The sequence below is a fragment of the Prunus persica genome, chromosome G4, assembly GCF_000346465.2.
Source record: "Prunus persica cultivar Lovell chromosome G4, Prunus_persica_NCBIv2, whole genome shotgun sequence".
NCBI lineage: Eukaryota > Viridiplantae > Streptophyta > Magnoliopsida > Rosales > Rosaceae > Prunus > Prunus persica.
Window position 1 is genome coordinate 23386758 of NC_034012.1, and position 144179 is coordinate 23530936.

The window sequence follows — 144179 nt, forward strand, 5'->3', positions numbered from 1 at the left end:
ATCAACACCAGCTCCAGTAATATAGGCAGGAGGAACATATGAGGAAGTCTGGGCACAATTTTTTGGAGAAGACATTCTCAAGTTTTGAGCTAGAATAGGAGGAATCAAACTGAAAGAAAGCAGGGTTTGATCGAAAAAAGGGTAAAAACTCTGAGAAAATCTGAGAAAAATCAAGGTCTGAAAGAGTTAGGTTTTGGAGTGAACAGAAGCTGAGGATTTAAATTTCTTAAAAAAGGCTCGAGGTCATGGGAAGAAGAAGACAAAACGCCACCTGATAATGACTAGCTAGTAACAAGCTAGTAATTGACCATTTTCCCACGAAGTCTAGTTCGTAGTAGGCAGACGTGGCAGACATGGGCAAACGGAAGAAAATGGGGTGCACAAATTAATGGCCAAGTCATTAAGTCTGGAACCGTTCCAGAACGATTCAGACTTAGGGGGCATTGTTTGGGCCTAACTTGACACACCCAGTCCAAAATCAAAAAGTCCATGTCAATTTTGGATAGCCACCAGCATTCTCCTTATGATTGGGCCAAAAATCTACACCCCCAACCCAGCACTGGAGGCCCAGAACAACAAAGCAACCTCAGGACCCAAGCAGTTTGGACTTTTTATTTAAATTGGAATCGAAAGCCCGAAATCAAGATAGCCCAGCCCAAGATCTGTCAGCCATAATAAAATTGGTCTTTGGAAACAAAGAAAAGAAATTAGTCCAAGCCCAAGTCAGATTGTTTACCAAAAAGGCCCAAAATTGAAGAAACCTAAATTAGTTTTATCAAAACTGCCAGCTCTCTGCCCAAGACGTAAAAAAGGGTCAAAATACCACTTTGGGCAAAATTGACACACTCAGCCTTGAATAAAGTCAACAATTTCAACTAGTCACAAGAGAAGTTGATAGGGAATTAATGAAGGCAGATCATTACAGGAAGATTTCTCTGAAACTCTGCAGCTAAAAGATCAGAATCCTTTTCTATATAATTCTGCATTAGAGCAGGTGATCTTTCTAAGAGATAAGAAAACTACGATCTCAAAAGATATGTGGGAAGCAAGGAAGTTGTTCAAACAAGAAAAGCAAACTGACCATCACATCAGATTGTGCTCTTTCTCTTTACCAAGAACAAGCATAGAACAAAGAAGAGTTGGTCTTTCTTTCAGAAAAGCAAGGAAAAGACCTCCACGAACTGACTACTGATGGTTCTTCTCTGCCAGAACAGATAACTTCCCTTTTTCTTTGCATTTAAAATAAAAAATCTTGTTTTTGGAAAATTTGCCGCCCATTATTAAAAGATTAGAAGCCCCACTCAAGCATTTTTTATAAATATGAGAGGAGGTGAACAGAACAAGGGACAGCCAAAAAATCAATCAAAAACAAAAACTCAAAATGATCACTTGATCTCAAAAGCCTTCAAAACACTGAACCAACCAACAGGTCATTGAGCCACAAGAAACAAGTCAGATATAATCCAGGATCTCTAATTTCAGTTCAGTTTCAGAGAAATAATCATTCAAAGCGAGATTTCTCTTGTTACAAATTTGGTTCAGCATAAGCCAAATTAAGCAGAGTTCGGGTTTTACAAATATGAAAACCTCAACAAATTTATGGAGAGCCTTGATCAAGCAGAATAGGTACCACGGTGCAGTTCCAGCTCAGTAATCATCAAATCCAGCCACTTCTGCAGCTTACAGACTGAAGAGGTTCCAATTCTATGCGTTCAAAAAGCCTTCTAGGGCTTGAAATAGATTAAAGTTCTGCCAAACTCGAATGTTGGTATCGATTTATGGCTGAAACTTGACAGTTGAAGGTGTTAACAGTCCAATCCAGCACAGGTATACCCAGTCCAGCCAGGATCAGAAGCATCTATCCAGGCAGAAATTGAAGCCCAAAAGCTCTTTTTGTCTTTTTAGAGTTGTTCTTCCTTTTTTAAGCTTTGTAAAAGGCAATTCTGCCTAAAAACAGTTCATTTTCTTATCATTTATTCTGGCCAGAACTACCAGTTTTGTACTATGAAAAATTGTGAAGTCCTCACCAGTCTGTAGCAAAGAAAAGAACTTAGGAGATATTCCTCGATCAAATTCACAATCGCTTTTTTAGAAGTTAAATAACTTGGGGTGCAAGTTATCTATTTTTAAGAAGTCTGCTAGGGTTTTTATTGCTAGCAGTGGCACGCTTGCACACAAAAGAAAGTTAACTTGTTGACCAATCAATGGTTTTCAAGACAATGGGGAACTTTAGCCTACCGTCACAGAAATAAATATACAACGGGTGAACATCTGTTAAAATGGCTGTTAAAGAATCTATTAAGTGATGACGTGACATTTTAATATACGTACCTGCATACATCCATAAAACATTCACCCACTTCCCGCATGCAAGGTCTCCACTCCAACCACCGTCAAAAGAAATTCTAAAGTGGCTCAGGCTTCGTTATACATATTTAATTCAAACCTCAAATAGGCTTTAGGCCCACCAAAGAAAAAAGAATTCTAGACCTCATTAGCTAACCACTTCGAGTTTCAGAATCAGTAACCATTACCAGATTCAATGATACATTTAGATGCAATTCAACCACAACACACACAGTTTCTTCCTTAGAGCTATATAGGAAAACCTAGGTTGCCTCATGACGCCGTTCTCCTCAAATCGACTGTTCGTGGGCCTAATTCTGAGGTCGAAGCCCCGATTTGCCGTTGCAGGCGCGTCGTTCCAGCTCCTTTTCAATTGCTTCCGCCATCTGTCCTACGTCACCCCGAGGAGCTTGTCTCCAATTAACTAGGCACTGGAAAGGAACGAAAATGAAAAAGGAGCGGGACCGACGCACTCCTGAAATTATTGGGGGTTTTTTTTGTGTGTTCAATTATCGTTAGGTACGCCACCATATGGCATGGCTCAAACGTGGCTTATATACTTTTAGGCGTTACAAGCTAACGGATGCTATCATACCAACTCACATGCACCGGATCCTATAAGAACTTCAAAGTTAAGCGAGTTTGGGCGAGAGTAGTACTAGGATGGGTAACCTTCTGGGAAGTCCTCGTGTTGCATCCCTTCTTTTTGTCTTTTTTTGACGTTTCAATTGTCGTGGGCGTTTGCTTTCCATTGTCTTATTCATCTGGCTGTCTTTGTTTTTCCACAACCCCATGACGCAGCGTGACAATCAGGGGTAAAGTACGCTTAAATACTCCCAGAAAGCCAACAAATAAATTAAAATAGGAAAATGACAAAGTTTCCCCAAACTGAATTTCGCCCTAGCAAACGGTGTCGGATGCCCGAAAAAGCCCGTCAGTCATGGCAGCGCGATGAGATTTACTCGTGACGCCGTTCTCTTCAAATCGACTATTTGTGGGCCTAATTCTGAGGTCGGAGCCCGGATATGCGGTTTACCCGATTAGCCGTTGCACGCGCGTCGCTCCACCTCCTCTTCAATTGCTTCCGTCATCTGTCCGACGTCACCCCGAGGAGCTCGTCTCCAATTAACTGGGTTCTGGAAAGGAGCGGGACCGATGCACTGCCGGAATTATTGGGGGTTTTTTCGTGTTCAATTGTCGTTAGGTAGGCCACATGGCATGGCTCAAACGTGGCTTATATACGTTTAGGCGTTATACGTTAACGGATGCGATCATACCAACTCACATGCACCGGATCCCATCAGAACTCCAAAGTTAAGCGAGTTTGGGCGAGAGTAGTACTAGGATGGGTGACCTCCTGGGAAGTCCTCGTGTTGCATCCCTTCTTTTTGTCTTTTTTTGACGTTTCAATTGTCGTGGGCGTTTGCTTTTCGTCGGCTTATTCATCTGGCTGTCTTTGTTTTTTCACAACCCCGTGACGCATCGTGACAATCGGGGGTAAAGTACGCTTAAATACTCTCAGAAAGCCAACAAATGAATTAAAATAGGAAACTGACAAAGTTTCCCCAAACTGAATTTCGCTCTAGCAAACGGTGTCGGATGCCCGAAAAAGCCCGTCAGTCATGGCAGTGCGATGAGTTTTACTCGTGACGTCGTTCTCTTCAAATCGACTGTTTGTGGGCCTAATTCTGAGCTCGGAGCCCGGATATGCGGTTTACCCATATTGCCGTTGCACGCGCGTCGCTGCAGCTCCTCTTCAATTGCTTCCGCCATCTGTCTGACGTCACCCCGAGGAGCTCGTCTCCAATTAACTGGGTGCCGGAAAGGAGCGGGACCGACGCACTGCCGAAATTATCGGGGGTTTTTTCACGTTCAATTGTCGTTAGGTAGGCCATATGGCATGGCTCAAACGTGACTTATATACTTTTAGGCGTTATAAGCTAACGGATGCGGTCATTCCAACTCACATGCACCGGATCCCATCAGAACTCCGAAGTTAAGCGAGTTTGGGCGAGAGTAGTACTACGATGGGTGACCTCCTGGGAAGTCCTCGTGTTGCATCCCTTCTTTTTGTCTTTTTGACGTTTCAATTGTCGTGGGCGTTTGCTTTCCGTCGTCTTATTCATCTGGCTGTCTTTGTTTTTCCACGACCCCGTGACGCAGCGTGGCAATCGGGGGTAAAGTACGCTTAAATACTCCTAGAAAGCCTACAAAGGAATCAAAATACGAAAATGACAAAGTTTCCCGAAACTGAATTTCGCCCCAGCAAACGGTGTCGGATGCCCGAAAAAGCCCGTCAGTCATGGCAGCGCCATGAGTTTTACTCGTGACGCCGTTCTCTTCAAATCGACTGCTCGTGGGCCTGATTCTGAGGTCGGAGCCCAGATATGCGGTTCACCCGATACGCGCGTCGCTCCAGCTGCTCTTCAACTGCTTCCGACGTCACCTCGAGGAGCCCGTCTCCAATCAACTGGGTGTCGGAAAGGAGCGGGACCGACGCACTGCCGGAATTATCGGGGGTTTTTTCGCGTTCAATTGTCGTTAGGCAGGCCATTTGGCGTGGCTTATATACTTTTAGGCGTTGTAAGCTAACGGATGCGATCATACCAACTCACATGCACCGGATCCCATCAGAACTCCGAAGTTAAGCGAGTTTGGGCTAGAGTAGTACTAGGATGGGTGACCTCCTGGGAAGTCCTCGTGTTGCATCCCCTCTTTTTGTCTTTTTGACGTTTCAATTGTCGTGGGCGTTTGCTTTCCGTCGTCTTATTCATCTGGCTGTCTTTGTTTTTCCACGACCCCGTGACGCAGCGTGGCAATCGAGAGTAAAGTACGCTTAAATACTCCTAGAAAGCCCACAAAGGAATCAAAATACGAAAATGACAAAGTTTCCCAAAACTGAATTTCGCCCTAGCAAACGGTGTCGGATGCCCGAAAAAGCCCGTCAGTCACGGCACCGCGAAGAGTTTTACTAGTGACGCCGTTCTCTTCAAATCGACTGCTCGTGGGCCTGATTCTGAGGTCGGAGCCCAGATATGCGGTTTACCCATACGCGCGTCGCTCCAGCTGCTCTTCAACTGCTTCCGACGTCACCCCGAGGAGCCCGTCTCCAATTAACTGGGTGCCGGAAAGGAGCGGGACCGACGCACTGTCGGAATTATCGGAGTTTTTTTCGCGTTCAATTGTCGTTAGGTAAGCCATATGGCATGGCTCAAACGTGGCTTATATACTTTTAGGCGTTGTGAGCTAACGGATGCGATCATACCAACTCACATGCACCGGATCCCCTCAGAACCCCGAAGTTAAGCGAGTTTGGGCGAGAGTAGTACTAGGATGGGTGACCTCCTGGGAAGTCCTCGTGTTGCATCCCCTCTTTTTGTCTTTTTGACGTTTCAATTGTCGTGGGCGTTTGCTTTCCGTCGTCTTATTCATCTGGCTGTCTTTGTTTTTCCACGACCCCGTGACGCAGCGTGGCAATCGGGGATAAAGTACGCTTAAATACTCCCAGAAAGCCCACAACGGAATCAAAATACGAAAGTGACAAAGTTTCCCGAAACTGAATTTCGCCCCAGCAAACGGTGTCGGATGCCCGAAAAAGCCCGTCAGTCATGGCAGCGCAATGAGTTTTACTAGTGACGCCGTTCTCTTCAAATCGACTGCTCGTGGGCCTGATTCTGAGGTCGGAGCCCAGATATGCGGTTCACCCGATACGCGCGTCGCTCCAGCTGCTCTTCAACTGCTTCCGACGTCACCCCGAGGAGCCCGTCTCCAATCAACTGGGTGCCGGAAAGGAGCGGGACCGACGCACTGCCGGAATTATCGGGGGTTTTTTCGCGTTCAATTGTCGTTAGGTAGGCCATTTGGCGTGGCTTATATACTTTTAGGCGTTGTAAGCTAACGGATGCGATCATACCAACTCACATGCACCGGATCCCATCAGAACTCCGAAGTTAAGCGAGTTTGGGCGAGAGTAGTACTAGGATGGGTGACCTCCTGGGAAGTCCTCGTGTTGCGTCCCCTCTTTTTGTCTTTTTGACGTTTCAATTGTCGTGGGCGTTTGCTTTCCGTCGTCTTATTTCATCTGGCTGTCTTTGTTTTTCCACGACCCCGTGACGCAGCGTGGCAATCGGGGGATAAAGTACGCTTAAATACTTCCGAGAAAGCCCACAACGGATGCAAAATACGAGAGTGACAAAGTTTCCCGAACTGAATTTCGCCCCAGCAAACGGTGCCGGATGCCCGAAAAAGCCCGTCAGTCATAGCAGCGCAATGAGTTTTACTCGTGACGCCGTTCTCTTCGAATCGACTGCTCGTGGGCCTGATTCTGAGGTCGGAGCCCAGATATGCGGTTTACCCGATACGCGCGTCGCTCCAGCTGCTCTTCAACTGCTTCCGACGTCACCCCGAGGAGCCCGTCTCCAATCAACTGGGTGCCGGAAAGGAGCGGGACCGACGCACTGCCGGAATTATCGGGGGGTTTTTTCGCGTTCAATTGTCGTTAGGTAGGCCATTTGGCGTGGGTTATATACTTTTAGGCGTTGTAAGCTAACGGATGCGATCATACCAACTCACATGCACCGGATCCCATCAGAACTCCGAAGTTAAGCGAGTTTGGGCGAGAGTAGTACTAGGATGGGTGACCTCCTGGGAAGTCCTCGTGTTGCATCCCCTCTTTTTGTCTTTTTGACGTTTCAATTGTCGTGGGCGTTTGCTTTCCGTCGTCTCATTCATCTGGCTGTCTTTGTTTTTCCACGACCCCGTGACGCAGCGTGGCAGTCGGGGATAAAGTACGCTTAAATACTCCCAGAAAGCCCACAACGGAATCAAAATACGAAAGTGACAAAGTTTCCCGGAACTGAATTTCGCCCCAGCAAACGGTGTCGGATGCCCGAAAAAGCCCGTCAGTCATGGCAGCGCGATGAGTTTTACTCGTGACGCCGTTCTCTTCGAATCGACTGCTCGTGGGCCTGATTCTGAGGTCGGAGCCCAGATATGCGGTTTACCCGATACGCGCGTCGCTCCAGCTGCTCTTCAACTGCTTCCGACGTCACCCCGAGGAGCCCGTCTCCAATCAACTGGGTGCCGGAAAGGAGCGGGACCGACGCACTGCCGGAATTATCGGGGGGTTTTTTCGCGTTCAATTGTCGTTAGGTAGGCCATTTGGCGTGGCTTATATACTTTTAGGCGTTGTAAGCTAACGGATGCGATCATACCAACTCACATGCACCGGATCCCATCAGAACTCCGAAGTTAAGCGAGTTTGGGCGAGAGTAGTACTAGGATGGGTGACCTCCTGGGAAGTCCTCGTGTTGCATCCCCTCTTTTTGTCTTTTTGACGTTTCAATTGTCGTGGGCGTTTGCTTTCCGTCGTCTTATTCATCTGGCTGTCTTTGTTTTTCCACGACCCCGTGACGCAGCGTGGCAATCGGGGATAAAGTACGCTTAAATACTCCCAGAAAGCCCACAACGGAATCAAAATACGAAAGTGACAAAGTTTCCCGAAACTGAATTTCGCCCCAGCAAACGGTGTCGGATGCCCGAAAAAGCCCGTCAGTCATGGCAGCGCGATGAGTTTTACTCGTGACGCCGTTCTCTTCGAATCGACTGCTCGTGGGCCTGATTCTGAGGTCGGAGCCCAGATATGCGGTTTACCCGATACGCGCGTCGCTCCAGCTGCTCTTCAACTGCTTCCGACGTCACCCCGACGAGCCCGTCTCCAATCAACTGGGTGCCGGAAAGGAGCGGGACCGACGCACTGCCGGAATTATCGGGGGTTTTTTCGTGTTCAATTGTCGTTAGGTAGGCCATTTGGCGTGGCTTATATACTTTTAGGCGTTGTAAGCTAACGGATGCGATCATACCAACTCACATGCACCGGATCCCATCAGAACTCCGAAGTTAAGCGAGTTTGGGCGAGAGTAGTACTAGGATGGGTGACCTCCTGGGAAGTCCTCGTGTTGCGTCCCCTCTTTTTGTCTTTTTGACGTTTCAATTGTCGTGGGCGTTTGCTTTCCGTCGTCTTATTCATCTGGCTGTCTTTGTTTTTCCACGACCCCGTGACGCAGCGTGGCAATCGGGGATAAAGTACGCTTAAATACTCCCAGAAAGCCCACAACGGAATCAAAATACGAAAGTGACAAAGTTTCCCGAAACTGAATTTCGCCCCAGCAAACGGTGTCGGATGCCCGAAAAAGCCCGTCAGCTTAAATACTCCCAGAAAGCCCACAACGGAATCAAAATACGAAAGTGACAAAGTTTCCCGAAACTGAATTTCGCCCTAGCAAACGGTGTCGGATGCCCGAAAAAGCCCGTCAGCTTAAATACTCCCAGAAAGCCCACAACGGAATCAAAATACGAAAGTGACAAAGTTTCCCGAAACTGAATTTCGCCCTAGCAAACGGTGTCGGATGCCCGAAAAAGCCCGTCAGCTTAAATACTCCCAGAAAGCCCACAACGGAATCAAAATACGAAAGTGACAAAGTTTCCCGAAACTGAATTTCGCCCTAGCAAACGGTGTCGGATGCCCGAAAAAGCCCGTCAGTCATGGCAACGCAATGAGTTTTACTCGTGACGCCGTTCTCTTCAAATCGACTGCTCGTGGGCCTGATTCTGAGGTCGGAGCCCAGATATTCGGTTTACCCGATACGCGCGTCGCTCCAGCTGCTCTTCAACTGCTTCCGACGTCACCCCGAGGAGCCCGTCTCCAATCAACTGGGTGCCGGAAAGGAGCGGGACCGACGCACTGCCGGAATTATCGGGGGTTTTTTCGCGTTCAATTGTCGTTAGGTAGGCCATTTGGCGTGGCTTATATACTTTTAGGCGTTGTAAGCTAGCGGATGCGATCATACCAACTCACATGCACCGGATCCCATCAGAACTCCGAAGTTAAGCGAGTTTGGGCGAGAGTAGTACTAGGATGGGTGACCTCCTGGGAAGTCCTCGTGTTGCATCCCCTCTTTTTGTCTTTTTGACGTTTCAATTGTCGTGGGCGTTTGCTTTCTGTCGTCTTATTCATCTGGCTGTCTTTGTTTTTCCACGACCCCGTGACGCAGCGTGGCAATTGGGGATAAAGTACGCTTAAATACTCCCAGAAAGCCCACAACGGAATCAAAATACGAGAGTGACAAAGTTTCCCGAAACTGAATTTCGCCCTAGCAAACGGTGTCGGATGCCCGAAAAAGCCCGTCAGCTTAAATACTCCCAGAAAGCCCACAACGGAATCAAAATACGAAAGTGACAAAGTTTCCCGAAACTGAATTTCGTCCTAGCAAACGGTGTCGGATTCCCGAAAAAACCCGTCAGTCATGGCAGCGCGATGAGTTTTACTCGTGACGCCGTTCTCTTCAAATCGACTGCTCGTGGGCCTGATTCTGAGGTCGGAGCCCAGAGACGCGGTTTACCCGATACGCGCGTCGCTCCAGCTGCTCTTCAACTGCTTCCGACGTCACCCCGAGGAGCCCGTCTCCAATCAACTGGGTGCCGGAAAGGAGCGGGACCGACGCACTGCCGGAATTATCGGGGGTTTTTTCGCGTTCAATTGTCGTTAGGTAGGCCATTTGGCGTGGCTTATATACTTTTAGGCGTTGTAAGCTAACGGATGCGATCATACCAACTCACATGCACCGGATCCCATCAGAACTCCGAAGTTAAGCGAGTTTGGGCGAGAGTAGTACTAGGATGGGTGACCTCCTGGGAAGTCCTCGTGTTGCATCCCCTCTTTTTTTCCTTTTTCGGTTTGGTTTGGTTTAGTTCGGTCAGTTTGATCGGTTTATCGATTTTTATGCTCACCCCTAGCCACAACCACCTCCATTGCCGAAGGTAAATTCTCTCGTCTGTGCATTGTAGGGTTTTTATTTTTATTTTTATTTTGCTTTGAAATTTATACCTATATCAGAATGATATATGCTATGGGAGCTATGGGAAGTGTTTTCTGTTAAATCAGAAGTATGCGGTGATGAGGCTATTTGTGGACTAGAGTTTGTGATCTGGGTTCTTCTCCCAAAAGTTTGATTACAAACCCTTGGCTGTCTGAGCACTCTTAATCTGTTTTCTGTTATCTTCCAATCTGTAGTTTTGCAAAACCCATAAAAATTTTCTCAAATTTATTGGCTTTTTTTTTGCTGAGCACTCTTGAATTGTATCTCTCTTTAACTTCTGCAGAATTAAGTTATTTATTATAACTGAAGTGCCCTGAAAAATTAGTCTCTTGAGCATGTTTGTTGATTTAGCCAATCTTGAAAACAGAAGGTTTGAATGTCACCAAAATGCTAATAAGAGTGCCACTTACTAAATGATTTTGCGTTGTTTGGTGTTTGAGATTGTGATGCACTATGACCATAAAAAAAGTAAAGAAGATTGTGCTGCACAACATATATGCCATTTTAATTCAAAATACAAGAGTGGTTAATTTTTACTTAAAAGATGAATTAGCATGTGGGAATAATAGAATTGATTTTGGAATATGGGACCTTCTTCAATAATTCTAGAGGCGCCAACTAGTTTTCTAGAGACGCCAACTCGTGTCGAAATGTTTTTAAATCCTAAATAAGGTAGCAAGATTTCATTCGTTTGTACTTGGACTCACTGTGAATCGCCATGTTTAGAAAAATGAAGAAGAGTCATTAATAAATAAATTTTCCTTAATAGGTTTTTAAGGATATGGATGAAGAACTGGCTGGCCAGACTTATATAAGAATAGTATACATAATAGAGAAGAAGTGGGTTTAGCTTCGCCAAAGTCCAAATCTGAATTGTTAATTCTATAACGGTAAGCATTTTTTTACCACAAAACCAATGCTGTGTTGTGTATTGCAAGTGGGTTTTCCTGCTGCTTTCTTGAAAGGGCTATTTGTTTTTCTGGGCAGCCAAACAGAAGATTTTCTAAGGACATTCTGGTTTTGAATATTGATGATTTTGCTTGTACATGGTTTATGCTGTTAGCAAAATGAAATACATTGTTTGGTTGCTAAGAAAAGTCAGATGAATAGAAAAATCAATGCTAGTGTTGTGAGTCATGTATCTCTTATGGTCTTGGACAAATTTGATTTAGTTGGGAACCTTTTCTTCATTTGTTTGACCAAAACAGTTATGGAAGATTCGTCCTTTTGTCTTTGCATATCTCTTTTTATTTATTTATTTTTCTAGCTTATATGATTGTTTAGTTGCATTTTAGAAATTGAATTGAATATGAATCTTTGATTATTTCTTTTCCTTTTTGTATTGCAGGTTTGAGTCTTTGAGATGTCTGAAAGTTCGGATCAAGTGGATTGTTGCAATGGTAAGTTTGAATTTTGTCTTCATTAAGGGATAAAATTTCTGAGTTTCTGTTAAAAAAATTTCCTTTGAATGTGCTTTAAATTTGATTGTTCTGTTTTCTGTTTTATTCTTCTAGTATCTTACTTTATTTTCCATTCTATTTTGTTAAAATAGCAAATCGGCCGAAAAATACTCATCTCTTGCGCGAGCACCATGAGAAGGCACTCTCGGAGGAGGACAAAGCCTTAACAGAGTTTGATGCTCAGTGCAAAGATATTAAGAAAGAGCTTGAGCCGAGTGAAGCTCCAAAGAAAGAACTCAGCAAAGAGCTGGAGCAGAGTGGAGATCAAAAGAAAAAGCTTAAGAAAAAGACACAACTTCAAAAGCAGTTGCCACAAATGGTATTCTTAATGCCCTCAACTTCCAATAAATTAACTGGGGTTTTATTTGCATTAAACAAAAAGATTTACAGCTTTCAGGGATTTCCTTGTTGGTGCATTTTTATTTCAGTTCGAATATTAGCTGGATTTCAATTCAATGCATTGCCATTGGTATTAGAACCTTCTCTTTAACTTTCTTTTACATTGTTCTTGTTCAACTTATTTGATTTTCTTAGAATATCAACGATTCATGGGACTCCGCTGTCCTACTTGGTTGGTTCTGGTGAAGGTGATACACTGTTGTCTTGAACATTTAAGTAGCTCTTCCTTGCTAACTATCTTTTAGTTCTCCCTTTTGCTAATCTAGTGGCAGAATTTATGGTTGATAAATATACCACTGTTTGCACACGTATGGTATTTATTCGATATACGCTGTCGTATTTGGCAATTATTAATAAATTGGGAACTCATTTAGTGCCTTTTTTTAAAATGGTGCCATAACAATTTCTATTGACACTCATTTTTCTGAACAGGGTGACGAAACAGGAGGAGGTTCTAATGAGCCTGCCACACAACCTGGCAGTCTGATTCTTGATGCAAGCACTGCCTATTTTTCGGAGGTCTGCCATTAAACACTTGGTTAAGACTACAGGAAGCAATCTCTGTAGGATTGTTAGGTATTTTCTCAGACTGATCTCTATTTCTGGAAAGGACAAACTAGCTGAAGGCAATGGGAAGAACCTTATCCCAGAGCCAATTCCTTCTCAAACTCCTGAAGAAGTAAACTCCTCTCCTTCAGTTTTGTTAAAGATTATTATACTCCAACTTAAACTAACCATTATATACATGTTATTTTATTATATATTGTAGAAATGGGGAGTAAAACATCCACTACAAATTTGAATAAGACTCTCCCTTCTTAGTGTGATTAAGATATGTTGGAGGGTATTTTTATTGCATCTTATTTTAATTATGATTTGTTGATGGTGAAACTTTGTGTTAATTCTTTTAAGTGTTGTGTAGGTTGCTTTGTGAAGGCTTTTGGAAGAATGGATGCATCATATTTTTTGCAAGGATATTATCTCTATGTGTATTTTTGTGATGGGTTGTAATCTTTAATGTCATAAGTTTAATTTGGTTTGTGTATTATTTTTTGTAATGGTTTGTAAGAGATTATATTTCCTTTCTTGGTTGGTTGGTTGGTTGAATGTGTGTATGTGAGATTTATTTAGTTTAGAAACTTAGATTGGAATGATGGATTTTTATAGCTTGAATGTACATAATTTCAGGTTTTGAAAGAGAAGTAAAAAGTGTTTTGGGCTTGTTCATAAGAATTTAATAGGTTTTGGCAATTTGACAACAAAAAAAGGGTTTTGGCTGAAAGGGAATCGGATTTGGGCTTTGTTTTGCTAAAAAATATGAATTGGGCTTTTTTTGGCCGAAAATAAATAAGATTTAGGCTTTTGGAAAATTGTAAAAATGGGCTCAAGCCCAAACCGAGAAGAATCAGAACCGAACCGAGAACCGAGCCCATTGCCAGTTTGACCCATTTTCGGGTTTCACCCTAGACCCGACCCGACCCGAAAACCGAGCTCTCCTTCGGTTTGGCCCGCGGGTCGGCCAAAATTTGACCCGACCCGAACCGTGCCCAGGCCTAGTTGTGGCGGCTCTTGATCGGGTTTGTGTTGTGTGTGCCTGAAACAGAGAGGGGTGATGTGGGTTAGGCTGAGGTCGACTTGAGAGAGAGAGAGAGAGAGAGAGAGAGAGAGAAGGGATGATACTTAGGCCTGGGCGGGAGATCGTGAAATCGCAGCAGCCACAGGCACAGCCGCAGCAGAGGTGCAGCCCTGGATTGAAGATTTGAGCAGCCACAGGCACAGCACAGCCGTTAGGTCAAAATAGAAGAAGAAATGAAAAACTGAAGGGAAGATAAGAGAAGAGACTCGGGTGTCTCGTGCGAGAGAGAGGGATACGGAAGGAAAAGAAAAAAAAATAAATCTGAGGGATACGCTGCAACATGTCTCACATGCAACTATTTTTTGGCCAATCAAACGACGCCACGTGTAACGTATATATATATTTAAATATTATCCGGTTCGGTTCAGGTCCACCGGTTCTGAAAAACTTGGAACCGAAGGCCGAACCGTGAACCTTCGGTTCGGTTCAGGTCCATAGTTGACTTTTTCGGTTTAGTCAAAAAACTTCCTTTTTCGGTTTGGTTTGGTTTGGTTCGGTCGGTTTGATCGGTTTATCGGTTTTTATGCCCACCCCTACCAACAACACCCAAACGACCTTTTCTCTTTGTCTTGCCTTTGCCACTGATTTCTCCAGCTTATTCTGCGATTTTAGAAGCCCAGGAATCATTGCCTTTGACCGTTCACACATGGCCGGATCAAACCATGCCCAGAATTGACACCCCTTAAAACCCTTCTTAGTCTCACGTAACTTTGCTGCACACATGGAAAATCGCCTCCCAGGATTCGAATCTGTTTAAGAGGTTCAAATTGTCGCAGCCTTTCCGCACCAACACATCGACGCCTCTTCATCCATTTCGGCCAGCCAATATGAATGGGTTCATGCTTGCATGCTTGAGTTTTTTGGGTTAAGAACTAATTTTTAGTTGGGCATTTCAACAAACACATAGAAGGAACACTAATTTTGGTTGGGCATTTCATGCATTGTAGTTTATGTTTTGGGTTTCATTGTAGTTTATGTTTTGTTCATTTTTCATCCTCCATTATGTTTGGTTTAATACAAGTTGCTTTTAGTATAGTGCATTATAATTTCTGACTTCATTTTTTAAACTTATTGGCCTCCAAATTTAAAAGTCTATGGTTTATGCTTTTAGGATACTGTTACATTTTAGTTTATGTTCGAAATTTAAAACCTCTAAAAACCAAAAAATCACCAAAGAAGGAGAAAGAGCATTAAATATATCTGTTTTATGCACTGAAGAAAACGGAAACTGCACTGCAGTTTCCGGTTTAGTTTGTAGTTCTTTAGGATTTAGACTTTTTTGATCTTTCCATTTCATGTCAAGTTGATGTATAGTTTCTGTTATGTTTTGTGTTTTCGGTTGCTCCTATTATATTTCTATTATGTTTGATGATGTTTTGCGTTTTGGATTGCTCCTTTTAAAAGAGAAAGAGCACCAAATATAATATGTTTGCTGCAGTGAAGAAAACGGAAACTGCACTGCCGTTTCCTGTTTAGATTGTAGTTCTTGTTTTGACTATGCTGATCTTTCAATTTCATGTCAAGTTGATGTATATTTTCTGTTATATTTTGTGTTTTGGATTGCCCCTATTAAATTTCTATTATGTTTGATGTTTTTCCTTTTGGATAGCTCCTTTTAAAAGAGGAAGAGCATCAAATATTTTTGTTTTCTGCATTGCAAAAAAGGGAAACTGCATTGCAGTTTGCATTAATGCAATGCAATGAACCACAAACTCCATTGCAGTTTATGTTTTCTATTTTATGCTCAACTAGTTATACTTCTTCCTTGTAGTTTATCTCCACTTGTCCTAATAGTGTTTTCATCCCTTCTTGTTTCAGATCACAAATGGCACAAGAAATGTCACCACAAAAGAAGGAAGCTCAAAACCAATGAAAGCCAAGAATCAAAATAATGGCTCAAAAGACAAAATCAAAGCCAAACTATAATAGGAAAGCAAAGCACCCAGACTATGTCTAGTTTTGGTGTAACGTCAATGCTTTCAACAGCATCATTACAGATGTTAAAGACAAGCTCAATAAAAGACAGAAGAAGCTGCTCGAGAAAACCCTTTTCCGGAACTTGATTGAGCTGTTTTACCACCAAAGAATTGACATGAATAAGATGAATAAGTCGGACCTCGATATAGTATAGCTACTCAAGAAGTTTGATTCAGTTACAAAGTCCTTCAAATTCGGCACCAAATCATTCCAGATCACAGCCAATATAGTGACTGAGATTCTAGGACTGCCAAACGAAGGAGAAACTGTCAAACTTGCTAATGATAGATACACTACTACCTTCAGAACAAGGCACTTTGGAGCAAAGAGAAAACCATCAAAAACCATGGTAGAAGAAGAATTACAAAAGACAATTGCCTTATGTCATAGGATGAATTTTTCGGAGTCTTCCTTCCGTGCAGCTTTAGACTTGATTGCCTCTCGAATAAGCTCAATCAGCCTTCCTTCCTACAAAATAAAATCAAACCAAGCAAGAACACAAGAACAAGAGCAAGAACGATAAGAACACTCAAGAACACTCAATCTGGTGACGTCCTCGTCGCCGAGGTAGTTCCTTCTCGTTTGAATGCTTCGATGCGGTCCTTCTACTGACACAAGGACTCTGCTTTCTCCCAATTACCTTCGGACTCTAGCAAGCACTTCCATTTGACAAAGTACTCAAAGTACCTCGGTACACCTTTGCTTTGTACCTCACGGTTGGCCATGATGCACTTGACCTCCCTGTCAAATGAAGTCACCATTTAAGGCAGAGCTCATTGAGACTCCCCACCACTTGGCTCATCGGGATCAGCATGGTAGGGCTTAAGATTGCTCATGTGAAACACCGGATGAATCTTCAATCTGGGTGATAGTTCCATATGGTATGCACCTCTTCCCACTTTTCGGACGATAGGAAATAGACCCTCATATCTCCTCAGCAACGCCTTGTGTACCTTTCTAGTGGACTTGTGTTGAAAGGGATTTAGCTTCACAAAAACCAGATCACCTGGTTGGGACACAACATCTTGCCGATGCTTGTTCGCCCATTTCTTCATCTTCCGAGTTGCCTTTTCCAATTGAGCTCGAGCTCGCTCATTAGTTACCTGCTAGTCCTTGGGCATCTTGTATGCAGCTGGGCTACTCCACGTGCAGCCTGACACCACTGTGTTCGGTGTCATAGGATGTTGTCCTGTTGCTAACTCAAAAGCACTTGACCCTGTGTACTCCGATCGCTACAAGTTTACGAGAACTGAGCAACATCCAACAACTTTGTTCAATCTCTTTGGTTTGCACTCACATAGTACTGCAAGTATTAGTCCAACAATGCATTCACCCACTCCGTCTGACCACCTGTCTGTGGGTGAAAGCTGGTAGAGAAGTTCAATTGTGAGCCAAGTAGCCTGAAGAGCTCCGTCCAAAGTTTACCAGTGAAGCGAGAGTCACAGTCACTGATAATACTCTTGGGGATCCCCCAATACTTCACCACATGCTTCAGAAACAAGCGTGCAGCTTCCTCAGGATTGCAATCCCCTGTTGCGGGATGAAGGTCGCATACTTGGTGAACCTGTCGACCACTACCAAAATTGAGCCACACCCTTCCGACTTGGGTAGACTCATGATGAAGTCCATGGAAAAACTCTCTCATGGTCTGGATGGAATAGGAAATGGCTCTAGCAACCCACTCGGTTGCTTTTGCAATGTCTTGTCTTGTTGGCATACAAGGGAAGTCCGCATGAACGAGTCTACATCTTCTCGCATTTGTGGCCAATAGTAAGCTTCACTCATCAATGCTAAAGTTCGATGAGTGCTTGGATGTCCCTCCAACTTCGATTCGTGACACTCCTTCAGTAGCTCTCGTCGTAGATTGTCCCATCTTAGAATATAGATTCTCTTCCTTGTTACATAGAGAACACCATCATCGAGCCCAAATCTTCTTGTCTTCCCATCTTTGACAAGCTCCAACATACTTTTGGCTTAGGGATCACGCAACAAGCCCTCTCATATCCTCTACATGAGAGAACTTTAGGGTTGTATAACAGCTGCTAGTGTGGCCTTTCGGCTTAAGGGGTCAGCAACGACATTCGTCTTTCTTTGCTTATACTCCAATTTGTAGTCGAACTCGGCCAAGAAGTCTTGCCACCTAGCCTGTTTCAGTCCCAACTTGTGGCAACATTGTCAGTCTTGACCACAAACTGAGAACCAAGTAGGTAATGACTCCAAGTTCGCAAACAGTGCACTACGGCTGTCATCTCCTTCTCTTGAATAGTATACTTCGCTCAGTGTCATTGAGCTTTCGGCTCTTGAAAGCCAATGGATGTCCATCCTGCTTGAGTACACCACCAATAGAAAAATCTGATGCGTCAGTGTATACCTCAAAAGGTTTGCTAAGATCTGGAAGTCTCAACACTGGTTCTTCCAAAAGTGCCCTCTTTAACTCATCGAAGGCATGCTGGCATCGGGGCGTCCACTGCCACGTCTTGTTCTTCTTCGGCAAATCCGTTAAGAGGCCGGCATTGGGTGAATATCCCTTGATGAACCTGCGATAGTAGTTGACCAATCCAAGGAAAGACCGCAACTCAGGTACCTTGGTTGGTGGTTCCCATTCTTGAATGGCTCGCACCTTGCCCTCCTCCATGAGCAATTGTCCTCCCCGTATCTTGTGACTAAGGAACTCTACCTCTTCTTGGATGAATGAGCACTTCTCCTTCTTCACATATAGTTGTTCTCTCTCAGAACTTGGAACACCTTCTGCAAGTGCTCGAGATGCTCCTCTAGGAAATTGCAATACACCACAATATCATCGATGTAAATCACAATAAATTTGTCCAAGAAAGGATGGAATACCTTGTGCATTAGAGTGCAAAAGGTTGCAGGGGCATTAGTCGGGCCGAACTACATGAGAAGGAACTCATAAGACCCATATCTTGTCACACATGCAGTCTTCGGTTTGTCTCCTAGTGCGATCCTCATTTGATAGTACCATGAGCGCAGGTCCAACTTGGTGAAGTACCTAGCTCCTCCTAACTGATCAAACAAATTTGCAATCAAAGGGATTGGATACTTGTTTTTTATGGTCACTTTGTATAGTGCCTAGTAGTCGATGCACAACCTCAATGTTCCCTCCCTTTTCTTTTGGAAAAGAACTGGGGCACCGTAAGGGGCCTTGGACGGTTGGATGTACCCAACATCCAACAACTGTTTCAACTGCCTCCTCAATTCCTCCAATTCAGGAGGTGCCATCTTGTACGGAGCATTGACAGGGGGCTTGGCGCCCGATTCCAACTCAATGGCATGGTCCACCTCTCTCCTAGGTGGTAAGGTTTTGGTCAAATCCTTGGGCATGAAACTAGTTGGAACTTCCTTCTCAATTGTATCCATCTTCATAGTTTTAAGGAATGTCGGCTCACCCTTCTTCCAAGACTTGGAAAGTTGCATGGCTGACAAAAGCTTTGACTTGCCTTGTTGCCTCACCATTGGCACCATGCAAGGCATTGCTCCACCATGTGCAATGCACATAGTATTGTAAAATGGAATGGGAAATGCATTTACCTTGTCCATGAACTCCATTCCTAGCATGACATCATAGTCAGCCATTGAGATCACAAAGAAGTCAGCCACTCCCTTCCAAGTTGCAATCTGAAGCTCCACACCACGAGTTACTTCATCAATTGGCTTGGCAGTTGAATTCACCATCTTCATACTGCCTACTTCTTTTGAGACCCAACGCCCAAGTCTTTTTGCTTCCTGCACTGACACAAAGTTGTGCGAGGCACCCGTATCCACCAAACAACGGGTTGTCTTGCCATCCACCATGGCATCGACGAACATCACTCCCTTAGCTTGAACCTGTGGTTGAGTCTTTGACCTATAAGGCATTGAAGCGATGAATGGCCCCCATTCCTGCTTCCCTGTTGGTCTCCTCTTCCTTTTCTTGGTTCATAGCATTCAAGGCCTTCGTTCGCGGACAATCCCTCATCATGTGCGGTCCATTGCATAAGTAACAAGCTAGCTTTGATTTGTCCTTCCCCTTGTCACCTTTGTCATTTTTCTTCACAAATGACTTGTGACTGTCAGACTTGTCACCTTCTTTTGACTTGTTGTCTTCCCCACCGGATCCACTGTTACCTTTCTTTACTTTGAACTTGGAGTCACTTTGATCATTTTTCTTGAACTCCACAAGAGACTCAACTACAGCAATTGCCTCTGACAAGGATTGGACGTGTCTCCTTTGTAACTCCAGCTTTAACAGGACCCGACCCAAATTCCACTTTCGAATCCGAGTCAAACCTTGTGCGTGTCCGACACCTGGTGGTTGCTGAACACAATTGACTAAATTTCCCTTCTGACCAAAATTCAATGAAATTTAAGTATGACTTCTGCCAAAAATTCGGCTATAAATTGAACGTTTCCCAAAAAAATTCCCACATGTAAACAAGCATATATGTTTATATATAACCCAACTGCCAGCATGTATCAAATTATATCCAAAAATCAAGCATCATATTATTCTGGCCTCAGGCCTTAACAAATCAAGTAAATTATTCTGCTAATAAAGTTCATCTCAACTTTTAGAATATCAATAGTACATTAGCAATCTCAAAGACTCCAACTCGTGGCTGCACGTTGTAACATTAGGCTGCCTACGTACCCTTACTGAGGGATCAAGCCACACGTAGTTCTTTCCCCTTAATAATGTAATTGAATGTCTCATTTGTTCATCATATTGCCATGTGTTTTGCAAATCAAACTGAATTCCCATGTGCGTGATGTACTCAATCATATTCACAACTCTAAAACAATACTTGCAACTTCCCAATACTCTTAACAGTCACATACTGATTATAGATAAGCCAAACACTGAACTCCCTCTATATTAGTTTAAGAACACCTCAAAACTAAAATTCTCTCCACCTAGGCGTACCCCCATTCCTGATCCGTCAATTTCATCCTCCCAGGCCTCGGAGATACCATTTCTATCTGAGCCTCAATCCTCGCTGGCCGAGCCGCCATTCACGCAGGCCTCGGAGATACCACTTATATCCAAGCCTCAATCCTCGAAGGCCGAGCCGCAATCCTCGCAGCCCTCGAAGATACCACTTCTATCCGAGCCGCAATCCTCGCATGCCTCGGAGATACCACTTCTATCCGAGCAGCAATCCTCGTAGGTCGAGCCGCATTCCTCGCTTCGCACGGTTTAGGGTTTCCCAAAACACGTGGGGCATTATTTATAAATGACACTATTTCAAAGCAACTAGGGGGTACCCTTGTGGTGGATTTGAAAAACCATATCCCAAACTTATATCATTATTTTTCTTTTATTTCACAATCTATTTCCTGACCTTTATATCAACTTTCTGATAAATTGATTCTCTAATGTACTTAAAATATATATGCACAATTTAACAATCTATAAATAACTATCTATACTCAACTTGTAACATGACTCAGATAACTCATTCTCGGTCAGGTCTCGTTTACATGGTCATTCTAATCCTTCTCAAGGGATATAACTGCCTCGGAGGACTCACGGTTAACCGATGCGTCAAACAGCCTAAACTGGTCATTCTCGGGCTTTTTTCGATGAAATAGGCGGCGACTGGCATCAGGGAAGGGCCGGCGTTTGACGACAGGGTCGGGCCGGTCCTTTTGGCACCAGTCTAGTGCGTTGCCGTGGCAGAGGCAGTGTTTCGAATAGAGAGAAGGGGTCGGGTCGAGAGAGAGGGGGAGAGGAGAGAGAGAGAGAGAGAGAGAGAGAGAGAGAGAGGTCTATGTGGGTAGGGGAGGAGAGAGAGAGGTTTTAAAATCTGACCTGGCAAATTACCATTTTGCCCCTCAACTTATTTTGATCGTAATTACCTCAATACAACTCGGATTTGACACCACTACATGTCTACGGACTCGTTTCATTGCGCTTTATGCAACAACACAATCGAAATTCTATAATTCCTTTCTGGTCAAAAAGTAAACTTCAAACCTAATAAAATATTATAGGGGCATAATGCTCTTTTACTAGAATAAATTAATAGTTAAATATTAATTTAGGATCGAGTTGTTACAAGCTTGGCCCAATTCTGTAGGCCACTCATGAAGTATATGAGCTTATTTTCATCTGTCTTGCTATGCACCTCGAACAACAGGTTGGTGAACGTGGTGACATAGTCCTTCACACTCCCCATTTGCTTTAGCCATCTTAGCTTCTCCTTTGCCTTATACTTGACATTCTTTGTATAGAAATGCAACATAATATCCTTCTTAAATTCATCCCAAGTCTTAAGTGTAAGCGTACCTTGGCCGATCTCCATGGATCTATGGCGCCACCACATGAGAGCATTGTCGGTGAGAAACAACGTTGCTGTACTAATATTGGACTCATCATCATCCATCTTGAGATACTTGAAATACCTTTCAATATTCCATAGGAATGTGTCCAGCTCCTTCCCTTCCCTCTTCCCATTATAGGATTTAGGCATGAAAGAATCTAACACTTGGGTTCCTTCGGAGTTCGAGTCTTGTTCAAGACAACTTCTTTGCACAAGGCCCAATCTCCCTTCACATCCTTCACTTCATCACGAAGTGCAGTAAGCTCTGCTATGAAATGATCCAGCTTGGTTTGCACATCCAACTTGATTGTGTCCAGCATGGAGTTGAAGGCTCCTAGAAATTAGCCTTGAAGCTCTTCCACTACAATTCCAAAGCCTTTCTTCATAAGGACATCCTCCTCGAGTCGCTTATCGAACTTGACCACGACATTCTCCATCTTTGAAAGCCGCTTCTCCATCGCTGCCACCACATATTTGGATGGTCCTTCCTCGATTTTCCCCCACCATCCAAGGTGACCTTGGACTTATCCACCTCCCCATCGGATCTGCTCTTCGACATGCTTCTTCGAATGATTCGAGTTTTCGCTCTAATACCAACTGTCACGGGATGACTTTTCGAAGTCTTCCTTCCGTGCGGCCTTAGACTTGATCGCCTCTCGAACAAGCTAATTCAGCCTTCCTTCTTATAGAATAAGATCGAACCAAGAAAGAACACAAGAACAAGAGCAAGAACAATAAGAACACTCAAGAGAGTTTGGGAGAATATATGCTTGTATTGCTACTCAATGTTTTACAAGTTAAAGGGTGAGGATATACAATGAGACATCCTCCTTAGATAGAGATCCTAGCTCACCTACCACCACAACGGAGGGCTAGGATCGAGACAATCTAATGATCTGAGATCTACCTACTGCTGCACATTGAACTAGACATGTAGGCTAAGAGATCTAGAATGAGCCTTCAACGTGCGGGCCGTGACACTTGGCAAACCAACTAAAGAAAGAAAAGGCCAAGGCAAAGCAAAAGAAGAAAATGAACAAAGGAAAAGAAAAGAAAGAAGCTGAAAAAGAAGAAGAAGTTGACTATGACAAGGAGGTGGTCAGCCAAATCTTGATTCTGCTCTGCATGACATTCCTCTTTGCCAACTCTTCATCCACTTTGCACTGGAAAATCTTTGAGCACTGCGTGAATCTAGACACACTTTCAAGCTATTCGTGGGCTAGAGCTATTTCAACATACATAAATGACTCCTTGATCACAAAGGCAAAAGCAAAGAAGGGAGGAGAAGCCTCTATAGGAGTTGTTTCGGGTTGCACTATGATAATATTGGTAAGTAAACAGTGGCTTATGCAATGCATTTTGGGTTTTATGCAATGCAATTTCCCTTTACTACAATGCAGTTTCCATTTACTGCAATGCAAAAAATGAAAACAACAATGCAGTTTCTGTTTTATGCAATGCAGTTTCCAACCTAATTTATGATATATCTTGTTTTTGAACTGTGCAGTTTCTACTGTATGAGAGGACAAACATCATACAACCAATCCTTGGCAAGGAGAAAGAAACTCCTGCCATTCTTAAATGGAGTCTTGTGGAACTCCACACAAGATTCAGCCAAATAAAGGACTTAAGTGACATCGAGGCATGCAATTTATCGCATGTTCTATTTTAATGCATCTTGAATGTAAATCCATGCTAAATCATTCTCATTGTACAAGGTATTTTCTAAACCCCTAAAAAGCGAAAAACTACCAAGGAAGAGGGAGACCCTGTTGATAAGGTAATTAAAATCTGCACACAATGCATTGCAGAAACGGAACTGCAATGCTGTGTCCGTTTCCTGCAATGCAGTTTGCATTTTATCCAATGCAGTTTCTGAATCATTCTGATTGTACATGGTATTTTGAAAACATATAAAAAGAGAAAAACTACCAGAGAAGAAGGAGACCCTCTTGACAAGGTAATTAGAATCTCTAAACACTGAATTATGCATTGCAGTTTCCGTTTCCTGTAATGTAGTTTTTGTTTTATCCAATGCAGTTTCTAATTAGTTTCTGTTCAATTTACATGAAAAACAAAATGAAGATGATGAAGGAGAACAAGGAGAAGCAGAAGAACAATGAAAACCCGATGATGCTGATCAAACTCTTGAATTAAAAGAGATTAGAATGAAGATAAGGTTTGAGAATGAAGCTGGAAAAGAACATGTTACAATTCAAGGCCTCTTGGTGAATTCCATGACAGCCAAAATTAACTACCACCAACGCCAAGATCGTAGCTTCGTTTGCCCAGAAAGATTAAAACTGCGGAATGATGAAACAAATAAAGACAATGAGAAGAAAATGATGGAATTGTGGGATATATTTATCCAAGCAAAAAAGAGATCAAACGAGCTGGAAGCGAAGTTGGCAACATACAAAGAGAAATAAGATAATGAAGAATGTGTGACTGCCACCATGACAGCGGAATCTACAATTCAGTTTCATGAAATACAAAATCTGAAAAGGAGGATTGCAGAATTGGAAGGCAAGGAACCTCATATTGACATGGAGCAGAGTGCCAAGAAAATGAAGATTCAAGAAAAGTACAAGGCAGAAATTGAAAGCAAGTTCTCAGACCCAACGATCTTTGAAATGGAGGAGGGATCAGCTTACAACACAACCAACACAACTAGTTGAAAAGAAAGAAGAAGACAAAAAGAGAAAGAAGAAGAAAAAGAAGAGGACAAGAAGAAACAAGAAGAAGAGAAGAAGCAAGATGCTCCAACACCCGATGTTCCTTCAAGAATACAAAGGTTGAAGAACAGAGAAAGAAAAAAGCTTCAAGCATCTTGCTATGAGTACGAAAAAGATAAGCAACCAAAAAAGAAGGAGGCAAAAAAGGATGATGAGGAAATACCACAATTCAAGCTAAGCTCTTCCGAGAAGCAATCAACACAAGAGGATCCTCAAAATCAGATAGAGGTATGCAATTACTAAGTTCAAGCTTCTTCTTTTTTTCTTTCCGTTTCCTGCAATGCAATTTTTGTTTTGTGCATTGCAGCAATGCAGTTTTTTATTAGTTTCCTTTCAATCTGCAATCAACAAAAGAGGCATCTCAGCCCGATGCCACAAATCCAGTTCTTGATTCCCCAAAAGGAACAAACCTTCATGATTTGATACTTGTAGATCTGTAAAAATCAAATGATGAAGATGAAAGGCCAAAAAAGACACAAAAAAGCCAAAAAAGAAATTAGGATGGGGTCAAGGAAAGGTTTGGCAGAAAATTGCAAAAGATGACAGGGACAAAATTCAAAAATACTACTTAAGTACTCAACCTCGGTAATATCTCTATTCCAAAAGAATAATTCTTTCATCTTTTATTTACAATTAAACTGAAACTAATCTTGTGAATTTCATGTATTCAAATCCGCAGTGATAACTTTTGGGCAAGACTCTGTGATGAGAAAGTGACAAACCGTGATATCAAAGATATTGTATGGGACCTGGAACTGTCACAAAACGTAAGTATAAACTACTAATTCTATAACCCACACTGCACTACAGTTTTTATTTGTGCTACCTGTATTACCCATTAACAATTCCATTTTTCTCCAATCAATGTGAAACAGGTTATTGAGGCCTATATGCAAATATAAGAGGAGAAAATAGGTACCATGCAGACAGATAGTCCACAGTACATGTCTACATGGACTTGGGTAAGAATTATTTTCAAAATTCAAAATTGTTTAAATAGACACTGCACTGCAGTTTTCGAAAAATATATACTAACAAAATTGCATTAAATGCTTGCAGTCTTACATGCAAACCTTTTTTAGAGCCAAATTGAATGAACCCTTGCTTGAAAAACTCGGGAAATGCAATGTGCTTTTCTTCCCGATCATTTGAAGCACTGAGTTCCACTTTATACTCCTTGCATTTAACAAACTTGAACGAAAATGGAGACACTACAATCCACTCAGGTCTTTGGGAGCAAGAAAAGAAGAAAGATGCATTGACATTGCTCACCATATTGTAAGTGGAATGAACCTGTCTTAATTTCTCAGCACAAACACAAATTTCAGACATACTGCCTAATTTCAGACCAGAATTATAATATGCAATGCACAGATTACCCTTTCTTTTTATGTTTTTTTCTTGTTCTTTAAACAGGTTAATATTGTTGAAGGGTGGCTAGAATACATCAGACCTCAAGCACAAGCTTTCTTAGAAACTAGAAAAATACCAAAACCTGTGAAGCAAAAGCAAGAGCCCCCTGCACCTGTACTCGAGGACATGTCCCCAAATGAAGAACTCGCTCTCCATTGGATTCTGCAGAGTCCATATCAGTTTCCATTTGAGGATGACAAAGAATGTGCTCAACAAAGTTCATCTTCGTAAGAATTGTTTCTACTCAACTATTCATTACAGTTTGAAATCATTCAAAATCAAAAACTAATCTCATATTCATTTGCAGGTTGGATTGTGGCATGTTCGTCATGTTCTACATGGATAAAATTGCACAAGGACAACCCATTCCAAAAAGCGTAGACAAGAATTTCATGAATGAATATCAAGCACAATACATCCTAAAACTCCTACACCACATAAACTGTCTCATTAATCGTCAATAGTGATTTGTCTTTTGTTAACTCTTGGGAATATGTATCTTAATTCTTGTGGATGTTTGTAAATATTTCTAGTTATGGGATATGAGAAAAGATTTGTTATACATCTAAACTGTCATATAATCTTAGAACAGGATACAACAAAAGCAAAAGGGAAGAAGAAACTGCATTGCAGTTTCTGATAAAAAACTGTAACAAACTGAAACTCCAGTGCAGTTTATCAAAACAAAAAAAAAATTGCTCAAAAAATTGCTCAAAAAAACTAAAAGCCAAAGCCATGATCAAAGTACTAAAACTAAGTTCAAAACACATTCAAGTTCATGAGCAGTTGTAACATTCCAATAGACCTGCAAAAATTATTCTGAAATCGGACTATGAAACAAAAAAACTGCACTGCAGCATCTGGTTAAAAACTGCAACAAACGGAAACTGTAGTGCAGTTTATGAAAAAACACTGTTCAAAAAATGTGAAAAGAAAACAAAAGGCAAAGCCATGATCAAAGTACTAAAACTAATATCAAAATACATTTAAGTTCATGAGCAGTTGCAGCATTCCCATAGACTTGCAAGAATTATTCTTAGATCGAATTATGAAACAAGAAACTACATTGCAGAAGTGCAGTCTCTAGCCAAAAACTGCAACAAACGAAAACTGCAGTGCAGTTTATGAAACAAAATCTGCTCAAATGTTAAAACAAGCATTGAATGGCAGTTAAAAATGAATATCCATTGATGAAACAATTGTATAATTTTCATTAACTTCAAAAAAGAATCATAATATACAACTAGAAGCTATGTAGCCAATTAAAAGCAACTAAAAATTGCAATGCAGTGTTTGCAAAAACTGCAATGCAGAAGAAACTGACTATACATTCACTAAACCATATCTAACATAAGTAATCGTCAATTGAGAAGGAATGTTCATATCACGGCCTTGCAAGTCTTCCTATTGTGCCCTGCAACACTGCACCGAATGCATTTCAATGGCCTTGTAACTTCACCAAAAGCTTTAATCCTCTTTGTAATTGGGGGAAGCACAACTCCAACAGCTAAACCGTTGCTGCCCAAGCCTTTCCTAATATTTGGAATAGGAAAAGTAGGACTCGCATAGGTTTTTCAAAAGAAGTCAGAACTGTAGTAACACTCAACGTAATCATAAACCGAATCTTTCTTTGCTAGAATTGCAGCCACAACATGCGTACAAGGAAAACCATCAACTTGCCAAAGACGACATGAACATGTCCTTTGCCCAAGATCAACCATCATGGAATAATCAGCAAATACTTCAAAAATAGTGCGTCTAGAATGACGAACTACCCAAGTCCTACCACCCTCCAGACACAAAATTGTTGTCCACTTCTCCGCTTCAATTCGTCGTTGAGAATTCAATAGCATTAATTTATGTCGAATCCCTTCTATCAAAGGTAACACCAGCAAATCTCGAAATACACCAACCCTGTTATTAAACGACTCAGCTAAACTATTTGTCATCTCCCCATAATGCATTCCTTTGAAAAAAAAAACATTGTCATAGTGATCTCTAGACAAATCAGATATAAATGTTTTCACTTTCGAACTCTCAACAATCACCATATACTAAATAGATTGATAACATGGTCTTGGAGCAGTTTCCCATAACCCAACTTTGGATACTTTGAAATCAAATTCTGCTTGAGGTGATAGTAACAGTAAGAATGAGGCCATCCAGGAAACACATCCCCCATTGCATTTAACAAACCTTGCTTGTGGTTCGAGAAAAAAAAAAATCATCATTCTCCCCATCGGTAGCAGTATAGCAGCCAAATGTTGAAGAAACCATGTCCAATTCTCCTCTGTCTCAGAATCAACAACTCCAAAAGCCAAAGGATAAATCCCTGCAAAACAAAACCAAAAGCACAAGTATAAGCAACAAATGGAAACTGCAGTGCAGTTTATAAAAACAAATGTGCTCAAATTTTAAAGGAAACCAAAAGGCAAATCCATGATCAAAGTACTAAAACGAAGTTCAAAACACATGTAAGTCCATGAGCGGGTGTAACATTCATGGTCATAGACTTGCAAATATTATTCTGAAATTGAATTATGAAACAAGAAACTGCACTGCAGTTTCTGGTCAAAACTGCAACAAACAAAAACTACAGTGCAGTTTATGAACACAAATCTACTCAAATGTGAAAAGAAAACTAAAGGAAAAGCCATGATCAAAGCACTAAAATTGAGTTCAAAACACATTTAAGTTCATGAGCAGTTGCAACATTCCCATAGACTTGCAAAAATTATTAAGAAATCGAAAACTACAGTGCAATTTATGGATGCTCAAAGAACAATTGACAACATACAAGCAATGTTACACAACACAATAATGCAGATCACGATGAGATGCATAAACATGCCAACTAACCATCCAACTTCTAATTCGAACAAACAACAATCACCCGCCTCTTGTCATTGCCGGCATATAAAAAATTAAATCCTATTTCAATAGCATACTTGCATAATTTCAACCAGAACTCCTCTACACCAGCGTCAAACTTCTGCGCCATATGATTTATGTACCTCTCCCACTCATAAGACAACAAAGGCTTGGCACTTCCTCTCTTCGACCTGCCAAAAATTCATTTATGTCTTCCACATGCTATCAACTCCTTATTTCCACAAAAATCACCACTATACTCATTGCCCCTGCATAAATCCTTAAGTACAATTTCCACTCTTCGAATTTGATATCGAAAAATATGCCATCATCATGTCTAAATCACTATTCGTTTCTAGTAAACAACTCAAATAACTGGGCAGCGAATACCATAACATGAAACTACCCAACTGCAAACCCCTAAACCTTAGACACAGAGTCTTCAAAACATCAACCACGGATGACTTTTTTGAAACTGAAAACATAATGGTTTCCTATTTATATGTGCCCTTGGCTATCACACAAACCTCCAATAGCCTTGAAAATGGAAACAAAACAACAAAGAAAAATAGAAAACAATTCAAATCAGTAAATAATGTAGATGAGCAGCTGTAACATTCCCATAGACTTGTAAAAAACTGCAACAAACGGAAACTACAGTGCAGTTTATGACAAAACATATGCTCAAATTTGAATAGAAACCAAAAGGAAAAGCCATGTTCAAAGTCCTAAAACTAAGTTGAAAACTCATTCAAGTCCATAAGAAGTTGTAACATTACCATACACTTGCAATGTAGTTTATGAAACCAGAAACTGCACTGTAGTTTCTGCTAAAAAACTGCAACAAACAGAAACGGCAATGCCAGAAAATCAAAAAACTTCGAATAGAAACGAAAAGGAAACCACGATCAAAGTACTAAACCTAAACTCCAAAAACATATAAGTCGATATAAACAAAAAAAGGTTCTAAAGTACTCATACCTCAACACCTAGGACTGCCAACAATCTCCTCAACCAAACAGCAGCTCAAAATCAAATACGAAAACAAAACGAAGAAGATAAGGTTTAGCATTGAACGCCAAAAGATCGCGCCACCAAATCGGGCCACAAAACTGAGCTCGAAATATTTGAACTAAGGAGAACAGAAATCGACCAAAACTGACCGTCATTCCGCATGCAAACTGAATGAAAATGTAGCAGAAAAACGAAAACAGAAAGACGAAGAAAAAGGAATGAAAATATACCAGAAAATTGAAGCTCCAACCACTGAACGAGAACCAGAGCTCCAAAACCTCAAAGCCAAACGAAAACGAAAGAGAAACCAAGACCAAATCGCGTGTGGTTTAAACAGCCAGGGATGAAAGAGTCATTTACTTTGAAAGGTTTAAAGATGGGCCAGGCTTTTTAAAAAGAATGGTAGAATTGTCTTTTCAGTTTTTATTTTTTAGCCGGCCCAACGAATCTGAGCCTCCTCTTTGGCCTAATAAAAAATAAAAATTCTCTCCTAGGTATTAAAACCCAAACCAGAATGCCTAAAGTCTCAAATACTAATTAGTAAAGTTAATTATGTCTAATACCTAATTTTTCTTTATCTATATATGTATTTGTATATGCACACATGTGATGGGTAGAAGATTGTTCTGAAATCAATATATTTTGCTTAAGTTTCAAAGGATTGATTGGAGTTTGAAGTTCTTGGTTTTGGGAAAGTGTGAAGGAATATTTAATTTATGTGCTTACATATGGGTTGAACTTTATTTTCTTGTAGAAAGAACTACGTGTGGCTTGATCCCTCGGTAAAGGTATGTAGGCAACCTAGGTTAACCTAAGTGCAGCCGCAAAATAAACAGTTGAGTTATGCTTTGGAAATTATGGCTAATTGTAAAGTAACAAGCAAATTCGTAGATTACGTTGATATTGCCCTGGTAAAGTTGAATTTGAGGCTGGAGGCCCATCTAGTAAATTGTGTGAGTTAGCATTGTGTATGCTAAAGTTGGGAAATATTAAACTGTGATATTTACAGGTGAAAATAAATAGTTTTGAACCAGGGCAAGAAGGGGTATTTTGGACAATTGTGCCGATACCTACCAGGTGTTGGTCACGCACAGGGTTCGATATAGATTCCAAAGGGGAATTTGGGTTGTATCCTGTCATTTTACCCTTGAAGAGTATTTCTTTGACAAGCCAAGAATGAACACCTTTGTAGGAAAATGTCTTCTTTTCTTCCTCTTCTTATAGGCTCCTCAACCCAAGACTCCAAGAGTGGAGTTGTAACAACCCGATCCTAATTCAATTTTTAATTATTAATTTATTATGGAAAAAGACTATTTTATCCCGGGAATATTTTATTGGGTCAAAAGTTGACTTTTTCGCTCGAGAAGAAATTTGGGAATTTCAGTTACATTGTTGCATAGAGCATGTCGAGATGAGTCCATAGACATGTAGTGGGCTCAAATCGGAGTTGTAACAAAGAAGATATGGTCTATAGAAGTCCAGTGACATAATCATAAATTTTTCGAAGTTCAGATTTCTTAAACCCAGATTTTTCTTCTCCTTCGGGAATATCACGAACAGCCATTTTCAAGCTCAGTTTTCTCCTCCGTCCAGCCACCAAATAGAGTGCCAAAACTTGCAAACTCTTCCTCTCTCTCTCTGCTCTTTCCATACATAGCCATATCTAGCCATGATTCTAAGCGATTAAACCAAGAAATCGATCGAAAATCGAGCCATTTCGGGCTGTTTCGAAACAACAACTCCCGACGCCATTTTCGGCCAATGCCGACCGCCACAACTCAGGTAATTACACCCAAACTACTCTCCTACCTTCCCTTTGTGTTATTCCTTGAAAACCTGAGGTGAATCCATTCCAATTTCTTTGATTTCGAAACCAAAATTTTCTAGGTTTTTATGAGACAGAAAGCTTCGTTCGAGGGCTTTAAAGGTGGAATAGATCATCGAGCCAAGGTATAAAGTTACTCGCCTTGATATGCTTAATCCGTAGGTATGATTATTGGCCGGCGGTTTGGAGTTTTCCGATCGCCGGAAAATTACTCAATACACCCGCCGGCAGTGGCGGCGCATGGCAATGCGTCGCCGGGGTGCCAATGTTTGATTTTTGTCCTAGAATGTTTCCCAAGTCATCCCGAGCACAACGGTATGCTTGGATTTCAATTTGGTTATCGTTTGGTCATCGATCGGATATCGCATATTAGGCATTATCCGGGTTCGATATGTTTGAACCTTTTGATCGTAATCAATTTAATATATGTTGATCTAGGTAATTCCAGGATCGTATATGATTTGACGGATCATGAATCGGAGTCCCGGATACTCCGAAATCGTGAACCCTAGGGTTAAATAACCGTAATCATCCGATCGTGATCAATCCGACCGTCCGATTTGGACCAAACTTGCAGGGCATCATTATTAAAATATGTATAACCTATAGGAACTTTCGGAGTGTTAATTGGAGGTCGTGGACCACACGGGGTCTCGGGTTGACCAATATGGAAGTTTATCGCTTAGCGAACCATCCGAAATGCTTAAGTGGGCATAGGAATTATCTTAAATTGGTGCACGCACTTTTAGGAGACGGGGTTCGTGGTTTTTGATTAAAGATTATATTGAGCAAGATTATTAATAAAATATTATGATGGTTTAATCAGGCATACGGGCTCAGGCAAACCCGCAAGAATGACCTTCGAAAGGTCCAACTAGCTCAGACCAGCAATGAGTGGACTTTTGTTTTATAAATGATTTTTATGCAATTGAATTTCCTTATTTGATCTTGAATAAGTTTTATTGATTATGGCTTTCCTAGCATGATTTGTTGAAGTTAAATATCTTTGTTTATATGCTGCCTAGTTGAATAAGCTAAAAGGATATGGAAAGTAAAGATTGAGATATTATCGGATTGAATGGCAGCATGATTTAAGGATAATTAAGAAATAGTTTTATAAATTCTAATCTTTTTCAGAAATATGTATTTATTTCAAAAACTACCTTATGTACCCAAGGTTGCCTTCAGATTAAATGTTGCCTTCGGAATGAATATTGTCTGCGGAATAAATTGTTGCCTTTGGTTATGATAATGTCCATGGACATAATAGTTGCATTTGGTTTAGTCAGCGTGCTTGACAGTTGTCCCACGAGTTTCGGGGACGCCTGGACTGTGGGAGCGAGGATTGCGGATCAGGTGGACTAAAGGTCTCCTGAATCCTGCGAGATTGCGGATTAGGTGGACTAAAGGTCTCCTGAATCCTGCGAGATTGCGGATTAGGTGGACTAAAGGTCTCCTGAATCCTGCGAGATTGCATCTCGGGTCGACCTTGTATTACCGAGACCTGCGAGGACGTGTCACAAATTGTGACATGAGGAATTGACGGATATCAAGAATTGATGGCATATAAGGAATTGACGAATATCAGGAATTGACGGAAATAAAGGGGTACACCTAGGTGGTAGTTTTAAATTGATTTCAATGCTTTTAAGAGAGTTTTATCGACCATGAGTATGATTGGCATATACGTATATAAATATATGAATGCATTGATTTCAGTACGAATATAATAAAGAGGATAATTCAGTTTTGCATAACTGTTTTTACAGTGGGGTTAGTATGTTCATATGCTATTTTCTAAACCTTTATTTTTGTTCACTCACATTTTTGAATGTTTTGCTCCCCCAGGCAAATAGACGTGCACCAGAGTGCCACCACCGGGCAGATTCCACACTCCGCTCCACTCTCCCTCTTATATAGAATTATCTTTTGAAATCAAATTGTTCTATTGTATATTCTTGAATTAGTTGCTCTGATGACTTGCCCTAGGACTTTCTGTGTGGCCTGAGACCGTTTAGTTTATCAGAACTGTTTGGATGTAAATTCGAAGCATGCCGGCAGTTGAGATATTTATATATATGCTTTGTTGATAGGTCGAAATTTTGGGAAATGATCAAATTACAGGGAAGGCTCTGCCGAATTCTCGGCAGAAGTTGAATTTGTAATAAACTTGAATTTTAACTAGAAGGGCAATTTAGTCATTGTGCCCGGCACCCGCCAAGTGTCGGACACGCACAGGGTTCAGCTCGAATTTCAAAGTGGAATTTGGGTCGGGTCCTGTCAGGAGTCCTCTACCTCACCACACCAAAATGGACTAGAGATGAAGAGAAATCAACCTAGAGAACTTAGGTGATAGTCTTTCTCTAGGTTGGACCGATTTTTGGCTAAGAAAGATGAGAGGGAGGATGTCTCTCCTACACATCAAAAACCCAAGAGTGGAATGCCAAAAACCCTAACTAGGTTTTGAGTCATCTTTTGGCTTTTATAAGAAAAGCATACAAAGAGAGAGAGAGAGAGAGAGAGAGAGAGAGAGAATCCCTTCCTCATGACCGGCCAAGGTGGAGAGTGGGCTCATGTTGGGTCTTGTGGATTTTATGTTGTCATACAACACTTGTCCATGGGCTCAATAGGCTTTTGAGTATTTTTCCTTTTCCTTTAAATGATACTTAAAGCCCAATCCAAATTCTTATGTCAAAGTTAATTCCATAATTAACTCTTAAATATGAATTATGATTTAACTCTTAAATCATTATTATAATCTTACTAATTTGATTTGGTCAAACTATTTGACTGGGTCAATTGCTTTGGTCAAACATGTTGATTTTGACTTGACTCCTAGTTTCTTTTCTCTTCATTTGTACCTCTAATCTCATTGCTCGATGTGCGATCCATAGGTTCCTTTTAGCAAGGTAGTAAGTTGACTCAACTTCTCTGAGTTGACTTGTGAATTGAATCTCACTATTTAATTCTTCCTATTAATGAAGGTCAATAATGATTGAACCTTTTAGGACTTCCACAAACCATGGTTGATGCCTAGCAGCATGTCATGGTTATTCAAGCTAAATAGGGTATAGGGAAGAACCTATTCAAATTGGAATGACCGTGTGCAATTGAATCCTTCTCTTGTACAATACTCCTTATTCACATTATTAGAAAATGGAATCTGTTGTCGAATATTCTATTGTGAATTATTCCTTTATATGATTATCCTAGTAAGATTTGAAGACTTCTTCTTTCAAATCTCACTACTGTGCTCAGAGATTTGATTAATCATATCATTGGAGCATTCTTTCTCTTTATTGAGAATAGAGATTCCTTATTGTACATTCATTTGCCGCCATGACTTTATTGAGAGTCCTAAACACTTTTAGGTCATGTCTTCTACAATACAACTATATAGTGCCCTCAAAGATAAACAATATAGCCACAAAACATCTATGATGTCTCAGGTCTAAGGATTAGTTTGCACCATTGAATCTATGAGTTCTAGGGTGACATGTGAGTAAAGACTTCCATTCTAGAACTCATATATTTGATCACATTCAGTGTACTTATTCTCCTGCAAGCACCTCCACATATATCTTGGTGTCAGTACACTTAATGACTTGAAACCTTGTCATTTTCTACATATAGAGAAGATACTGTATGTACTAGTCTTAGTGGAATATCAATGTCCAAATGATACTTCTATGACCAGGAATATATTTAGAATTATGGACCATGATAAGTCTCGATGTATGCAATCTCATTACATAGTTCTCATGTACATTTATATATTCTTAGGATTGTAGATGTTTTACTGTTATGATAATATATCAAATATCATGGTTGAAAACAACCGGTCTTACCTATGAATAACTTAATAAGTCATTATATAAGATGTCCTTAACATTAATTATCGTATAATTAGTTGGCTTTAAAGGCATACTACTTACACACATTGTTTACCACCTCTCTAATAGAGGTAGGCTCCACCTCTATTAGAGAGGTGATGCACAATGTGGTATAGAAATATGGTATGCTGCCTAAAATTACCCTTTTCAAAGGCTCTTCTTTGATGGATTTTGTCGCTCTAATACGCTTACGTTTGATTAGAGTTGAATATGGTAAGTAGGGTGTATTTATTAAGATTACATTTGTTTCACAATTCAATATATCCTTTTTGGTCATTTTATATTAGGGTAAATTTATAATTCAATAAATAATTTGATAATAGGGTATACTAAGTTAATTTCAGGATTCGTTTAACAACACCTTAATTATAATCAACATGCTAACCCCTTCGTTTAAAAGGTAATTGTTTGAAAACCACTTGAAAACCTTTTATATATTCGTACATAAAAAGAGGAATAACAAGAGTTGTCAAGTAAAGATAATAAGCTCCAAATCAACAAGGATAAAATTCCAAAAGTCAAATGAAGAACAAAGAAACCAAATTTGAAAGGTAATTGTTTCTACATCAATCATATCCAATCTCAATCATAATTTAAAATTCTTGAAACAATCGATCTCAAAAGATAAATAATGAACTCAAGTCAAATACAAAAATCTATTCATAAATCAACTGATACATGTATAACTCTCCACCTAAGGGTACCTATAGGAAAGTTGGCCGACCCTCTGCACACAAAATGAGCAGGGTGGCGAGGAACTATCTTGGCAACTACACATGAAGAACAAATCAACATGTGCATGCAATAATCTTGGCAACTGCATATGAAGAACGTATCGATGCATGTACAGGCATATCATGGCAACCGCACGTATGTAATAACCCAAAACAAAATATCTAAAAAGAAATAAAATATCTAAAAAGTAAGGATAATATCTTCTAGTAAAAAGACTATTTTGCCCTCGCATTATTTAATAGGGGGAAAATTGACTTTTTGATCGAGAAAGAATTTGGCAATTCCGCTTATGCCGTTGCGTAGAGCAGGGTGAAACGAGTTCATAGACACAGAGTAGACCCGAATCGGAGCTGTAACGAAGAAGATATGGTCTAAATACCGCGAAGGGCAAAACGGTAATTTGGAAAAAAGTCAGATTTTTATCCCTTCTCTCTCCTCTCCCCCGTCAGTTTTCTCTCTCTCTCCTCTCTCCCTCTCCCGTCGCACCCAGCTGTGCGATGCTTCGACGTCTAGGCGACGGTCCGGCCACCACAGGCCGAGCTGATCTCCGCCGTGGGCACCGTCGGCTCCACCTCCCTCTCGCCGTCACGACTTGACCATCATCCACCCTTGGGTCGCCCGGAGTTGATCGGAAAGTCATGATTTCCGACGGATGTTCACCCGAGTTCACCCGATCTTCCAGCTCGAATTTCTCCTTCGTTTCTCCACCAAATCAATCGAGTAAGGTATGGTTTCTCAGCTATTTTTCGTGTTCTAGCTGATGGATGTATGGGTTTCGATCGATTTTAGCTCTAAAGCGATCAATTTTCGACTTGAATTCTGGCCGAAACTTCGGCCGCCGAGATCTACTGTTTATGGTCACTTTTTGGGGTATGTCCAAGAACAAAACTGACTCCAAATGGGGTTTTTTACCCAGGATAGGAGTTTGGAGTCTTAGTTCCGAGATTTTTCTGCCACCCGGTATCGCTTTAGACACCCGATTCTGCCCGCGCGTGCTGGGGCGCGTGGGCGAGGGTGGTGAAGTAATTCTGTGCAGTTTTGTGATCCTCGTGTCGTCACGAGCGCGTAGGATTTCGCGGATCTCGATTCGGAGTCCGTTTGAGCCCCGAACGGATTTTCCATATCGTGCGATCCGTGGGTGCAGTGTCGTCAAATCGTCGGATCACGCTGAATTTTGGATATGTCGGTCTACATGATTTCAGGATCGTGTAGGATTCGACGGATTGCGAATCGGAGTCCCGGATACTCCGAAATCGCGAACCCTGGGGCTAGGGTTTAGATTTTAAGCGATAACGCGATTTTGGCTAATCCGACCATCCGTTTCGGACCAAACTCGCAGAACATGGTTCCTTCTCTGTAAGGAACCTTCAGAGGAGCCCAGATTGGCCATCGGAGACCGCAAACCCACGGGGTCCCGGATCAGCCGATCTGGATGTTTATCGCTTAGTAAGGCTTCGGGTCTTTTAAGGCCGTTCTAACTGTCTAAAAAGCTAATGTCGGCATAAGAGTACTTTAAAATGAGTGCACGTATTTCTAGAAGCCGGGGGCAGGGTGTTTAATTTAATTCTTTTTATTCAGCAGTTTATTGATTTATTATTCATGGATAATCAGGCACCAGAGGTTCAGTCGACCTGCAGGAGGGACCTTCGAGGGGTCCAATTAGCTCGGACCATCAGTGAGTGGACTTTCTTTCATAAATGATTTTATATGCATGAGTTATATCATAAATGAATTATATAAATGAGATTACTTAAGTGATTTTTATAATGATTTTATACAAATAAGCTTTTACAAATCAGTTTATATGGGTTAATGTCATTATTTGATATGGAAGAAGTTTTATGAACTATTCATTTCGAACGTGATTTGTGCTGTACAATACTTTGATTTACGTGTTGTTCAGTTACTGAAGCTCAGTAATATAAAAAGCAGAGTTTGAGAACTTTATCAGAGGAGACAGCAGTTAAAGTTCAGTTTCACAAAAAGGCAGTGAGTTATTAGATTTTTCTAAAAATAGTTTATTTTAGAACCACCATGTACCCACCCTTTACTTGGTGATTACCCAGAGTTGGACCGATGTCTACGGACATCCAGTCCAATTTCAGTTTATGTCAGTGCACTTGACTTTGCCTCACGAGTTACGGGGACGCTCGGACCGTGAGTGCCAGGATTTGCGGCTCGGCAGACTTGGTGTCCCGAGACCTGCCAGGATTGCGGCTCGGCTGACTCTGTGTCCCCGAGACCTGCCAGGATTGCGGATCAGGCTGACTACGGTCCCCTGCATCCTGCCAGAGCGACTCGAGCTGACTTGGTGTCATCGAGGAATCTGCCGGCAGATCAGGCTGATCATAGTCCCCTGATTTCGCCAGTTTGCGGCTCGGGTAGACTGCGTGGCGCCCGAGACCTGCCAGGGGAATTGACGGATATGACAGGGGTACAAATAGGTGGTATTTTCAAAGGATTTTGAGTTTTCTTTTATTCGATTATGACTTTCAGTTATTTTATATCAGCTTCTTTGATATTCGTGCATTTATATCTTTACATATTTGTTCAGTTATACGAGCACATTCATCAGTAGGTTTTTACATGCTTATTTGAATACCTTGTATTGCAATATAGACAAACCCTCGATTTAAATCCTTGCTTATTTTTAAATGGGGGTTACTATGTTTATAAAATTTATTTTCAAGAACTTAATTTTTGTCCACTCACATTTTCAACCTGTTTTTCGCCCCCAGGCCGTAGAAGTGCGTAGGATCCACCACCGGGCCATCCCTAGCTTCCGCGCCACCAAGTGAGGTAGAGTTTTGTGGAAAAGTTCTTGAAACTCTGTGAACTTTAGAAAATGCTCTGATATATAGTTTTAATGGAAAACTGGAGTTGGTGAATACTTGGTTATTCTATTATGGCAGTTGGTGTGGATTTTTTGATTGTTTAACAGGTGGAAAAATTTGGGTTCGGTCAAAATACAGGGGAGACTCTGCCGAAATTTCGGCAGAAGTCTAAGGGAGAATTTAAAAAGAATTTGAAACAAGAAGGGTAAAAAGGTCCTTTTGTGCCCGACATTCGCCAGGTGTCGGACACGCACAGGACTTGGCTCGAATTCCAAAGTGGAAATTGGGTCGGGTCCTGTCAACGTATACGTAACACATGTGTACACATGTGGACATATATCCTGGCAACCACACATGCAGAGCCAATCCGCATTTGCGGGCATATCTTGTAACCACACATGTCGAGTGTCCCCGATACATGTGCAGGCATGTCATACACGCGTAGACGGTTCCAAAGACAAGAGGGTAAAATAACCACATCCGAAGGCAACTCAATATCTCGAAGGCAACATATATTCCGAAGGCAACCTAAAATGCGTACTTAAGTGGGTTTGAAAAGCATTTTCTAGAAACTTAAACCAAATCATTTCAAAAGCCTTACACAAATTAATCTCAAACAAAGTATGACTAAACAAGCAACCTCACAAACTCAAAAGCAAAGTTTTCCTAATCCTTTCTCAACCCAACTCATGAGTGTATACATGCGTAAACCATGCATCTCTAGTCATAAATCAATTTATAACTCATATAAAGCCTTGAAAACTCAAAAAATTATAACCAAAAAGTGACAAATTTTTCCAAAGTACCTTATGCAAAACCACCATCAAAATCAAAAGATAGTAAAAGTAGGCATTCGTGAACCTCCCTAGAAATTACAAGCATATAAGCACCAATACCTTACTTAAAACCTGCATAAATCGAGTAGAAAGTATTCGTTTTCGATTTGGAAATTATGATAGAGTATGATAAATGCGTACATGTACTAGAATTTTTGTATCGCCCAGTGGCGAACTAAGTACAAGGCTACATTGGGTGATACATAGTAAGTTAAGCAAAAACAAAAGCTTATTGCCAGGTATGTTATTACTATATGCATAGTAAGTTAAGCAAAAACTAAAGCTTATTTAATATTATCGATTAAAATTTATAGATTGTTTCGTTTGGAAAAAATAATTAAACCTAACACCATTAAAATAACACAAAACATAATTTTAACACAGAGACTCGTAACCAATATTGAAAAAAATCACCTCTTCCACCTCACATTAATATATCTTCCTCCTTTTTGGCACAAAAAAGCAATGAATTTTTGTTTGATTTTTTTCAACATAGGTTGGAAGAGTTATTGTAAACTACATAGTACAAACAAATAATATGACCACGCCCATGCCCTCCACCTCTTCCACTAAACCTATATTTTAGGGTTTCAAATGACACTGACCTCACCTCACATTAAGATGAGATTTTTCTTTGGTTTGGTTGTTTGAAACCAAGGGTTTAAAAATATATGGTCATTTCACATCTTATCGATGGGACATGAAATCCTCAATTGCCTAGATTATTGGATGTAAACGAATGGCAGCAATTGCAAAGAAAACAACTATTCTCTATTTACCCCAAAAAAAAAAAAACTAGCTGTAAAAAAAGAAGATATATCATAATCCAATAGAGAACATCTTGGGTCAGAGTCTAGTCAATTCACATTGAAAAAGCCAAACTGAAACTATTTACAAGAAGGCCATAACTCATCGGGTTGTAGCTTCCCTTTTTCATTTTTTTTTTCTAACCACTATCAAGCCCGGTCAGAGTCAGTTTCAATAAAAGTTGTTGTTTACACATGTGTGGCAGCTGAGTTCATATTTTGATTGTGATATTGGGTTTTTTTTTTATGCTTGTTTGTCTGACTTTTTGCACAGGGGTGGTCCATGTTTGTCTAACTTTTTGCAGAGTTTGTATTATGTTTAAATGCTGAAATTGTTTGATTAACAATTAGTGGGAGCCTTCGTTGTTTTCTTGCATTTGTACTTGGAAGTCTATTGCATGTGTCGTTGTTTGTTTGTATATGTAGAAGTTAATAGCTTGTGTACATATGTATTTATTATAGAAGTGAATAGTTTATTGTCATGTCTGTTATTACTATATGCATAGTAAGTTATGCAAAAACAAAAGTTTATTGAATATTATTGATTAAAATTTATAGATCATTTCGTTTGGAAAAAATAATTAAACCTAACACAATTAAAATAACACAAAACATAATTTTAACACAGAGACTCCAAATCAATATTTAAAAAAATCACCTCTTCCACCTCACATTAATCCAAAAAGGTAAAAAAAAAAATCTATGTAGGGTTATGTAAGGTCAAAAAAATCAATTTGGGTTCTTCATTGGACTTTAATATATCTTGCTCCTTTCTGGCACAAAAAAGCAATGAATTTTTGTCTGATTTTTTTCAACATAGGTTGGAAGAGTTATTGTAAACTACATAGTACAAACGAATAATATGCCCACGCCCATGCCCTCCACCTCTTCCACTGAACCTATATTTTAGGGTTTCAAATGACACTGACCTCACCTTACATTAAGATGAGATTTTTCTTTGGTTTGGTTGTTTGAAACCAAGGGTTCAAAAATATATGGTCATTTCACATCTTATCGGTGGGACATCATATCCTCAATTGCCTAGATCATTGGATGTAAACGCATGGCAGCAATTGCAAAGAAAATAACTATTCTCTATTTACCCCAAAAAAAAAAACTAACTGTAAGAAAAGAAGATATATCAGAATCCAATGGAGAACATCTTGGGTCAAAGTCTAGTCAATTCACATTGAAAAAGCCAAACTGAAACTATTTACAAGAAGAACATGACTCATGGGGTTGTAGCTTCCTTTTTTATTTTATTTTTCTAACCACTATCAAGCCCGGTCAGAGTCAGTTTCAATAAAAGTTGTTGTCTACACATGTGTGGCAACTGAGTTCATATTTTGATAGTGATATTGGGTTTTCTTTATGCTTGTTTGTCTAACTTTTTGCATAGGTGTGGTCCATGTTTGTCTAACTTTTGGCAAAGTTTGTATCATATTCAAATGCTGAAATTGTTTGATTAACAATTGGTGGGAGCCTTCGTTGTTTTCTTACATTTGTACCTTGGAAGTTTACTGCATGTGTTGTTGTTTGTTTGTATGTGTAAAAGTTAATAGGTTGTGTACATATGTATTTATTATAGAAGTGAATAGTTTATTGTCAGGTCTGTTATTATTGTATGTATAGTAAGTTAAGCAAAAATAAAAGCTTATTGAATATTATCGGTTAAAATTTTTAGATCGTTTGATTGGAATCTGAAATATCTTCCTCCTTTTTGGCACAAAAAAGCAATGATTTTTTGTATAATTTTTTTCAACATAGGTTGGAAGAGTTATTGTAAACTACATTGTACAAACGAATAATATGACCACGCCCATGGCCTCCACCTCTTCCACCAAACCTATATTTTAGGGTTTCAAATGACTCTGACCTCACTTCACATTAAGATGAGATTTTTCTCTGGTTTGGTTTTTTGAAACCAAAGTTCAAAAACTTATTGTCATTTCACATCTTATCGATGGGACATCAAATCCTCAATTGCCTAGATCATTGGATGTAAACGCATGGAAGCAATTGCAAAGAAAACAACTATTCTCTATTTTACCCAAAATAAAATAAAAAAACTAGCTATAAGACAAGAAGATATATCAGAATCCAATGGAGAACATCTTGGGTCAAAGTCTAGTCAATTCACATTGAAAAATCCAAACTGAAACTATTTACAAGAAGGCCATGACTCATGGGGTTGTAGCTTCCTTTTTCAATTTTATTTTAACCACTGCCAAGCCCGGTCAGAGTCGATTACAATAAAAGTTTTTGTCTACACATGTGTGGCAGCTGAGTTCATATTTTGATAGTGAAATTGGGTTTTCTTTATGCTTATTTGTTTGGCTTTTTGCACAGGTGTGGTCCATGTTTATCTAACTTTTTGTAGAGTTTGTATCATATTCAAATGCTGAAATTGTTTGCTTAACAATTGGTGGGAGCCTTCGTTGTTTTCTTGCATTTGTTCCTTGGAAGTTTACTGCATGTGTTGTTGTTTGTTTGTGTGTGTAGAAGTTAATAGCTTGTGTACATATGTATTTATTATAGAAGTGAATAGTTTATTGTCAGGTCTGTTATTACTATATGCATAGTAAGTTAAGCAAAAACAAAAGCTTACTGAATATTATCGGTTAATATTTTTAGATGGTTTTGTTTGGAAAAAATAATTAAACCTAACAAAATTAAAAATAACACAAAACATAATTTTAACACATAGACTCCTAACCAATATTGAAAAAAAAATCACCTCTTCCACCTCACATTAATCCAAAAAAGGTCAAAAAAAATCTATGTAGGGTTATTGTAGGGTTATGTATGGTCAAAAAAATCAATTTGGGTTCTCCATTGGACTTTGATATATCTTCCTCCTTTTTGGCACAAAAAAAGCAATGAATTTTTGTCTGATTTTTTTCAACATAGGTTGGAAGAGTTATTGTAAACTACATAGTACAAACGAATAATATGACCACGCCCATGGCCTCCACCTCTTCCACCGAACCTATATTTTAGGGTTTCAGATGACTCTGACCTCACCTCACATTAAGATGAGATTTTTCTTTGGTTTGGTTTTTTGAAGCCAAGGTTCAAAAACATATTTTCATTTCACATCTTATCGGTGGGACATCAAATCCTCAATTGCCTAGATCATTGGATGTAAATGCATGGCAGCAATTGCAAAGGAAACAACTATTCTCTATCTACCACCAAAAAAGAAACTAGCTATAAGACAAGATGATATATCAAAATCCAATGGAGAACATTTTGGGTCAGAGTCTAGTCAACTCACATTGAAAAAGCCAAACTGAAACTATTTACAAGAAGACCATGATTCATGGGGTTGTAGCTTCATTTTTTAATTTTTTTTCTAACCACTATCGAGCACAAGGCAAGACACATGACCCATGAACACCCCACCACCCCCCCCCCCCAACCCCCTCCCCCAACACATCTCCTTTTGAATTGGCCTTGTCCTCCACACTAGGAAGCAAAATCGTATATCACACTAATTAATCACAATTACTGTTTATAGCTATTTGAGTACGTAAAAGCCCACATCAGGAAACAAACTGAGGAGGTGGATATATGACAAGTTCAAATGCACTAAATGTGGCCAAGAGGGCCACAACAAGAAAACATTTGGGACGTCCTAAAAAAAAACAAGTATTAATTCAGTTTGGTTTGCAGCGTCAAAGTGCTCAAGTTATTAAAAAGTTGATGTACTTAATTCAATACTAATCTTGTGATTTGGTTTGCAACCTCAAAGTGCTCAAGTTAGGCAAATGATACCAAAGTTAAATGTTACTTTTTGTCATTTGTAGTTTTTTTAGTTTTTTTTTCAATATTAGGGTTACTATTATATTATGCCAATTTTTTATAAGATTTTTCATTATCTAATTAGGTTACAAGATGAGGCAAGATGAGGCAAGCAAGTTCAACTTCAAGAGTTCATTCACAACCTCGAAGTTCAGCTACAAGGGTTAATTCACAACTTCCACGTTCAACTCCAAGTTCGCAGCCTTCTTCATCAAAACAGCAGTTTCCAACTTCACAGCCTTCTTCATCACAACAAGTCTTAGCACCATCACTCCAAAAAAGAAGACTGAAGTCTCTAGCTAAAAGGGGATGACCATGAAGAGTTTGATAGGAAATTGGAAGAAGAAAGGGTTTAGGATGTTAGCTTTTGATATGAATTTGGATGGCAGTTAACATATACATTGGTTTAGATAGTTTTTGATGTTGGATAACTGATAGAAATTGATAGGTTTTGATGTGAATTTGGATGATAGTTTTTTATAGGAAATTGGAACAAAAAATGGGTTAAATTGACAGTTTTTGCAGTGACTTTATATGGGAGCTTTTGATGTGTACTAAAGTTCTTAAGATGGCATTTTGTATAAGAACTTATGTTGTTGATGAATCAGTCAAACTAGTGGGAATGGATATTGTTCAGGTTGATATTGTTCTTGTTTAAGCATTTGGGAAACCAAGCATTTGATATTGTTCATGTTGTTTAGGTTTTTAAGTATTTCGGATATCATTGGATTTGGGATAATTGAATTTACCTTATTGGGATCATCATTGCATTCTTCTTTTTTTACCTCCATTTATAACAAACACCTAATTAGTTGCAAGGAGTCACATCACATTTTCAAATCTAAATAGATTTCATTCATTACCATAGGATGTACTTTGAACAACCATTGTCATACCCTAAATACAGCCACTGCTAAGTGCTAAATACATCCACCTATATCAACCTCACCTAATCGGTTCACGTAAAAAAGAAAATAAATAGGACACCTTAATAGGCTTCAAAACCCTTCCTTATTCCACAAGGTTTTGGGCCTCAAGGTATAACTTAATTTAAACTCTTATCAAAACCTTATATAACTCAGTATCTAGTGCACCGATCTAAATAGGAAAACATTACACTTTATGCACGGCATGTGACGGCAGGACCATTTTGATGGGTGCAATGTAACATAAGGGACCAATAATGTCAGAAAAAAACATAAAGGACCAAAGGTTATAATTTGGCAAACCTTAGAGACCATTTGTGATAAAAATCAATTGGTGTTAGCCCAAGGGGAGGCAATGAGTAGTGCTTTGGTGCTCACACCTTCAATCAAGTAAGATCGGAAATGAAGTGTGTGAAGTATATCACCAAGGATGAAATCCCTTTTAGGGCGTTGGAGGAGGGGACGAGGTTTAGGGATTTTATCCATGATCTTCAACCTAGATTCATGATCCCTAATAGGAAGAAGGTTGCTAAGGGAGTGTGGGATTTGTTCTTAGTCGAGAAGACTAAGATTATGAGTGTGATAAGTGATCAAAGAGTAAGTGTCACAACCGTTACTTGGACCTCTATCCAAAACATCAACTACATGGTAATCACCGCCCATTTCATGGATCATGAATGGAAGTTGCATAAGAGGATAATAAATTTCGTTAAGATCACAAGTCACAAGGGTGATGACATTGGGAGGTGTTTAGATGCTTGTTTGAATAGTTGGGAGATAAAGAAGGTGTTTAGCATTACAGTTAATAATGCTAGTGCAAATGATGGGGCGGTGGAGTATATGGCCAAGAGGTTTAAGTCATTGAACACTCTTATGCTTGATGGAAAATATTTGCATATGAGGTGTGTTTGTCACATTCTTAATTTGGTTGTTAAGGATGGGTTGAAGGATCTAGCTCAATTGAGGGGATTAGAAGTTGTGTGAAGTACATACATTCTTCACCATCAAGGTTGGATAAGTTTAGGGATTTTGCCATTTTAGAGAGCATGGATATTATGGCAAACATTCCTTTGGATGTGGCAACAAGGTGGAATATCACTTATAAGATGTTTGATGGTGCACTTAAGTGTGAAAATGTGTTTGCTAGGATGGTGGACGAGAATGCTCCATTTGTTGCTTACTTTAATGTGCTTGAGAAGGATGGGGAAAAAAAAAAAAAAAAAAAAAATCTTGTGAAGAGAGTTGGGCCACCAACCAAGTCGATTTGGGAGAATGCACAAGCCTTTGTGCATTTTCTTAAAAAGTTTTATGAAACCACGCTAAAGCTTAGTGCCACCAAAACTTGTACATCCAATGTCATGTTTACCGAATTGGTTGGGTTACAAGTTGAGATTCAAAGAAAAATTAAAGATGAGGGGGATGAAACTTTGCAAAAGGTGGCTTCTTGAATGAAGCTCAAGTGGTATTGGGGTAGCTTTGAGGGTGTCAACAAAATTGTGTTTATAGGGAATGTGTTAGACCCTAGATGGAAGCTTGCCTTGCTCAAGATTATCTTCCACAATCTTGGAGCCGAATCTTCAAAGGTTGAAACTATTAGGGATGATGTCAAAAGTGACTTGCTTACTTTGTATAATGAGTATAAAGGAGTTGGTAACTTGGATTCTCTACAAACACTAGATGAGGGGGATGAGGAAGGTTTGGAAGATGAGCTTGATGATGATGATGCTCATTCTCAAAGGGAGATGTTGCTTCAAAGGAAAGAGGAACAACAAATGGAGATCTCTAATGAAGTTGATAAATGCTTTGCCGATCCATTTGAAAACCCAAGGAACAAAAACTTCAACCTTTTGGATTGGTGGAAAGGGAATCAATCAAGATATCCAATCCTTTCCAAGTTGCCAAGGACATATTTGCAATCCCTTCCTCTACGATTGCTAGTGAAAATGCCTTTAGCCTAGGCAAAAGGATTGTGGATCCTTTTAGAAGCTCCTTGACTCCAAAAATGGTAGACGCATTAGTGTGTACTCATGATTGGCTTAGGGTGGGCGAATTTAACTTATATAAGGAACCAATGGATGAGGAAATTGGTTTTTATAAGGAACTTGAAGAAATTCAAGCAAGTAAGTATTTCAATTATTTATCTTTAAATTGTATTGATGCTTTGATGGTTTAATGCTTCTACTAATATGTACATATTCTTTTCTTTTTTTTTCATGTAGTGGCCACTAAGGCTCAAGGTGGTAATGCTCAAGTTTCAACTTCAACAAGCATTTTGCCTCCTCCAACTCCATCACATTTGTAATGCTCAAGTCAAGTGCCTACTTTTGTTTGCGTTGTAAACTAATTAAAACTTCTACTTTTTTTTGGGTTGTAAATTAATTCAAACTTACACTTTTTTTTTGGGTTGTAAACTAATTCAAACTTACACTTTTTTTTTGGGTTGTAAATTAATTCAAACTTCTTCTTTTATTGGGTTGTAACTTAAGTTTAACTATGTCGTACTTTGGATTTGGATGTTTAGTTTAGTTTTAGGCTTCAATTTATGTTTTGAGCATGTTTAATTGTAGTTTTAGCTTTTACTTTTAAATTTCTTATTTTATCATGTTTGCCCAAGTAACTGTCCAAAAACAATCCTTAAAACATTGCCCAACAAAACTGGGTTAAAAACTGCATTCAAATCTCAAATTGCAGTCCAGAAAATGTGAAGTGGGCTAAAAAAATTTGGTCAAAAAAGCCCAATCTGTTTGTTTCGGTAGGCCCACCATTGAACCAGCCCGACCGCTACTTGCAGTATTATCGACACTCAAAGAACTAACTGCAAATCAGTCGGCGGCGATTTCAATTCTTGAGAAACCAACTACACTCGGTTAGTTACTGGCTCACCAGTTCAGTTACCGAACCAATCCCAACCCTAGAATTTATGGATAATGTTCTTGTTGGTCTCGGAAAACACAATTTGGATGGAATTTATGGTTTCTGTTTAAGGTAATGTTCTTGTTGATCTTGACACACATTTAATAATTATTTGTCAAATTTTTAATTCTTTAAGCATTGGTACAGTACAAGTTCCATGTGCTTGTGGCTATAAAGAACAACGTGATGTTCCCTTATCTCTCTAGTTACTTTCTTTATACCTTTCCCATTACTCACAAGAAGCAAAATAAATCAAATTGGAATTTAACCACTCAATGTGTCAATTAAAGCACTCTATTACTATCTCATATTTTTCTCCTTCACAAAAGCAAGCATTTCTTGAACCATAATGGTTTTTGTTTTTTTTGGTTGAAAAACCCATATTGGGTTTATGCAAGGGCGCTTTGAATTTCTAGTGCTGCGATTGTGGAAGTACAGAGCTTTCAAACGTAAAACACCACTAGGCTTAACACCAAAGGGTTAATTGTCAATTTACCCCGTGAACTTGTATGCTACTTTCAATTTGCACCCTGACCTATTTTTTATCGCCAATTCCCACCTACTGTCTAAACCAACTTTTTGACATCCAATAGTCCATCAAATTGTCACTGTTCAAAGGGTAGTTTCGTCTCTCCACCCTAATAACTCCACTCAGCCCCTTTCCCAATCACACAAGTCGTTGATTTAAAAAGAAACAAGAAAAACAAAAGTCACTGAAGGGTCAATTCGCACAACTATTAGTAAAGTAGGGTTTGTTTTGGGGAAGAAGATATTCGACGATTCAGCACTGAATAGATGATTTGAAGACTGGGGGAAATTGGTGAGAGTCTTGAATACGGGTTTTGTGAATTCGACGAAATATGGCTCCGATTATGCGTAGCAGTGGCCGTCCTCCGAAGTACTGTAAGTCTTATTTTTTCTCTTTTTGAATTCACTCTCTTAACTCTTTTTCTTTTTTCTTTTTTCTTTTTTTGGAATAAATGCTTTATTAAAATAATAAACATCATAAGAATGTACATAAGATAGCACTGAAAACAACCAATACTATTCAAAACCCGAACATGAGAGACAGGAACAAATGTGTCATCTTTTTAAATTATCTTTAGTTTATCTTTCCCTTTCCCACTACTCTTTCGTTCCTTCGCACCCTCTGCATTTTTTGTCTCTCTTTCTTCTACATTCATCATCCGCCTGCAATCTTCTCTTGTCTACTAATTAATTTGTGGCTTGAAGCAAATGAGAGGGAAAAAAAAGTAGCTATTATCTCCTATATGGTCTGTTGGAACAAAGAAATCTTCCATATCTTCTCTACTAATTTGGATTTTCTTCGAGTTTCTCATATGCTATGTTTTAGCTTTAACTTTATATTCAGCATCTTCATAACCAATATTTATTAAAAGAAAACTATTAGGTGATAAAAATAAAATATGAAGAAGAAACTGGATTGTACGATACTACAAATTAAAATATAACACTACTATATAAAAATTTGTAATAATTACTGGTGGGAAATTGTAAGATGTAGAGGGGACGAATGAATGGAGAAGAGAGAGATAAAGAGACGCAGAGGGACGAGTGGCAAGAGCCAAATAGGAAATGAAGAGAATGAAAACTAATCAAAAACATGATATTATAGACACAAAGACCCAGTTTCTCTCCAACGCCCACAAGTTGGCTAGATTAATGTGATCCACCTTGCAACTTCTTGTGTAGATTATTAAAACAATGATTTATCAATATTAATCTTAATTCTAGTTTGTTATTTAGATGGAATGGTTTGCTGAAATTGGATGGCTAGTTTGTGATTTCAGGGTTACTGGAAAAGCAAAAAGGGAGGTGGTGTTAATGACAAGGCACGAAGAAGAGAAGAAGACGTGCCTTGTGTCAATAAGCTAGCAAAACTTAATTAAATGATGAGTGAGGAAATGCAAAAGTCAATTAAAATTTATTTTCTATAAATGCTTATTTAAAGAATAAAATAATTAATTTGTTTAATCAAATCCATTAATAGTGGGTTTAAAACTTGTGTCAAAATTTGTGTCAAAAACATGGTATCATGGATCCACCCCCATATATAGCTTTCAATGGCTTTAAAAGAAGTAAAAATGAAAAATTAATTAAGTAAAACAAATAATAAATAAACATCTTCCAATAGGGCAAGCCACATAGCAGACAACACCTCTTTAGATAAACATCTTCCCGCTACATTCTTCTATAACAAGCAGATAGAGAAACAAATAAAGGTAGGTACCCTTCTCTTGTATTCAGTGAAGCAGGCCGTCTATACTGAAACTGCTCTTCAATAAAAACCAACATTTCAGCTGCACACTACTTCAACAGCAAGCTTCTTAGATACACTGGGACACAAATCCTCATAAAACTTCTCTTCTGTTAATTCTATGGCACATTTGTTTTGATTTAAGCATACCTGCAATAAGTAGAAAGCATCTTGGGAAACTGAGAATATAATTAAAATGGAAATATTTCAATTCTATGAGATGATGGTGTGGTTTATGCACATGACTAGCTAAAGCTGGAAATTTATGCTAGTGCAAGGCATGAGGTTTTTGGATCTGATGACAGTTTGAGGAAGACTTTCGCTAGAGCAGAAGTGGCTAAATCACAGGATCAAGTCACTGAAGCCGAGGCTTTTTCAACACTGGAAACATATATCTCCCCAAAAATTCGATCATGAGCCATGACACTTCTGTGAGAAATTCTACATTTTGAGTTTACGTCTTAACATTTCACCTTAAATTTAGCCTGCTGCTGACAAGCTTTGAATTCAAATGGTGCCCAAAAATGTAATCAAGCTGGCTGCTGACAAGCTCACTATAAATTTAGTTGATTCAAATACAAGGGAGTTTGGAGGTGCTTACCTTTTCAACCACAGAAGTGGAGTTAGGATCATGACAGTTACCCTGGGTGTACGATCCACAGGAGCCTGTAGGATTCCCGAAGCTGGCAAAGTTTACAGTTGCAATATGTGTCCCCTCAGGGCACCTCAAATGGACTGTTGCAATGGTATTGTTGCTTCCATTTCCCTCATGCCAAGATTCAAGGTCAATAGAGGGGTAATTCTCTGCAACAATGGCACATACACCTGTGATCTTCCGTCTCGAGAATTTAATTTTCAGTGGATCTCCACCTTTCTCCTCGAATATCACCAGCACATTTCCAGATTGCTTGAACCAAGACCGTGGAACATGGTACCTGCGCCAGACAGAAAGACGTTACTTTTTTTGTTGGACACAAACAATAGAGCAGCATTTTTCTGTCATGCAGTTTCGCCTCGTGAATTTGAGAAGAAAAAAAACTGAGCTCCAGGAAGATGTAAATCTATTATACTAAAAGAAAGTCCTACGAATTTGATAGCATAAAAGAATACCAGAAAAATCAGTAATCATTAGAAGGGAAGAAAAGCATGTTACTCATATTGTTTGGGATTGTATCCACAAATCAAAGTAAAGTTTCTTATGCTAAGACACCAGTGTTTTGTCTTTTTGCAAGTGTGTGCCTTTCTAGAAAGAAAGTGAGTGTACATGCATGCGTGTGTGAATGCACGCCTGTGCTTGATTGCTTTAACATTCTTGACGGGCCAACAGTTATTTGAACACTATACAGACTTGGGACTGATCTCATCGTCACTAGGGGTGGGCACTCAAACCGGCGAACCGGAAATCCGAGCCGAACCGCACCGAACCAAACCGGAAAAAAACCGAGTTGACCAAAAAGTCAAAAACCGAACCGGACCGGTTTGGACTGGTTCCGGATCCGGTTCCATGTCTTCAAAAACCGAACCGGGCCGAACCGAACCGGTGAAACTAAAAAAATATATAATTTCAATATATATTTATATTTAATGCTATATTTTTAATTTCACTAAAAAAAACCTAATATTTATCCAAGTTCAATGTCAAAATATCTCTCTCTTCTCACTTTAATATTTATTTTTTATATGAAATTGAATAATTTGTTAATTTTCAAGTAAAAAAATAATATTTCAGTTGAGAATTGTATTAAAAAATAATTTTTATAATCCGGTTCAAAACTGAACCGGAACCGGAACCGGAACCGGACCGAAACCGGTTCAAACCGAACCGGACAGTTTTTCAAATTTTTTTTATTAAAACCGAACCGAACCAAACCGGATGAATAGTACCGGATCGGTTCTAATTTTAGGGAAAAACCGGTCCAAACCGAACCGTGCCCACCCATAATCGTCACTGCATCCTGACAACAGTGTAAAACTCGTTTTTGTTTTTTTTCATTTTAAGATTTTGACAACTGGTGATGAAACTTATTCATGGTTGTCCGGTCCAAAAATTTTCAGGCAGCAATTAAAAGGAAAGAAGCAGAAGACAATTGGCTTCTAAGTTTATTTCAAAAATAAAAAAGTGCATTGAACTTTTTTCCCTTGTTTTACCATCTTTGTGTTGGTCCTCCACATCCTGTGTTGCATTTGTCTGGATCAAATTTGCCTCTGTAATTGCATTCTTTAACACATCCATGAGTAGGGCTCTTCCTAGGCCAGTATCTTCCAATTTCTTCTCCATTTAACCAAGCTAGACCTTTTCCCATGTCAATCATATCGAGCCCAATAGGTTCATCACCTGGCGGAGGGTCCACAATAACCTACAATATTCCACGTAAATTCTCTATTACCGCCCTTAACCAGCTGTTCTTAAATAAAGTAAGGGCTTATTTGTCAAGCATATGAAAAGTCAGGTTATCCAAGTCTTCACCTTATACCACGTCAAAGGTTGTTTCCTTGGTGGTTCTGAGGTCGAAACCCAATTTGCTTTACCTAAACCGTCTCCCTTGTAAAGTCCTAGGTGTTCTCCTTGCAATCCAATCTGGGAATAGAAAAAAGAAATTACACGTAAGTCAGTTAAAAAAAGTGAAAGCTGAAATACACTTTCAATACAGATTCTCAAAAGGCAGGCTACATTCTTTAGAAAAAGTTTGCAACTCAAAGTTAACCACATTTAAAACCGTTCTTTACACCAAATCAGCCTAGCGTTGAAATCAGGCCAAGTGATAAAATATGCGACCATTCCAGCACCAAACTAGAAAAGTTTGGTAGAATGAGGAAATGTGCACCAATAAATGTCACTTTGGACCAAACGATTGAAAACCAAGTGGGGAACTGGCTTGGCAAAAATGACAAAAGTGAAGAAATTGCCCACATGCTATCAATTGCACACATGCTATATCTATAATCAATTGCAAAGCAAAAATCTGATGAAAGGAAATCAATTGCACACATGCTATATCTATAATCTGGGCCACTAGTGGCCCAACCTTGATGTGCTATCTTGGCATCTAAGTTGACCTTTGAAAATACTTTCCCTTTTCCTTGCAGACCTCTCCTTGGTATGCACAAGGATTTTCCTTGGAATATTCTAGACCACCTATTTCGGCCACAGTGCAAAGTTGGGTACAAACACCCATGTAAGAAATCAACTGGTTGCGGTTGGCATTCTGCTCTGTTTTTATGTTTCTTGTTTTCATCAGCTAAAGAAAAGCGAGAAGGAAAATAAACTGATAGAAAGGGAGAAAATACCTTGTAGGTCCAATTATATGCAGACAAATCTATTGTCCCATTGTTGAACCCAGTAATGTTGACACTAGTTAGCCCTGCCCCTACCCATTCATAAAATGATCCTGCATTCTAAGAGCAAAAACAATTAAAAGTGAACAATATACAAAGATGACTGATAATGAGCCAGCTATATTCAATATAACATATATATATGTACGCATGTATGTATGAATAGGGAAAATCTCTAATGATGTTCTTTTGGAGAAAAAGACCACATTGTGGAGGCCGACCCATCAATGTGGTCGAACGTATCAACCGTCTTTTCTCCTTTAGGTTTCCATTTAAGATAAACTAAATTGCAGGATGGGCTCCAACACGTGGACTCCCTCTTTAGAAGCTCCCCATATTTATTCAAAAAAACTAACCAGAGTTCTGCAGATATATACACTTCTGAATTAGGGAAGAAGAAAAGCATGGATTATATAAAGAGTTGCTACTGAATGTCTGAAAGGGTACTTGGCACCAAAAGAAACCACAACAAAATTTATGAAGTTTATTACCTACTTTTGTTTTTTGTTCTTTTTCTTTCTGACTAAGTGATCAAAGTGTTAAAAGTATTGCATCTTAGTTGTATCTTTTCTTACAGGTTTCTTATGAAGAGTTATATCTCTTGACTATATGAGAAGTTGTATCTTTTAGATATCAAAAGTTGCATCTGTATCTCTTGGAATTAATTCAAGAGTTGTGTCCTATTATGTAAAGGTGTAAATGTAATTATAAATAGCCAATGTTATGGGCTGCTGTTATGTTGAAGAAGTTAATAAAATCAGTTTGTATAATTCTCTGTTTTACAAACACTCTCTGCCTTACTTTATATTTCCATCCTATTCTTCAGTTTTGTGATCATTCTTACTTTATATTTCCATCCTATTCTTCAGTTTTGTGGTCATTCCCCCAACACAAAGATCACTGGCTGTAGAAATACTGCAAATCTGAATCATCTCACTAGAGTTCCTTGCATTTTTAATAATAGATATAAACAAAGAGGACAAACGAAAGCACCCAGAATGTCTTCTCATTTAAAATTAACTAAAAGTGGTAGTGTAGGTTAGGGTAACAGTGAATTATGAATACATAAGAAAATAGATTTGAAAGAATGGATGGGAGAATGGATTTAAAAAATCATAACTAAATGGAATCCAACATTTCCAAATTTTTTGAATTGGCAGAGTATAAAACCCTGACTCATAGGCAGACTCATAGTTGTTTTTCCATTGTGCATCAGATGAAGTGGTTGACACTAGTCTCAACTGAAAGTTAACAGTAAATAATCATGGCAATTAGGCATGACAGAAGACAAACATACCTGCAAACCAACTGTCATGCTTAGCAGAGCAATTTCATTCTTTCCTGCCTTCAGAGAGATAGGGGTTTTTAATTTGAAGGGTGGGTGTGTGCCATTTCCAGATGCACTAGCTGAAGATCAAGCATATATGACAATTATTAGCATGAGCTATCTATTAAAAAAAAAATGAGTTGTATACTATTCCCAAAATCTTAAACCTGTAAGAATGTGGGCCAACTACTACTTTGTATTTTAACACTCCCCCTCACATTTGAGGATGCAATTGCAGGGATTCAAAGTCAGGGTCTCCTGCTATGACACCCGGTTGAAGTAAGAGGATCCAATCCAGCACAAATTGGCTACAAGTGGAGAGGCCCAGGATCTTATATATCATGGGATTAGAACTGATGTGGGGTCTAATATTCTCAATGGATAACAGTCACTACAGAAACATGACTCATTTTAACAGAAAAAGAAGTGCATGCAAGTTTCCCTTTTGAATACTGACCATAAAACTTTTAGATCAGAATAATAACCTTGGAGTTCTTGATTCACAAATGCATGGAGAGCATGACCTTTTGATTCAATTAGAAGAATTGGCGAGCTACCATTCTTTAGAAACACTTCAGTTTCACCAACAAATATGCTGCGATTAAAGAACGCTATGAGTCATAGAAATTACTTGATTCAGCTCTACAATGCACATTTCATCTATTTTACATATCTGTTACATCATATGTGCACATTGGCTTAAGTAGAAAAGGAATCTCCAAAGATACTACTAAAACAATTATACGAATTTTTTCTATAATCAAAATGCATATAAAATGGAGCAGTTATCGATATATAATAGAAAAAATTATAGAGCAGCAGCAGAGGAGCTTTCTAATAACTAAAAGTTCAGGAAAAATAGCAAAATTTAGGTTTTAAGATGTACCAAAGAACAAATGAATTTGGTACCAATTTTCTATTTTTATCCATTGGATACCAATTTTCTATCTTTATGCATTGGAGACCATTTGAAAAACCAAATCAAGGGATATAAGACTCTAATGTAGTGTAAATATTTAGCAAATTTAGGGTTTTAAGATTTTATCAAAGAACAAAATGCATTTAGTACTCATTTTCTATTTTTATGCACTGCAGACCATTTGAAAACCTAAATCGAAGGATCCAAGACTCTTATAAAGTCTTAGTGCACTAGAAGGAAGCCTTAGACCTTGATTTGTAGAGGAAGAGTGAGTTTAAATAAGAGTTTCATTTAAAAAGAAGAAAAACAAAGCTTTATTATTGAAAAAGGAAGAAAAACACAAATGAAATGGACTAATTTCCATCACATCCGAGATACATCTTTCAAAACATAACACAAATTACACAGGATTATTTTTTCATTTTCAAATTTAAGAGCATTTCAATTAAGGGTTTAGTTTTTTAAAGTTTTAAAAATTCAAAAGAAAAATGGTTGGGAAGTTTGAAACTTGTTTTTTGGAGATGGGTGTAATGATCTAGGGTGTAAATAGTACCTTCCAACTTTTAATGGCCCAAAAAGTCAATGTCACTTGGGGTCCTAGTATCCCCATCCCGACTATTTATTGCCTCCAAGCACGCTCTTGACTTAGCAATAAAAGGCCTAAGTGGCTACCAAATCCTTGATAAAAATGACATGGCAAATGGTAAAAGCATGCTGTTATATTTCATAATGAGCAAAGACGAACCTTGTTGTGTACCACAGATAGTCGGTGGTAAATTTTGTGGTGTTGATGTGATCCACCAAGCCCTTTTTAACGAAGTCAGCTTCACCCCAAATTCCAGGTTTCTCCACAAATACATCCCATTTGAGACCTTTAAAGCTTTTGTCAGGTGATCCCACTGATGGCTGCAAACTCTCAGGTAGCATTTCAACTACAGAGCTCTGGTATCCAACCTGTTGGAAAATTTAATCTTGAACTGTAAATCCTAACTGAAAATCAAATTGATACTACCCTGAATCGTAGTTTGAACGGGATCCTATGTAAGAAGCAGAACATATCTATATACACATTTATGCATGTATTCAGCATACAAGATAAGATAAACATATTAACAATTGAAAGTATATCTTGTCGGAAATGAGAGTACGCAGGCATCACAGAACTGAATTTTTACCTTTGCGGTATTAAATACTGCATTTTTGCAGTCAGGCAGAATGCTAACTGACCACGCTGGCAGATGATATGACACATTTCGAAATTTTACTGTCTTGTCATTTTTGTCGTCCATGTTAGCTATAAAGGCAGCACACGCTCCAGAAGAGTCAGTATACACATCAGCCTACAATGCAGGGCACTGTTCAGTAATATTTCCCTAGTTGTGAAATAGATTAAAAGGAAGTTTTAATTTGGTGAAAATATTAAAAGCACAAATTGGCAGAACCGAATATTACAACATGAACTAAAAAGTATAAGCAGTGGACATTTAATATATATATATATATGAAATTTTATTTGATAAGAAAGACTGCATTAAAGTGCACAAGTAATCCCTCAACAGCATAAAAGAAAAGAACATTAATACAGAAAACTAAATACTACAACATGAGCTAAAACGTATAAGCAGCGGAAACAAAAATATGAAATTTTATTTCATAAGAAAGACTGTACAATAAAGTGCACAAATAATCCACCAAGAGCATAAAAGAAAAGAACATTAATACAGAGAACTAGATCTACAATAAGAAACCACAGTTAATCAAGCTGTCCCTTTTTCCTTCCCCTGCACCTGCCCGCAAAAAGTTACACATTCTTCCTCCCAATTTCCTAACAATACCACAAGGAGCCGTAAATAGAGAAACATCATAAGTCAGCAAACTACCCAATACCGATTGCATTAAAGTTAAACGTCCCCCTCTTGAAAAGAAAGCTTTTTGCCAACCCTGCAAGTGCCTCTCAACCTTCTCTAATGCCAGGTTTCAGAAGCTAGCACTTCTCAGATTACTCCCCATTGGTAGGCCCAAATATTTTAAAGTCCACAATCCTAATCCACAACCCCACAACTCTGCCAACCTCTGAACTTTGCTATCCTTTGTGTTAAAATCCAACAACAAACATTTTGACTTGTTAATTTTCAAGTCATAGTGTACAAAAAAGAAAAAACCAGCAAAGATAGCATGCTCCTCCATTTCTGTTCATCATCAGATAGGAAAAATACTGTATCATCCACCAATTTCAGATGTGAAATTTCCAGTCTATCTCTTCCCATCTCCCACCCCAAAATTAACTGATTTTGAAATGCTTTCTAGACTACTCTACTTAACACATGAGTTATCAACACCAATATAAAAGGAGATAGCAGATCTGCTTGCTAATCCCTCTTGAGGCACCAAATTTTCCATTAGGTCTCGCACTAATTAAAATGGAAAGATGGACTAAGTGCAAGCATACACTGATCCATCGCCTGCATTTAGTTTTAAAGCCCTTCTTCTCCAACACAAAATCAAGGAAATTCCACTCCATGTGGCCGTAGGCTTTCTCCAAGTCAATCTTGAACACAAAAGCTTCCTTTTTCATAAGCAGCAGAGAATATGATTGTACAGCTAAAATTGAATTTAACACATCCACTAACAAGAACCGCATAGCAGTTCATGTACAAGTACTACCAGCATATCGAATTAATTAGAACACATTCAAGGATCTTGAAGACGAAGTCGGCCAAATACCAAGCTTTAAACTAGTTTCCTTTGATAACTATATCTGGGGCAAAAACAAAACATTAATATCTAGCAATGACAAAGACGAATACTGTCAGAAAATATACCTCTTGGGAAGGACCCAGTGAAACATTAATTCGCTCACTATTGAGCATGGTATGCTCACATAACTTAATGGCTCTGTGAAGTTGCTTAAGGTGGCCCCATTTTGGAAGCCTAGGTAATCCTATAAACGAAATGAAAACAATAAGTACAATAGAAGTTAGTATCACAAATGTTGGGTATATTCATATACAGATTGGATATATAAAAGTTGGAAAAAAAAAAAAAAACAAAAAAATTTTGAGGCATCACAATAGCTAACCATATTCATCAATTGGTGCCTCATAGTCATAACTCGTGGTAATGAATGGTCCTCCTGAAGTGCGACCAAAATTGGTTCCTCCATGATACTAAACCACAAAAGAAAAAAGTAACAACTATGATAATTATGTTGACAAATGTAATGCCGCCAACAATAGAGAAATAGTGAATGACAAAATTTATCCACATGGAAACAAAAAAAACAAAACAAAACAAAACAAAAAAAGAACCAGAGGAGAAAACTAATGGCAAAGTTACATTACATACATGAAAAATTTTGTCACAGAATTAATGAAGTACCATGTAGTAATTTTGAACACTGCCTCCTTTTTGGAAAAAGCGAGCTACAGAATAAGCAATATCTTCAGCTGGCCTGTGAGGATTTCTGGCGCCAAATGTTTGAAACCTGAAATAAATGGGAGATTGATCCAACCACATAAGTTAAGAGGAAATTTTGATTCAGAAAGAATCAGAATATGGAAAGAGAGAGAGTACTGTTCCAAGATAAGACAGTAGAATTAAATTATGAGGCACCTAGTCATAGGTCCCCAATGCTTATATATATTTCTTATCCAGAAGCATGCACCCATACTTTGTATTCTAATCCCCCATGATATATTACTCAGAGGCAGTTACAGGACTGTAACAATCCTTTAACTCAGTTGCAGTTAGACCCACTGTACCTCAATTGCCGACTGAATATTCACCAATGTATCCTTAATGGAAAAAACCTTCACACCCTAAATCCTATATCTTAATCTCATAAACTCCTTAAAACCATATTAAAATAATAAAGCCAAACAACGCCTAAAGAACCCACAAGACATTAAAAGATAAAATAAATAAAAATCAGAGATTGAAGTCATTCTATTTGTTGCACAAGGTAGCTGGAAACCACGTGCGACTTACGGTGGAGCAAACAGGATGAAGCACACTACATAATTGCGTTGGAAGTCACCCTATAGGGTGCTAAAGGAAGCAAGGCATGATGTGTAGTCCAAGGTGTAGGCACACACCCTAGATGCTCAGATGCAGGTTCTTGGATATGGGTGTATCTCAAGACGTTGCAACAACACATGAATGCAGGCACATTGTGCGGTTCAACGCCTATCATGCTCTACTGTGACAACCTTAGTACCATTTACATTGATTCAATCTAGTTTCATGCTTGCACCAAATATATTCAACTCCATTATCATTTTTTATTGAAGCTTGTGATATATAGAAGCCTCCATGTTCAGTTTGTTTCCTATGTTGATCAGACCACTGCACTTGAAGATTCTCAGGAAAATATAAATAAATAAAACTGTACGATTAGTAAACAGGAAGCCTCCGGAAAAAACTAAACAAGGACCTAAATCAGCGACTCTATCTTAAAGAAGTTAAGTCAAGACAACCACCTCATTCCAGAAAACTAGATAACATCTGCTTCCCGATCTAATACAATAACAGAGAAAGATAGCTCCTTAAACTCCAATGCTACAAACACCCACAAATAAGCCCAAAACCGCACACCCTATCCTATAAAAACTCCTCCTCACCAAGGAACACTTTTAGCTATTGTGTTTTTTGTTTTTGAGGACATAAATTTAGAAAATAACACCCACATCACAATATCTAATACCTTTGACTTCTACACTCATTGCCAACTGGTTTTGACTTGTATGCTCTAACTTGAACTTGGTACTAGAGTGTGGAATTCATCCTCATGTCAAGCCAATTTGGCTATACATGCTCCACGCCATCTAACATCATTGATCCACATCTTTTTGCTCAATATGTCTACATGTGAGGGTGTGTTTTGAGAATATAAAATTTCACATCCCAAATTCTAAGCCTTGTATCAGAATATATGATATTCCTTTCCACTCATTCTGTCCTAATTGGTTTTTGGTTGGATGTTCTACCCTCAACTCGTTCTGAACTCATTTGCCATAGACTATCAAGTTTTCAGAAGTCTGTTAAACTGTCTGTCAGTGATTTTAGTTGTGTATCATTTGCATATATTAGGTGTTAGTTTGTAAACTTACCTAATTCGAATATATTTTCTATAAAATCATATAACACCTCTTGAAAGAAGAATATATTGAAAATGGTTCATTCCCGAAAAATAAATAGACACTTTTGTCTTGAATATGTTAATAGAAACCATACAAAAAAATCTGGATGGGAGCTGGCCTAACAAAAGTATTTGATTTTCATAGCACCCCACTTTCATGAAGATGGCTAATGATGATGATATCATAACAAAAAGATTAATAGAAAAATGAAACATAGAAATGAAATAGGAACGGAGAGACAAAGGTGCAATACTAAATTACCAGCCAGGCCAATTCTCTGTCCAAATTTTAGGTTTGGTCGGATAGATAGGTGTAAATTGATCACAGTAGAAGGAGTTACAAGTATTTATCTGCAAAAGAAACAAGGATTGGGATGTCATACTTTTCGTAGAATGCTAAAATTCCCAAACATCCAAATCTTATATAATTTTAAGGTATTAGTCCATACATAAATCAAATGAGAATTCAATACACAAGTCATATAAAAAATGTGCATAGATACAGTGATACCATGACTTTCATATCACATGACCATTCGAAGAAGAAATAATGAAATCTGAACTCCTGAATTACTTGTGCAACAGAGAGAGAGAGAGAGAGAGAGAGAGTCAAGACACCCTTGAGCAAACCATAACAATCCAGTCAATAAATCAGTAACTGCTTAAATCTGCCTGTGATTATAATGGGTTTATATATATATAAGGGATCCCTTAAATAATTTTATTTGAGGGACGCCCTTTAGGGTACCCTATGAAATTTTTTTCCAACGATCGAAACCATCTAATTTTTAAGTCTTCATTCATAGATCATCCTTGCCAAAAATTAGACAAATCGGAAACCATTTAGACATCTAATTGTGTCTTAGAAAATCAATGAAAACGGTGCTCCAAGAAAGTACTAAAATTTCAATAATTTAATTGAGTAGTCAAATGATATCGGATTCAAGTGATTTTTTGCAGAAATGATCTTCGAATGAATATCTACAAAATAGACGGTCTGGATTAATGAAATAAAATGTATGGGGGGCCCTACAAGGGTGTCCCTCAAATAAGGTTTAGGGTTTATATATATATATATATATATATATATATATATGAGAAACTACAAGGAGAAATTCCTTCAACCTTATTTTTCTATTGTATGATACAGAAAACATGCCTAAAAAAATCATGTCAGTAAAAGACAAGGTGAACAAACACACATTTTTAAATCTTAAATTGTTTTGACATAAAAGAATACTTCATTTTCGTTAATTGAAGTACAGAAGCTTGAAGAAAAATGTAAAAATTAAAAGTTTTAATCTGACCAACTCATTATAACAATAATATTGTTCAACTATACATGTGCAGATACTCTCCCAATTCCAGAAGTCAAAAGCCAAAACTTTTTTATATTGTTTCAGTCATAAATAGGCAGAATCTGGATTCTGTAAATTATATATAATAAATTAATAATTGTAAATCAACACTAAGCAGTACTTCTCTAAGCTAAGATCAAAAACCTTTCAAGTGACCTTACCACAGACTCTGGAGCATCAAATTGTTGGCACATGATCCAAGGCACGCCTGCATTCTGAGAAACAGCCATGCTAGCAGCCCACATGGCATATTGTTTACCCCCTTCTCCATAATCTTTTTCATAGTATCCATACTCATTTTCTATCTGCAGCAAAAGAATTATGTTGAGCGAAGCTTAACATCTGTTACAAAAATGTACATTAACGAAAAAACTAAGTAAAAGAGTCTGAAAACCATTTTTCTGTTCTTTTCTTTCTTTTCCTAACAAGAAAAATTTAAAACTAAAACCTAGACAAAATTCCCAAACCCTTCAATTGATTTACTTGATTGAAAAAAAGAAATTTTCAGTTTTGGAAGAAGACAATTATAAGTGAAATCAAACCAAACAACAAAAAATTAACAGAACATACGGCTCTCTAGAATCAGAATATACAGAAATTTTCTCATATCAATTTATGATAATTTAAAACTGATAAGTAAGTCTACTATATTAGCAAGATGTGTCTTCGAAATTTACTTTCACATACCAATATCCTTTTTAACTCAGGGAAATTTAATTTCAAAAACCAAACTCCTTTACATATAAACATTATCACTTGCATTAACAATAATATAAGCAAACTTAAATCTTATTGGGATAATAAGATTCAAAATCCAGGGACACTAACAATTTCATCAATTCTGTTGAGAATGGATGGATTTCATGTACCTCATCCTTTAAATTGTTAACAAAATTGTGTAATAGAAAAACTAAAACAATGATCTGTAAAAATCGAAAACGAATTCCAATCCCACAATGTGATTAAGGGGGAACTAGAATGATTACACAATGTCACCAAGCTTAGCTAAACAAAAATCTCGTAAATACAAAAGCTTTCCAGCCAAGAAAGCAAATCAGAATAAACAATTATATAGAAAGATCACCAGGTAAATCAAAATAAAAATCAGAATGAATCTGAACCTAGAGCTCCCATTTTAGTAGAAGAAAACAAGGTTCACGAATCATATTTTCTTTTCTATTTTGACATCTCTAGTATGCTTGCCAGAGTAGAAATGCAAGATTTGGAACAGAAACAATTATCTAATGTATTCATCTCTCAAGAAGTATAAATATATAGAAACCAAGTATTTACCAATAAGACAACTATGTTTAATTGACAAAACGTAACCCTAGCATGATGCTGTATAATTGCACAAAACCAGGACATTTGATTAACTATCACTAAATGGTTTAACCAAAAATAAAAATAAAAATTAGGCATATCGAAAATTTCATCTAAGTAAGTGCTTCCGAAATAAAAGATACTTGCCTGTGCCAAGATAATGGGACCTCCTTGTGAGGCAAAAAGCTTCTCCTGTTTCATAAGGTTAACTATGAATGCTGTGAACTTCTGCATATGATACTGAAACCCCAGCAAGTGGGCAAAATCAGTTAGAGAGGGGAAAGTAATTAATTTCAAATGGGAAACACTTATGATGTAGCACCTAAACAGAAATACATGAAGGAGACTATAGAGGGGATGAAGAAGAAGAATGAGAACGATGAAGAAAATTGGTTTAATTATTTAATCACCTCTACATAAATTGAAACACAATGGCCTGGTGATTGAAGCCAACATGAAAGTAAGAATGAAATCCAATCTCTATCCCAAGATCATAAGAAAATATGAATATTCTCGGAACATTATCGATAATATTTCTACCCTAGGCAGTAACAATTTGACTTCCATACCTTAAAGGGCTCATTTTCAGTTCGAAATACAGTGCCAGGCACATAATGCAGCCAAACAGGTACTCCTCTGTTGTATTAAACAAATATTACTTAGGAGTTCTCAAACAATAATTAAAGTAAGAAAAGTAGCAGAAAAAAAATGTATGCAACAGGAGCCAAAATTAAACTTTCCTACTGTAGAAACCAATATTACAATCCAAAATAGAATGGCATACCCAAAGTACCATTCTGCGGCAATAAATGGACCAATTCGAAGAATCAAGTACATCCCAGCCTGCTCGACGATCTTCACAAATTTCACCAGATCATATCGTCCCCCAAAATAATACTGAAAATCCCAATTAAGACATTAAGTACCTCTTAATCCATATGTCACAAGAATAAAAATAAAAATAAAAATAAAAGAGCTTTTTCTTTTTGGAATTTCACTCACATTGCCTGGAGATGGTTCATGACCATTCCAAAAGACATATGTCTCAATCACATCCACCCCTCCTTCTTTTGCCGTTTGAACTAGATTCGGCCACATCTAGACACACAAACAAACCACATTCAAGTTTTGAACCAAGTAAAAATGCAACGCACAAGCAATACAAAAACGGAAACAATGGGGAAAACCATCAGATAATGAAACAAAATTAAATAGATGTGCTTAGAGGTCTTCTATCAAACAATTAGGCTCCATTAAATTGCCAAGGAAAATGCAGAACATAAAAGAGCCATCTCTAGCTAGCTAGTTAACTAGAAGGAAGAGTAAAATAAAGTGGGTTTTTGATAGAGACAGTTACCCCAGGGACACTGCGAGGGTAGTGAATGGCAGCAGAAATGAGTAGCTTCCGCTGGCCATCGATTATCAGAGACCGACTGTCGTAGCTCACGTTACTTGCCGTCGCCATTGCCGACCACAATGTCAAGCTCAGTAACAGCGAAAACAGCAGCCATGGCAGCTTCATCTTCTTCGGAGAGCTAGCTAGCAATGAATGAAGCTCAATGGCCTTTTATGTAAGAATGTGTGTAAGGGAGACGGAGGGTAGAGAACAGAGCATGTGAAATTGGGTAATCTATTTATGGCAAATAGCTCAACAATCTCAGTGGGACAGATACTGCCTAAATACTGTCCAATCCAATTCCAGTAGTATTTTCTTTTCTTTTCTTTTCTTTTCTTTTCTTTTTTATACAAAATAAATAAATATTTGAAAAAATACAGAGAGAGGGTTTTTTGGGGGTTTTAGGGAAGTCGGTGGATCTCTCACAATCACATCTTCCGGTACAATCCCAAGATTAGCTGCAGATTTCATGTCATGTCAGAGTCATGTGGGTGGGTGGGTACGTGTTTGTCCTAAAGGATTTTTTTCTTTTTCTTTTTTAGTTTTTTTTTTTTTTGATCTGATTTCTTTTTTAGTTAAGAAACAAGTTTCTTTTTTTTTGGTAACGAAACAAGTTTCATTAAGAGCAACTCCACCCATTTGCCCTTAGCCATGGCAAGGGTGGAGCTAGGGCAAGCACTATTCACGTGAATAGTGGTTGCCCTTGCAAATAGTAAATCGTTTCTCCACCCGTTGCCCTTAGCCATGGCAATTACTATTCACTTTTTTGTTTTTTCCTCCTATTTTTTAATGAAAATAATTAATTTGGGTAATATTTTCAGATAAGATTTTCGGATTCCTACGTGTCAAGACTATTCATAATCAGATAAAATTTTCGGATAAGATATTTGGATTCAAATTTCGGATTAATTTCAAAGTTCAAATTTCAGATAAATTTTTGGGTTCAAATTTCGAATGAATTTCAAAATTCAAATTTCAGATAAATTTGGGTTCAAATTTCAGATAAATTTGGGTTCAAATTTCGGATGAATTTCAAAATTTGAATTTCATACAAATTAGGGTTCAAATTTCGGATGAATTTCAAATTTCAGATAAGATTTTCATCCAATAAAATCAAGCCACGTGGCATGTCTATCTTGCCAAATTTTTCTATAAAATCAGAGTCTCAGCTCATACCTCTCACACCACATCTTTCTATATTTTCATTTCTGAGAGTTTATAATTCATACTTCATTCATTCTGAATGGAAGAATTTAGGAGATGCTTGGAGAGACAAGAGAGAGAAAGAAGAGAGAGAAACCGTAGAGCAGATGAAGTCAATGAGTTGCAGAGACAAGTCGATGAGCAAGTTCTCATAGCAGTGGCTTTGGAAGAAGAAGAGAACCAAGGTCGCCGCCATAGTTCACAAGCCGGCCGCCGCCGGAATGTGGAAAGACATAGGCAATCTAGGGGTAAGAATCTTTTGGAAGATTATTTTATCCCAACTTCTTTGTACTCTGATGTTGATTTTCGAAGGCGATTTAGAATGCAACCTCATTTGTTCAATAAAGTCATGCATGATATTTGCAATTATGATGCATACTTTGTTCAAAAGTGTGATGCTGCTGGGGTTTTGGGGCTTCTTCCGGAGCAAAAGCTTACAGCTGTTATACGAATGTTGGCGTATGGAGCATCTGCTGATCAGGTGGATGAGATTGCGCGGATGGGGAAGTCCACTACGTTGGAGGCTTTGGTAAGATTTTGTCAAGCTGTTGAAACTCTGTACACTAGGGACTACCTGCGTAGACCTACTCCCAGGGACCTCCAACGGCTTCTACAAAAAGCCGAAGCTCGAGGATTCCCTGGAATGATTGGTAGCATCGACTGCATGCACTGGCAATGGAAGAATTGCCCAACTGCCTGGCAAGGTGATTATGGAAATCGAAAAGGCCAAAAAAGTATCATCCTTGAAGCGGTTGCTGGTTTCGACACATGGGTTTGGCATGCCTTCTTCGGAGTTGCAGGATCACAAAATGACCTCAACGTGCTGGGTCAATCCCCGGTCTTCAACGATGTATTGAGAGGTCAGGGCCCCAATATCACCTATGAAGTCAATAATACAGTGTACCAGACGGGGTATTATCTAGCTGACGGCATCTACCCGAGGTGGACCACTTTTGTCAAATCTATTCCGAATCCCCGATCCCAGAAGCAAAAATTATTTGCTACCTATCAAGAGGGATACAGGAAAGATGTCGAAAGGTGTTTTGGTATCCTTCAAGCTCGGTGGTTGATTATTCGAGGTGCGGCCCGTATGTTTGATGAGGAGATCCTCAGAAGCATTATGATGACTTGCATCATCCTCCATAATATGATTGTGGAGGATGAGTATGATTATGATGCTTTAGAGGTGTACGAACCGGATCCAATGAACACGGCTTTGACACGGATTTATGAAAGGCCCATAGGACCAAGTGGAGAACCATTTGAGCCGGAACCGTTGGTGAGGGATGGTCATTTGATGACCCGAATGATAGATCGATATACAGAGATGCAATCTTCGTATATTCACGAAATGCGTCAAGTTCACTTGATGGAGCATCTATGGGCGGTGAAAGGCAATGAAGAAGAATGATGGAGCATAGATGCTTTGGTTATGTTTTATTTAGTTATGGTTTGGTTGTGTTGTATTTTTATTTATTATGTTTTATTTAGTTATGGTTTGGTTGTGTTGTATTTTTATTCATTATGCTTTGGTTGTGGTTTGTTATTATTATTGTGCCTTGTTTGTAGTTTTTTTTATTTTTATTTTGTTTTGTTTGAAGTATGGAATATGTTGAATAAAAAGGTAATTTATTGAATACTTTGTTTATTAAATAACGAAATCTAATACAAGTCATTACGAATTACTACTACTAAAATAAAATACATGAATTACAACAACTTTAAAAGAAAACATGAAAAAATAGTCATACATAAAAGGTAGGCTAACAAATTTAATGGTTTCCATCATTTAACCAATCCGTGTTGCTAGGCCCATCATCCCGGAAAAGTTTTCTTCTCATAACATCCCTTCGTTCTAGTTTCCAAAATTGTTTTGTTTCAGGGGACATATGACTTGTATCCATGGCCATGGTTTCCCGATCCGTGTTGTCTATATCTTTTTTGCGCAAATACTCCCTTTCTCGTGCATACTCAGCTTGAAGGGTCAACTCGTTATCTTGGCGTTTTTGCTCCATTTCAATTCTTAGGCCATTTTGCCTTGCAATTTCCTCCAAAAACTTTGAATTATAATTGCTTGAATTACCCACTTTCTTTGCCTTCGCGGCCTTTCGGCCAATGGGCCTCGGCTCCTTTTCCATGGGTGAGTCTTGACTCATAGGAGAATCAAGAGGTGAATCCAGTGCCATTGAATCACGGAGTGGCGTCTCGTTTAATACAACGTCGGGACCCGTTGGAATAATTATGAACCGTTTGCAATATTTGACCACCTCCCAACATTCATGATGGGTGAAACTTTTTTTGCCACCCCCGGTTGCACCGAACCACATTTGTGCTTGTATAATCTATTTAACAAAAAAAATAGAAATGCAATAAATATTTAAAATATATTGGATATGCAAGTAACAAAAAATATAATAATGAAAATGCAATTAACCTTACAAATAAATTAGAAGTGCAAGAAAATTAAGAAACAAGTGGAAATGCAAGAAATATTAACAACATATTGAAAATGCAAGACATATGAACAAAATATTTAAATTGCAATAAATATTAACAAAATATTGATAATGCAAGAAATATGAACAAAATATTTAAAATTCAAGAAATATTAACAAAATATTGAAAATGCAAGCAATATTAACAAATTATATATATTAGGAGATTAAACTTAATAAAACAAAAATTATAAAATACTTACCTCGTTAGTACGATTTTGCCCGCTTCTATAGTTGTCCATCGCTTTTGCTAGGGCATTTCTCCATTTTCCCAACTCTTTATTCAGGATTTTCCACCTACTGGATAACGCCATCTCCGTACGAGTAGACCCCGGAATTTTTTCACAAAATTCGGCATGAATTTTTTTCCACATATGAAAAAATTTCATCTCATTGCCGGACACGGGACAATGACAAATTTGGAGCCAAACCTCACACAATGAAACATCTTCCATGGTGCTCCAAGCCCCTCCGGTTTCGATAGAAGAAGCCATAAAAATGTGAAATCAAAATGCTAGATGAAAAAGAGGAAAATGTTGTGTAAAAAGAGTGAATAATAGTGGAAGTATAATGAAATGTAAGAGTATTGGTGTTGAAAGTGAAGGGTATTGATAGGTATTTATAGAAAAAAATATCAGAATTTTTTAGAATTTTTTACGATTTTTTTTCATATTTTTTTCACCCAATAAAGCCTCAGCCGTTGGATTAATTTGGAAAAGCAGATCGGAAGGCTGGGGAGGCGACACGTGGCAGCGTACCGTTGGAGCTGGCTTCGCGCTGACGTCAGCGCGCGCTGGTTTAAATTTTTTTTACCGTTGGCGCGTGCATTGCACGCGCCAACGGTAAAAAAATTTTGAACTGCGCTCGCTGACGTCACCGTGACGCGAGGCTGACGTCAGCAACCGCGTTTTGGACCTGGGGCTGGTCTTGCCTTCGGGCTGGGCCGAGTTGGTGGGTCCCACACCACCCCCGGGCCTGGGCTGAACGCTGGAGCAACTTTTTTTTTTTTTCCTGCCCTCGCCTCGGGCTGGGCTCCCTCGGTGGAGCAGCTCTAATAGGGAAATTGGGGCTTTACTCTCGGCGGGCGTACTTGTTGGCAAAATGCCTTGTTTTTGAAAAGTTTGGTTAATTTCCGGTATAAATACATTATATGGGCCACATATACATTTTTTCACTTCTTTTTTCTGGTCTGAAATCGATGTCTATTTTTCTTTTTTTCTTCAATTTTGCTCTAATTATGATTTTGTTATGCGGAAATACAAAGAATTAACAGAACTTAAACTCACAAAGGCACGTAGGCCCAAAGAAGTTCAAGTAAAAAGAGTTTACAACCAAAAGAGGAAGACTATAAACCCAAAGTTTAGACAAAGAAAAAGAGTGACCTAAAGAAGCTAAAGCATTAGCTACAGAATTTACTTCTAGAAAGGCATGCTAAAATTGAATACAAATACATAAGTGTTATAAAACTAAAGAAATTGGAGAGGGAATTGAGATAGAGAGCATAAAAATCTGATATTTTCATTAAGACTTTTGTTCTGTATGTTACAAATGAAAGAGGCCTTATTTTATAGGCAAAGGCCTTAGCTAACAATTCGGTAAATAGAAGACTCCAGGAAGGTGTATGGAGATTCCCTTCCAACATGTGGGCTTCATCTTATCATCTTACAACACTCCCCCTTGGAGACCACAAATGATATGGAATATGCCTCGTTAAAAACCTTGCCAGTAAAAACTCAGTGGGACAAAAAACTGGTCGAAGGGAAAAAGAGTACATAACCATGTGTAACATAAAATTCTGTGTATATTGACACACGTGCGACACTGCCTCGTTAAAACCTTGCCAGGAAAAACCCAGTGGGATAAAAATCTGGATGAAGGAAAAAGAGTACAGTATGTGAAGGTCTTTACTGACAGCACGCTCCCCCTGATGCTTGGCAAAATATCTTTAAGCCATATTGTTGATCATCTTTCTGAATATCATAGTTGACACTGTTTCTGTGAGTCAATCTTGTAATATTGTTAGATGCTCCCCCTAAAACGTATCTCCCCTCGATATCTTCATGACTATCTCTCTAGAGGGAAGATCTCTCAGATTGAGTGAAAGATGTAGCTATCAACAATTCATGTAGTTGAGTAAATATATTTCCAGTGAGCTATCTCTATGTAAATCATAGAAATTTTCAGAATCCGCATATCCAACAACACTAGGGCTATTTGTAAGTTCACTCGAAAAGAATATGCATGTATATGGTGTTATGCGGAGATAACGTCAAATATGCCTCACATCATCCTAAAGTGGTGGTGATGGAGCTGAGCACTATCTGAAAAATACAATGTCAGGTCCAATATACTTCCGAAAAATCCTTTAAGTACCTAACGGATAATCCATAAAAAAAAAAATAGCTTCAACACTTTCTTGGTATAAGCAAGAATCTCGTGGCATATGCTCGATCTTCAGGCTGAGACAAATATTTCTTGAACTCTTCAGGAGTTTTAATCAATTATCAACTCTTCAGGAGTTGTAATATGTTGCAACCATATCATAATTAATGTACTGACTGAGGCAATTTATATATTAGTATTGAGTACAGATTTTGTGCTTCAGGTACATGTCCTTCAGGGACTTGCTTCATGCAATTACAATCCTTTCAAGGATTTTGTTTAAAGGGATTAAACTTTATGACACATTATATAGCTTTAACTCAGCTATTTATACATCTTTAGGAAATCACTTCTTGTGATATGCTTTGTTCATTTAATAACCCTTAAAGATAATATGTTGGTCTCCGTAAATGTGTAGTAAGATGGCACAATTGCATCTGCAAATATGGAGAAACCTAACATTTCTTGTTTCTGCTAGAAACATTGTGTCATACAAAGTGGGTATATTCCCTTTTTATTCTGAACACCCAAGTATAACTTTCAGTGTTAACATCCTTTGGGGTTCGTACTATGAGTTTGTTCTTTCACGTTCATTCTCATCTGTAATGGAATCGCCTCTTTCCATTTTGGCCAATGATATTGTCGACATTTAATAATAGAACGTGGTTCCAATCAACACAGCCCATTGATTATTTGAGTAGCTACTCTAAAACCATAAATTGTCATTCATCAATTCGTGATCCCATCATTCTCATGTGCATGCGCATGCATCAATTATAAGCATTTCTTTGCTTTTGGGTACCCAAGCCACTTCAGGGCGCTTTTATTGTCTTTTTCCAGACAGACATCTCTTATAAGATGAATTCTGTGAGAATGTGGATCATAACCTCCAATGGAGCGTTATTTTACAGTAGGGCGTGGATAATCTTCATTCAGGGAGTTGGAACATTTAGAACCCATATATCTGTCATGCTGCAGGCATGCCACATATTAATACATACATGTCAACTAATTTCTGGGACTTTAACCCATATAATTTGCTATGCATTAGGCATACACCTGTATCAATATTGACATGTTAAAGGATTGTCCTTCCGGGACTTCAATCTATATCATTTGCTACGCAACAAACATGCATCATATTAATCACTGCTATACCCATGTTCTGTTCTTATGGGATTTTAATCTATGCAGTGTGTCATTATGTATTCATCTTGCAATTCGTGAAATTTGCATTAATAATTCATGAATACTTATCAAAATGATACAAGCCATTCTTCTGGAATGGTCCTTTGCATGGCGTTCTTCTGGAATGGCCTTATCTCCCCATTTGGTTACCTTTCAAGATGTTTTACAAAATATCAAAATAAGTGTATAAGCATAAAATAACACAAGTATTGCTTACATCCTTAGGTGGGAGAAACTTTTCTCAAGTATCATTCAAGCTCGTATCGGCCTAGTAAATATAATGTAGCGCTTGATGATCTAGTTATATCCTGCAAGAGCAAAAATCACAATTCTTCTCTCTGTCAAAAACAAATAACCCTCATAGTTAGGATCACTTCATGGATTCTTTTTTCGGATGTTCATTCTAAAGGAAGCAAACCCCTTATGAACAGAGAGTTATAAAAAGATAAAAAATGCAAAAAATTGTGATATTAATTGCAGGATAAGGTAAGCAATCAAGGAAGGAAGCTGGTGAGAGCAGACAACAAACTCTCATTTCTCCTAGTCTATAAGAACTTCATGAGATTAGAGCATGTTGTTGTCTTTACAGTTCCCCGATGTAGCGGAAACGTGATTAGGGATAGTCTCGCTTCCTGAATGGATGATCAGATATAATGTTGCTTCTCAAGCACATTGACTGCTCACTGATAAGAAAAACAGGTGGATATTGCATCACTAGATATGGAGAAAACTAAAGAAAACTAGATGTATTCTGCAAAGAAAATTTCGTTAGTATCACATTTATACATAAATGAGCAGAATAGTTAGGCCCGATGAATCTCGAATTAACCAATTGTCAACAAGTATACACATGAATATGGTTATTTTTTTAGTATGGTTGCTTTGAATTCCAGTGTGCACTGAAGCGGAATGAAGCATTTTTCCAAGCTTTGCAAAGTGAGAGTGATGTTTATGTTGAATGTATTATTTTTCTGAAATTTGGTTGTATATTTGCTCTTTTGTTTGGTTTGCAATTGAAGTTTTATTATGTATTTGATTAGTTGTTGGGCCGTAACCCGGAGTCCCCTCCCAATCTTTTTTACGCCACAATCAATTGATAAAGGGTTTTTTTGGGTGTTTTTATTAACTTATTCTGTACCTTTGGATCAAAATTGTTTAAATCTAACGGTTCAAAAAGTGACTCTACCCATACAGCCAAATGATTCGATTGCGCCGCCAACTCCTCTCTCTGATTCTCTCACTGCGTCTCTACTCTTCTCCCTCCCAAACGTTCTGCGTTTATTCTTCTCTCTTTCCCTCACCCGCTCTCCTCTGCGTCTCTTCTCTGTACCAAAGAGTTTTCGTTCGTATTATAGCAAAAAGAAAGACCTGGGGTCGCTAGGGTTTCTTCAAAGTCTCTTCGACTAAAACCTCTTTCTGTAACCCCAAAACCCATTGAATTTCGCAGCCATGGCGAGCACCAAAGTTCAGAGGATTATGACCCAACCCATTGTACGTTTCTTTCTCCATCGTCCTCATCTCCGTTTTGTTGAACATTTTTGCCTCTTTTTTTTAATGATTCACTGACAAATTTCCTTCTTTTTTCTTTCGGGGTTTTTGCTGCAGAACTTGATTTTCAGGTTCCTTCAAAGTGTAAGTCATCCTTGTCACTCTATTTGATTGATTTTGTCATCTGGGTTTGTTTCGGAAAGCTCGCATCCCGGGTGGTTTTCTTGTTGGGGTTTGAAATTTTATTTTTTGGAATTTTTTTAATACAGAAAGCTCGCATTCAGATATGGCTCTTTGAGCAGAAGGACCTCAGGATTGAAGGCCGAATTATTGTAAGTTTGTTTTGTTTTTTATTTTCAAACGAAATTTTTATCAGGCTCCACTAGGGTTTTAGTGTTATTTTGTTCATGTTGCTAGATGCTTATTAGCATAAATTGAGTTCTTTGGCTTTATTTATCTTTCTAATTGATCTGCCCATATTGGGAATCAAGTGTCTTTTTTCCCCATATGATTAAGCTTAAAAGTCACTGTTAACTGTCATAAAATTAGTGTTCAATTTAAGTATTCTATTGTTGGTTGGATTTTACCCGTAAACCTGAGGAATTGTAGGAAGAGTCAAACTCAAAACCTAACAATTTACTTATGTACAAACTCTAGCACGCTTGTAAAAGTATAAAGTAATAAATAGAGAGCTCATTACTTATCACTTCCATTCTCTACATGTAAAAAGACAAAAAAAATAATTTCTAAAACAGGAAGGAGGGTAGGGAGTCTGTGGAGCTTTATTTTTTGCTATACACTCTCCACTGTAGCTAAAGAGCTCAAATAAGATATGAACGTTCTACTATACATTATTTGTTGTAGAGATTACACAGTATTGGATAACATGTAGTTTTAGGCTTTTAGCTTTTGTTCTATTGAATAAGATTTGGGATTCTTATTGATTTTAAAGACATAAACTGGAGGTGCATTGTGGAATGACTGAATCATGCATTTAAAATAACTTGGGTAAACATCTATATCTGTAGAATTAGTACTGCATTATTTGGTAGATCTTAAGAATATTGCAGGGTTTTTCTTGGAGGAATTTGTATTTTGTGTAATGAGGGTGCGGAAGTATGACCATCTGCTATGAACGATTATCGTATTTGAGTGGAAAACTAGTTTGCCAAATAAAGTAGAAGATATGCAAAAGAAAAATGTGGAAGCTTCTGATCTGGGAGATTATTAGTTTTCGAACAGTTAGTATCGGTCAGTTGGTAAAACATGTTTCCCTTGTCTCATGCTTCCCTTGTTGGGACATGCTTCTACGCTGTTCTGGTAAAGACTTTGGCAGGACTATGGTAGACTTTAGCAGGACTATGCATAATAAGAGTATGGAGTGCTTTTTTGAAAGGGACTTTTGTTGAAACATCACAGATTTAGTTCCAATTTTGTAACTATGTCTAGGTTCAAATTATAGTCTACAAACCGGCTGGGTCTAGATCATAAGAGCCTTTAGTACAGGGAATACATTACAAAGCCTTGATTTCGTATTGGGTTCTCAAACTTTTCCTTCTTCCCTTTTGCCATTCTCTAGAATCTGTACTAACACTTTGTTTTAAACCACATTTTTTTTATAAGTGGTTGCACGTAATACATAAGATTGAACTTGGATTATGCCCTTTAGAATTTCAATTGGTCCAAATGGACAAAACTAATCATACATGCCTCCAACTTGTGGGTCTAAATGTTATGAATGTGCTAGAAGTTCAGCTTTATGTGGCTAGATGAAGATGTTAGTTATTGATGAAGATGGGAAATAGGTAGAAAAGTGGAAAAAGTAAGAAACAATGTAAACAGCAGGATATCCTGGAAGTTTGAATTTTACATTTATATTTATATTCCACTAGAGGGCTTTCATATTGTCTGACTTGTTCTCTCAATTACTTGCAAACACAATTTTACCTTTCCTTTTGTGGTGCCTTGTATGCGATGGCTTGAACCTTACTATTCCTAATTTTCTAACTGGTTGAGGATATGTTTGCTCTGCTTGATTATCTCCATATTTCACATATGAGCTAGTTGCATATTTTATAGTCTTCCATTTCTCCAACAAACGTTTGTCATAAATGAGAAGCTGACATAGCAATGATGTAATATGCATTATCATATATGCGTACTTTCTCCATCTCTTTCTCTATCGCTATATATTCCCATTATTAGTCAGCATATATTATATGTAGATATATTTGACCATAATGTTGTAAATTCTTTGGTGGTCATCTATGTTTTTAGGGTTTTGATGAGTATATGAATTTGGTTCTGGATGAGGCCGAAGAAGTTAGCATCAAGAAAAAAACCAGAAAGTCATTGGGTGAGTCTCCTCGCCTTTCGCTCTTCTGCTAACCTATGCTTGTGCAATCTCTAAATTGTTTCTGTTTTGTTTTAATTTTTTCAGGACGCATTCTTCTGAAAGGAGATAACATAACTCTGATGATGAACACGTAAGTCAATTGAAACTGTGTGTGTGTGTGTGTGCGCCTCTCTCTCTCTCTCTCTCTCTCTCTCTCTCTCTCTCTCTCTCTCCCTCTCCCTCTCGCTGAGTCTCTCTGTCTCTCTCTAACAATATCTTTTCCAAATTCCAGGGGGAAATGACGACCAATCTAGCAAATGCAGAAACTTTGGCTACAGTGTATCTTTAATGTGACGGAGGTTGAGCTATTTAGATTTACTGCTTTTCTAAAACAAAAGTATGTTGGATGTCATTTATGAGTAGTGAGATATGTATTGACAATCTTAATTGCAAGCGGATATACGTTCACTGGTATTACTGACACTATCTTGTTTTGTGATGCAGAATTCTTTATACTTTGTGTTTGCATTTGATCGCCCTTGCCCTTGTTAGGCTTTCTGCACAAAACCTTGTATGTTAATGGTAATTCAGTTCAACCATGATTGGATAGATTGCCAACCATTTTTAATTTGGAAATAAATTGTTCGGCATCCCTGTTTGACCTAATTGCGGTTCTTTTTGTTAGAAAAAAAGAAAAGAAAATCAAAGGTGCCTTTTGAATGAATCAATTGTTTTCGTTCTCAATTTTGTTGTTTTCTTTGTGTTTTATGAATTTTTAGGTTGAGATAATTTTATTTCGCTGTAAAATAATCATCTTCCTCTTGTTTTCCAGCTCCTAATTTTGGGTTTCTAATCCCAGATTTTATTGGCTCAGTAGTAAAACATTATGAACGTAGAACGCCAAGGCTTAAGCAGTAAGACAAATCATAGCAACAAACAACTAAAAGGAATTATGGGTCAAACTAAGAGCATAACAATCAAAGATTTCAAAGATTGAAGATATCAATCCCATTTCCTAATTCTACCTTTACCCAGATACTACCAAGCTAGCAACAAGTATAACCAACATTACCAAAAACAAACACTCACACATCACCCATATTTAAACAACAATAGGTTAATGGGTATTTTCAGTAACTTCCATAGGCTTCTGACCCAATTTCTGGAATTTTATTTATTTATAGCATGTTTATTAATTCGTAATTGAAATCAATATAAGGAGTTGAAAGACTTAAATTTAAGCCCGAACTGAAGAACCAATAGACAAAAGTGAGTAGTTTATTCAGATTGGTCCAAAATCCCTTGCTCCTTAAGAATTTAATATTGTGTGAACTTTAGTTAATCAATGTGATTAACAGCTAGCAAGAAACCATGTTATTTTAGTGACTTGAAAAGATGGAATAAAAGTTGGGGGGATGCCAAACTCTGGCTTTTATTAGTAAAGTAAAAATTTCAGATAGCTTTTAGCTAGACAGCTTGCATGCAATGTTGCCTAAAAAGGAAACCTGACTTTCTGAGCAATGCACACCATCTGATGCCTTCCCAGAAGAATCCTTATTTTCTTTCTTTTTTTGGAACAAGGAAACCCTTTTAAAAATAAAAATAAAAACTCTACAAGTACCTAACCATGCATGAACCAAAGCTATTTTCTGAAGAAAAAGACAACTTTTTGACGCTACTTGAGAAAAATAAAAGTGCCAATAATGTCTTCAAGTCTGTTTTGGTCAATAGAGAAAGCAGAGGACCATAGGAAATATGCTCCTTTTTTTCTTCTTCTCTGGTCTTATTTGTGATCTCAACCACCCATTACTTCCTTGGCTTTCTGAATCCTCCAAGGTTCTCCACCCTACTATAAATACACAACAGCTCCCTTATTGCCACTACAAACCAAAGAGAGTAACCTTTGAACTTTCTTCATCTCAAAATCTCTTTAAGCCTCTGTTTAATATCTCTGTGTCGAAAAAGAGTTATGGGAGGCAACAACAGGCAGAAAACACCCTCCTCCTCCTCCTCATTCTTCAGCTTGTTCAAGTCGAGGAGGCCTCGCAGGGGAGGTGACAAGTTAGCCATGTCCGCCCTTGTGGTGGAGGATTCGTATACGAGTGTAGGAAGGGTGTGGCATAGTGTGGAGGACAGAGGTCGGTGGGTAGCTGAGCCCGGCATTGACGACAAAGCTGCTGCTTTCATTGACAGAAAACACAAGAACATTGCGTCAGAATATGATGTCCAACCTTAACTGTCTGTAAACCCAACTGGAAATGCCTAAGCTGCGTTAGTGTATTATAATGTTATTTTATTCAAACAAGTTGTATCTAGTTTGTGAATCACTATAATAAATGTATTAAGTATTTGTCTGTTCATTAAAGCTCTCATAAGTACAGATTATGCCTACCATTGTCGGACGTACACTACCATTATGCTCTCATAAGTAACACTAGTGTAAGTCCGACAACGATAATTAGTAAGTTAATGTACAATAATCTGTTATCAATGATTATAAAATCTCCAAATCTTCCCCATTTCTGCAATCAATATCGTGGTTTTAAGAAATTCAGGTTGCCTTGCCTTTTGATATGCAATCTGCAACTTGGTTTTTGAGCTTGTTAAATAAACTAAGGTTAATAGTTAAATTGTTTGGATGTGCAAGTATATTATAATTTTTAAAGAGCACAGAGTCCTTTAGATTTGTGACCCTCAACATTCCCTTCACATCAGGTAGTTTCAGAACAATTGTACAACAAAGTTTGATGTCCCCTTGAGCTCTTTTTATATAGAGGAGGCCTACCTTTGGCTTGAAAAACGATTCGATACAACGGCGTGTACAAGATATTTTTCTAAAGATATCTTTAAAGAGAGGAAGGACGAGAATTGAACTCTAGCTTCTTAATTCAAGCAATTATTTGTTCAGTTTCTTTTGTAGCAAGATTCTGGTTGAAAGCCAAGTAAAGTGCCTGCAAATTTGGAATCTAACACAGTTCCACAAATTTCTTCGGCGCAAATTATTGTACATAGTACATGCTTTTGTTCTCAATAATTTTTTAAGAATTTTACTTTATATAGTCGTTTAAAAAGCCTAGTGAAACATGCAAATGTAGCTAGGCATATAGTGTTTCTCCACAGACAGTAAGTAGAGCTAGCAGAAATAAAAGCAACGGTAGAGAACAATATACCAGACCAACCCTCCAAATTAGTAGGAGACACTTATAATTAACATCAATTTGAACCAGAAACAAAGCATGTTATGTATGTCATGTATGTGTTTCATATAATAAATCTTTAGCCAACAACTGGCGCAACTTGTTTCAAAGCAATTCCAACGGCTAACCACTAATTTGAATAGCTAAATACTGTCATCTTGGTTAATGCTCTTCCACTTTTCTTTCCCTCTGTCTGAATGGCTCTCCCCTCAACTAAACGTCCATATTCTGAGACATAAAAACACAAACTGAGACAAGGACACTAGTGATTCTAGGCTAAAGCTACTGGTTCAGGGAGTGCTGCGTACACTTTTGTATAGCTGTATGGAACTGTGACCTTCAAAATCAGTAAAAATCTTCACTTTTCTAAGATCCCTTGTAAGTACCTTTTCATGGTTCATGTACCTGGTTCATATATCCTTGTATAATTATGAGATATTCTCGTACAATGCAGAAGATATGAAAATCAATATAGACATTTTGGTATGTGAGCACATTGGATGCAATGTAAGAGAAAACCAATCAATACAAGAAGATTATGCACAAATAAATTAGCCATCAATTAGGATATATATATATATATATATATATTTTCTTCTATGTGGACGTTATTACCGTGCGGACATCCATGTGTTAAGGATAGTCTAATAAAAGTTGTAATATGATGCAAAAAGTTTAGTAGCGTGAGTTGGTAAGATGTATGTGATATTTTTCTTTCTACTTAATAATATATATATAAATTTATGGGGCTTCTTATCCACTCTTGGTTGTATATGGAAGCTTGTTTGTTAATTCTCATACATGCATATGCATTAAAAGACGGATTTTGTTGTGTCGCATTTAATCATTAAAATATATTTATTATTTTTTTATCTTTAGTAATTATTACTTATAAGGTAATCCATCCCATTATTGTTTTGGATTTTATTTGTTTCTTTCCCTCTTTTCTGTCATTCTTCTGGGCATCAAAGTTTTTAATAATTAAAATTAAATTCAATAGAGTCAGCTGTCATTTTTTGAGTTTGTTTATAGAAATGTAATGGTATAGGGTTGATCTATATCATTAGTGCTAAGAATGGGTATATGATTAATTCTAAGTTAATAACATGTACATACTGATCCTATGAAATTCCGGGGTAGTACAGACAGGCATAAAAGAGCACATGGGGTGGGGTGGCAGGCACACAATGGAAAAGTGGGCCAAACTCTCATCCCCCCTTGCCCCAAGCTACACCCGGGTTCGATTTACGTAAAAGACAATCTTGAGACAACCCAATATAATACTCTCCCTCTCCCCCTCCCTAGCGAATGACCAAAAAAGAAAAAAGAAAAAAGAAAAGAGACAGGCATAAAAGATAAGTTCTTGTATTGTGAATTAGGGTTAGTTTGACATTGCTATGCTTAAAAAAGAAAAAAAAAATTTGATTTTTGCTGTGTTGTGAGAATAATCAGTTGTAAAATAAAGCAGTTAGGCGTTTGGTTAATGAAATTTGAAAAAGTGATGTGAGTAATCAAAGTGTTTAGTAATTTTTTATCAAAAGTATTTTTATTATGTATAATGACAAAAAGGGACATAATAAAACTAATACTTTTTTTAGAAAAACAAATTCAACCACACAACATATACTTATCTTTTTTTTTAAAAACATTATTTAAATCTACAATTGTCACATTTAAATTAAGGGTAATGATTTCCCCACTCTAATTTTATCCACCTACACTTCTTTTTTAGTTATAAAATAGAGTGTAAGTAGATAAAATTGAAGTCGGGAAATCACCACTCTAAATTAATTAAAAAGAATAAGAAACAAAAAAGTTCAGATTACAAATAAATAAAGTCAGAACAGTAAATAAAATTTCTCCAAAAAAAAAGAGTCAATAAATAAATAAACCTAAACCTCTCTCTCTCTCTCTCTCTCTCAAATTTCATCACGATCTAGGCTTGGGATACTGACGCCGTTGAGTTATTCTTGGAAAGTTCGGGTTTGAGTTCATATTTGCCTCCATACCTCTCCCTCTTTAAGATTTGATTTTGTTTTGGTGGGGAAGCTGGGGATTGGATTTTTTGTGGCTGGAGTTGAGATGACAGAGTAGGGAGCTAGGAGTTGGGAATTGTTTAAAGCTGGGGGTTGGATTTTTTTTGGCGGGAGTGGAGATAACAAAGTGGAGAGCTAGGGATTGAATGGGAAGAAGAAGAATCGAGCTGCAGCGGGCGAAAGAAGAATCGAGCTGCAGAACAAAGGATTATTTTTTGTTCTAGGGGTAAAAGTTGTCAATTGAGAAAGTTATTAGGGGTACTATGGGAAAAAGGAAATATCATTTAAAAGAACCAGCTGTTTTTTTTAGTGCTGCTAAACGAATTCTAAAATTAACTGAGTATACCTTGCTACCAAACTATTTATTGAATTACTAATTTACCCTAATATAAAATGACCAAAAAGGATGTATTGAATTATGAAACACCGTCGTCGTCTCCTCCACTGGACATAGCAACGCCTCCTTCATAACATCATCTCCTCCACCGTTTCACTAACATCGTCGTCGCATACGCTTCTCCACCATTACAGCAATGCCGTCGTCGTACCTTTATATGATGCAGTGGTCGTCTGATATTGATACATCTCATTTTGATTTTATTATCAAATGGGTTATACTGTCTTGATTTTGTTCTTCACCGGCCACAATGTTTTGTAACCTTCCTCTAGAAATTGGTTTTAATTTGTTCTTCAAAGGGAGCAGTTTTGGGGTTGCTTAATATTGATGATCTGAAGATATCCATGACCATGTGGGTATGCTGCAGACTTGCTACAAAAATCTGAAATGCCTTTATAGCTTTTCTGATTTAGATCCAAATAATATGTTGAGGGCCCTGAAATTTCCTTCATATAACTTGTGAAATCAAATAATAAGTTCATTGTTTGTGTATGTAAATTCAATATATTTATAAATCTAAACATAGGGCACAAATTAATGTAAAAAGAGAAATTTGGTTTAGAATTGGTATTAAGGTATTGTGTGATTGAGTGTATTAAGGTGTACAAAGGGTATTTTTGGTAGTTAAATAGGATGTACTTAGTTAATTTTATATATTAATTAAAATATTAGGGTGTACTCAGTTAATTTTAGAGTTCGTTTAGCAACATTCTTTTTTTTTCACAGCAACTTTGAGAAGCTGGGTGGGAGCTGCTTCGCGAATTCGCAGTGAGTGACTGCAATTTCTAAAATAAGCTGCGTTCATTGGTTTTACCAAACGCTTTAGTTTCCAAATTTTTTTAAAACAAGAACACTCCCAAACGCCACCTTAGTAATGGCAGTTACATAGGATTTTTAAAGGAAAAAGAGAAAACAAACTAAAGGAAAGAAAGATCAAATTGACATCTGAAAACATAATTTGAACTCACAAAAGCAATCAGACAGAGCAGATCCTCTCCCCATAACAAAATCATGTCTATGGGCCTTCCATAGAGCCTGCATCAATTCCTTCCCTCTCAAACCTTGATGATAAGTGAATTCTGCAAAAGCTCTTCTGCTTAAGAAAAGAGTCTTGTACAAGCCATTAAAAGCTCGCATTGCTGCAACCATCTTATCCATATTTCCAAAATATATCGCTATATAACAAGCTTGACAAAGGGAAGCTTTTGCATACTGAGGATACCTACATAAAAGATAAGCAATTATCACATCTGTAAGCTAAGTCTGTTCTACTATTGTCATCAAACTTCAAACGGCTAATTTCTTTTGCAACCCAAAAAAATATATTTTTGTTTCTAAAAGCAAGAGATACAATCCTAAAAGTAGCCAAAATTTTGAGAACACAAAAAGTAGTTTAAGCATTGTATCTAAAAGACTCAAAACACCCATCCTCGAGTACAAAATACCGCACACACAACCCAGACCAGAGACCTGATCTCCCTAAACCCCCCAGCTAGACCCTGCAATCCAAACCTTGATCCTGACTTCTGAGCACCAAACTCTGCCCAGAGTCCCAAACTCCGATGTGAAAACTGAGCTCGAAACAAGAGATCACGAACCCAAGACCTGGACCCTAGATCTAGGACCAAGACCCAATAATGCTAAAATACAAGGAAAGAAAGATCAATTTGAGCGTTCTTGGATGGTTAGATCTCTCTCCAAACAAGCTTGTGGGTGAGATTGCGTGGGAATTGGCATATTTGACATGGCTTGAAAAGTTTAACGTTTCAAAAAACCGACTTGCGGGGTTCATACCTCAGGGCAAGCAATTTGGTACATTTAAAAATGATTCATACAGTGGAAAATAATTTGGCCGCCATCTTCATTCTAGAAAGATAATAATTTGGAGCAAGAGAATGGATTTGATTGGAAGGTAGTGTGGATGGGGTATGCATCTAGGGTGGTAATTGGAATATCTGTGGGATATCTTGTACTTGTGAAAATGATTGGAAGAAAACGATGGCGTAAATTTGTGAAATTCACACAACGGGGTGCTTGAAGAAACGGTTTCAAAAGCATATGTTGTTTCATGTTATATTGTTTGTTATAACTACGGGTATAATTATTTGTTATAAAAATTTGCTTAAATACTAAAATGGTCTTTTTGTTTTGGATTTTATATAGATTTTATATAAAGGATTGTTTTAACTTTTATTTAGATTAACTCCTTTCTTGTCTTTAGCCCTAGAGAAAGATAATGGATTTTCATAAATGAAAATTTAAAAGAACTTTTTGTTTATGAATTTGCTCTGAAAGTTCATTCAGAGATTGAACTAAAGGCCTAAGGCCTATCAAATGCTTGAGGGTGGAGACAGAAAGTGAAAAGATAAGCAAAGCCTTGGAGAAGAATTAATGAGAGCGTGAAGAAAGACAAAAGTCACTGATGACTACTAGTGAAGACAAGAACGATTTTAATGGTCAATTTATGAATACTCGTTTTCGGCTTCTTGAATACACAAATTCGAGAATTAAGTGGAGACAAACTTGATTAGTACGTGTTGCAGGTAATAAGTGGAACCCAGATTAACAAGTCTATGAAAATTAACTCGTTTCAGTAATTAATTTTTGTTGTGCAAGCAATACCAGAAATCTACCACAATATGGCACAAGTATATAGACTTCGCCCTCAATAATGTCAATTATCAACAATTCAAATTGGTGTAGCAGCTAGCCAACAATGGGACCTACACCTTATCGTCAAACTTTAACAACACCAAAGACGGCCACAAATCAAAGACTTGGTGCAATTTTTTTTCCAATTACCTGAACATATTACCCCAAAAAAAGAAAGAAAGGAGCGAGCTAACATTGGTGTAGCAGGCCTTCACCCTCAGTGTCAATTATCAGCACTTCAAATTGGTGTAGAAGCTAACTAACATTGGGACCTACACCTGTGTGAAAATGGGACACCCAATCCTTACACTGGCTAGACTTCTATTGTTTCCTTAGTCATGCCGTAACACTTACGAGGCACAATGATGCTTGTTTATCTTTAAAGATGATAAATTACTATTCATTAAGCTTGTTATAAATATCAACATATTAATCCAAAGATTTTTTAGACTTTGAGCAATGGTTTTTTTTTTTTTTTTCCTTTTCTTTTTAAGGTTTTCAGAGTTTTAAATTTTATAATAAACATAACTAATAACAATAAAAATCTCAACAATCACCACATCAATAAAAATAGTAACTAACAACTAATAGCAATAAAAAAAATTAAAAATATGATCAATCACACTCAAGCATGAAAGGTTCAACTTTAATAATTTAACTAATAAATAGAGAAATAACACCTGAATTTTGGGTTTTTTTTTTCCCTTCAAATATAGTCACATAAAACTAAACTAAACATTCAAAGCACGTATAAAATTTAAAAAAAAAAATTCAAAGCTCGTATAAAATAAAATAAAAAATCATTAAAAGCAACTTAAAATATAAACAAGTTCAGAATACAAAACATGGTGGTCAATTTATTAGTGAGTGAATTAATGCTCAACCAAACCAAAAGGAAAAGAAAGAGAAAAAAACAAACAACGAAAGTTTTGATACCTCTTAAAAAATCCAAAACAAACTCGTATGAAAAAACGACGAAGAAGCCGAAGAAAACATCAGAGGATGAGATGGAAACAACGCCAAACAAAAGACATATGAAGAGCATGCACATCTAATTAATCTCAAAACCCTTTTCAATTGACATATATGTATTAGCTAATTTCTATATAGTTATGCCATTCTTTTCTGATGGTGATCCTAAATGAGAATGCAAAGGTGCAAATGCCTTTTTTACCTGTATGAATTTGCTCTGAAAGTTCATTCACAGATTGGACAAAAGGCCTAAGGCCTAGCTAATGCTTAGGGGCAGAGACAGTGAGAAGAATCAGCGTGAAGGACAGGGCAAATGTGAATCATATTTGGTCTACACACAGAATGTGAATCATATTTGCACAAGTTTAACGTGAAAACCATTTGAACACGCAGAAATTATACCTACCAAAACCAAAGACCAAAGACCAAAGACCAAAGACCAAAGACCAAATATGAAATCAACGCCTTGGTTGCAAAATTTTCAAAAAGATTTTCCATGAAACGAATTTAAGTACTTTCTTAGCACTGTGGAAACTTTAAATGCCTTATGCCACACCTACTAGACTCATGTCGTGACATTATAGATAAATCATTGTTGAGGAAGCTTGTTATAAATATCAACATCTCCAAGATAGAGTTGCTCACCAAATTATTTAGAAGAATATATACTTTTAGATTTTGAAAGAAAGATGGGTTGGTTGTTCCTCCTCTTCCTGCTCTTTATTACTTGTCAATTCAACTCTACTTGTTCATCATCATCTAACTCTTCCTCTTCTCTTTCTTCAGGGCATTTATGCCATCCCCACGACAGCTCTGCTTTGCTTCAATTCAAGAACTCCTTTTCTATTGATACCTCCTCTCTCGAAGTTGAAACAACTCTTTATTCTAATAGTACAATTTCTTGGCAGAAAGGCAATGATTGTTGCACATGGAGTGGAGTTACTTGTGAAAAGATGACTGGTCATGTGATTGGTCTCAACCTTGGTTTTGGTGGGCTTCAAGGCAATATCCATTCCAATAGCAGCTTATTCTCTCTTGGCCATCTCAATTGGCTAGACCTCTCTGGAAATGATTTCAGAGGTTCCCCAATTTCCTCCAAGTTTGGTGGCTTTGTAAGTATGACTCACCTTGACCTCTCTGACTCCAATTTCAGTGGCCCAATCCCTTCCGAAATTTCCCACCTTTCCAACTTGGTTTCACTTAATCTCTCGCAACCTTCTGTGACCCTAGATGCTTCTAGCTTGAACAGAATTGTTCAAAACCTAACCAATCTTAAGGAGCTTGAACTGTCCCTTGTTGATATGTCATCAGTTGTACCTGATTCATTCAAGAATCTGTCTTCTTCTTTGACAACTCTTTCGCTTTATTCTTGCAACTTGCAAGGAAAATTTCCAGAAAGCATTTTCCACCAACCAAATCTTCGACTATTAGATTTAGGTTACAACTATAACCTCACAGGTAATTTCCCCAAGTCTAACTGGAGCAGTCCACTCGAAACCTTGCTGCTCTCTCACACTAGAATTTCAGTAGATTGGTCTCATCTGACAAGAAATTTCAAGTCTTTGAGAGATTTGTTTCTCAGCAATTGCAGTTTTGTAGGATCATATCTTGCATTTCTTGGTAACCTCACACAAATTATGCGGTTGGACCTCTCGTCTAACAGTTTTGGTGGCCAAATCCCATGGTCGCTTTTAAACCTTGAGAGCCTCGTTTACTTGAATCTTGGTGGCAACAATTATGTTGGTCAGTTTCCAGAAGTTGATAGCAACTCGACATCGATCTCTTCTTTATATGATTTTTCAAAACAACAACTGGTGGGTCACATTCCTCGACACTTAATCTTGCTCTATTTAGATGGGAACCAACTCAACGGAACAATACCATCTTGGTTAGGTAGTTTGCCATCATTGGAGTATTTAGAACTTGGAGGCAACCGACTCAGTGGTAATATCATTCAGTTCCAATCTCGTTCTTTGTCATTGCTTGGTTTAAGGGACAACAAGCTGGATGGCCTGATTCCAAGATCAATATATGAACAAGTGAATCTTCAAGTCCTTGATCTATCATCCAATAACTTGGGTGGAAATTTGGAGTTCGAAAAGTTTTCCAAACTCCCAAGTCTCAGTGAGCTTAATCTTTCCTTTAATCATATATCCTTGAGTTTCAACCATTTGAATAACAACACCTGGCCTCAACTTGAGTTACTAGATTTGTCATCTTGTAACATAAGTGAGTTCCCATACTTTCTAAGAGCCTCACAAAATTTGGACATGTTATACCTTTCCCACAACCGAATCCGAGCCGACATTCCCAAATGGCTGTTGGATTCGGGGAAAGATTCATTGAGGTATTTGGATCTTTCTCACAACTCTTTGACTGGCACTATAGGACAGCTTCGGTGGAAAAAACTCGAGTATCTTGACCTTCGCAACAATTCTCTCCAAGGAGAGCTTCCAATTCCATCACCTTCCACATTTTTCTTTTCCATATCAAACAACCAATTGACTGGAGAGATGCCTCCAACCATTTGCAGCTTGACTAGACTTGAAATCCTTGATTTGTCTAGTAATAAATTGAGTGGAAAAATTCATCAATGCATAGGGAACTTCAGTCAGAGCCTCTCTGTTTTGGATCTACGGAATAATAAATTTCATGGCATGATTCCTGGGACATTTTCTGAGGGAAACGTTTTGAGAAATCTTGATCTTAATGGAAATCAGTTGGAAGGGTCGTTGCCACCAACTTTGCTCACATGTAGAGAGTTGGAAGTTCTAGACCTTGGAAACAACAAAATTCAAGATACATTCCCAAATTGGCTGGAATCTCTTCCGAAGTTGCAGGTTCTTATCTTGAGGTCTAACAAATTCTATGGTGAAATAGGCTTTCCGGAAACTAACTTTCCATTCCAAAAATTGCGTATCATGGACCTATCCTATAATCGGTTTAGCGGTCTCTTGCCAACAAAATATTTTGAACATTTGACGGCCATGATAAACTTGCAAGAACATGAACTGAAATATATGGGAGAGGGCTACTATCAGGATAATGTGGTAGTGACAATTAAAGGCTTTGAAATTGAAATGGTGAAGATTCAGACTTTCTTCACAAGTATAGATTTCTCAAATAACACTTTCAGAGGAGAGATTTCAAATGCAATCAGTAAGCTTAAATCATTGAAGGGGCTTAACTTTTCTCATAATGAGCTTACAGGTACAATTCCACCATCATTTGGCGTTATGTGCAATCTTGAATGGTTAGATTTGTCTTCAAACAAATTTGTTGGTGATATTCCGGAGCAATTGACAAATTTGACATCACTTGAAAAGTTCAATGTTTCAAAAAATCGACTTGTGGGGCCTATACCTCATGGCAAACAATTTGATACATTTGAAAATGATTCATATAGTGGAAATACAGGATTGTGTGGATTGCCACTTTCTAAAACATGCGGTGCATGTCAATCACCTCCATCATCACTCCAACAAGAGGATGATTTGGAGCATGGGAATGGTTTTGATTGGAAGGTAGTGTTGATGGGGTATGCATCTGGGGTGGTAATTGGAATATCTGTGGGATATCTTGTATTCTCAAATGGAACACCAGATTGGCTTGTTAAAGTGGTAGGAAGAAAGCAACGTCGTAGAACTGTGGAAATCACACATCGACGTGCTTGAAGAAACCATTCCAAAAGTTTATGCATTTTCATATTGTATATCATTTTTTATGAATATTGAATTATGTCAAAGCGCCAATAAATATGCATGAATTTGAAAAGATGATTCTCTGTACTTTTGTTAAAGTAGAGTAATTGCTCGTGCATCTTGTAATTTGTCAAACACAACTGACAAATCAATTCAATGAGTACACGCAATTTGCCTCAACTATGTTATATACTCCTTTAAATCTTCGCATTCCAAAAAATACAAGCAAATTAAAAGAATTAAGGAGATTCACTATTATACCAAATATAAGGACCCAAATTATAAAACTAAAAAAAACCCTATATAAAATGGACTTTAGAAACACACCCAAAGCCCATTTACAACATAACAAAGAGGCTTTTAATTTCTTATAAATTATAAAATTGCCATCAATTTCTTAAAACAAGCCCAACCCCAAAACCTCATAAAAAATCCAAAACACTTAACAGGGCATCAAAATAATTTAATAGTCAAAATTAAATTCAATAGGGCTAACTGTCAATTTTTAAGTTTTTTAGGTTTGTTTATATAAATTAAATGGTGTAGGATTTATCTATATCATTAGTGTGCTAAGAATGAGTATATGACTAAATATCTCAAGAAGTAAATCACTAAATAGCATGCATAATTAAGTAGTATTTGCCCACAAAACTGAGGGTACAATATGAATCAACTTAAAAATTGACTATGATCATATAATTAACAATTAATTAATCAATTCTGATTGAGGAGTGTACGTGGCATGCCCTTTGGGAGTGCAAGTACATCTTTCTCAGCTCGATCGTTTGGATAAGGTGCGATGTTTTTTTGCTGATTTTTTCGAGCGGGCAATGAAATACAAACAACGAAAGTTTTGGTACCTCTTAAAAATCCAAACAATTTTTTTCTCCTTAGTCCTCATCCGGACTTTTTTTTGCATATTTGGTCTACATACAGAATGTGAATCATATTTGGACAAGTTTTGACTAGTAGGAGTTTGAGGCAAAACGTGAAAACCATTTGAACACGCAGAAATTATACCTAACAAGACCAGAGACCAAATATCAAATCAAAGCCTTGGTTGCAAAATTTTCCAAAAGTTGCTTGCTTGCTGATTTTCCATGAAACAAACTCATCACGTACTTGCCATACTAAAAATGGTAACTAGGTACAATAATTTCCTAGCTAGCTACCACTGGAACTTACACCCATGTGCAATATAGATGCTTCACCCTCGATGTCAAAAGATTGTGCTTGCTGATTTTGCAGGTAACAAACTCAAGTACTTGCTATCCTAGCGCAGTGGAAACTTTAAATGCAGGACAACCAAGCTTGTTATAAATTACATTTTGGAATTTTTGTTATAAAAAAATTTGCATTAAATGGATGGAGAGACTCTCTGAGAGAGAGAAAGAGAGACTATATGTGCAGATATGGGACATTTTTGAACAGTTCAAAAGTTTTAAAAAGAAAAATACAAAAATTAATCCACAACAAGTGATTGTGTGGGTGACAAGTTTTGATAGCAAATTGGACAAACTTAAAAAAAATTGACCATAAGTCCTCAACTCGTTACCTTCATATAATTGAAGTCTTTAATTTGTGCTCAAAATAAATCTCGGTAATAAATCTGTGAAATATGTTGCAGAGAAAAATGAATGCTTTGTTGTAAATGCATGAGTTGGTGGATGACCACCATACCTCTTAGCATTCACTAGTGACGGAGCCATAGTGGGGTTAGTGGGGTTGCACGACCTCTTGGAAGCCATGATAATAGACTTAGAGGTCCCTTGAAGCTGGGGGAGAGACCCCTTGCAGTTGCACACCAGGTGCTCGACGTTTTACCTGAGGAAGAAAGGAGCTGCGAGGAAGAAGAAGCACTGTTGTTTTTTTTATTTATTAACATCATAAGCAAAACTACGTCGTTTTGACCCAGGAATTGTCTTTAAAATGGCATGGCCCAGCAACTCCCCCCAAAGTCCAAACCCACCCAAACCTAAGTCGTTTCTGATTCATCCCATTGCTTTCAATCATAAAACTTTACCAAATCTGGAAAATATTGGCCACAGTTTAACATACACCTCTGCCCAACAACCCTTTTATATTTCCCAACAAGATTTATGAAAAACATAAAAAAATACTAAAATAATTGTAATAAAATATCATGTGTCTGCTCCATTCAACTCAAACACTCAAATGGACTCCTAAAATTCCTAAATTCTATTATTTTCTACCCTAAACTAAATCTCCCCCAAAACCCTCAACATGGCTGAAAATTTTATTCTCTTCCCTCTCCATCTCTGATTTTATAAATTTATTGTTCTTGGTATACTTATGTTACATTCTTTTGTTTGATGATAATGCCTAATATTTTTATTGGATAATGATTTATTGGAATGGATGAATATTGATGATTTTGTGTGTGGATGATTTATTGGATTGGATGACTATATATGATCATTTGATTTGTTGGAATTTAAGGTTTATGATTAATTTTTTTTATAGATAACTTATAATAAGATAGGTTTGTTCATTTGTCTTAATAAAATTTGTTTCTTAAAAAAAAAAAAAATAGTTGACTGTTTGGTTTGATTAATTCATGCATCGAATTATGGAATGATAAGAGGAAAGTAATAGAAAATTATCTAGCGTTATTTTCGTCTTAAAAAAATATCGGAACTTTTACACTAAGACCCGTTGAGTTAACAATCCTGGATCCGCCACTGGCATTCACCCTTTCAAATTCTATGTAACCTATATACTAAATACCATAGTTATGAGCTTGTAACTTATGAGTTGTTAATGTCTTCTTACCATTGTAAGCCTATAAATAAGAGGTCTTATCAAGATGAGATATACAAGTTGATTGAACAATTTCTATTGTCTTTTCTCTACTTTCCAATTCTCTCTACAATTTTTCCTTAGTTATATAACATGCTTACCCTTAATTGGGACTTAATTGCTAAAATTATAAAACTACAAGATTATAATTATCAAAATTGAAATGACATTGAGGGAATTCTTTAGGGGGCAAAAATGACGGAAAAAGGCCCAAGTATTTGCAAATGGGGAATCCTAGCATCCATGTTGTGTGTGTGAGTTTAATATGCTATTGCCCCTTTCAATAGGAAAGGTCCTAAAAAAAAACAATGTCATCAATGCATCACACAATATAATTTTTGTTTTCCAAGTTTACCCTTGTTAAATGTATTAACTTTTTCGTTTTAATTTACAATAAGCTAGTCTTTTCATAAATTTTTTTCACAACAACCTTGTTAAAAAATTAAATAAATAAAAAACGTCAATTTTCTTTTTATATTTTTTAAAAAATGTATTTTTTTTTTTCTCTCTAGAGAAATAAAACTTCTATTTTCTCTTTGTTTCTATTGGTCATTGACAATGGCTATGTAAACATCACATGTGCACCTTCCGCCTTAGACAAGTTTGACTGTTTTAGGGCAAAAGAATTATCCTTCGAGCATGGTTAAGTATCAATCAATAGTAGTCTAAATTCTTTTGTGTTTAAAAAAACAAACCTTCTCTCTTGAAAAGAAAAACATACATTTTATTTTTCAATTTTTTAATAAGGTTGTAAAATAGTTATTAAAAAAAAAGGATATATGAAGGAAACAAAAAAACCAATACATTTAATAAGGGTAAATTTGGAAAACAAAAAAGTAGTTTATGTGATGCATTAATGACATTGTTTTAAGTGTAAGGAAATTAACACATGTCATGAGAAGAAAGGAGAAAGTCCATAAAAGAAAGTTAGAGAGAAGATTACTAGCATTTCCTTTCGCAAATATATATGTTTAATCCACATTGCCTAATGAGTGGGTGAGTGCGTAGATGCAACGTGGCCCAATATGAAGCGGTGGTGACTTTAAATTCGGCCGATACCCTCTCTCTCTCTCTCTCTCTCTCAACTCATCACACGACCAAATATACAAGCCGCAGTCTCTTCCTTCACACAAATGGCAACTCCAAGTACCTCCAACAACACTGTCTTAGGAAGAAGCCTTAGCATGCAAGCTTTACCGGAAAACCATGCAACCAGAACCAGCAGCTAGCAACGGAAAAACCAAGCACAAAAGCTCGGAGGGTTGCAGCAATTCATGATGTTCTGGTTGTAGCGGATCCGACCCCGGTTGGAGCCATAGGTATATTTTCACTCTTAAATTATATAACTACTGTAAATTCTTTCTGAATTATTGAATTATTTCCGACCAAAAACAAAACAAAAAAAAAAAAAAAAAGAATAATTGAATTTCTTTTTATTGGAGCCATAGCTGGAGTTACAGAGTTCATGTACGAGCAAATGAGTTTTTTTTTCTTCTAATTAATCATTTATTTTAGTTAGGTATAATATGATATTGATGTATGCACAGCACAGAAAAAATGTGAGGTATGTGAGGGTCAGGGCTTGTTTTGACCAAAGAAGACTACATCAAATGTCCTGGATGTGGTATGTGTTCAGATCCTTTGCTTTCAAGGGGCTGAAAAAATCTATTTCTCATTATTATTTATAATTTTTCGTGATTGACCCCCTCTATTTTTTTATTTTTATTTTTGTCAAGTTAATTCACATTCTTCGTAAATTTTTTTCCAGGTGGATTTCTCCTTTGGCAATCATGGAAAAGATTCTTTTCTGGCTAAGAAATTTTTTTTTTTCCAAACCTTAATACATTTTCCATAAGGTTCGACATTGATGACCGTGATAAAATTACAAGAACATAAACTGAAGTATATGGAAGAGTATGAATATCAGGATATTGTGGTAGTGACAATTAAAGGCTTCGACGTTGAAATGGTGAAGATCCAGACTTTTTTCTCAACTACTGATTTCTCAAACAACACTTTCATAGGAGAGATTCCAAACGCGATCTGTAATCTTAAGTCATTGAAGAGGCTTAATTTTTCTCATAATGAGCTTACAGGTATAATTCCACCCTCGTTTGGCGTTTTGAGTAATCTTGAATGGTTAGATCTCTCTTCAAACAGGCTTGTTGGTGATATTCCAGCGCAATATGCAAATTTGACATCACTTGAAAAGTTCAATCTTTCAGAAATATCGGGTTAGCCCGGTCCAAATTTAATGGACTTGAGCCGGGCCGGGTCGGGCTTTAAAGAGGAGAGCAAAAATATCGGGCCGGACTAAGCTGGGTTTTTTTAGAAAATTCAAAGCCCAAGCCCGACCCATGAGCCGGGCTTGAGAAAGCCCATCGGGCTGGACCGAGCTAAGCCCTATGTGCCGGGCCTAAATGGGCCCTACTTCATTAAAAAAAAATCATAAACTTAATCATAAGGACATTTTAGTCCAAATTTGAGATTAAACTCACTTAATTCTAATATTTTCACATCAACCAAATTCATAAACACCCAATAAAGTTACACAACTTATAAGATTTTCCACAAAAATAATAAAATCAAGTATTATTTTTTAGGTTATTACATAATTAGATCGTAATACATTTTAAGAAATAATTTTAAAAAATAATAAGTATTAAAAATAATATTTTTTTAAAGGATGGTATGAATAAATATGCAAATATTTGGTGATGTGTTCAAGAAAATCATGATTATATTTGGTGGTACGATTATGTTTCGTGATATGATTATATTTGGTGATGTGATATGTTGTTCATCTTATTTATATATATATATATAATTGTTGAATTAATAATTGACGCAAATTAATGTGCTAATCATCCAATTATAAACTAGGAATGAGTACAGAAAAGAAAATGAAATGAAACAAATTATATATGTGATTTAAGTGATATAATCATAAACCTGAACTCTTATTTATACATAATTATATATGTATGCGGGCCTATCGGGCCAGGCTTTTGTGGGCGGGCCAGACCGGGCTTTCTTGGGCTTAATCGGGCCGAGTTTATGGGCCGGACCGAGTTTCAGACACCCAAGCCTAAGCCTAGCCCGGCCCAAGGCGGGCCGGACCATCTCAAAGCCCATAACAAGTCGGGCCGGGCTTTTTTTCAATGGGCCAGGCGGGCCCCCATTGGCCCATGAACATGCGGGCCAAATGATGAGGCCTAATGTTTGGCAGTGTTTTGTGGACGTTGTTGCCCATTGTTCCAGCCCAAAAGTTTAAGCGAGAAAAAACAACCAAAAATAAGCCCACACAAGATGCCCTTTTGGGTGTCAAATTAGCTTTTCCGTATTCATTTGGACTTAATTTCTACCACTTGATAACCATTTTATTTTTCATTTTTATTAAAAACTAAAAACATGTTTGGTAAAAGTTTTCGTTTTTAGTTTCTAAACAAGTAAAACTAGTTTTCAAAATTACCCTTATTTTTTTAAAACAACTTGATAGTATTTTTTAGTTTTTAGTTTTCATTTTAATTTTTTGTTTTGCCTTCCTTTCTTTTTTATTTATTTTTTCTAACTGGTACTATCATTAACCATGGTCATCCTTTCTTATTCACCAATTTCACATACATCACACATACATTTCTCTTCAGTTACCATAAGTTGATATTTGGGACCTCCCGACTTGGATGTTGCTCAACTCTTACTAAACAACTTTTAAAAAGTTTTTTCGTTTTCAGTTTTTCTAAAAACTATAATTGGTTACCAATACCAAAGAAATTTCATACTCTAAAAATTGAAATAGTTATCAAATGGGCCCAAGTTTTGAGATTGTAAGATTGGATTTATCAAAATTGAAATGATATGGACCAAATATATAAATGGATTTTAGAGACAAAAATGAGAAAGAGGAGGAACCGAACGTAGAACCTCGAATACATGGATAAATACTCTTAACCAATTCAGCTACAACAAGCCCCTTGAGAAAACTGACTTTTGGCAAAAGAAGGCATAATTATGCACAAAAAGATATATTGTTTGGGTGAGTGCATGGTTGCAACGTGGCACAATATGAAGCGTTGGTGACTTTCAATTATGGAAGCTTCAGTCTCTTCCTTCACACAAATGGCAACTCCAAGCACCTCCAACAACACTCTTTTAGGAAGAAGCCTTAACATCTCAAAGCATGCAAGCTTTACCATAAAACCATGCAACCAGAACCAGCAGCTTGTTATAAAAAAAATACAAAATTAGTTAAATACCCATTCCTAGACATAAAACTATAAATAAACCCTATACTATTTACTGTATATAAACACACTCAAAATAAACCCAAAAATCGACAGCTGTCGATTTTTTCAATTTAACAGTTATATTGGATTACGGTTTTGCCCTTTTGCAATTTTGAGAAATAGCCGACTTAATTTTTTTTTAAAATCTTTTATTTAATAACAATTATGTTGTAGATTGAAGAAGAATAGGAAGAAGAAGAGCATCGACCATGGCGATCAGCAGCTTGTGCGGCTCCAGGCTCATCTTCTTCCGCCAATCCTTTCGATGCTCTAGGCAACGGTCTTATCGGTTCTTCTTCCAAGACTTAGGTTCGTTATCTTCCTCGTTGCTTCTTTCACTTTCAATTTCTCTTCTCCATTTCAAATTTTCAATCCTCAATGACGTCATTTTCTCAAGCTTTCATTTGATTCACGAGCAGGACGCTCACAGCTTTTGAGCCGTAATTTTAGCCAGACGCTCATGGCCACATGCTGCACCAGATCTGAGAGAAGGCTCACAAGGATGAGCTTAAGAAGAACAAAGAGACCATTTCAAGGTCAGCCGAATCATATTGATATGATCCGGTTTGATTATCGCCGAAATTCGAAGCTCGTTGAGCAATTTCTTTGCGATTTTGTGATTAATTTGAATACGTCTACGGTTCTTTCCCTTAGTTTGACATTTCGTTTACAAATTGCGATAAATAAATTGAAAAAAAAAATCTGAAAATTACTTGCTTGTTTAGTTGTGTGAGTTCTAATATGATTTGTAATGCTGGTACTGTGTTTCTAGTTCCTAGCAGAATGGTTGAGCATTTACATAAATATTTATTGTTTGTATGATGTACATGCTAAGCTACTGTTAGTTAGCAATTTTTGTTTCAGTCTTACTACTGCTTTTGTTATTACAGAAAAAAAAAATGTTGTTTACTTGTTAAAATTCATTTTTCATCGGGTTGAGACCTATAAGTTACCTAGCCTGGTTTTTTTGCTATATATATATATATATTATTTTTTATATATAATGTGAAAATATATTGTATTATGCCTTTCAGGATAATGAACAATTAATGAAGGCACTGTCAAAGCTAGTCAATCTTAACAATCCTGATCTTGTCTTGTTTGTTGGAGAGGCACTTGTTGGAAATGATGTCGTTGATCAACTTTCAAAATTTGATCAGGTTTGAGCTCCATATTCATGGTTTTTTCTAGTATTGTCCAATTAGGGTTTGAATCTGGTGTTTTCCATATTGAGTTTTGCTTATTAAATTGACCAAAATCTTTACTGCAATGTGCAGCTTCTGGATGAAATGATTGACAATGGCTTCCCTCTCACTACAGAACCTAATATTATGAGAGAGATGATTGCTCTACCAAATATAGTTAACAAGATGTTGAGTGTTGTGACAGGCAACAGTTCCAACATAAGTGACACACTTCCAGGTGCAACATCATCTTGCATTCCATAGTATTAACAGTGTACTACTATGACGTAGTATTAACAGTGTTTTTTTTTTTTTTTTTTTTTTTTTTTTTTTTTTTTTTTGTAGAGGTATCTTGTTATTACTAGTATTCTTCGCTGCTGGGGTTGGCAAGACAATGCTTATCAGTGATGCTGAGAAAGTTTATGCCTTTGGAAAGGACTCAAGATGGTTCTATGACATAGTAATAACAAGATAGTTCTATGACATAGTATAAACAATGTACTTCTATGAAATGGTATTAACAATGTTTTTCTATGGAATGGTATTAACAATGTACTTCTATGACATGGTATTAACAATGTACTTCTATGACATGGTATTAACATTGTACTTTTATGACATGGTATTAACAATATACTTCTATGGAATGGTATTAACAATATACTTCTATGACATGGTATTAACATTGTACTTTTATGACATGGTATTAACAATGTTATGGAATACGAGATGGTATTAACATTGTACTTTTACGGTTTACTTTTTTTTTTGGGCCGAAAGTTATGGAATACGAGATGGTACAATGTTTGGGCTTGTTTATAAATTTGGGCTGGGTTTGTTTTGGGTGTTTTTTGAGTTTTTTTCTGTTGGGCTTGATAGTGGCAGTGCTGTAATTTATTGGAACTTCAACACTAATTTGTTATTTAATAAATGGATTTTGGGTGTGTTTATGAAGTGTTTTCCATGTGCGGTTTTTTTATAATTTCAGCTCATATTTTGGGTATATTAGTAAAGATCCCTAAAAAAAAACCAAGTACAAAAGCTTGGAGGGTTGCAGCAATCCATGATGTTCCGGTTGCAGTGGATCTCGCCATCACTTGGCAAATTGTTGTTGGAGCGATAGGTATATTTTCATTCTTAAATTATATAACTGTAGACATGGAAATTTTGGTGAATTAAATTCCACTAAATAAGAAAATAATTAGGGTTTGGTTGATTAAATTGTGGGGCCCATAATTCGCTCATGTGGCATACGACTCATCAAATTCGGATTAGTTGTCAAAAGTGACACGTGTTGACATCCGACGGAGTGCATCAAATATTAATCAAATATCTATGATTGACTTTGATTTAAATCAAATATTAATCAAGTCAATCAATCAAAGATAATTTAGTTAAATGGCCAAATTATTGGAATTGATTTTAAATCAAATCAAAATTCCACAAAGCAGGGTCCTAAAGAAGGAAAGCTATTTTGGTCAAGCATCTTGTGGGGGCCTATAAATAGGAGGCCTCAAGATGAAGGAAAGGGGTTTAGACAGACCAAGCATTCAGAGGAGACAGAAAATTCTCTGCATTCTTCACCCCACTTTGGAAGAGCCATCAAGCACAACAAATACGTGCCGGTTTCTCCACCCTAGAAAAATCCCAAACACCAAACAAGCTTCGTGCTACCCGTTTGATCAAGACCAAGTCTCTACGACCCTTGTATCAAACACAAATTTTCTTTAAACACTTTGGAGATCGAATCAGATGATTCAATACAGAGTTTTAAATTTCATTAATACAAATATTTTTTTGTACACGTGTTCTTGTCTCATTTGTCGTAGGAAATTCGTGTTTACAAATTTAGCAGGCCTAGTGGGACCATCTCTACCTCTCATCTCTTTTTCCAATTCCAAAATCAATCAACATGCCGAAAACGATGGCTTCCAAGAGAATTCAAACTGTTCCCGCGATGAGAGACAAAAGCGTGAACGCCTCCTTCTCAAGTGGAGATTCTGCTAGGGTTGTCACCTAGAGCAAGGGCAAGGCGATATCCGCAACTCAACATGTCACTTCCATACCGACTCAAGTCAAGGAGAAAGATGTGAACCGAAGGCGTGAACCGGTTATCAATTTGGCCTCCTTGGGGGCAAAGAAGAATATCGCCCGAGCGGATAAGAGAAACTCTCGAAACGAAGAAAAGAGTTTTCTAAGCTCGAAGAATTCAAGAGAACGTTCACTTTCTCATGTTTCAGACGCTAACTCGTGCACAGGCTCGTACCATGGATCCCCGTCTGACGACCAACCGAAGAAAGTTGCCTCGATGTCCATAGGTGAGTCTTATTCTATGGACATGCAAGTCATGGTGACAGAAGCGATGTCTATTGAAGAACAGCTGGCCCATATGAGCGAAGCGGTCATGAAACTGATTAAGATGGTTGAAGAGAAGGATGCACAGATTGCTTCTTTCATTAACAAGTGAGAGGTACATCAGGATAAGGAACCTGGCCAAAACGTGCATAAGAAAGAACCTAACCACATTCTAACAGACTAACTAATTAGAGTGACATGTGGATATACTCTATCAGCCCCCCGCAAGCTCATGGGAGAGAGGCTTGAGCATGAAATTGGAGCAGTGATAATCAAATTGAGGTGAGCACAAGCCTTTGGTTAGGATGTCAGCAACTTATTGAGAAGAGGAAACATGGTGAAGTTGGATTTCACCGGATGCGACCTTCTCACAAACAAAGTGACGGTCAATTTCAATATACTTAGCACGAGAATGCAAAATAGGATTAGTAGAGAGGGCCATAGCAGACAAATTGTCACAGTAAAGAAGAGGAGACTCGGCAAGAGAAAAAGAGAGATCTACCAACAACTGCTTTAACCACACAATTTCAGCAGCAGTGACAGCCATGGCACGATATTCTGCCTCGGTGGAAGATCTAGAAACAGATTGCTGCTTTTTAGAACTCCAAGAAACGGGATTGGAGACTGAGAAAATAACATAACCAGTTGTAGAGTGCCTATCATTGGGATCACCAGCCCAATCGGCATCAATGAATGCATGAAGATCCAAAGAACCCTTGTGAAATGTCAATCCATTATGCATGGTACCCTTAAGATACCTAAGAATTTGTTTCACAGCAAGGTAATGAGTCTCAAGAGGAGAGTGCATAAATTGGAAAAACCTGATTTACGGAATATGCAATGTCAAGCCTCGTGAAAGTCAAATATTGCAAAGCACCAACCAGACTTCGAAAATGAGCAGGATCAGAAAAAGGGAGATTGCCATCTCTAAGAAGCTTGTGATTAGGATGAGAAAGAGTGACACAAGGCTTGCATTCAGAAAGGTTGGCTTTAGACAAAACATCCTTGATGTATTTAAACCGAGTCACAGAAATACCAACATCTGTATATTGAATTTGCAGGCCAAGGAAATAATGAAGATGTCCAAGATTAGTCATATCAAACTCCTTGGATAATAGAGTGATCACAGAAGCAATTGCAGTAGGGGAAAAATTAGTTAAGATAATATCATCAACATACAAAAGCAATAAAACCAGAGAGGCGCCATCTTGCTTAACAAATAGAGAGGGATCAACTTCAGAGGTACGAAATCCAATACAAGGAAGATAACTGGTAAATCTCTCATTCCAAGCTCGAGGAGCTTGCTTGAGACCATATAGAGATTTATCCAACCGGCAAACATGATGAGGATAGAGAGGATCAACAAAACCTTGTGGTTGAGACATGTAGACTTCCTCTTGGAGAATGCCATGAAGAAAGGCATTTTTTACATCTAATTGGTGAAGTTTCCAACCAAAAGTTGTAGCTGAGGCTAATACCAAACGTACAGTGGTATGTTTCACCACAGGACTAAAAGTCTCTGCATAATCCAAGCCAACCACTTGAGAAAAACCTTTGGCAACAAGTCTGGCCTTGTATCTAGTCATTGAGCCATATGGATTTCGCTTTAGCCTATAGACCCATTTGCAACCTACCAGATTTCTAATAGGAGGCAAAGGTACCAAATGCCAAGTTCTTTGCTTTTGTAAAGCATCAAATTCATCTTGCATAGCATATTGCCACTTAGAATTTTTTACTGCAGAAGCATAAGTGAAAGGTTCTATGACAGAGAGATCTGAAGAGGCTTGAACAACTTATAGGAACACTTTTTTCTTGACAATGCCAGATAGTCTGCATAGGATGAACATTGGGAGGAGGAACTACGAGAATTGTTGCCAAATCTAAAGAAGGACAAGAGGAATGTGATAAATCTGCTGGGTTTGGTTGAGGAACATGAGAGATCAGTGGGGAGAGAAGACAAAAGAAGATTATGAGGCCATGGGACTCACTGGCGGAGAAGGTAAGTGTGTCAAAGGACTAATTGCCGGATAATAGACATTATGAGTCCTGAGTGGTTCTTGAAGTGGTGAATACTATTGCTGAAAGAAAACAACTTTCATTAAAAAAAAAATGGGTTTATCATTTTATTAGTCCCTAAATTTAGACTCAATTTGCATTTGAGTACCTCAATTTTCAAAATGGTTCCCGTGGTCCTTTAACTTTAGTTTCGTTTGCACAACTAGTCCCACCGTTACTTCTGTCAATTTTTTTTGTTAAATGGTATTTTTATTTTAAAAAAAAATAAAAAGAATAAAAAATCATATCTTTAAAATAAAAATAAAATAAAATCACATAAAAAACCAACCAAAAAAAATTATTCAAGTTTGGGAGGAGTAGAAATCGAGATAGAGGGGAAAATGGAGAGTTTAATTTTAATTTTTTATTCATATTTTAATCAATTTTGATACAAAAATACCATTTTGCCCATGCATTTAACAGAAAAGTTAGCAAAATTGAATGCAGGACCATTTGTCCTAACGAAAGTGCAGTTAAAGGACCACGGGAACCATTTTGAAAATTGAGGTTCTCAAATGCAAATCGAGTTTAAGTCCAGGGATTAATAAAATGATTAACCCTAAAAAAAATAGTATGCCTAGATACAAATGTAGCCTTTGTACTGAAAACAATAACCAAGAAATAGAATTGAGTTGTCTTAGGCTACAACTTGTTGTGAACAAGGCTTGAGTGAGGGATAGCAAGCACAACCAAACACTCTGAGATGATCCAAAACATGACATTTTCCATATAACAATTCAAAGGGAGATTTATTAACCAAGGCTTGACAAGGAAGGCAATTAGTGAGAAATGCAACTGTAGTACAAGCACTTGTCCAAAACTGGGCCGAGAATGAGGCTGTTTGAATTAAAGTGATAGTGGTTTCAATCAAATGTCTATTCTTGCGCTTTGCCAAACCATTCTGTTCAGGTGTATAGATACAAGATGGTTGATGTAAAATACCTTTAGACAGTAAGAAATGCTGAAAAACAGTGCTAAGATATTCCCCTTCCCCATCAGTTTGTAGGATTTGAATAGAAACAGAGAACTTAGTGTAAACATAGTGACAAAAGGATTGAAAAAAGGAAAATACTTCTGATTTATTTCGTAATGGATAAAGCCATGTATATCCGGTACACTCATTAATGAACGTAACATAATATCGAAAACCTTCAAGAGAGGAACCAGGAGCGGGGCCCCATACATCACTATGAACGGTCTCAAAAGGAATTGTAGATTTAGACTTAGCTAAAACAAAAGGAAGCTTTGTAAACTTTCCCTTCAAGCAAGGTTGACACATATGAGGAGTAGAAGAAAAAGAACTGGATATACCAGATTTGTCCAAAGCTTGCTAAACAACAAAGTTGGTAGGATGTCCAAGTCTGCAATGCCAACGCTCAGATTCATACTTTTGGCCAAGGAAGGCAGTATGTACAAAAGAAGGAAGAGGAATAGGATAGAGACCATTATGACTGAGGTCCGTGAAAAGAATTTGCCCTGTCCGCTTGTCTTGTATGGTTAAACGAAACTCATCAAATTTACATTAGCATTTGTTATCGGCACACAATTGATGAACAGATAATAAACTTTGTGATAACTGGGGCACATGCAGAACATTGGTAAGTTGGAGAGAACTTGTAGGAGTAGAAATTGAAGAACCAATATGAGCAATAGCTAAACCTGATCCATTTGTAGCAATAATGGTCTCAGAACCAATATATGGAGTAGGAGCAGACATCCAAACCTCAATGAAGGGTGAAGAGGAATAAGCCTGAGCAACCATGGCAATCATTGGAGTAGAGTGGGAGGAACCAGTATGAACATTGTCTCGATAGAAACATGTCATGGCAGTATGATTTGTTTTCAAACAAATTTGACAAGGTCAGCCTCAGAGTGAGATGGAATTGTAGATCGAAAATGACACGTAGCAGCGATACGACCCTTCTTATGACAAATTTGACAAATAGGCCCAGGAGCATAACTGTGAGAACCATAACTGTTTCAAAAATGTTGATGAGGCTTACCAAGAATACCTCTAGCACCATTACCAAACTGAGGAGCAGAATTGGAGAATTGCTGAGGAGGATTAGAATGAGACTGATTCTTGGGATACAAGCATGAACCATTAGAGTAGCCATGTTGATTATAGAACATCTTGCCTTTGCCTTTATCTTGAAATCCAGAGGAAGAATTATGAGACCCATAAGGCCTAGAGGAATAAGGAACATAGTTCATACCAGACCCAGAAGAGGAATCATGAGTCGCGGTAGCCAAAGCAGACATGATTGGAACATTGAGAGTGGATTCCTCAATTGTGGCTTCCTCGACCTTCAATTGAGATCGAAGATCTTTCAAAGAAATACCATGATCACGACCTCGAATCACAGCCTTCACCGTATTATACTCAGAAGGTAAGCCTTTGAGAGCCAAAATGACAGTATCATCATCAAGAATTTCAAAGCCAACAGTAGAAAGATGATCACGAACATCCTTGATTTTCTGAAGGTACTGATCAATAGTTTCTGAGCCTTTCTTGATATTATGAAGATCTATCTTTAATTGAAAAATGCTTGCTTTGTTGACACTTGCAAATCGTTTGCGAAGATTGACCCATGTGGCGTTAGAGGTTGAGCAACCAATAACACACAAAATAGCCGAGGGCCACAACGTTGCAGTAGTCAAAGTCATGAGTGTTGTGTCGTGAATCGTCCAAATCGTGAATGTAGCGGAAAGAACAGAGCCATCCACTATGACCAAGAATTGAGGCGGGCATGGGAATGAACCATCGAAGAAACCTTAGAATTCCATTTCCACGCAGCAAGAGCTCCATTTGAAAGTTCCAAGTGACATAATTTGTATCATCAAGTTTAACAAAAATAGTGTTACCAACACTAGAAATCAGGGAAGAAATTGGGGATTGAGTTAGGGCTAATTGACCCTCTGTTACCATGATTGAAATTGCAAGAATCGGTTAACAGAGAGGGAAGAGAGATGACTGAGCAAGAATGGACGAGAAACCAAGAGAGAGAAAGAACGGAAGCAAGAAACGATCGAGAAGCTGAAGCTTTTATTAGGCTTTTGATACCATGAAAACTTTAGAATAATTGTAGAGAGAATTCATAGAAACTGATTTTCTTATTTCTCTTGTTAACTAGTAATTACATCATTATAGTGCTTATATATGTGCATCTACAGCATAACCTCTTCTTATCAGCCTAACCACATTCGAACAGACTAACTAATTAGAGTGACACGTCGTGAGGTAGAAGCAATTGTCAAGCTTCGAGCACCGGTGTAGTACTTGCTGAAGGCTCTCCGATGCTTAAGTCAGCAAGTATGGGATGCGTGGTAATTTTGACAGAGTAACAGTAAAATTAAAAAGTAGTAACCTCATTGTGGGGACTTGTGCCCTTTTTATGGAGAGGTGAAAGTGGGAGTTTGCACAAAATTTTGATGTGGGACTTTGTGCAAGTTACTGTCATGGAGACATGTGTCTGCAATTCAAGTTCTGTAGTTTAAGAGCTTTGGCAACCACCTTCAGCAAGCAGTTGCCGCGTCGGAGGGAGATGTGTTGGTGTCATTGATGTATTACCTTCAGTAGGCTGTGAGTCTGTCCATGTTCCAGTTCCCAGTGCCGAACGTACTCAATTGAATATGGTACAAACAAATACAATGCACACAAGCATCATAAATGAAGGACAAATATAAGTTACTTACAAAGAGGAAGAAAACCACAACTGTTAAAGAAAAAAATTCCTCCCAGGAGAATATGAAGACTACTTTAGGCTGTTTTCTGCACAACCAGCTAAAGTACATCAAAAAATGTAGGACAGAAATGCATAGCATAACTTGATGTGATAAAAAAAAAAAAAAATTGCCTTAATAGACAAATATGAGGATATTGATTGAAATTCCATGCTTTGATTCGAGATGAAGACAAGAACTTTATCTTCACATGTCCAAAAGGTAAATGACCTACGAAGCACTTTGATTATTAAAAATTTGGTTGGCATGTTGATGTTTTCTGCTTTCAAAAAGTTAAGGTGAGTACATCTTTCGTCCTTTCATACATAGTTTATAGGAAGTTGTTTTTCTGAATTACATGTTAGGAATTGGCAGTCCCTTTACTTGATTGGGGTATGAAGGAAGGAGAAGGACATGAGAGTAAGTTATCAATCTAATGTATACTTCAATGTTTGGATGGTTGGGTTTCTTTATACTCGTGTCTAGGGAAATATGTTATGAAGCTTGGGTGATGCGAGGGGATTTTAGGTGATCAGATTTCAGTTAAAAAGTTTGGGAATTTCGTGGAGTTCAATGCTCTAATGTATGTGCTTCTAGTGGGAGGTGATTACACAAGGTCCAATAATCAAGAGTTACTGTCAATGTTAAGATTGCATCCTTCATTTTCTATGGACCAGGAGCCCTTCCAGGATGTTTCGATAAGCTTGCTTCCAACAACCATTTCAAATCATTGGCCATGCCTTTTAGATTGTGGAGGCTGCAAGGGTAAGGCACAATTTAATTTGATTGAATATGTGAATTAACTCTGAAGGTTTTATGAAGAGATTAGAGGTGCACAGAGGGATTATAATCTTGTGCTTTAACAATGTCTTTGTTTTCGAAAACACGCTTCAAGCTCTCAAAGGGACTTAAAATAATGGAACAAGTAGGTGTTAGGTGACAAGGATTGGTTGGACTTTTTAATCTAGATGATGGGTCATCGAAGTAGACAGAAAGAAAAATAGAACCATAAAAGAAAAGATGGAATGCATGGGGGTTTATAGCAAAGATCAATTTTTAGCATCAAAAGTCATGCATATTGTGGCAAAAGAAAAGTGACAGGATTACTAAATCTTTCTCCCTCTGGTCCCTCACATGCAATTTGGAGGGTCAATTAGCACATGTTTGTGAAAAGTTTTGAATTTTACCAGCATGTAAAGATAAGTCAATAGACAAATAGATTAAGTTTGCCCACAAAACTTGCACGATGTTGAAGAAATATTTTCCAAATTGCACCATTTTTTAATAAGTTGAATGACTCCAATTTTGACATACCTTCCCAACACGAGGAACTATAAGCCACACAAGAGTAACAGTAAGCAACCCTGTAACAAGCAGAATCTCCTTACTCTAGTCCAAGCTGCCTGTGCACCACCTCTCCATCAGCTTGCAGGGGTGTAATGGACTTGAATCGTAATCCGATTCTGATATGATTTACTTGCCCAATTATATGAATTTATTTACTTGATTCTTGTATATCCTCCTTGTAAATCAAGGCATTATTTCTTACCTAGAATAGGCGATACTTTGTGTAATCACCAAGTAAAGGGTCTGTATATATTTCCTATACTATTTATCAATGAAAATCATTCAAGATATTCAAAAACCTTTCATGATATCAAGAGCCTGAGACTTACCGTCTTCGATCCATCGTCTCTTTTGCCTATTTGTTTTTCTCTCAACCTCATGGCTTCCTCCTCTGCTCTTGACCTTCCTAGCATCAATCACGTTATCTCTATTCTCCTCGAACGTGACAACTATCTGACCTGGCTTGCTCAAATTGTTCCCGTTCTTCTCAGCCTCTCCCACCATTCCCAACCCCAGGGCCAAGGAAAGTAATGCTTCTCCTCCATCTCTCATCCCTAACCCCGAATATGATGACTAGGTTCAGAAAGATCAGTTTGTTCTCTCTCTCATCAATGGTTCTCTCCATCATAAGGTTCTTACTACTGTTCCTACCAAAATCACTGCATGTGACACTTGGGTGGTGCTTGAAACCCATTTCGCTTCTCTAAATCAAAATCCCCTTCTTCAGCTTCGCAGCGACTTGCTTCACGCGATTCTTGGTGACTCTTCTATCACTGATTTTCTTAATCAAATTCACTCTATTACCTATAACTTGGCTTTGGCAGGTGCCCTAGTTAATGAATCTAATCTTTTTCCTGTAATTATGAATAATGTTGTTTCGCTTTATGAGAATACAGTTGCCGTTGCTCAAGCTCGTGAGACACCCATTGGTATGCCTGACCTTGAAGCCCTTCTCTTGTCGACTGAACGACATCTTCAAGCTTCGTCTTCTCTAGCCATCTCTTCCGGTGCGACGGCCATGGTAGCTTCCCTTGGAGGTCGCGGTGGCCTTTGTGGGAGCAGCTTTGGTGATCGTGGTGGCTTCGTTAGCCGTGCTAACACCCACATCTTCTCTCATTTGGTGATCATGGTGATGGCTCCACATTTTGGTTCTTCTCTAGGTTCTAGGTCTTCCATCTTCTCTCATTATCCTCTTCACAGCAACGTCGTCACCACAATTCTGGACAAGGTGTTCTTAGGCCTCCTCCCTCTAGCCCTAATACCTCCTCTTTTGGGTCCAATTCTCCATCTCCCCATGGGCCTTTGCAATGTTGCAATTTTTGTGGTTATGACCACATTGCCACTGTCTGCCCTTCCAAGTCTTTTCTGTGCCTACTCCTCCTACTCGTCTTCAAGGCATGACTGCTCACCATCTGTCCCATGGTGGCACACAACAATGGGTTGCTAATACCCGGGCTAACACCCACATCACCAATGGCTTAAGCCATCTATCCTTTCTAGAGAGTATCATGGTGCCGATAATGTTGGAGGTGTGCTTGGCGAAACAGGTATGCCCATTACTCATATTGGTCACTCTCATACCTCTCACCTCAACTCCTCATTTTCTCTTAATAATATTCTTCACTATCCTAATGCCTCTATTCCCCTTTTATATGTTCATAAATTCATTACTGACAACAATTGTTTCTTCACCTTTTTCCTTGACTGCTATTTTATCCAGGATTTGGCGATAGGGAAGATTCTTTTCTGGGGCAAGAGTAGCAATGGCCTATATCTGTTTGCCTTATCACCGAACAAGTCATTTCAAATTTTGCCTAATCATGTTGCTTTGCTAGGTGTTCGTGTTGACCGCTCCGTGTGGCACTCTCATTTTGGTCATCCTGCTTCGTCTACTTTACAATTTTTGTTTTCTCATAATAAATTGTCGTCTTCTAGCTCTCAATCTCGTTTATTTTTTTGTCAATCCTATGCATTGGGTAAAAGTGTTAAGTTACCCTTTAGTCCGTCTTTTTTCTGTTTCTACTTCACTGCTCAAACTTATTCACTCCGATGTGTGGAGTTCTTCAAATAAATCAATTTCTAGTTTTTCTTAGTATGTTCTCTTTGTTGATGATTTTTCCTGTTGTTCTTGGATTTACCCCAAAAAGTTAAAATATGGAGTTTTCTCTCATTTTGTTAAATTCAAGGCATTGGTTAAAAATATATTTTCTACTAAAAATTAAGGCTTTTTAATCTGATGGGGTGAGGAATACACTAGTAATTTATTTAAGGATTTTTTTATCTCATCATGGCATTCATCACCGTCTCTCTTGTCCCCATCACCCTAATTATTCCTTTTTAAAACTTTTGGGTGTGCTTGTTTTCCTTACTTATGCCCATATAATTCTAATAAATTGTAGTTTTGATCTTCTAAGTGTGTGTTTAGGTTATTCTTTACATCATCAAGGTTATCGTTGTTTAGATCTCTCTTCTACCATGTCTTTTTATCTCTTTATTTCCTGTTTGATGAACTTTCTTTTCCTTTTCACAAGGCCTCCGTTGCTCTTGCTCCCGACAGTTCCCCGTCGTCACCAATCAACTTGCCTCTCCTTCTCCCCGGCCTCAATTTTACCTCCCGTAGCTCTGTCTCCTATAGCCCCACTCATACAATGCCCCAGGCCCAGCCCCCTCTCCCTGCTCTAGCATCTGTCCCGTTTGCCTCTTAACACTCGCGTCCTTCTAACCCTACACCAACCCGTGCCATGTTTGCTCCTCCTCCGAGCTCACCACCTATGTCGTCCTCTGTCCCCCCAGGCCTACCCTCTCATCCCCCTTCTGCCATCACTTCGATCAGCCTCCTTACATCATCTCCTTCTCGTTCTAAAGACCCGCACGGCAAAATTATTTTTCTGTACATCGTCCCTATTTCATCTGGTACATCTTCTCCTTCTTCTTCTAATACTTCTCTAGTAAGTATATCCAATACTCATTTAATGGCTACTCGTCTACTCGTGCTAAAACTAGTGTCCGTAAACCTAATCCTAAATATGTGCATCATGCGTTGGTTTCTACTGATGATACTATTGAGCCTACATCTTTTTCACATGCTAATAAGCTTAAGGAATGGCATCTTGCCATGGCAGATGTGTTTAATGCTTTTCTTCGGGTTGGGACTTGGACTTTAATCCCTCGTACTCCCACTATGAATGTGTGGCCGAACAAGTGGGTTTTTCTAGTCAAGCGAAATTCTGATGGCACTATTCAACGTTATAAGGCTCGCTTGGTGGCCAATGGTTTTCATCAACAACCGAGCCTTGACTACGGTGAAACCTTTAGTCTTGTTGCTAATCATTCTACTATTCACCTTATCTTAGCTCTTTCTGTGCAGTTTATTTGGCCTGTTTGTTAGTTACATGTTCATAATGCCTTTTTACATGGCTATCTTGTTGAGGACGTTTATATGCACCAACCTGTTGGCTTTGTTGATCCCACATATCATGATCATGTCTGCCACTTAAGCCACTCTCTTTATGGTCTTAAGCAGGCCCCTCGCGCTTATTTCCATTGTTTCTCATCTCATCTACTTTAGTTGGGTTTTATTGCCTCTAAGTCTGATTCATCTTTCTTTGTGTACATTCAAGGCCCCATTCACATTTACTTGTTGATTTATGTGGATGATATTCTTGTCACTGGCTCTGATCCTTCTAGCATTGCCACACTTATCTCTAATTTGGCCCTTCAGTTCTCCATGAAGGATCTTGGCCCCGCCAACTATTTCTTAGGCATGGAGCTTATTTGTACTCTGTCTGGTCTCTCTCTTACTCATACCAAGTATGTCGTCGACCTTCTTAAGCGCATTAACATGCATGAAGCTAAACTTGTGTCTACCCTAGCTGTTAGTGGCTATCGTCTTAGCATTTCTAATAAGGATCCTCTTCCTGATCCCACCAAGTACCATAGTTCTGTTGGGGCTCTTTAGTACTTAACTCTCACTCATCCAGACATTGCATGTGCTGTTAATTAGGTGTGTCAAGTTATGCATCAACCCACTATTGTTCACTGGCTCACTGCCAAATGCATCCTTCATTATCTGAATGGCACTCTCACTCATAGGTTATTCTATGCACCTGGCACTGTTCTCTCTCAATGAATACTCTGATGCTGATTATGCGGGGAATCCTGATGATTGTCGCTCCACTGGTGGTTATTGTGTTTACTTTGGTGCTAACTTAATCTCCTAGAGTTCTAAGAAGCAACGTGGTGTTTCTCGCTCAAGTACTGAGGTGGAATATCGCTAGCTTGCCTACACTACCTCCACTCTCTCATGGTTATGTGCTTTATTTCCCGATCTTCATCTTTCAGCTCCTTGTCCCAAGCTTTGGTGTGATAATATTAGTGCTTTCTCTGGCTTCTAATCCAGTATTTCACTCTCGCACTCATCATGTGGAGGTGGATTATCACTTTGTTCATGAAAGGGTGGTGCGTAATGAGTTACTCGTTGCTAATTGTTCTACTATTGATCAAATTACTGATATTTTTAATAAGGGTTTATCACCTGCTCGTTTCTCCTTACTCTGGTCTAAGCTGCCTGTGCTCCACCTCCCCATTCGCTTGCGGGGGTGTAATGGACTTGAATCCTGATCCGATTCTGATATGATTTACTTGCCTAATTATATGTATTTATTTACTTGATTCTTGTATAACCTCCTTGTAAATCAATGCATTATTTCTTACCTAGAATAGGCGATACTTTTGTGTAATCGCCAAGTAAAGGCTCTATATATATGAACCCTTCAGTTCTTTTTCAAGGAAATCATAACCTTTTTGAAGTCGGAAGTTCTGATATTTTTTGCAAGACATCCGCGGATTTCACGAACAATGGATTCATGGTTGATAAACCATTTGAGTGCACACACATAGTGTACCAAAGGAAGGTTATTTTTCCATGGGAAACCAAGCTATGGTTGCATATTTATTGTAGTTTGTGGGTAAAATTACTATAGGGCTAAGCTTCATATGGATTGGAATTCTATTCAGAGATAGACTTTTACTTTGAGGCTAATTAGGAAGCCTACTTCTATAGGGATTTGATTATCTACAAGCTATTATATAAAGACAACTCTCCAACTTGAGAGGGGTTCCTCCTAGTTCCTCCCACATCTTCTCGTGAGAACTCAGCTCTATGTTATCAATGTTTGATCTTGTTCATCAGGATTATGAGTGTGATGAGTGTAATTGGGATATGGGTTGTGAGGATCAAACGTTTGTTCTTTGTTCATTCCATAGTGAAAATACCTAACACCCTATAGACGTAGCTCGATTATGGGTGAACCACATAAATCTCTTCTGTCTCTTGATTATATGTTCTTACTCAATTTATAGTTACAAGTGCAATCCCTAAGCACTAGAACTCAACCCAATTTATTTAGAAACCAGCTATCATTAGCACAGGTTTTCCATTGGTTTTGATAAAAACAGGCAAGGAAACCATCCACTCCAGGGGATTTAAGGCCACCAATATTGAAAAGGCTATCTTTGACCTCACTAAACTCAACATTCTTGCCCAGAGAGTATAGATCAACATTAAATTCAAAAAACAAATTAGGGAAAGCCATATCATCAAGACCAGCGAAGTTATGAGAGAACAAACTTGAAAAGAACTGTACAACTAGAGCTTTAATACCATTAGCATCTTCCACCCGAATTTCCCTGTCATCTTTTAACCTCTCAATTTTATTTCTTCTTCTTTGAATCAAAGTAGTCATATTGAAGAATTTTGTATTTCTGTCGCCCTCCTGCAGCCGCTTGATCCTGGACTTTTGCTACCAGAACAAAGCTTCTTGTCCAAGAATAGCATTGAAATCGTCAATGAGAGCTTCTTGTTCAATAATACATTATGGAAATCACCTATAATTAGAATTGGTACTTGCCCATTAACTTTGTGAGAAATGAGATCCCAAATCTGATTCTATAAATTCCTCATAGGATACTGATAAACCCAACAAATAATATAAGAAGATCGAACATTACAATGAATAAGTTTAGTAACAAGAAACCGATCATGCTCAAACTGGACAGATAAAGAAACCTGAAGATCATTCCATACCAAAATGATTCCACCAGACTGGCCAGTACAAACGATTATATCCAAGAGATCGAAATCTACTTTCTAAAACATCCGACATTTGTCTTGTTTCAACCAAATAGAAGATATCAAAATTATACATACCATGCAGTTGTTTAAGATTGTTCCAAAATAATAAAGGTGTTGGGAAAGATGGTGAAAAAAACAAAGACCCAATAAATAAATATGGCACTTCCAGGATCTGACTTCTCCCAACCTTGTGTAAATAAAATGGGCAAAATTAACACTCTATCTTCCACTAAGAAAAATAATTGGAATACAATAATAATCTCACCAAACACCGGTGGCTAAACTCTCTCTTGGTTTTTCTCTCAAGAGGATTTTCTCTCTCACACAAGTGAGGCTTTCTTATCTCTCAAAACTGTCTAAGTTTTGGTTTTCTAAGGGATGCATTGAACTGAAAGAAGGCAACTACTTTTATAGCCAACATTCCTAACTAATTGGTGGCCATGCATGAGGGAGAGTTTTTCTCATTTTCTTCAAATTTTCCCATCCTTTCTTTCATTTTGTTTTAATATTTATTTTCCTTCTTTTTCTCTCCTCCACTAACGAGGGAGCCCCATCAATCTCCAGCTCCCGACTTAGGTGGAGGGCTCCAGCAGTCCAGCTGCTCTTCTGCAAAATTGGTATTTGTCCTTAGGTAAGGACTTGGTCATCATATCTAAACTATTGTCATCAGTATGGATTTTCTCAAGCTGTAATCGCTTAGACTCCAACACTTCACGTATCCAGTGATATTGCACATCAATGTGCTTCGACCTCAAGTGAAAACTCGGATTCTTGCTCAAGTGGATCGCACTTTGACTATCACAATGCAAAATTTATTTCTGCTCTTGCCCTAATTCTTGTAGGAATCACTTCATCCAAAGCATTTCTTTGCACGCTTCAGTAGCTGCAATAAACTCTGTCTCTGTAGTTGATAGAGCAACACATTTCTGTAACTTTGATTGCCACGAAACTGCCCCCCTGAAAATGTAATCAGGTATCCTGAAGTAGATTTTCTGGAATTAAGATCTCCTGCCATGTCTGCATCTGTGTAGCCAATAAACGCAGGTTTTCCACCTCCAAAACTCATTTTGGAAGTACCCCTGAGATATCTAAGAATCCACTTCACAACATTCCAATGCTCTGCCTAGTTTAGACATGAATCTGCTTACAACGCCAACTGCATGCGTTATGTCTGGCCTCGTGCAAATCATTGCATACATCAGACTACCAAAAGCTGAGGAATATGGCACCATAGACATGTTTTCTTTTTCTTTCTCAGTTGTAGGACTTTGCTTTGAACTAAGCTTGAAGTGACTAGGAAATGGAGTAGAAACTGGTTTTGCTTTATCCATGTTAAACCGCTTTAGTACCTTCTCGATATAACTTTCTTGTGATAACCTCAACTTTCGATTTTATCTATCACGGGATATCCTCATACCGAGGATTCGTTTTGTGGGTCCTAAGTCTTTCATAGCAAAAGACTTGCTCAACTCTTTCTTCAGCTTGCTAATCTTGTCACTGTTTTGTCCTACGATCAACATGTCATCGACATAGAGAAGAAGTATAATGAATTCACCATCATCAAATCTTTTCACAAATAGACAATGGTCTGAAGTAGTCCTCCGATATCTGTGTTCAATCATAAATGAATCAATTCTTATAGCATTGTCGAGGTGCCTGCTTGAGTCCATATAAGCTCTTGTTTAGCCAACATACCAAATCTTCTTTTCCTTTGACTTTGAATCCTTCTGGCTACTTCATGTAGATTTCTTCTTCAAGATCTCCATGAAGAAAAACTGTCTTCACATCTAGCTGTTCCATCTCGAGATTCAGGCTTGTAGCCAAACCGAATACAACCCGTATGGATAACATCTTCACTACGGGTGAGAAAATCTCTTCAAAGTCAATTCCTTTCTTCTGACTAAAACCTTTCACAACTAGCGTTGCCTTAAACCTGGGCTTAGTGTTGTTTTCTTCCATCTTCAGTCGATACACCCATTTGTTCTTGAGTGCTCTTTTACCTTTTGGTAGGTTCACCAAATCATATGTGTGGTTCTCATGCATAGCTTTCAACCACTCATCTTGTTGATCATGAGTCAATGCTTCTTTATTGCATTCTGGTTCTCCCCCGTCTATTAGGAGAACGTAATCATCTGGAGAATACCTACTCGGAGGTCTCTGTACCCTGGTCGATCTTGTTGGTTGGAATTCGGCATCTGGCTCTTCATGACCTTGTGCTTCTTGCCCTTCATTAGCTACATCATCTACTATACCATCAGTTGTATGATCATTACTCATGTCATCATCAACTGGCTCATTTATAATAGGATCATCAGTATCATTGGATTCATCTCGCCCGTCATTGTGCTCCAATGAAAGAGGAACTGGATCCAAGTTAGCTGGATATTCTCTAGGATTATCAGGTTTATCACCTCTTTGAATGTCTTCAATGTTCTAATCTTCAAAGAAGACAACATCTATACTTCTAATAATTTTTCTAGCTACAGGATCCCATAACCTGTAACCGAATTCTTCATTCCCATATCCCATGAAGATACATTCTTTCAACTTTGTGTCGAGCTTGGATCTCTCGTCTTTAGGAATATGAACAAAAGGTCTACAACCAAAAAGACTTTCAAATAATTGTACGAAACTTCTTTTCCCGACCAGAACTTGTTTGGGACATCACCATTCAAAGGTGCTAAAGGAGAAAGGTTGATTAGATCAACCGCAGTCATCAGGGCTTCACCCCAAAAACTTTTGGGCAGCTTGGCAAGAGATAACATTGTTCTTATTCTTTCAACAATTGCTCTATTCATTCTCTCAGCTATGCCATTATGCTGAGGAGTCTTCAATACAGATCGTTCATGCCTGATTCCATTACTTCTATAGTAGTTTCTAAACGTTCCCATATATTCTCCTCCGTTATCGGTGCGAATACATTTCAAGATTCTACCAGTCTCTCGTTCAACGCTAGCATGAAACTGCTTGAAAACTTCATATACTTGATCTTTCGTTCTAATTGCGTAAACCCATACCTTCCTGGAATAATCATCAATGAAGGTAACAAAATATCTTGCACCACCAAGAGTACTAGTGGTCATAGAACCACAAACATCAGAGTACACAACATCCAATACATTGGGTTTTCTTTGTGCATGACCATATTGAAACTAAGCTATGTGCTACTTTCCAGCCAAGCAATGCGTGCATGATTTTAGAGGCATGCCTTTCTTCATCCCAGTCAGTGCCCTTCTTTTGGCTAGAATTTGCAGCCCTTTCTCGCTCATGTGACCTAGCCGTTTATGCCATAGCTCGATCGAGTCTTCTGTCAGAGAATTTACGTACCCATTACTAACTTTTGCATGTGTCATGTATAGGGTGTTCTCCTTCTTCCCTCGTGCTAGGACAAGAGAGTTCTTGCTAAGTTTCCATTTCCCTTCAGCAAAGACATTAGTGTATCCTTCATCATCAAGTAATCCAGTGGAGATTAGGTTGAGACGCATGTCTAGAACATGTCTCACATCCTTGAGGACCAAGTGACAACTTGTGTTGGTTTCAAGGGAAATATCTCCTCTTCCAACGATCTTGGACAATTTGTCATTTCCCATCCTCACATTACCAAAATCTCCATTGGTGTAAGATGTAAAGAAGTCCCTTCGTGAGGTGACATGAAATGATGCACCAGAATCCACTATCCAGCATGTATCTTGAGAAGAAAAATTAACGAAGCCACCACCACATAGAATAATTACCTCATTTCCACCAAAGATAGTTGAGGTCGTGTGCCTGGCATCACTCTTTTCATTACCTCTATCTTGCTCTTGTTTAAACAACCTGCACTTTCTCTTCATGTGGCCTATCCCGCCACAATGGTAACATTCTAGGTCCTTTCTTGTCTTGGACCTTCCTCTCGAGCCATCTCTTGACCTGCCCTTTGACTTGTCTCGCCTGTGGAATTTTCTATTGTTAGTTCTTCCACGATACTCTGAGACGAGGGCTTTTGACTCGGCTACTACACCTTGTTCATTCCTCCTTGCTTCTTCACTGAACATGCTATCTTTAATTATGTCCAGTGTAAGAACGCCTTGAGGAGCTGAATTTCTTAAGGATACTACTAGTGTATCCCAAATATCAGGCAAAAGAGCTGAGTAGTACTAGTGCTTGTAACTCATCATCAAGCACCATCTTCATATTCGTCAACAGGTTGATCAAACCTTGGAAGTCATTGAGATGCTCAGTAACACTTCGACCATCTCTATACTTAAGGTTTACCAACCTTCAGATAACCGATGCTTTATTTTGAGCGGTCTTCCACTCGTACATGGATGACAATTTTGTCCATAATTTGTATGCATCCGTCTCTTGTGCCACATGGTGGAACACACTTTGATCCACCCATTGTCGAATTTGTCCGACAGCTTTTCTATTCAGAATGCTCCATGCATTGTCTTACTTCCCTGCTGGTTTTTGTCCCAGCAATTGAAGGGGCTCATACAAATCCTTGCAGTAAAGGATGTCCTCCATTCTTGGCTTCCAAATGAAGTAATTGGATGCAGTCAATTTTAACATTGTTGCTGATGATGATGACGATGACTCCTCCATCTTAAATTACACAAGAATGTAATTTTTGAGCCGACGCTCTGATACCACTTGTTGGGATAGATGGCAAAAAAAACAAAGAGCCAATAAATAAATATGGCACTCCCAGGATCTGACTTCTCCTAACCTTGTGTAAATAAAATGGGCAAAATTAACACTCTATTTTCCACTAAGAAAAATAATGGGAATACAATAATAATCTCACCAAACACCGGTGGCTAAACTCTCTCTTGGTTTTTCTCTCAAGAGGATTTTCTCTCTCACACAAGTGAGGCTTTCTTATCTCTCAAAACTGTCTAAGTTTTGGTTTTTTAAGGGATGCATTGAACTGAAAGAAGGCAACTACTTCTATAGCCAACATTCCTAACTAATTGGTGGCCATGCATGAGGGAGAGTTTTTCTCATTTTCTCTTCCATTTGTTTTCTTCAAATTTTCCCGTCCTTTCTTTCATTTTGTTTTAATATTTATTTTCCTTCTTTTTCTCTCCTCCACTAACGAGGGAAACCCATCAAAAGGCCAATTACGACCTCGGCAATTTCAAACTAGATATCTCATCGCTCATTAACAAAAAAAGGCGACCCATCAGGGCTTTGGAAGTGATATGGTGTGCCATCAGGCTTGCTAGAATTTGCATCAGCAGTAACAGTTGGTAAATTTGATCCATACTGATTAGGTTCCAATTAATCATAGCAGCAGTCTCAGAATTAGCATAATTATCACTTACAGATTAGTCTTTTCACCAGATATCATCTCCTCACCCAGAAACTTGCGTTTAGAACTATGTACAGTGTTCCTCTTTAAGTCCAACAGCTTTCCTCTTTTAATCCATTGAATTCAAGTAGTAGAGAAAAAACAAACTTTTGTAAACATAGAAATAAATCATGTCAATTAATCTTATCGTAAGTTATTTTTTTGGTAAACTCCACCATTATAAGCTTTTTTCATATCTAATTTAATAGCCAGACGAGATTTTTTAAAATTATTTTTAGGGAAAGTGGATAAAGTTTTATGGCCAAATAGAATATTATAAAAATTTAAATGATTGTATGCCAACATTTTGTTTTACTTGTATTAAGTCGCTTTTGGTCTCCGTAATTCGGCACTTCAACCATTTTTTATCCTGTAGTTTCAATTCCGTCAATTTTGACATCGTAGTTTCGTATTTGTAGCAATTTAATGACGTGTTAGTATTCTTATTAATTTCTTTAACGATGCAAGGGGCAATTTTGTCAACCCAAAACCCTTGAGCGTAAAACCTTGTTTGAAATTCTCTCCATTTCATATTAGGGCTCGAAATTCAACCATTAATCCCAATTTTTGAAAAACCCTAAACCCAAATGAGCAATTTCATGCCCTAATATGAAATTAGGGGAGTTTCAGATGAGCTTTTATGCTTAAGGATTTTCGGTTGACGAAATTGCCCCTTGCATTGTCAAAGAAATTGACAGGAATACTAACTTGTCCTTGAATTGCTACAAATATAAAACTACAAGGTCAAAATTGATGGAATTGAAACTACAAGGTCAAAAGTGGTTGAAGTGCCAAACTATAAGAACAAAAAGTGACTTTTAGCATAAAAAATAGTATGGAAATCATGGGATCTTGGTGCTTTAAGTGCCCCAATTTATTGAACAGCTAAATCAATTTATTGACGTGTAAGAAGATATGTCAATTTAGAATTATCTTAGTCCAAAATATGAGTAATATATTGTAGGAATGAACATATTAATTTCATTGAGATTCAAAAATGTCAAGCTGAAAACGAGATTGATATTCAATTTTGCCCAGACTCTAGAGTTTTCATGTTGATTACTATGCCAAGTGAAGAAATTACGACCCTTTACCTTTAGTAGGAAGCTATCCTCTCCAATTTTAAGGCAATGTCTGTTGCCATGAATACTGCTGGTATTCTAGAAACTTGTATAAGCCCCTGTTGGGTTAAATGTTTCTTTTGATCATCATCCGCCTCCTATTAAGGAATCTTTTAATCGTGATGATGCTTTTCATTTCACACATGATGGTACCACTACTACAAAAAAGCAAAAAGACGACGGTAAATCACCGTCGTGTATTCGGTTTTTCAATGGTCGTGGAATCCACCGTCATCTTTTCCCTCATAAACCACGACGCTAAATCACCGTCGTTGTTAAAATATACAACGTCATCAACAAATACAAAACGACGTCTTTGTACTGCAAAAAGATCTAAAAAAGCAGTCGAGGATGAGAATAGACGACGAGAACTCTCTAAACAAATCGTCGTTAAAAAGGAAAAATATGACACATATTAACAGAACAAGGCCGTAAGATAGACATATAACGACGAAAATTAAAATACGACGCCGTTAAATATCATTTTCACGACAATAAAAATATGACGTCTTTAAATACATTAGAAGACGACGTTATTGATACCTATTACGTCGCCTATATAAAAAAGCCGTCGTAAAATAAATTTTCCACTTCGATTTTTCTATAAAAGATGACGTGGAAATAGTTGTCAGTGTCATTATTTACGACGTATGTATTTATAGAGTAGACGTTGAACAACGAAACAACGTCGGTTACAAATATATGAGAGTCGTATTACAAAATTTATACGTCCTATTTTCAGAAACAAACAACGACGATAAATATTAGACGTTGTTAAATAAAACAACGTCGGAAAAAAATAAAAACAGACGTGTTTAGTCTACTAAAGTTCTAGAAAATAGTCGAGGATGAGAATAGACGACCAACTCAAACAAATCACCGTCGTTAAAAAGGAAAAATATGACACATATTAAAAGAACAATGCCGCAAGATATACATACAACGACGACAACTAAAATACTACGCCGTTAAATATAATTTACACGACAAGAAAAAATATGACGTCTTTAAATACATGAGAAGACGACGTTATTGAAATCTACTACATCTCTTATTTACAAACAACCGTCGTGAAATAAATTTTCCACTTCGATTTTTCTAAAAAAGATGACGTGGAAATAGTTGTCAGTGTCATTATTTACGACGTATGTGTTTATATAGTTGACGTTGAAATGCGAAACAACGTCGATGGCATTTATATAGTCGACGTTGTATTTATATGTATTCATTGCTCACGACGCACTTAATAATATAGACGACGTTGAACTTCTAAACAACGTCGGTTCCAAATAAATGAGAGCCGTATTACAGAACATATAGACGGCGTAGATTATGATGAGAGCCGTATTACAAATAACGTCGTTTAATTGTTATTAGACGGCGGTTATAATGAATTTCCGTCGGGATTCATTTCGTTCCTCTTCTTTATAAAAGAACTTGCGACGTGGAAAATGTATGATGACGTCGTATTTTTTAACGTTCAGATTATATATCTCGTTTTTTAGACGTCGGTATTATGGGATTGGAGTCGTGTTATTTTGAATTACATGGCGGTTCTTAATCCTTCCCCGACGTGATATCCTGAATAATTGCTTCACAATAGCGTCGTGGTTCTTCATTGTTACGTTGCTTTAAGACGTCGGTAAATATGCTGAATAACTGGTTCACAATAACGTCGTGTTTTATTTGAATGTAGAAAGTGAAGAAATCACATTACAATATATTACAAAATTAATGTCATACACTGCCAATTACATAAGCATCATTCAATCCATATATCTTCACACCCATCTCGAATATTTTGACCGCCTAACTCACCCACCAGTTCATCAAATGTGTCAACATTTGGCATCCCTCTAGTAAATGGCTCACACTCAATTATCACATCACCTAAGACTTCATCACCAATAACATCATTATATTCTCTATTAGGCATTGATAACACTACCGACCAACCACGATGCATCGGGTCGTCAACAAAAAATATTTGTTTGACTTGAGAAGCCAAAACAAATTGGTCATTCCTATGTCCAATTTTACTCAAATCTACAAGGGCAAATCCAAGTTCGTCGACTACAAGACCAGAACTATCTATCCAATCACACCTAAAGACTGGGATTGTAAACTTTTGGTAGTCAAGGTCCCAAATTTCTTGAATGACACCATAGAAACCCATATTTGAGAGAATTGGGTTTTTATCCTTGGCACTAGCAACTTGCATGGTATGTGCAAGTAAATAAACTCCACTATTTTGAGTTGTCTGCACATCATCTTGTGCCTTGATATTGAATTTAATACCTTTAATAAGATAGCTCCTATATAATGGCACTGACATGTTTGGACCAGCTGCTAGCCACCTTAAATTTTTTGATACGCCATGATTGTCTTCCTCAAGTTCACTTTGAACCTGCAAATTAATCATATCTTAATTCAATCTAACATATAAATAAGAAGAAAATTAAAAGAGAAATATGTTATTCAACAACATATACCTTGAAGCGTAGCCATTGAATGAAAGTGCTATTGTGCTTATCCTGCAGCCACTTTGTTCTCTTTCTAAATTTTGGATAAGCAGTCTTGATGTGGATCATATGTTGCCTACATGACACGAAAAATTCAAGCATTACGGTCCTAAATATAGAAGATAAACATAAGAAAGAATTTAAAATGGAAACTTAAAGAATAAAGCTCATACGTACTCGATATAAGGTAGGACTTCCTCCGTATTCTCCAAGACATATAGATGTGCTTGATTCAACAGGTCCTGATCAACTACGCTCACTGTGCAACCTGATAATGGCTTTGAAACTCCCATCTTTTGGCTTGAAGGCACTCCAACTGTACTAACATCAGATAAATGCTGAGTACAACACTCTACCGCTTCTTCAGCTATATACCGCTCAGCAATGCAACCTTCGGGACGAGTACGATTCTGAACATACCCCTTCAGCACTTTCATATATCTTTCAAACGGATACATCCACCTAAAATATACTGGCCCACATAGACGAACTTCTCTGACAAGATGTACTACTAGATGAACCATGATATCAAAGAATGAAGGGGGAAAGTACTTCTCAAGCAAACACAGAGTAACTACTACATCTTCTTCCAACTTATCTAGCTTGGAAACATCAACAGTCTTTGCACATATAGCATTGAAGAAGAAGCACAAACGAGTTATTGCATACCTTGCAGGCTTCTCCAAAACAGAACGAATTGCCACAGGGAGCAATTGTTGCATTAAGGTATGACAATCATGTGATTTAAGGCCAAGAAGTCTTGAATCTTGTAAAGATACAAGATTTTTAATATTTGAAGAATAACCTTCAGGGACCTTCATACCATAGAAAGAATTGCAAACCTCTCTCTTCTCTGCTCTTGACAAATTCCAAGGCCCAGGAGGCAAACGAGTACGTCTTTCTCCATACTCGGGTTGCAAATCAGTTTTGACCCCCATGTTCAATAAATCTAATCGAGCAGCAATCCCATCTTTATTTTTTCCAGGGATCTCCAGCAATGTACCAATGATACTATCACAAACATTCTTCTCAATGTGCATAACATCTAGGGCATGCCTCACAGGAAGGTATTTCCAATACTCGAGATCAAAGAATATTGATTTCTTCTTCCAACAAACTCTGTCACCATTTTCAACCATATGCAGCACTTCTTCTCCGGTTAATGGCTCGGGAGGTATGCCATATTCAGGTTTCCCATTAAAAGCTGCACGTTGCCTCCTATATGGATAATTGATTGGTAACCATTTTCTATGCCCAATGTAACAAATTTTGTGGCCATTTTTCAACCTGTGACTAGGTGTATCATCGCCGCATATTGGACAAGCTTTATATCCTTTAACAACACAACCAGATAAGTTTCCATAGGCGGGGAAATCATTAATTGTCCACATTAATGCAGCTCTGAGTGTAAAGTATTCTCCATTATGTGCATCATACACTCCTCTAATCTCATCCCACAAAGATTTTAAATCATCAATCAAAGGCTCCAAGTAGACGTCTATATCATTTCCGGGTTGTTTAGGACCGGAAATCAATAAGGTTAACATCATGAACTTTCGTTTCATGCACAGCCATGGAGGGAGATTATATGTAACTAAGATAACCGGCCAACAACTATATCTGCTACTTAGAGAACTGTGGGGATTGAATCCATCAGATGAAAGAGCCAATCTCAAGTTTCTCGGCTCATTACCAAACTCAGGCCATTTATCATCAAGAAGTTTCCAAGACGGGGAATCCGCCGGATGAGACATCTGACCGTCAATTGATTTTCTAGCAGCATGCCAAGTCAAACTCTTAGCTGTCTCATGTGATTAAAACATCCTTTTAAACCTTGGAATTGGAGGAAAATACCACACCACCTTCGCTGGCACACCCTCTTTCAAGATTGAATCTTTGCCTTCCTTCCACCTTGAGATACCACAAGTAGGACAATTAGTTGAATCCTCATACTCCTTCCTATACAAGATGCAATCATTGGGGCATGCGTGCATTTTCTCATAACTCAGCCCCAATGCACACAAAGTCTTTTTAGCCTCATACATAGAGGTTGGTATTGTATTTCCTTCTGGAAGCAAATCGCCTTGAAGTATCAATAATTCTGTAAAACAGACATCACTCATCCCATGTTTTGCCTTCAAATTATACAACTTCACTAATGCCGATAACTTCGTGTACTTTCTACAACCAGGGTACACTGGTTGATCTCCATCCCCAATCACATTGGCAAACTCATACGGATCGGAACCAAAATCATTATCATCCATATCAATTTCTTCAGACACAAAACTGTACCTACTATGGCCATCATCTTCTTCAACATTTCTACTAGCATTAGTAGTTGCTTCCCAAGGTTCTCAGTGAAATGTCCAATTCTTATAGCTTTGGTCAATTCCATTAAAGTATAAGTGATCCCTTATAATTCCAACCCCAAACAACTTCAAATTAACACATTTAACACATGGACAACGGATATGTGTTGTAGTTAGAAGATTTTCTACAGCAAAGTTCAAAAATGCTTCCACCCCAAACTCATATGCCTTCGATCTTCTATCCGAGTGCATCCATGACTTATCCATCTCCGACACTATAACCTATTATCTATAATAAAGTGAAAATACAGGCAATGACCATCACTATAGCAGATTATACAAAGATCTAATAGCAAGTAATACACAACAGAGACGACGGGTTTTAAACAAAAACAGACGTATTTGGCATATATAGACGACGGATTTTCAACAGACGTCGTCTAATATAAGTAATACAAACGACGGTTTATGAAAAAACCGTCGTGTATAAGTAATACAACGACGGTTTTTTCATAAACCGTCGTGTAATCGTCGTCGTATGCCTAAAAAGGCGTCGTGTCTCAGTTTATTTTCAAGAACCCAAAACCCATTAAGAACACAACATATATATGAAACCAAGCAAGAAAACAACATATACATGAAACCAAGCATGAAAACAATAAATCCATTCCCAATTCAACATAACATAGGGTGATTAAAAGATCCGACAAAATTAAATCCATTCCCAATTCAATATAACAGATAATGTAATCCATGAACCCATTAAACAGAAAATCCATGAACCCATACTTATAAGCACATTATTAACAGATCGCAAAGCATATACCTAAAACCCTTTAACAAAACAACCTAATATCATTCAATGAATTTACAAGGGGAAGATAGGGTTTGTACTTACAGGTTGGACGAGCTCACAGATTCGACGGAGCCTGGAGAGTGCAACTTTTAATTAGAGCAGAAGTGAGAGTGCGAAATGTTAAGTTGCGCGAAATCTGAAAATTTTAGGGTTCAGGGTTAGAAGTATAAGAATAAGAGCCAAATATAAAAAAATTTAGGACGCGCGAAAATTTTTAGAGCGCGCGCTCTTTAAAACGTCGAAAGAAAAACCATGGCGAAAGTTCTACAAGAACCGACGTAAATGTAATATTCCACGACGGAAACACTGAACGTAACGCCTTTTATTTTGACGCTTCATTTTTCGGATTAATTTTAAATTTATTTTGAATATTTTGATATAAAGACGACTGAAAAACCACGTCGGGGTTAAGAAATTGAAAACGTTGTAAATTATAATAGACGACTTACATATTAAAATGACGTCGTTTAAAGTAGAAACCATGTCGGATAATTTACTGCACGACGTAACATATGTATTCCACGACTCAACCACCGTCGTTAACAATTAATACCCTAAACCCTTAAAACTTAATTATATAATTTTAAAAATTAAGTTTATAAAAGGGTTTATGGTTTTACAGCCTAATATATACCCTAGACTACCCAAAAATTATACTTTAAAAATAAACCCCAATAAATAACAACCCTAATCTCTAAACCCTAGACTCTAAACCCTAAACCATAAAACTAGAAGTGATTTTATGACTCATCAAAACAATTTTGTTTTGGATGTTCATTTTAAATTTTTGTTATTCAAAATGAATTTTTTCAAGGTTTAGGGGGAAGAAAATATATCAATGACTTCATAGGAGTTGACTTTGCATTTTTCTGATTTATTTTAAATTTATTTTGAATATTTTGATATAAAAATAATAAAATATTCTTATCACAACAACAAACCACGTCGGTGTTAATAAATTGTAGACGTTGTAAATTGTAATAGACGACTAAGTTGTTAAAATAACGTCGTTTAAATGAGAAACGATGGCGGATATTTAACTATCCGACGTAAAATATATATTCCTCGACTTAACCGCTGTCGTTACAAAGTACTACCCTGAACCCTTAAGAAATTGAAGACGTTGTAAACCATAAACGACTCCATTGTTCAAAGAACGTCGGCTAAATATCCTTTTACGTCGGATTTGTTTAAAACGAAACCACAAACGTCGTTGGAAAAGTATTACACGTCGGTTACGCATTTTGTATGTTTGTTTTTTTTTTTTACTTTAAGAAAACCTCAACAAATTTTTACATTATATATTATAGACAAAATTTGTACATTATACAAAAATATCAAGTGTTCAATAATTTCCCTATTCCAGGTGAAGGCAAACAAACTCTGCCCATTCATTCCGGACTTCATCAATTGCTTCTTGGGGGTATGGCTCTTCCTGTTTTCCCTTCGCATACTGCATAAAAACAATGACTATTAGGGTTTATAAATAAAAGGAAATTCAATCACAGACGACCATAACCGACGTAGTATATCTATTCAACGACGGTAATTTTACATGACCGTCGTTGATAATACAAAAAACGACGTAAAATGTTTGAAGGTTATTTCTTCTTACCTTCTTCTCAAACCCCAAGGAAGGATCCATGATGATGTCCTTCATGAAGCGCATCACGTAATACCCGCATTCGACATTGCTGGGTTGCTTTGGTGTGCCTGACAGAGTTTTCCAAATGACTGCCTTACGGCCTGATCTGGCTATGTGGGAATTATAAATTTTAATAGCACTGTTCACGATGTTTTTGGCCTCTTCATCGACCACACGATTTCCTGGCAGAGGATCCAGAAAATAGACTGTTTCCCTTTTTGCTCTTACAATCAGCAAGATCCAATGACGGCTGCACAAAATTAATATAAAAACGACGGTTATTTACAAAAACGACGTATTATAATATTTCACACGACGAAATAAAGTAGCAATCGACGACATTATATATTTATCACGACGATAAATAACTACCGACGTGGTTAGTCGTTTCAAACGACTCAATAAAATAAAACACCGACGTGGTTAGTTTATACGCTGTCATTTATTGAAAATCATAAAAACAAAATCGTGTTAAGGAGACTAACCCTGGATTGTAAGGCATCAGGAAAATCTGTTCACCGTCAGTCTTCTGAAGTCGAGCTGCCAGTAGGCGTGATCTGTCAGCTATTGTGCCAGAGCTGGCACTAACTGTAGCAGGGTCGATAAAGCCAACCATGCTACACATATTAGCCCGTTTCAAAACATCGTGTAAGTACCTAAATATATAAAATAATATAAACAAGTCAGCACAAAAAAACACACGACGGTTATGTATAACAAAACGACGTATTATAAAATTTCACACGACGTACTGAAATAGACAACGACGTTATAATATATTTATCACGACGGTACATACTAACGACGTGGTTAGTTAGTTAAGACGACGCAATAAATAAACCAACGACGTATTATTTTAGAATGACAAACCTCATATATACAGCAATGATTGTAGCTCCTATTTCCTCCATGCCTGCGAATTGTGTAATATCTTCAGGCAGGAGGAAGGTATCGCGCTCTAGACCAAACACCTCCTTATCAATTGTAAAGTGCAGGGTCTTATCCTGAGGCACGAGTGTCGTTTCCACATAACGACAAAGGGTTTTTAAAGAAGATGGCACCTCCATATTTGAATAATCAACAACTTTAATAACCTGTTTAAAGAAATAAAAAAAATGACGTGGTGATTCAATAAAAACGACGGTTTAAGGAATAAAACGTCGTCTGAAAAGAATTTAAACGACGGTGAAAAAACCGTCGTGGTGAATTATTTATTACGTCTTAGAAAACAACTCCGCCGTCTAAGTTGTAAACAAACGACGGTTTAAAGAAAAATATCGACGTCTGGAATTTTGAAAAACAAATAAAAAAGGCAAAGTTATGTGAACATACCTGGTCGTCATCTTCTTTCTCCTTTTCATCTTGTTTTTCTTCTTTATTCTCTTCATCTATGACGTCGGGAATGATTAACTCCGTCGTCTAAAAACCACAAAGTTTTAAAAATAACGACGTTTAATGGCGTGTAAAACAAGTAAACTAAATACGACGTGGTATTGAAATACAAACGACGGTTTATTTTTAAAATCGTCGTGGTATGTATTTCAAACGACGGTTTTATTAATAATAACGACGTCTAATGGTTTTTAAAAAAACAGAGAATTCAAAGTTCAGATAGGTTACCTTTTCTTCCTGATGTTTCCCATTTTTGGCAGTATCATCCTCAAAATGCTGGGATCTCACATCACCTCCAGAGCAGCTTGCTTTGTCAGACATTGGATTTTTGGGACTTTGGCTAATTCTGGGTTTAAGCATGCTTGGATCAAAATTGGGAATTAATTGGGAAAGCTGACTCAGGAAATGCTCCCTCTCAGCCTCTACCAATTGTTTCGTTCTAGCCTCCATCCTTAAAGCCTTTTCCCTTGCCTTAGCCTCCATCTTTTTAGTCTCTTCTTGAAGGAGAACTCTTAAACTGTCCTTCAAACGGTCGTCAAAGCTCACTCTCTGTGGTTTGGGTAAATTGAAATATTGCTTTGGTGAGATCCCAGCACCTACTCCTCTGACTCTGCCTGGATGCTCGGGGCCCAAAGCCATGGTCAGCACATCGTTGCTGCCAGAGACGGTGACTTTGCCTTCCGAGACTTGTTTTTGCAAATCATCCTAAAACAAAGATATAAAAAAAAAAAACACACGACGGTTATTTATATACAAACGACGTATTATATAATTTCACACGACGCAATAACATATAAATCGACGTTATTATAATTTATCACGACGGTAGTTATACCGACGTGGTTAGTTTTTTAAAACGACGAAATTAATAAACCACCGACGTCTTATGCTTTATTTACAGGATGATATTCACACCTTTAACGACGTTGTTTAAAACATTTTGACGTAGTAATTTAATACAGACGACGCGAAATTGAACCACCGACATCTTATGCTATAATTACAGAAAACAGAGTTGTGATTCCAATTTAGACCTTTAACGACGTGTTTTAAAAAATGTTGACGTGGTAATATCATTCACACGACGCAAAATATAACATAAGACGTAATAAGAATTATTCACAGTTTAATAAAAATTTAAAACAGAGTGAGTAGGCTTACAATTAATTTTGCTTTCTCTGCCACCTTTGGATCAGGGATGTTACCATGTTTGTCCTGTCTAGCTCTCTTCCATAAGGTAGATCGATCAATTTCTACCCCAGGCATGGTTTCCTCTAATTGATCCTCCAAACCAGCATATCCTTTTCGAGACAATCGATGATTGTACTCGAGTTTCTCCCTAATCTGTTCATGTTGAGAATGCACAGACTCAAAATCTTTGGATAACCTTGAAGCTACAAAGGCATCCCATTGTGCTTTCTCTATGAATTTATATGTTTCAGGGGGTTGGCTTAATCTCTCCCTGTCATTGGTGTATGGAAGGATATAATGCCTCGTTAGTGTTGAAATCCTTCCATTTCTTGGCAGCAGAAGCTAAGACAGAGTTCTTGCCCCCTTGACCTACTACAAAAGCAATGTCAACTGCTTCCCAAATCTGCTCCTTTATATCCTTGGGGATTTGAGCCCATTTCAAGTCCACAAGTGGAACTCTGGAGCGTGCCAACACACCAATATAGGACTGCATCTCACTGTGTGCTTGGCCAATTCCTTTCCCCCTTTTATTGTACTCAACAATTGGCCTCAGTTTCTGAAGTTTTCTCTTCACAACACGAGGCATTGTGCTCATACCTCGACCAGCCTTTGAATCATCAGAGATTGTTGTCGCGCTGGTTGGTTCTGTATCAGCAGATGATGAAGCAAACTTCATCTTCTTCGAAGACTTCATTATCTTCGAAGACTTCTCTTGAGGAGGTACTTGCTCCTTACCTCCATTTTTCTTGGAGCCAGAATCCTTACTTTGGTCTTGGTGAGAAACCATTTTTACAGACAAAACTGCAAGTGAAAATATTTCAAGAAAAGATTAAGAACACAAACGACGGTTATTAATAAAAGACGACGTATGATATGATTTTAAACGACGCAATGAAATAATATCAGACGTAATAAATGTTTAAAACCAAGGTAATTAAACAACGACGAAATAATTAACTACAAACGACGTAATAATTAACTATAAACGACGGAATATATATATAACGTCGTGGTATTGATGTTCACACGACGTCAGTATTAATATACCGTCGTCTATATAAGGATCCAAAACCCTTCTTTCTTTCTCTGTGAATGTTTGATTGCAGATTTGATTTTTCTGAACCATGGTTTTTGTTTTCTAATTTGATAAAATACAAGGCCAAGAAAGAAAGTTTTGGAATCTTATATAGACGACGGTATTTTAATATGACGTCGTGGTATTAACATTCACACGACGTAAAACAATAAGATACTGTCGTCTATATTAGATACCAACCCTAATTTCTTTTTCTTTATATTTTATCAAATTAGGGAAAAACAAAAACCATTTTTCAGAGAAATCAAACCTGCAATTAAACAAGCAAATAAAAAAAAGACTATAATTTTAAAAACAACTTTGTCAATTTTCAGACGACGCTAGAACGACTGACGAACCGTCGTGGTCTACATATTTAACCACGTAAATAAGAAGCTACCGTCGTCTTATTTAGTTGAGGTAGTTGTCTTCAAAGTTGGAAACTTTCCCTCTTTGTCTGTATATTTTATCGAACTTGAAAAGAAGTAAAATGATTTTGGCCAGAAAAAAGGTAAAAAGATTTTTCAAACAAAAAACGTATGAGCATGCAAAACAGCAACCAAAATAGTGAAAATGAAAGCTTACCTTTTGCGTGCAATGAAAGCAAGAGGAAGACGATCGATGTTTAAGTTCAGAGACGACGAAGAAGACGAGAGGAAGACGATGAGATACTCTGACAATGCTCTGACAAGGAAAAAAGTCTAAAAGTTTTCTCTGGGAGATTGAAATTTTTAATCGGGTTTGGAAACAGTGCATGTGTAAGTCAGGTAGACGAAAAGTTGCTTACATATAAAACCATTTTAAAAAAATAATACGGCGGTTACATATAACTACGACGTATAAATTACAAAATACGACGGTACATTTAACTTCGGACGTGGTAAATAAGTACGACAGTAGTGTTGTAGGTACCGTCGTAGTAAACTCAAAAATTAAAGTACATAAGTAATAACTCGCGTCATAGTAGATCATTTAACACGTCGGTTTTATTAATGTACCGACGTGGATTTATGTAATATACGTCGGTCATACCGACGTTGATTTTACAATTTAAACGGCGGTTTTTTTGTAAGGACCGCCGTTGGTTTTTAAAAAAATTTCTATAAATTTGTCGCTTTCATTCATTTTCGGTTTACATTTAGGGTTCCAAGTTCTTCCTCTCTCAGAGACACTGTCTCTCACATCTCAAAGACAGTAATTTGGATGTCTTTCTCAAAGAGAAATTGAGCTTACTTGCATCAAATCTATGTCCACAAGAAGAAGCTTGTCAACTATCCTTCTCACTTCCTTGATCAAGCCTGATAGGACACTTAGTGCTTCTGAATACTCCTTGCTTTCCATCAAAAGAGATGCAAGCCTGGCCTCCACTCGCTGTCGAAGGAAAGTTCGCTTCTCAGGAAAATCTGAAGATCAGATGTGCCTGATCCTCTGCTTGATTTTCTTGGCTAAGAAGATCCGTCATATTTGTGATAGCCTCTTCCTTTATCCGTAGAGCTTCAGAAGAAGAAGATGGGTTTCAAGAATGCGATAAAGAATAGAAATGGCTTCATGAATGCGATAAAGCATGAGCAATCGAATCAGTGCTTTGAACTATACTCTGAACTATACAAGTCAATGCTTTGAACTATACAAGTCCTGCAGAAAGATAAAGAAACCATAAACTAACACGACGCAATATTTGTTTTGCGACGTGGAATCTTTTCATTTAACGTCGTTAGGTTTAATATAACCGACGTGGATTTGAATTGTTAAATTATGAATAGAAATTTTTTTCCCGTGACCTTTCAGTTTATTTTTCAATTACAGTGCGTTATAAATAGAGTTTTTTATCCGGAGGAAATTTAAAATGAAGGAAATTAATGTTCTGGAATATGTAAAGTTTCTTTTTTGGTTGACAGATTTCAATTCTTGTCATTAAGTAGATCTACCGACGTAGGATAAGAAAATAAAGGGAAAAATTGTTAACAAAAATTCTTATTAAGACGACGGTTTAAATTAAAGGTACGACGTATAAAATGAATAAATACGACGTTAAATTTTATAGTACGATTTAAAGATAACGTCGTAGAACTATACGAGAATGACGTCGATATATTTATATTTTTCGTCGTTGTACATTAATTTAATACGGCGACATTTTGTATTTTAAAGCCGTCGATTTTTTTGTAATTATACGGCGTCTTATACGAAAATTGCGTCGTGTTATTTTATGAGTAAAAACGGCGGCTTTTATTGAAATCGTCGTCTTTACTTTCTACGTCGGTCGATTCATAACTTCTGCCGTTCTTTGTTGGCTTTGATTTTACACTGCGGAAATCTGTTTCAAATAGACGTCGGTTTTTTAATTAGGTACGTCGTTGTTTTTGAACAGCCATTTGAATCTCCATTTTTAGTTGTCTAAGGTGGTATTACACGACGGTGTTTTTAGAACCGTCGTCTTTTTAAAAACCACGACGGTTTTCACTTAGACCGTCGTTGTTTTCTGGTCGTCTTTTTCACTTTTTGTAGTAGTGTACTCATCAACTTCAACGCCGTGGAACCATGATTTTGCTTCTGCATTCCTTTTCAAATAATGAAGATATTGTAAGAGTGATGACTGGACATCATGAGTTCTACTGGAAGCTATCATGTGTCTGTCAATGCTAATGTTGAAGACCTGGAAACTTCATTTGCTAATGTTTGTTGGTCCTTTTTTCCGTTCTTCGTCCCTTGTCGCCACCCGCGAAGGTTAGCTCTGCTCGGAGGAACAAAGGGGATTTGTTGGATCAACACCAATGCCCCGTTCGGATGGTGTCTCTTGGCTTGCATATAAGGTTCCTTCAATTTCCAAACAAAATTGAAAGTTGAATCAATTTGCCAGAAGCGGACGGGCCCGATCAAGACCCTATCTGTCAACTTCTTCTCAGTACTGATCCTTTTTGTTGCATAGGCGTGGCACTATTGAGTATATAACCAGCCCAATAGATCTGGTGTGGACGTGAGTGACTAATGCTGGGGGAGTTCGCGCCTTTTTTCTGGACCTTTTACCAAGCCATTGTGCTCCGAGTGCTGGTCGGATTAGTTCTTTTCTATGCCTCAATTAAGAGAACTTCAATATTCTTTTCTTAGTGGATGTCGACCTGACAAGCATGAGTGGTACCTGGACATGCCAGAGAACAAGACCAAGTTCGTGGTTAGCCAAACCCTACCCGGGTTTTATTAACCTGCTTCAACATTTTCTCGTTTTCAAACTGGATTAACAGTTAATTTGGGCCCAGTAGTGCGACTTCGGGCCCAATTCAACTTCTTATCCTTTTCTTTTACTATCTCTTTCAAGCCCCTATCCCCTTTCGGGCCCGAATGCTAGTTTTTTTGGACTATTTGAGGGGTAAAAGGGAGGGAATTCAATTTTATGTATTAGAATTATCCATAATTCGTTCTTCAGATAATCAAGTGAATTTTATCTATATAGATTCTTCTACAACTTATGTTTACTTTGAACCTTAAATTAAAATAAAAGAAGATTCTTTAATTAATCCATCAATTATCCTTGAATTCGAATTACAGAGTAAAGGAAAAGATATTGGAGATTTCTCAATCCAGTTCAAACGATTACATGAATTGAAACAAAAAGACGTCTTAAAAGGAAAATCGTACCATGGATATGGCAGAGCTACAAGAGATAAGTGCAGGAGTTATCAACTAGTTATCTAAAGAAAAAGTAGGCAGATCGTTATCTTGGGAGTTTTTCAAGTGTTTTTTGAGACATTGAGTTTGCTTTTGGAGAGAGAGTCCCTTTCTTCTGAAGTAGGCTTTCTTTATTTATAGAGGAGGAAAGAGCCCGTAATGATATAAACTGCGACAAGACCTTCGGCTTGTGGTTCAAGGTCAGTTGCTAGTTCGTTGATCTTAACTGGTCCATAGAGGGGATGATGGAGGACTTCTGGTAAGAGCCGTCGGTTTTCTTTGTGGAGCTCTCTTGATTTGACTTCTTTGTACATGAAAGCCTGGCTGGCAATCTTGATCTTTTCTGGTTTTGGGCGCTTCACTTCGACTCGTTTTCTTGCTGGAAGAGAAGGAGGTCAAGTCGTCATTAAATGTGATAATCCCCTTCGGCCTCCCACGTGGGCTCAGAAAACACGCTTATCGATTTTTAACTTGTAGTGCGAGACAAAGGCCTGACTCTTATGATTTGGCCCTTCTTATTGATTTACTCAAACAGGCCCAGTTGGGAAAAGGATGGCTTTTAGAAAGACTACCACGTCCCACGTCCCACGTCTGGCAATTAATTCGCCCTTCCAAAAGAACACTTCCCAACTTCTCATTTTTTGAACTCTTTTCTTTTGAAAAGACTACCACGTAGATTTCTTCTTCTTTTTTCGCCGCCGTTACATTTCGTTTTCTAGAAGAAATTCCTAGCTGGATGTCAGAGGAAGAAGCAACTAAGCACGTTTCTGAATTTCAGGCTGTTCTTGTGCAAGAACAGTCGACAAGTTCGGCGAGGCTATATTCTCCTCTCCCATTGACGTTGAGAGGTCCCTACAGAACTCCACTCTTAGGTCCTCATTATCATCAAGCTAAGCCCAAAAATTTGCTGGCTTTGGACACTTGCTTGGTCCGAGCTCCATTTTCCTACGGTTTGGAGGACATCGACTGGGGGTCATGGGATGCGAACCTGGAGCGATTGGGCTCGAATCCTGACGTGCCTCTTCCTAAGGATTTCCTTCCTTGGGCTGACTGGGTAGATGCGATGCTGCCCTTGTTTAGAGACAAATGGATGCTGAACGGTATCTTTCATGCCATCATGGTATCAAAATACCAAATTGCTCTGAATCCTTCGTTGATAGGCGCTGCTCTCTGCTTTTGGGATAGTACTTCAAATTCTTTTGCTTTTGGTCCTGGGCCCATGACTCCCACCATTTTAGATATAGCGGCCCTTTTTGGCTTCAGGCCTCATGGTCTTAGTATCGACGTCCTAGCGGATTATGAGATGAAGGATTGGAAGACTGGGGTTCCGATGAGGGCTAGCGCATCCGAAATTATGCTGCAGTCGAAATTGTGATGACGTACCAAGGTATGGCTGATTGGGACCAAGAACATATGATGTTTTTGCTTTTCTGGTTGAACAAATTTATTTTCCCCCATGCTGAAGATGGTGTGAAGACCGAATACATGCATTTGGCCGAAGCTTTTCACAATGAGTCCAATCTAGCGACGGCCTTGTTTATGTTGGCCTCGCTTTACCATTGTCTTCATCAGATTACCATTAACCCATTTAATCTGAACGTCTACAATCTTGATTGGATGATTCAAATATGGTTGGAATGGTATTTCCCTGAGTTTGGAAGCGCAGGATTGGAGTCTCTTGAAGATGATGCTCCAGCCATTGCCCTAGTTACCAGACCAAAAAGGCCAATCAACACCGAGGAGTGCTTTACTTTCTTTAGGGAATGCAGGCAACGTCCTAGGACAATCTGGCTTCACTCTCTGCTTAGTGATACGTTCTGGTTTGTAGAAAGAAGTCTTCACGAAGCTCCTCGACACTGGAGGGATTTGATTGATTTTCAATCCCAATTACATGCTAATATAAGTGTCTCCTGTCTGGCCAACAGAGACCTTTTCTTTGGAAGAGTTTATACTGACGAAACGTGTGCTTATGGGGTTGAAGCCTATAATCCCCAGTATGTGAGTCACCAATTTGGACTCGTTCAGGCCATTACCGTATTGAGGTATAGTTTGGTGAATAAAGGAAGTTCATGGCAGAACCTATCTATGACTCCTCAAGAGATTAGAGCAGTGAGGAGTTCGTGGCTGAACCGAAGTGAGAAAGTGAGAGTGCCGCCCTACAATCCATCTCCACTTTGTACTCCTTCATTTCATGAGTTTTAGGAAGATAGGTTCTCATCTTGGCTGCCTGAACCTGCTAAGCTCCTCTATACTTCAACGTTCCACAACTACCCTTTCGCCAAATCAATGACTGAACAAGAAGAAACCTCCATGCAGCATAACCTGGTGCCTTACCAAGGGGAAGCTATGATAGGTAAATGTGCACCATCTTTTTGTTCATTTTTCATTCTAAGCCAGTACCATTTCTAAAATTATGGATTGTTTTTGGTATTCTGGTAGAAACTACCGCGGATGAGCTGAGTGGTCCTGGATTGAATGGTAAGTCCTTGTCAAGGTTTCTTCTTTCTCTTGGTTTCAAGCAAAGTTAACTTTCTTTTGTCTTTTCTGTAGCTCGGAGTGATGTTCTTGTTGCTGACGTAACTCAAGCCCTGCCCCCTATTTCTCCCATACCTCCTCATGCTTCTGGTTCGCATCTTAGGTCTAAAGACAAAGGAAAAACTCCTTTGGAAGAGCATGACGAAGAAGAGAGTGATGAGGACGAAGATGAAATGCCACTTCAAAGGAAACGAAGAGCTTCAGATTTCGATTCGATCCCTGGAGATGGTATACTCTTCTTTTCTGGCCCTTTTTAATTCTTGTATGGAATCTTCTTTTGCCTCTTCCTAATGTTAATTTTGTAATTCCTTAAAGTTCGAAGTAAGAGGGCGAGAGTATAATCTTCTCCTGATACTGAGGAAGCGTCTTTAGTGGGCCCAAAAGATATGCCTCATGTTTGTCTTGTTTTAAAATTAATCCTTGACTTTGAGAAAGGTTTTGACCTTTTCTAATTTATGTTCGTATTCTGCATCGATCCGGTAAGGAAAACGTTTCTGGCCCTTTTGTTGGTAAAGAGTCCAAAATGGTGACGTTGAAGGTGAGGACCATTAAGCTCGAGGAAGGGGTCGATCTTCCACCTTATGAGCCATATATGCGCCGAGATGTTGCTGCTGAAGGAATACTTTCAAAGAAAGACCCTATTTTCCAAAGTCCAAGCACGCCAAGAACTCATGGGCCTAGATCTGAACGTTCTTTCAACCTTACTAGCGCAACGGGCAAGCGTATTGTCATGGAACTGAGGCAGCCTGATGTGGTACTTGCTAACGCAGTGAATAACCTCATATCTCTCTGGAATACAATCTGGGCTCTTCATTTTGATCTGGTGGTGGATCCTAATACCTTATCGAGAATGATGCCTCAGATTCACCAGATTGCTCTGGTGAAACCTCATCTTGTCCCTACTTGCAATCATCTGAAACAGAGGAGAAGTCCTCAATTTAAAGCCTTGAGGCTGTTGACGTGTCAATCAGAGACAGGAAGTCACAAAAAAAACCTACAGTAGAGCGGCATCTTCACTTTAATTGATTATGGCTGATCTTTCATGCAAACGGCCAAAAGAAAAAGCAAACTTTAACAAAAGTAAAGAGAAAGCATAGTTAAGGCAGAAGCACCTTGCTTTAACCAGAAGAAAAGTAAAGTTAAAGCAAAAGTAGAATGCTTTAACACAAAATTACAATAAGTACAAATTGTCTTCTTATCAGACAAAATATTACTGAGGCCCACCATAAAGATCTGGATGATATTTGGTTGACATTACGTCGTTGGCAAAAAGGTCGTCATCATCTTCAGGCCAGGTGTCAGATGCTGACCCCATGGATTCGTCGTCGGGATCAAGGAGCTCAAGAACTTTCTTCTTCAAGTCCTCTTTTGATGAAGTTGAGCTTGGTTGATCTATCAATAGTTGGGAGACACTTAAACTAGCAGAAGAACTGACCAAATGTTGAGCAGCAACAAGGTCAAAAGATGGGATGAGTGTCGATGTGATCTAGGCGGGGGCCAAGAGATCTTTAGTGAATTTATCCTACCATCTGAACAAGATACTACGGACTAAATTAGGGATATAAGTCCATTCATCATCAACGTCTTCCAAAATAACATACTCCCATTTTAGTATCCAAGGTAGTTCATACATTATCATGAGCCACATAAATAAGGTCCTTTCATCAGGATGATTTTTATTCCATTTACAAAATTTCATTTGAAAAGATTCCTTAATTTCAGGAGGAATGTATTCCATAGTAGGACCCCAAGTAAGGAGCAAGCTCTTGAACCAATTAGGGAGTTCTTTCATAGCTCAAAGCTTAAACTGGATAAACCAAGAATGAGAATAATTTTAATTTTGAAAACATAAGACATATTCCCACAATTTTTTATAATCCTTGAAATTATATGAATATGGCCTAATTTCAAGCTGGATAAATCTTCTGGCCCTTTCAGGGCTAGGACCCCATTTTTCCAAAGAGATGATATTTAGAATTTGGATTTTTGAGAATGCTATCGTATTGGTATTTTCACCCCTATGACGATGAACAATATTAACAGACTTGATCTCAATCAGAAGAGTTTCATAGAAAATATAGGGCTTATTTATGGGAGGAAGGTTATCCCTTAAATACTTTTCAACTAGAAAATTCTGGTGTTTGTCCAGATCACTCATTTTAATGATCGCTATAGACATATTCATATATTCACATAATGGATTATCAACAATCTGCTTCTCCTTACCCTTATTATATGGAGAAGACGACATCAATGGCTTTGGATTAGGTAGGGGTGACTTAGTAAGAGCTGATGGGCTCTTACTGGGAGTCATCTGTCCGGCGCTCTTGATTCGCACCTAGCAAGAATTCCCGAGTTAGAAGTCCAGGAGTGTGTTAGTTTCACCTTTAATAAATTCAATATCAAAAATTGAAAGAAGAAAGAATTCATTGCCATCTTGCAAAAATCTGTTTTGAAGCTAAATTTTTGACGTCTTTAAACAAAATGTCTTTTGTAGCCTGCAATCTACTCTTATAAAAAAATCTTTTGTTTAAGAGATTGCTTTCGAATTTAAAAACAGCATGAACAATGGCTAGCATTTCTTTCTTAACAATCGAATAGTTCTTTTGAGCTGGTTTCTAAGTCCCAGAGGTAAACCTAACCAATTGTTCTAAGTTATTGACTTTCTATTTTAGGATTCCCCCATACCCAATCTCTTGAAGCATCGGTTTCTAAGATTTTAAAGGCTTCTGCGTTGGCTAAAGCTAAACAAAGAAGTTCTTTGACCTTGACATTCAGTCTCCTAACAGCTTTAGTGTGTTCATCAGCCCAGGGAACTGGGTTCTTTTTCAGCCTTTGGTATAACAATTTTGAGTCTTGGGCTAAATCCTTATAAAAATCCTTTATGTAATTGTGACTCCTTAAGAACCTCTGTAACTGTTGCTTGTCCCTAATTTCATCAAGGAACTTATCAGCAAAGGATATTGCTCGATCAATCAAAACTATCAATCCCTTACTAATATTGTGTCCCAAAAAGCGAACTTCGAAGAAAATAATTTCATTTTCTTTGCCGACACCACTAATCCTGCACGCTTCACAACTTTCAAGAAAATATTTAGATGTTTAAAATGTTGCTGTAAAGAATTAGAATAAACCAAAACATCATCAATATAACAAATGGGAAAGCAGTGTGAGGATTAAATATGTCATTCATAATACTCTAAATTTCAATTTTTGATATTGAATTTATTAAAGGTGAAACTAACGCACTGCCGGACTTCTTAACTTGGGAATTCTTGCAGGGTACGAACCACGAGCTCTGGACAAATGACTCCTAGTAAGAGCCCCTCAGCTCTTACTAAGTCACCCCTGCCTAATCCAAAGCCATTGATGTCTTCTTCTCCATATAATAAGGGTAAGGAGAAGCAGATTGCTGATAATCCATTCCATGAATATATGAAAATGTCCGTAGTGATCATTGAAATGAGTGATCTGGACAAACACCCGAATTTTCTAGCTAAAAGTATTTAAGGGATAAACCTTACTCCCTTAAATAAGCCTCATCTTTTCTATGAAACTCTTCTGATGACCAAATTTGTTAATATTGTTCATCATCATAGAGGTGAAAATACCAATACGATAGCATTCTCAAAAATCCAAATTCTAAATGACAAAGTTCATATAGATTTTGATAATCTCACTTATGGTAGTATAGTTAGTACAATTAATCAAGTAGGAATGAAAATGTGTGTAGATCTGAAAATAGGTAAACAAATCCAGTCAGAAAGAAACTCTGCCAAATATGAGTTAGGAAATTTTTGCGAGCAATATGGTTAAATTTCAGTACCTCCCTCCAAAACAATTAAGCATAGAAAATATGAAGGCCAAACTAGTAAAACTAGACATTACCAAAGAAGAAAACATTCCTTTACAAATAATCCAGAATTTTACAAAAAAACCCAGATATAACAAAAAGAAAAATTGGTCAAAAACACCTTCGAAAAATAAGAAAAGTGGACACATAGGGAAAAGTAAGGTTGAATGCTGGAAATGCAAAAAATTTGTCACTATGCTAATGAATGCAAAGTTAAGGATACAATAAAACAGCTAAAAACCTCTTATCACAATTAATTAAAGTACTTGAACTACGAAACTTTGAGTCTAGTGAAAGTGAAATCTCAATAGCAAGTTCAGATGATAACTCTCCAAACTACCAGTCAAATTCCCCCAATATTCAATTTGGATGTAAAGATAATTGCTGCAACACAAAATCAATAAATGTCCTCACAAAACAAGAAGAACAAGAAGAATTACTAATTGACTTAATTAGCAAAATAGAAAACTCAGAATTAAAATCAGAATATCTAAAAAAAGCTCAAGAAACTAATTAGCCACGGTGAAGCCAATCAAGTTATTCTAACCCCAAAGATAAGTCTAACCACTACTTTAGAAAAATTTAATCAAAATAAATAAATAACCCTAGAAGACCGCCAACTAGAAGTCAAAAATGTAAAAAAGGAAATTATTACTCTACGACAAATAAGTTATAATTTACAAAATGAAAATTATGAAATAAAAGACCCAATTAACTTCATGGAAAGACTAGGGTCTAGTAGTGGGCCATATCTAGAGCATCATAAAGAAGAAGAAGATGAGCCTTCCAGTAATGATAAAGCTATTTATCTAATCAAACAAATAAATTTTACAAAATGGTATTCAAAAGTAAGTATTTTCATTAATAATTTTGAATTAAAAATTGTGGCTGCCTCAGGTAAACTTTCATCAACTATTCAAGAAGGATTAATCCTCATTAAATATTATAAAAAAATCCAAAGAAACCTTAGGGACTGCCTCAGGTAAACTTTTACAGCTAAGATATGAAATCCCTAAACCCATTTATGCCAGAATAACATCTGTTTTAAAACCTCTTTTGTTCTAGTGAAAGATATCATAGACAAAGTCATCCTAGGTTTACCTTTCATTGCTTTACTCTACCCCTTCAATGCTGAATATGATGGAGTCACTTCTAAACACATGGGAGAAGAAGTCAAGTTTAAATTCCTAGCAAAACCAGAATTGAGAGCTCTAAAAGCCCTTCAGAGTGATGCAGTCTCAAAAACAGTCAATTTAATTAGAAATAAAAGTAAACAAGTCAACTTCCTCAAAGAAGAAGTCAAGTTCAAAAGAATTCAACATCAACTTGAAGATAAAACATTACAAGAGAAAATCAAGAATTTTGAAGAAAAAAATCAGGCAAGAAATTTGTTTTGACCTCTCTAATGCCTTTTGGCACAGGAAAAATCACTCAGTTAGCCTTCCTTATATCAAAGAATTTAGTGAGAAAAATATTCCTACTAAAGCTAGACCTATCCAAATGAGTCAAGAAGTTATGGAATTTTGCAAAAGTGAAATCACAGAATTACTACAAAACAAAATAATCCCTAAAAGTAAATCCCCTTGGTCTTGCCCAGCCTTTAATGTTAAGAAAAATGCAAAATTGGAACAAGGGGCACCCAGACTAGTCATCAATTACAAACCTCTCAATAGCATTTTAGATTGGATAAGGTACCCAATTCCTAATAAGAGAGACCTTATAAAAAGATTAAGTAACTCAGTCATCTTCTCCAAATTTTACATGAAGAGTGGTTTCTGGCAAATACAAATCCAGGAATGCAATATAAGACTGCCTTTGTTACACCTTGTGGTCATTATGAATGGAATGTTATGCCCTTTGGTTTGAAAAATGCGCCTAGTGAATTTCAAAATATAATGAATGAGATTTTCAACCCATTTAGTGAATTATCCATAGTCTACATTGACGACTTCCTCATTTTCTCTCAGTGAATAGAACAACATTGGAAACACTTACAAAAATTCCTACAAATAGTCAAAAGTAATGGCTTATTTGTTTTTGCCAAGAAAATTAAGCTATTCCAATCCAATGTCAGATTTCTTGGATACAACATTCATCAATCACAAATCAGTCCAGTAGATAGAGTTATCCAATTTGCTAATAATTTCCCATATGAAATCCTTGAAAAAAGTCAACTTCAAAGGTTCTTAGGATCTCTTAGTTATGTCTCTGATTTCTACCAAACCTGAGAAAACAATGTAAACCTTTATTCGATGGACTCCAGAGTAATCCTCTTTCTTGAACTCCTAGTCATACAGAGACAGTCAAGAAAATCAAAATCCATGTCAAGACATTACCTTGCTTTGGCATTCCATCAATTGATTCTTTCAAAATTGTTGAAACTAATGCCTCAGAAAATGGTTATGGTGGTATCCTCAAACAAAAAATTTCCCCAACTCATACAGAACAAATCGTTCGATTTCATTCTGGAATTTGGCCTCAATCACAAAGTAATTATAGTACTATTAAAAAAGCAATTTTATCTATTGTATTATGCATCTCAAAATTCCAAGGTGATTTACTCAATCAACAGTTTTTAGTGAGAGTTGATTGCAAAAGCGCAAAGCATGTTTTAGAAAAAGATGTTCAAAACATTGCCTCAAAATAGATTTTTGCACGATGGCAAGCTATTTTAAGTATTTTCGATTTTGATATTGAATATTTGAAAGGCAGTGAGAATTGTATTCCCGATTTTCTTACACGGAAATTTTTGCAGCGAAAGAAATGGCAGGAAAAGAATCCGAATCAGTCAAACAAGGTAGTCAATCAGTTACCAAAAAAACTTCCCCTTTCTATGAATCCAGTAAAAACAGAGCCTTCCCAAATCGTCCCTTATCCGGGATATTCTCCAATTCAAATTACCAATAGATTCACCAGTCTTGGCTCTACAGTCCCCAGCATTCGTCCCAATTATCAGTCAGCCCTAATCTCCAGTTATGATCCCTTCCAAGTCACAACCCCTTCTTCTTCTCAGCCATCAATTTCTTACAAGAAAAC

General features: G+C 37.8%; 3 protein-coding genes and 3 long non-coding RNA genes across 6 annotated transcripts; 4 read left to right on the plus strand and 2 right to left on the minus strand.

Annotated features, from left to right (window-relative positions):
- On the plus strand, nucleotides 10052–13310 carry LOC109948578. Its single transcript, XR_002271234.1, has 2 exons — nucleotides 10052–10164; nucleotides 12852–13310. It is a non-coding gene; the product is annotated as an uncharacterized LOC109948578 (long non-coding RNA).
- On the plus strand, nucleotides 36835–39457 carry LOC109948928. Its single transcript, XR_002271382.1, has 3 exons — nucleotides 36835–37226; nucleotides 38113–38176; nucleotides 39240–39457. It is a non-coding gene; the product is annotated as an uncharacterized LOC109948928 (long non-coding RNA).
- LOC18780300 (beta-galactosidase 10) lies at nucleotides 50607–66287 on the minus strand. Its single transcript, XM_007214562.2, has 19 exons — nucleotides 65656–66287; nucleotides 65301–65396; nucleotides 65083–65195; nucleotides 64868–64934; nucleotides 64446–64538; nucleotides 63137–63280; nucleotides 61880–61968; nucleotides 59859–59964; nucleotides 59560–59647; nucleotides 59303–59421; nucleotides 57656–57820; nucleotides 57226–57434; nucleotides 56047–56156; nucleotides 55532–55641; nucleotides 54187–54294; nucleotides 53366–53476; nucleotides 53047–53255; nucleotides 51500–51833; nucleotides 50607–51048 (listed from the first exon to the last, which is right to left on the minus strand). Exons 1-19 carry the CDS (start codon nucleotides 65818–65820, stop codon nucleotides 50938–50940), a joined length of 2547 nt encoding a protein of 848 aa, XP_007214624.1. The 5' UTR covers nucleotides 65821–66287; the 3' UTR covers nucleotides 50607–50937.
- On the plus strand, nucleotides 74178–77381 carry LOC18781352 (small nuclear ribonucleoprotein E). The gene is made up of 6 exons (XM_007212255.2): nucleotides 74178–74453; nucleotides 74568–74594; nucleotides 74720–74782; nucleotides 76728–76806; nucleotides 76891–76936; nucleotides 77078–77381. Exons 1-6 carry the CDS (start codon nucleotides 74412–74414, stop codon nucleotides 77085–77087), a joined length of 267 nt encoding a protein of 88 aa, XP_007212317.1. The 5' UTR covers nucleotides 74178–74411; the 3' UTR covers nucleotides 77088–77381.
- LOC109948886 lies at nucleotides 83192–84575 on the minus strand. Its single transcript, XR_002271338.1, has 2 exons — nucleotides 83886–84575; nucleotides 83192–83637 (listed from the first exon to the last, which is right to left on the minus strand). It is a non-coding gene; the product is annotated as an uncharacterized LOC109948886 (long non-coding RNA).
- On the plus strand, nucleotides 86993–89713 carry LOC18781252 (receptor-like protein 12). The gene has a single exon (XM_020562450.1). It carries the CDS (start codon nucleotides 86993–86995, stop codon nucleotides 89711–89713), a length of 2721 nt encoding a protein of 906 aa, XP_020418039.1.

Bases quoted from the DNA above. Each gene is read 5' to 3' on its own strand.
- LOC18780300 (XM_007214562.2), bottom strand. From the start codon at position 65,820: ATGAAGCTGCCATGGCTGCTGTTTTCGCTGTTACTGAGCTTGACATTG. The intron at 63,281-64,445 runs GCAAGTATCTTT...CTTTTGCTGCAG, and splicing joins GTCCCATTATCTTGGCACAG to ATAGAAAATGAGTATGGATA. The intron at 57,821-59,302 runs GTATATTTTCTG...CCTGCATTGTAG, and splicing joins CACTGGGTCCTTCCCAAGAG to GCTGATGTGTATACTGACTC.
- LOC18781352 (XM_007212255.2), top strand. From the start codon at position 74,412: ATGGCGAGCACCAAAGTTCAGAGGATTATGACCCAACCCATT. The intron at 74,454-74,567 runs GTACGTTTCTTT...TTTTTGCTGCAG, and splicing joins GGATTATGACCCAACCCATT to AACTTGATTTTCAGGTTCCT. The intron at 76,807-76,890 runs GTGAGTCTCCTC...TAATTTTTTCAG, and splicing joins AAAAACCAGAAAGTCATTGG to GACGCATTCTTCTGAAAGGA.
- LOC18781252 (XM_020562450.1), top strand. From the start codon at position 86,993: ATGACTGGTCATGTGATTGGTCTCAACCTTGGTTTTGGTGGGCTTCAA.